At 35.7% G+C, this 101,533-nt stretch overlaps 8 protein-coding genes across 11 annotated transcripts; 3 read left to right on the forward strand and 5 right to left on the reverse strand.

Annotated features, from left to right (window-relative positions):
* Nucleotides 1–2,008: 2,008 nt before the first annotated feature.
* Nucleotides 2,009–11,734, reverse strand: LOC137404452 (N-alpha-acetyltransferase 38, NatC auxiliary subunit-like). Of its 2 annotated transcripts, XM_068090663.1 has the most exons (4): nt 11,528–11,734; nt 5,763–5,871; nt 4,323–4,391; nt 2,009–2,356 (listed from the first exon to the last, which is right to left on the reverse strand). In XM_068090663.1, the coding sequence occupies exons 2-4, from the start codon at nt 5,842–5,844 to the stop codon at nt 2,256–2,258; spliced, it is 252 nt and encodes an 83-aa protein (XP_067946764.1). In that variant the 5' UTR covers nt 5,845–5,871; nt 11,528–11,734; the 3' UTR covers nt 2,009–2,255. The 2 variants fall into 2 exon arrangements, with proteins under 2 accessions (XP_067946764.1, XP_067946763.1); XM_068090662.1 differs by lacking the exon at nt 11,528–11,734 and having other exon boundaries at nt 5,763–5,887.
* On the forward strand, nt 10,333–15,697 carry LOC137404952 (uncharacterized). The gene is made up of 8 exons (XM_068091178.1): nt 10,333–10,822; nt 11,096–11,257; nt 11,570–11,784; nt 11,877–12,208; nt 12,624–13,151; nt 13,249–13,408; nt 13,517–13,744; nt 15,563–15,697. The coding sequence occupies exons 1-8, from the start codon at nt 10,333–10,335 to the stop codon at nt 15,695–15,697; spliced, it is 2,250 nt and encodes a 749-aa protein (XP_067947279.1).
* Nucleotides 15,698–16,616: 919 nt separating this feature from the next.
* LOC137403540 (cytochrome b5 domain-containing protein 1-like) lies at nt 16,617–19,399 on the forward strand. The gene is made up of 5 exons (XM_068089484.1): nt 16,617–16,786; nt 17,955–18,031; nt 18,365–18,583; nt 18,876–18,995; nt 19,264–19,399. Exons 1-5 carry the CDS (start codon nt 16,642–16,644, stop codon nt 19,372–19,374), a joined length of 672 nt encoding a protein of 223 aa, XP_067945585.1. The 5' UTR covers nt 16,617–16,641; the 3' UTR covers nt 19,375–19,399.
* Nucleotides 19,400–19,496: 97 nt separating this feature from the next.
* Nucleotides 19,497–26,769, reverse strand: LOC137403539 (cyclin-L1-like). Its single transcript, XM_068089483.1, has 8 exons — nt 26,573–26,769; nt 26,209–26,393; nt 25,984–26,104; nt 25,682–25,746; nt 23,981–24,080; nt 21,722–22,029; nt 21,253–21,393; nt 19,497–19,993 (listed from the first exon to the last, which is right to left on the reverse strand). Exons 1-8 carry the CDS (start codon nt 26,762–26,764, stop codon nt 19,852–19,854), a joined length of 1,254 nt encoding a protein of 417 aa, XP_067945584.1. The 5' UTR covers nt 26,765–26,769; the 3' UTR covers nt 19,497–19,851.
* A 236-nt stretch (nt 26,770–27,005) lies between these two features.
* Nucleotides 27,006–46,045, forward strand: LOC137405486 (F-BAR domain only protein 2-like). Of its 3 annotated transcripts, XM_068091766.1 has the most exons (10): nt 27,006–27,585; nt 27,739–27,925; nt 28,092–28,279; nt 29,280–29,444; nt 31,505–31,664; nt 33,774–33,800; nt 37,832–38,036; nt 42,478–42,643; nt 42,989–43,168; nt 45,180–46,045. In XM_068091766.1, the coding sequence occupies exons 1-10, from the start codon at nt 27,136–27,138 to the stop codon at nt 45,693–45,695; spliced, it is 2,244 nt and encodes a 747-aa protein (XP_067947867.1). In that variant the 5' UTR covers nt 27,006–27,135; the 3' UTR covers nt 45,696–46,045. The 3 variants fall into 3 exon arrangements, with proteins under 3 accessions (XP_067947867.1, XP_067947865.1, XP_067947866.1); XM_068091764.1 differs by having other exon boundaries at nt 27,006–27,925; XM_068091765.1 differs by lacking the exon at nt 33,774–33,800 and having other exon boundaries at nt 27,006–27,925.
* Nucleotides 46,046–46,493: 448 nt separating this feature from the next.
* Nucleotides 46,494–61,871, reverse strand: LOC137404953 (tyrosine 3-monooxygenase-like). The gene is made up of 9 exons (XM_068091179.1): nt 61,653–61,871; nt 59,959–60,106; nt 57,939–58,137; nt 56,883–56,933; nt 55,631–55,776; nt 52,136–52,398; nt 51,177–51,285; nt 50,097–50,217; nt 46,494–46,740 (listed from the first exon to the last, which is right to left on the reverse strand). Exons 1-9 carry the CDS (start codon nt 61,869–61,871, stop codon nt 46,494–46,496), a joined length of 1,503 nt encoding a protein of 500 aa, XP_067947280.1.
* Nucleotides 61,872–74,589: 12,718 nt separating this feature from the next.
* On the reverse strand, nt 74,590–81,473 carry LOC137404318 (small ribosomal subunit protein bS6m-like). Its single transcript, XM_068090507.1, has 3 exons — nt 81,368–81,473; nt 79,929–80,068; nt 74,590–75,092 (listed from the first exon to the last, which is right to left on the reverse strand). The coding sequence occupies exons 1-3, from the start codon at nt 81,410–81,412 to the stop codon at nt 74,876–74,878; spliced, it is 402 nt and encodes a 133-aa protein (XP_067946608.1). The 5' UTR covers nt 81,413–81,473; the 3' UTR covers nt 74,590–74,875.
* An 828-nt stretch (nt 81,474–82,301) lies between these two features.
* On the reverse strand, nt 82,302–100,536 carry LOC137404608 (uncharacterized). Its single transcript, XM_068090829.1, has 6 exons — nt 100,489–100,536; nt 97,695–97,927; nt 91,875–92,144; nt 88,912–89,040; nt 85,640–85,732; nt 82,302–82,577 (listed from the first exon to the last, which is right to left on the reverse strand). The coding sequence occupies exons 2-6, from the start codon at nt 97,903–97,905 to the stop codon at nt 82,510–82,512; spliced, it is 771 nt and encodes a 256-aa protein (XP_067946930.1). The 5' UTR covers nt 97,906–97,927; nt 100,489–100,536; the 3' UTR covers nt 82,302–82,509.
* Between the last annotated feature and the right edge of the window lie 997 nt (nt 100,537–101,533).

Raw genomic sequence — 101,533 nt, forward strand, 5'->3', positions numbered from 1 at the left:
TGAGATACTCCAGTTATACCCGTCCGTAACATGGCTCTCAGAAAAACATGCATAGCCTCTGCTTGCAGTAGCTAAGCAACCACCATATTTGATCACTGAGGGTTTGCTTACACACATACATGTAGTAGCCTGTGGGATATATGGGTGCTTGTGCTGTGTGTTGTCTTTTTGTTACAGATTGAACTCTAAGTTTCATTCTGCTAATATGTCTTCGGCTTTGACTGGTTTTTTTATTCAACATGGTGGCATGCGCTTTTCATGTGGTTGGACTGCAAGGTATGAAAGTGACTTCATGTTTAACCCTAGTTCTGTGATCCCTAATATCTAGTACAGGAAAATATAGTAGTTGAGACAGTTTTAGTTGCAATTGTCTCAGCTGTAGTATTGTTGTTGAGGATTTCTATAATCTCTTTTCTAGACAGTTATCACATAGGCTTTGTCTAATCAATTTTGTCTATTCAGTTGTCTAATGATCTTTCTCATTGTATGTTATCAAAATTGAAATGTTTATTTTACTGACTTGGAACACTTTTCTTGCTGAACTTAGACTTCAGCTATGATGCATTTAAGTGGTATGATGCAGCTATGGGTGGCTGCCTCATACCACTTAAAGTATGAGGCAGCCACCCACTTTCAGCAACACTTTCAGTGTTGCTGAAAGTTACAGCTAAAACAGGTAAACCTATTGGTAACACAAAAAAACCTTGTGTTATTGATGCTTATTAAAAAGAACGGTTTAACTATCAACAAAACAACAATTAGCTAGTGATAAATACTATCAACTAGTATGTGCATTACAACTTTTTCACCACCTCCACTTCATTGGAGTTGTGTACTCACAGTTAAGAATTTACCAGATCATCACGAAAACCAGTGTTTTTTTTTAATTTTAGGTATTACTTAGATAGTGGTGAATAGATTTGCTTACACAGCAAACGCAGATGTAGATAGATTAGTATATAACCAAAATATTGCTAACTAGTCAATAAATATTGTGCATGAAGATGATTCTATTACAAGATTTGTTCTTTTTCACTCATGCTGCCAAGACTAACAGAATAACTTGAGCTGGAGTTGCACCACAATAGTATTGTCTAAAGATTTTATACATCTGTATAGGTGTAGTTTATACCTATGTGTTTCTCGAGGGTTAACCAAGATATTAAGTACATGTATCAGTGTTTAGACTTAATACATCAATGCATCAGATGTTTCTTATCTATCTTCCGTATCTACGCTGCTCCTAAATATCATATTGCTGTTGGCAAAAAGAGTTATCTGTGTTACAGAACCATTACGATGAAAGACCTGAAGGTTTACTTACCATAAATATCGAACCCTCTTAATTTCATCTAAATATATATTTTTCAAAGTATGTGTGTCTCATTCCGGCTATGCCTATTAAAATCTTGGAACAAAGAATCCGTCCCGAAAAAGATGTGATCTTGGACCGTACCGTTCACCAGTCCGACACCCTACTCAATAGGCCACAGAGAATGAGTGGTTAGCATGCCGATATAAGTCGCTATATGGGAGCACATACCCAATGGCTTTGCATACCACGCAGGGTGATCGTGTAAGTGAATGTCATTAGTAAGCTTACTAAAATTTGTCTGTTGGCAATCTGCCAGGCTAATAGCAAGTAGCAGGCAACTCTCATTACTTATCATTGTTTATAAGCTGATTTTTAATACTTGGGCAAAGCCAGGTAGCACAGCTAGTCTTGGTATAAAGAACACTGCTATACTTTTAACGGACGTTGGACCGTGGCGAGGGCTCTGGAATTCATTCGGGGTGGCTGAGCTTTCCTTTATGTGTGACCCAAGTATACTTAGCAAGTTGATTAACAGAACATGAAAAAGGTATTATGACCTAGTAAATACACTGCAGAAATGCATGAGACAATCACAAATTTTATAGCGACTTTTTACCTGAAAGATAAGTCTTCACACTATCCAAACTTGTAACTCCCATGTTACACCAGCGTTTCACAAACTAAATGATGATCAAAACCTTAGTAATGTGGTTTTATTTATAATAGTGGATAACTCCAAATTATTTGATGAAAGCCAGAACTGGATTCACTGCTGATTATAATCTTTGAAAAAAATCTAGCGATTTATAACCAACCCATCAAAACCAGGCAATGGCAAAATCACAAACAGAAAAATAAAGCTACTAATTTTAAATAAACAAACTAAACAAGCGGCAGAGATGACGCCAATATGACCAATTAATGTCCTTGGCATATGATGCTACAATATTTCCTCTTCTTTGTGCTCCATAATCTCTAACTTTAGTATGTGTCGACCAGGTACCATAGCCAGTCCTAATTTCCTTGGGTCTTTAGGATATCCTACCCAAGCGGAAAGCAAGCTTCAAGAATCAATGCAACATTGACTATTATTTAGGGGTATTCAATCAAAAATGTAAGAATGGCATCAATTAGGCAGCTTTGAACTGCCTATTATGCAATATAATGAACCATGTAGTCTAGCTCTGAACATACTGAAGTTTCTCTACAAAACATGCAATTTCCAGTATTTCAACTATCAATGACTTATTAAAAAGGTCACTACACAGCCTGATTTTAGGCATATTTGTGCTTGATACACGCCTTCAGTTATATCAGCACTAGGTGTAGCATGCGGATGCAAGTTCAAAACACTTTTTGGATTACCAACATCTCATTTGCTGCTTATGTTAGCGCCAAGCACACTTACGTTCAAAGTTAACAAAAATATATTTCTGTAATTTTCTTATTGTCTACAAATATGAGTAAATGTAAGAAATAGTTTGAATGAAATAATTTAAATTCACTGGCCATAACATAAGCCAGAGAACCATGAATAACAAATGACACGTTTAGTATAAAGCTAGTCATCTGCGTGAAAACAACTTTTGCCTTGTTTACAAACAATTCAACCATTGATCTCCTTACAAGAAACTTCTTTCCAATTGCTGTTCTCAAAATCATGCTGATGAAACAGCATGCTGCGACGCTGTTCTCAAAAGCGGTCTCTTGCATAGTTGGCGCATCGAAAACCGTATGCTCATATCTCTAAATTGTTTCTTTCTCACGGCAAAATATTGCTCGAAACTTTGCTCATATCTCAATTTTTTCCTATGTTACAGCACTCGTATTTCGAGGTATGATTGCATATAGCGCAAGAATGCTTGGCCACAATACAGGAGATACTAGAAGTATCTATTCGGAAATGGCTCAAACAAGCTGAGTGCACAAAATAAAAAGCCAAAGATAACTCGGATTATCATAGATAAATCCTACATAGATAAATATCATCCCACGAATAAACGAGCGGAAGCGAAGTATGAGAGTTTTTATGATAAATGCATGTGCACACAACTTATGAAAATTATTCATTAACAATGAGACGAACCCTTGCCTTGAAATCTCATCAACAAATTTAACCATCGTTTTATAGATTAGTTAAAGCATAATAACGATACAAAACACATATAAACCTATTTAAATATGTTACCAAGTCTTTGTAAATTATCGAAATTTTCTTAAAACTTACCCATCTGATCGGATTATACACAAATAGACAGATTAATTTGGTCGAAAATCGTCACAAAACGCTTGAAAAGCTTGGTTTAATAAAAGTTAAGACCGGAAATTGAAATGCCGAGCGACAGAGAATAGAACGATAAAGTCGTGCGCATTTCACGAAAAAATAGCGTGCACATTTCACCAGTCTATAGCATTGTCAAAGGTTTCTGTTATTAACGTAGGAGTACTGAAATCGTTTCGTTTTTGCCGATTTCAAAGTAACTACCATTTTAGACTCTTGAGTACTTCGGTATTCTAACTGATGTACAACGCAGTGTAAGTAAAGGAAATGACGATGATATTTTTTTCTAACGATTCTTATGAGATTTTAAGATTATGACATTATACTTATGAGATTATAAAAACTATGACGTTTTTAAATGTAAGCAAAATTGTGTATTGGTTTTATATTATTACTATATTAATAATATTGGTTATTCTAATAATATCAGTGCATTTTACTTTTAATATTGGCCAAACATTATAAACATATAATCTTTTCCTTTCATTATTGCTATTTGTTGTATATAATAACACCCACACCCAGTACATGACAGCTACCATTGCAGTTATCCTATTGCACTGCAGTGCCATTTGACTGCAAATATTGCATTTCTCAACCATCAGTACCCTTTCTTTTCTCCAATATCTCTTTGGTCGTGGGCTGTATGACAGCGGAATTTCTAGTAGAAAAATCCATTTAATCACTAGCTGAATAACAAGGAATGTATAAAGCGGTATTACATACCTGGAGGTAGATACTCATCACATTGTCCAAGTATTATGTTGGCATCATTGTCTGTGCATGTGAATGTACCTGAACCAGCAAGAAACCATAATAAGTATGATAGTATCACAGTGGTCCCTTAACATGTATGCACAACAGCACTTGAGCCAGCCACGGGTTCCACAGACCTCTAACAGTTGGATTGTAAATGAAATATGATTTGTTCATCAAACTAGTACATTAATACACATACAAGGACATGTGTGATGAACTATGATAGATTACAGCAATGATATACAGTGCAGCCCCGGGTTACCATGTCCCTGCTATAAGGTTTTCTCGCCTCACAATGTGGAACTTCCGCCCCTGCCAAATGATATTTTCTCGCAATACGATATCAACAAAGATTTCTCTCGAAGTTCAAATTTAGCAGTCGGCGTGTTGAATACGTCGGAATAACGAAGATGTCGATATGCTATTTGCAGAAATCCCTACAGCAATGCATGAAAGAGATACGCCGCTCACTCTTCCTCTCAGTTCAGCATTCTTTGTGTTTCGTACATGCTTAATATGGCGCTGATGAAATAAAAATTAGTGAAAAGTAAACGAAAGTTTATTGCGCATTTTAGCGTTTAATATAATATTTACTTAATACTACATGTCCTTTAATTTGTTAAGCCATTACGAAAACGTTGTAGGGTGGGATCCCTTTCCAAAACGGCTCAAATGGGACGTACTTGAACAAAATGGCTTCTGTTTACACTTTCATGCAACCTCATTCGTCGAAATATCTTTACAAATATACTTCACGCATTCAATAAAACCATGTCTATTGTTCTTAAGTGTCTATTTTATCGTCAATGTAATGCTTTTGGCACTGATATCTTATAACCTACCGTGAAATTTCGTTTAGTTTTTTAACCTTTGCTCGAAGGAGTACATATCATGCCTGATAAACATGACCAGCCTGTTGGTCACCTGTGAAATTGAAAAACGCTGTAAAAATTATTCGCAAAGTATGGGTCACATGATCAGATTACGACTAGACGATTAAACCAAGCCAAAATAAAACTGTAAAGTAGTGAGCACCTATATTTGATACGGGGCCTTCGGTAAAACCCGAAGTGTTTGTCATAAACTAGTGCTACGAAAAGTTTCATATTGAGCTTTTTATTGGCCTTTCAATTTACGTGAGAACATCACGGGACAAGACAATAACCAAATGTAATAATTACGTCAAAGAAATAAACTGATTCCAATCTACGACAGCTTTTCATTTTTGAGCTTTTAAGAGCTTGTAATCATATTTCCACATATTTTGCATCTACAACACAGCAGAGTAAGACATGGTGAATCTTTTGATACCAAATAACTGTAATGCGAATTTTGTTGCAAGTCAGCCTTTAAGATAAGCGTCCAACCTAACAGATTCTACTAATCAAATAAGCAATCAACCCTCACCGATTAATACCCGACCATCTGTTATCTCCACTCTAACAGAGTGGTTGAGCCACTGCCTAAGCTGATCTCTGCTCTCAATCATGAAGTGACGATCTCAGGTTGTGCTAATCTAAAACAGAATATAGCATATTAGTATTATCACAGCACCTTGACTCAAATTATAGCGGCATTACATTGATCTATCATAGAAATCATGTAGTCAATTTTGTGCCTGTTGAAATTTTGCACCAAACATGTACAGACATGTACATGTATAGCTCCTGAGCACATCTGGTCATATAATTTACATCTCTTCCTTACAATTCTTCCTTTAAGAATTTAGCCACAAACAATAAGTAGCAAAAACATTTTTCACACAAAGGCTTTTGGATAGCCATTTGAGGACAGACTGATTTCAGTCAAACTAGAGATGTACCAATATAGTTTTGAGTAGGTTGGTACTGACTATACACGAGTCATAAAACTGCATTTGAGAAAAAGTACAAGCCAAGCAACATAAAAACATTAATATTGGTAAAATATTTTACTTAATCACTGATTTTGAACCTTGGCATGCAACAGACATACGTAAGAAATACATAATTTATATGATCCTCATTTTTTAAATTATGGGCTAAGAGCATTGAAGTGTTACTAGTTGTATAGAGCCTTTAAAAGCTCACAACACATTAAGCTTTTGCTTTTCCAGCGCTGTCACTAGTCAATTATTAACCAGTGCCAATCTTCACTCTTTCAAAAATTAGGTTCAAACATTGCCCAATTTTTATGTATTCCCAGTTAAAAGCCTGGCGTTGCACGGGTGATGTTTGCACAAAAGATTTATGGACATACTAACATCTGTATCTTTCACCATTCTAACTTTTAAATGAAGATGTTGTTTATTTCTGTGTGTGATATAAGTTTAATTAAGTTTATGCTATATATACACATATTTATAGCATTTTGGTTATATCTAGGCACGTACTTTTCTTCTGGTAAATTAGTTAAAGCTTGAAGTGTGGATATTTTAACCAATTACTATTAATATGCCCATGGCGATTGGCAAGTGTAATAACCATGTGCACAATTATTCTATTGCATAGCAATGTAGCGGCTTGGTATAGCAGTTAGCTCGCCTGTCCATAAAATTGATGGTTCTGAGACCAAATCCCGTGCGAAGCAGGTTTTGTTCGTGCTTATTTTATCGCTGTAATCGGACACACCAACGAGGGACACTCACACTTATATATAGATAATGATAATATAGCCATCTGTTGTAGAAAAACAAACAGCACAGAACAATAACCTCTCCAGTAATAAATTCAAATAGGCTTGAGTCAAGGTCAAAGTTCACAATAACATTCTACATGTAAATATATACAACAGAAAGTTTCTGCTATTATGAAAGTCCCAATGAGTTTTCAGATAGCAGTTATGGTAAATAATTAATAATTATTTTTCACAATAATCAGCCATTCACGCAGCAATAATAATAAATTGAAAAACATGTTTCAACATGAAACATTTATTTACTCAAACATTTGAAGTGCTGTATTTGTAATGCAAACGTAACATTTTTTAAACCAAGGAGGCACCACTTATTTCCCTTCTCTTAACAAGCTCACAAATACTTTCTGAACATAACATTTTGTGCAATATTTCTGATGAATATTACTGCTCTTTAAACAATGAAAAGAATGTCTGATTCGTGAGTTCATTTACTATGGAGGTGGGAGGCCTGGCACTTCATGCTGCTCACCACTGCATTATAATCTGGTGAATAATTTTACACAGCAATTTGCAGTAAATCTTGTAAATGTGCACCAGTCAGGAGGGTTCCATGTTTGTTCTTGATAAAGTTCATATTGAAAGAGACTGATTAACACGAACCAAAAAAGCTGGCAATTTTCACAGCAGCTGTACACACATCACTGTACTTCTCTTTGTCCACAACGCACCCAAAGTTTGGTGCAGACTTGGTGAACTTTAAGGTTTATGTCATTTTGCAGTGTTAAGATATTCATCTTTACATCAGTAGCAATCAAACTGAACAAAGCACTGAGCTGCACAGCAGAGATGCCATGTCTACGTATATGAAAGGATTTGTAACCAATGACACGCACAGCTCAAGCTTCTCCAAGTCACAAAACCTGTCTTCAAATTCCTTTCCTAATCTGTTTATGACTTGAGAGTACTTTGTTATAACTTCACTCAAAGCTGCAGAAACATTGTATTTTAACGCTGCTTGCACGAAAGGAAAATGCAGCATGTGTTCCCTTTTCACCTGCACAGAAAAAATGTTCGTTTTAGCTTCAAATGCATTTACAGCACTGAGCATGTGAGCAACAGTTTTGTGTTAAGCTTGCAGTTTTCGATTCAGATGGTTCAGCTTCTCAGTCAAATCAGTTGAGAATGCGAGGTCAAGTAACCACTTTGGATCCTCAAGCAGCGATGCGTCTTCTTAATTGTAAACCATAAACTCTCTGACTTCATTCAGAAGTGACATAAACCGCGGTAAAATTGGTCCCCTCCTGAGCCATCTTATTTCTGTGTGTAATAGCAGCATCTTGAACATTCTGTGTTGCTTTGGAGCAGACGCTGTTTATGATCCTTATGACAGGCGCCATCACATGATCAAAGCCGGTCACTTTCGCACAAATCGCCTGCTGATGAATGATGCATTGGTAGTGCAGAAACGTTGGAAAGTCTGGATCATTCCTGCATTGTGTAATGAAGCACACATGTGGGCCTGTCATAACTGGTACTCCGTCTGTTGTTACTGATGCCAACTTATTTAATGGCACCTTGCTCTCTAAGAAAAAGTTTTTGACCATGGTGTATATGTAAACTCCCGGCGTTTGTTGCCTGCAGTGGCAAGAGTGTCAGCAGATCTTTTATAGAAAAAACCATCAAACACCATTCGGATGAATATTGTCAGCTGAGCTGTGCTGGCGCTGTCTAGTGACTTGTCACATTGCATACTGAAACAGCTGCACGCACCAAGATCCCGGTCCACCTGCTCTGTCAAATTCTCAGACAAAGATAACACTCGTACTCTTGCCATCGTACTTGCTCCAAGCTGGACTTTGGAGAGTGCAGAGATGACTTCAGGACCATGTTTCTCATCTTTGAATAATGTAATAGCAATGAGCATCATAGTTTTTTTGAAAACCTACCCATCCGAAAACATTTTCTTGTGCAAAAAATGTGCAGCTGTAACGAGGCTTCAGTGGCGTTCTGTGATTTTTTCATCGGCTTTGTGAAAAAGGTCCGCTGTTTATCTAAACATGCTTTGAATCCATTAGCTTCTTCTATCCGTAATACCCTACCAGGTGGATAGTTGACATCAGAGTTTCTGTGTAGGTTTTGAAGCGCATTGCGCCGCTTTGGTACTGCAACAGTCGTCTCATAAATAAGGCACAGACATTTATCTTTAAAGGATGTAAAATAGAACTCTTCTCCCCAACCCTCATTACAAATGTATGTCTTTTTTCGCTTTTCTGCAACGATTTCAGGGCAAAAGTACACTCCTCATCACTTTGCGTGGTCAATGGGTCAGAAAAAGATGGGACAGAACCGCGAGATTGACCTTTGACTAGGAAAGACGTGAGTTGGGTATAAAATATTTCTAATTGAAATTTTAAATTCTATTTGATTATTTCTATTTTATACAATGTGAAAAGTGGCGCAATGTGAGCAATAATTAAACATGTGTATAACGTTCATAACGAATTAAAATATGAGCCGAGCTATTTTTTTAGCACATGCTTCGCAGGTGCCTTAAAAGGGTTTCGGGGCGCCTTGTCGCATGCGGGCACTGCGAAAGTGACCCTGTTCTACGACTAACTTTCTCAAATCTATATTTGTTATCATACCTTAAGGTTACTGTTGTAATTCATAATTGGGAGTTGTGTGCCTCCGTATCATAAGATAACTGCTATTACTGTTCGTTTTTCTTTAAATCAGTTCGTTTCCGGTTTCGGACAATAAGACACATCTTCATGAAATATTCTAATCAACTTTAGTTTTATCTGTGAACGTCTACTAAAGTTACAACAGATTGACGACAAGGACTGAGAATTTGAACTCACAACTAAGTTTTTCACTATGCCTATTGGAAATGTTGGAGATTTCAAGCCAGAATCTAAAGATTGATTGGCCAACCTACAAGACCAGATTAACCTCATGGCTGGTGGTAAATGATATAGAAGATGCTGACAAGAAGGCTTCATTGATTGCCTTGGCTGGTGCAGAATCAGAACAGCTGCTCTTAAATTTGGCTTCGCCAGACAACTTGGAGGGTAAAAGTTATGAGCAACTGCTTGAGCTTTTGGATACTCACTATGGATGTAAGAATGAGGTAGCAGAAGCATACGTTTTTGACACTCGCACTCAGTCAGCTACTGAGTCTATTCCAGAATTTGCTCTTAAAAAGCTTTTAACACACTTTAACTTTGGCCCGTCAACCCAGTTAAAGTAGAAACTCGAAAACAAACTTGTTGCCGGGGTACGCTCGGACATTATTAGACAGGCTCTAATTAGAGAGGGGCCAACTTTAACATGGGATGCAACAGTAACGCTGGCTACCCAGATGGACGATTATCAATCTAGCGCTATGGCACAGCAGGAAGTTAAAGCTGTTGGAGTTGGGAGAAAACCTAATGGGAAAGGTCCTACAGCCAACGGGTCCCAGGTTCCTGTCCAAGGCCCAGGACCATCGTCAAACAAAGTTGAGTATTTTAAATGTTGGAGATGCGAAAGAACCAACCACCCTACAGAGAGTTGCTGTTTTAAGGAGGCACAATGTTATAACTGCCAAGAAATAGGTTACATTCGACCTATGTGCCCAAAAAATGTTCAGGGGTCAAACTCACAAGCTCATGCAGTAACTGCCCACACTGAGGCAGAAAACTTTGAGCCGGACTCACTTGATATCTCAAACACACTTGTAGTTTATAAATCAAATGCTGATAACCCTTATGTGTTAAACATTGATGTTAACGGGGTTAAACTCCCAATGGAGATAGATACTGGTGCTTCTATATCACTAATACCTTACGCTGTCAACAAAGACAAATTCAGTGATTTGAAATTTACCAAATCTAATGTTCAATTTTTTTAGTTTTACTGGTGATATGGTGAAATGCATGGGTAAAGTGTCAGTAACTGTGAAACATTTTGGTCAAACCAGGATCTCTGGCTGCATGTGTTGGAGGCATTCCGGTTCACACTATTGGGTAGACACTGGTTGCAGAAACCTCACTTAGACTGGCAGGCCATCAAAAATGTAAGTACATTAGGAGCTGTAAATGGTCTGAATGCTATAGTTTCTAAGTACGCTGATATCTTTACAGGGCAGGGCCTATTAAAAGGTCCGCCAGCTAAACTTGAGTTGGTCGACGGGGCGCAGCCTAAGTGTTCTAAAGCGTATCGCATGCCAATTGCGTTGCAATCTACTGTAGATTATGAGTTAGATAGATTGGTTAATGAAGGGATACTTAAACCGGTAGAACACTGTGAGTGGTCCACAAGCCTGATATTTGTTCCAAAATCAGACGGTTCAGTTAGACCGTGCGGTAATTTTAAATCCACAGTAAGCCCATTATTAAAAGAAGTAGCTCCACCGCAAATAAACATAGATGACATTTTATCTGATCTGACAGGAAACAAATATTTTTCAAATTTAGACTTTCCTCAGGCATATAACCAGATGCCAATTGATGAAGGGTCTCAAGAGCTCTTGACCTTAATCACCCAGAGTGGTCTGTACTAATACACACGCTTACCTTATGGTATAAAAACTGCTTCGGCGTTATGGCAAAGAGCAGTTGAGCGGGTACTGAGTGGAATTGATGGTATTCACATTTACGATGATAACATTTTGGTGGTTGGCTGGACCATAGAAGAGCTCAGCAGTAGACTCGAGCTGGTGTTTAAATCCATATCAAATCAGGGTCTGAAGCCTAAACGATCCAAATGTGCATTCCTTCAATCTGAAGTCAAATACCTTGGGCACATTATCAATGACAAAGGCATTAAAACCGTACTTGCTAAACTTGAAAGTATCATTGAAACTGACACACCTAAAGATAAGTCTAAGGTTAGAGCATACATAGGCTTCTTAAATTTCTACAGGTGCTACTCACCCAATCTAGCGGCCGTCTTAGCTCCCTCACAGCGTTACTTGAAAACCATGTGAAGTTTGAATGGAGCGTAGAAGCTGATCAAGCCTTCCAGCTATCGAAACAGCTGGTCAGAACAAGTGAGCTTTTGGTTCAGTTTGACCCAAATAAACCAGTTAAATTAACTTGTGACGCCTCCCGGGTAGGCATGGCGGCTGTATTATCTCACACTATAAATGGAGAAGAGCGGCCAATTCAGTTTGCTTCTCAGAAGCTAAATTCAGGGCAAACAATGTATCCTCAAATAGAAAGGGAAGGTCTCGCCATTGTATTTGGATTGGAAAAGTTAGACATTACCTTTATGGCCGAAAATTTGTGCTAGTTACTGATAGCCAAGCATTGAGTAAAATATTTGCCCCAGATAAAAGCTTGCCGGTCATGACAGCTGAAAAAAGCCAACGTTGGGCTCTAAAACTTTCATCCTACGATTATTCAGTAAAATGGCGGCACAGCTCAGAAAATAATGAAGATTTTCTGTCTCGTTATCCTGAAGTAAGCCAAATGGAAAATTTACGCGAAGAACCAAATGCGTTTATATTCAAAGTGGAAAGTCTAAACATCCCAATCAGCTCCATTCAGGTCGCTAAGCTAACGAGTAGAGATTCTATTTTGTCTAGGGTTATAGAGTTAACTGTGAATGGTTGGTCGAGTAGTTTATTACCTGAAGATTCAAATCTGCAAACCTTTATTTCTCTCGTAGAAATGAGCTATCGGTTATGTTGAGGGTACTAATGAGGGGTATTCGAGTAGTAGTGCCAGAGGGTATACGCATTAAGCTTCTCCATGAGTTACACATTGGACATTTAGGAATGTCCAAAATAAAATCTATTGCTAGATCCATAATGTGGTGGCCGAACATAGACCAAGACATAGAATCTACTAGCAAGGCTTGTGAGGCATGTATGGTGTTAGGTAACAATCCAAAAGCTGCCACTGTTCACCCTTGGTTACCCACGTCTCGACCATATCAGCGAGTGTATATTGAATACGCAGGACCAGTAGAGGGTGATAATATGTTATTAGTCATCGTGGATTCTTACTCTAAATGGCCGGAGGTGTGCATTACAAAATCCACAACATCTACCAGCACAATTAACATGCTGAGATCAATTTTTTCTAGATGGGGTATACCGGAGGAACTAGTTAGTGATAATGGTCCCCAATTTACTAGTGCCAAGTTCGAGCAATTCGCAGCGCATTTAGGAATAAGACATAAGCGGGGAGCCCCGTATCATTCAGCAACTGTCTTAGCAGAACGTTTCGTTCAAACTGTAAAACGTGCGCTCAAAGCTCGTTAGATTAGAAGGTTTAGATTTGCGTTACAGATTAAATAAATTTTTGATGGCGTATCGTAACGCACCCCACTCCGTGACAGGCCAGAGTCCAGCGCAATTAATGATGGGTAGATTCTTGAGAACACGATTAGACTGTTTAAAGCCAGTAATTGGGTCGAAACAAAGTCCATTGATACCAGTGGTTGAGGGGGTAAGAGAATTCAAATCTGGAAACCCAGTTTGGGTGAGATGCTATCTAGGCGCAATAAAGTAGAAACAAGGCACCATTAAGGACAAAATAGGAATATTATGTTATGAGATAGTTGTTGATGGCAGAGTCTGGAAGCGCCACGTAGACCACCTCAAGAATTGTGTGCAAAAAGCGGACTCAATTTTACCCAATGTGGGTTCCCGTCCAGATATAAGCGAACTTGCATCAGACCAGTTACCGCTCTATTATAGAACTGATGAATATTTTCTTAATTCAGATGTAGAGTGTTTGCCAGATTTTACACAAGTGAACTCTCCTCTGCCAGCCTCTACTCAGGTGAGCCCGTTGCAGCCACACATGGGGTTAGTTTCCCGGGTTCTCCACAACCAACAACTGTAAGTACTAACCCGCCGCAGTCCAGCAAATCACCCGTTCTAAGGCGTTCTCAACGAGAGTGAAAGGCTCCTATATGTCTCAATTTGCAATAAAGTATGACATTAGTAATTATTGTTTCGTGTTTTTTTTAGGTTTCATGTCACATCTGTCAGATCCAACTTTTTATTTGAAAAGGGAGAATATGTTGTAATTCATAATTGGGAGTTGTGTGCCTCCGTATCATAAGATAACTGCTATTACTGTTCATTTTTCTTTGAATCAGTTTTTTCCGGTTTCGGACAATAAAACACGTCTTCATGAAATATTCTAATCAACTTTAATTTCATCTGTAAACGTCTACTAAAGTTACAACAGCTACTAAAGTTCTAATCGTCAGTATTATTAAAAAGGAATTACAATATCAGCTTTACTCCAGTCTGATCATGATGTTGTTTGAGATGGCAAAAACAAAGTTTAAGCTAGTTCTTATTTCTACTTATTGCAATCTTGAATTATTAAAAAAATATGCTTTTAATATAGGCTTGAACTGTTTTGTCTGAAATAACTATTAATTCATGAAACAAAATGGTGCTATAATAACCTAATTGGTTGAAACAGGTAAACATAATGTCTGTATTAAATGGGATTGCCAACTATATACTAAATCTTAAGCACACAAGTTCATATTTTTAAGCTTGCCATCGTTGTATACAGACATGAGCAAAATGAGATACCAAAAGGAAGAAATGTCTAAGCCACAAGAAATATACATAGTCAAAAAACGTCTCAAACATCAAAAGACCTTCAGAAAACAAACATCAATTTGAAATGCATCAACAAGTAGAATAGAAACTTCTCAGTGGAAGAAACACATCGAATGAGATACGTTAATTGAGCTTCCAGAAAAACTGCCAAAAGAAATGAGAGGCAATGACATGTACACAGCCTTTCCAACGTTTACTAAACGCGACAAAAATAGCAGTTAATCATCGTCATAGACCTATTAACTACGGGTTAACTATACTTTATATTATTATGCATAGTTAATAGGTCTATGCTCATCATTTTCAATCAGTACATTCCCAAGTAATACTCAAGACAAGTCCACTCAAATACTAATTCTCTACAACATAAAAAACAGACACGCAGCACCTAAACATCTTCTCATAGGCTAACAGAGGCAGCTATAAAAGAGAATAGCTCAAATGACTCTGTCACTTTCTCTTTTATCTGCTCTGCCTTTTTCTCCTCTGTCTGCTGAAGCATTTTCAAATGCTAAGGCTCTTTCTATGTCAACTGTTGACTCTTTTGACCATCAAGACTCGTAGACAAACAGGTCTGAGCAAAGAAACATAGATGACCATTCGTGTAAGGGTGTTACTCTTATTAGCTATTTTTAACATTTGTGATTAGTATTGTTTTAGAATTTTCTTGTGTACTTTAATTGTAAGACTTACAGCAATAAACAGGATCTTTCACTGATTAGTATTTGTATTGCTTACGAATAATTATCAGTGAAATATTGCAAAGGCTTTGGCTTGGACCAACATTATTCCTTGTCTACATAATTGATCTTTCTCGCGCTATTAATTGTTGTGTTGGTCATTATGCTGATGAAACCATAATATACCAAAGAGTAAGCTCTGCTACAGATACTGCTAACTTACAGTCAGACTTAAGCAGTGTACATATCTGTTTTTTCAAGTGAAAAATGCCCTTCAACAACTCTAAATTCTACGCAATTAGATTTGGTATCAGAACTGTGCTTTCGACCTACAGACTCAACCTAGAGTTACTCTTGAAATGGTAGGAGGATATGAAATTTTTGGATGTCACCCTACAGACCGACCTCATATTTGCAAAACAACACAAAAACCCCAAAAGGCGTGCAAGGTCCGGCCGCATGCTGAATAAGTACTGCATTACGCCCTTAACCAGGGCCATTTCATAGCATACACTACTTAATGCAGACCAATCCTAGAATATGCAGACACACTAGAATCCATCTTTAAAGACCACAATACATGATGAACATATGGTACAGAATAGTGCTATAAGATTTATAGTGAGACTTGAGGGAAGAGAAAGTAATGCACGAAATGAACTAGGTCAGCACACGCTTCAAAAGCAAGAGAAAAATTATAGGCTGAACTTGTTGACCCGCATCCTGCAAACCAAGCACATTCACAGTGACCTCAGATGAGAATGTAGAAAATTGCACAATGGCAACAATGATCATAAGCTCAGCAGTTCATGGCAAGCCAACGTCAATTTCTGCGAACTCCAGATGCTACCGCCAAAGCTGTCTATGCAGGACCATACACAAATTGAGGGACTGTCCGACTGACAGCTAAAAATAAACAGCAGTATTGCTGATTGTATAGTAAAAATAATTACTTGCTTCGAGCAGCGGTGCTAGCACAATATATTCTGAGGCATTATTATTAATTTTGAATAGGCAAAATAAATAATTTTTACACACACCACTTTCAATTACAAAAAAATAGCGCATTCATAAAACAATAAAGCAGCCTAAGCCCCGAACTAGCTAGTCAATCAAAAATGAATATAAGGCAATAAATACATCTGGAATATTGAGATTCTACTATTTTCGGAAACAGCATTGTACATTTGCACTCCTAATTTTATATCGAAAAATTTGTGTATGTTGATTATTTTTTGATTATTGCGAATTTTTAAATTTTGATTGTTTATTAAATATGTAAAATTAAAGAAAAACTATTTGCTTACTATTGCTCAGTACCAACAGTTCGCGGTCCGACTTGGTTGCTCGGCAACATGATAACTCCTTTCAAAGCTCCTGACTCTCATGGAACTGTGATTTTTATTACTGCAAAATGATTAGCTACAAAAGACCAGAGAAGTTTGTGCAACGTTATTACACACCTAACGAAGTGTCAGTTCACAACACCATAGAAGATTTATGGATTTCATTTCTTGGAAAAGTCTATAACTTGACTCCTCTGTGTGATCAATACAAAGGTACTCACAGCAACTCTCTCGAATGCGTTGCCGTGAAATTGTTTGTTCTTGGCTCGTTATTATTAAAAGTTGAGCTTGCTTTGGTTTTTGAACAACCAATTAAGTGAGTTTAAGTGTATTTTAGCTAGGTAGATAACAAATGAAATGGTATTCTCCTATATATCTTCACCATAACAGGCTGTGATGTTATGGTTTGTCGTAAAGTCAAATGCTTGCTATACCATAATGTGAATTGGTCCAACTTGATGTTAATAATTTTGACAGTAGTCTGTGAACATAACAGTACATCTATTTGTATGCTGTCGTAGTGCTTGCGTGTGTTTAAAACTAAAGCTGATCAAATTGAACCATTATAACTCGTTATTTTTCAGTCACACTAATATTTTACAATGCATATAAGCACGTGCAGTATTTGTGGACCACTTTGAGTGTTAGAAATTTTAAATCATAAAAATGAAGCCAATGTAGAAGGCGTACATTGATAGATATTTTTTTAGCATCCAGTTTTATAAGATTGTGAAAACAGCTTGTTGTGACACAAGCTGTTAACAAATAAATAATTTTAGGTTTTGCTAAATGTTTACAGAAGAAAGATTTGCAAACATAAAACTGCCACATAAATTTTTATTATTATTATTGATTAGTGTAGTGCAGAAACTTTGAACAGATAATTAAAGCCAGAATGAATTATTTAGACTCTTTTACTCGTTATAGTTGTCTTATCTCAGCCTATTTTACTTTTGAAAGCATTATAATGATTAACACTGTGAGACCAATCTTGAATTGTTTTTAGCTTATTATTTATAACCGAATCAAAAAACATAGCTGAAGTCATTAAATACTGTTAGCAATTAATACTTGCGCTGCTCGAACTTACTGTTGAGATGCTAATTCATCAGCTTTTTAAAATAGTAATGAACAATAAATTTCACATCAAGATTTGTGCAAAAACCTAATTTTTTCATTTATGGCCGGTATATTTATTATTGGTATATTATTGGTACATTATGGTATATTTGTGGCCGGTTGATTAACTCGATTAGAAAGCGTTTCTAAATTTTATGAACACATTGAAAGGTGTTTATGAATATTTAGCAGGATTTAATTGAAGTAAGTATTGTCTTACAATAAAAATTATAAGCATTAATTCACCGTAAACTTTTGTTAGGTGACGTACTACTAAAGCCAATAATCCAAGAGGCAGGAAAAGACATATCCCATTGGTTTGACAAAAAGACTCGTGATGTAAGTAAGATAACAAGCGGTGATGAGCTCTAATAACTATAAACTGAAAGATAGTGAGGAAGTTTGATATAGTCTGGCTTTGCGTTCAACCATCATTTGTTTCATTTACTTGTACATGTACATATTTACCTGCAGTTGTTAAAGGATTATTTCCATGAAATAGCTTGTTTGCTTTTAGCATTCTGGGCATGTCTAACTCGACTGTTCAAACAGGCATTGGAAAACAGCAATGTAAAGAGCGTACTGTCTTGATAAAATACCTTATTTTGATCATTTGTCATGAGAATTACCATGATTTTTAAAGAACTATTCTAGTCTGCTCATCTGTTTCAGATACGCTCCCATGTCGATCCAATTACTGGATGCATAATTCCTTACACACCATCTGGAAGGTTTATTCACATTCCTCCTCCTTGTCCAAGCTCAGACTGGGCCAATGACTTTGGTCGCCCATGGTGGAGAGATGAATCATATGTAGTAGGATATCTTTCTCAAAAGACACGTACAGTCAAAATTATAAACACACTGACCTCTCAGGACCAAGTCATTGAGGTAAAATGCAGTCTTTCAGATCTTAACTTTGTGCACTTTTCAAACATTATATTAACTTTTAGATCCTTCGGAATGTTGCTATAAATACCACACATAAAACTCTGCTAGTTTACTAGTCTCTAGTTTTTTTGCCATGCGTCGAGGTACTTTCGCTAATATAAAATACAAGTTTAATCTTAGCTACCGATAGAAACATGTACATACACGTGAATGATTCTCTTTGACAAACTGCATGTTTCGATTACCAGTTTGCGATTCTCTGAACTCCTAGTATGTACAAGGTTATTATTAGGTTTGCTCTGAAGAATCAATGATGGAGATCTTGCAGAGATATTTAGTCTACAACTCCCACGCTGCAAGCTACACTTGGAAGTACAACGGCAACAACCTTGATATACACAAAACACTTGAGGTATTGTCATGAACCCTAGCATATTTGCAAGTTATTGTCGTGTTGGTAACGCGTAATGGTGAGCCCTCAACCTATTGCATCCATCCTCATTAGTACCACACTAATTATACAGTTTAACCGAAATTCGGTAATTAAGGTAGACTAAATAAGCTTGCAGCATCTTATAAATGGTTCGCTCATCAACTCTCATGAAAACCTTACAGGAGCAAGTTTATAAGCACTGTAGCTATTCAAGTAATCAAATGTTTAACATTACGACTTATTGTAGGAGAATGGCATAGAGGACGAGGATGAAGAATTTTACAAGCTGTCAATGAATGATGACACATTTCTACCAGCAATACATCTGTACTTCAATGATGACCTAACTGAAGCATGAGATGAGGATTAATGCAGTCAATTCTTAGGCATATCTGCACTGTTTTCATTTAACGTTAATGACCTTGAAACACTGCTTTCAAGTTATCTCCAGAATCAGTGATGAGTAGTACCAACAAACAATTTTTCTTACTTATCTATGGCGTTGAAGTGTATTTTACCATTTAAAATGTATATACACATTAAAAAATTTTTAGCACTAAATATACATGCCAAGAATAGTATGGCAGTTTGGTACTGTACAATGCAAGAAAAAAATATAAAATTATACCAATAAGTCAATTACCTAACTGATGTACTCTACATATGTCCAAAGCACAGAGGAGTGATATTGCAAGCACCCACCAGAGTGACCATGCTGAAAAACTGACAAGTAACGCATGGCATTGAGATATGTTTCATTCCTTAGGATATCGCAAAACTATCCCTAAATAATCGGTATACCAAATGGCTTGTGTCTACGTTGTTGGAAAGCTGTTTAACGTCGGTAACGGTCTCTGCTCCTGCTACGTTTGGAAGATGTGCGATGCCTGGTTTTGGACCGAGATCGTGACCGTGCTTTTTTACTACTTCTGTCATAACTACGACTTCGAGACCTTCTTCTTGATTTAGATTTTGACCTACAAAGGCCAAGAGGTTAAAGGTTAATCTCCTATATATGATCTCAAAACACCACTAGCCTAGTACCCAGGTCAGGCTTTTGTCCATGCGTAATAAGTATAACAGGTCATTCCAGGGTCAAACTGGTGTTTTGTTAGTAAAGTCCATTCAGGTGTGCTAAATTGATTCAGTGAACAGTCTGGATCGCTGTTAAATGATATGAATTTGTGCAACATAAGTCTACAATACTAGGAAACTAAACGCAGACCTAACGATTATGGCCAGTGAATATGAATGGTGTTGCAAGCACTTTTACAATGAAAATTAATAAATGCTATCCAGAGAGTTAATTTCAAAAGAGCTCCACAGAGAAGATTATTTTCAAGGTGAGTTTTCATTTCATATAGATTAATCAATTTATTTGTGGATATGAATCGCTTCTGAAGCTTCGGTAAGCTCTTCAAAACTCGGCCAGTTTAATTATGTTTCCCTCACAATTTTTTATGGTTGAATAGATTACATTAATTCAGTTGTTATAACTAGTTGAATGGTACTGTTAGGATTTCTATTCTAGATAATGGCAAGCTTTAAAGATTCATTAAAAGCACTTCCCATTAAGCCTGGTTTCCATATGATAGCGCAAGGCAAGGCGCGCAACAAGGCGCACGATGTCGTGCGTAGGCCAGCTGTGATGTTGAAACGTCAACGCATGACAATTGCGCGACGTGCGTACACTGATCGCAAGGATCCAACAGGATGGATCCTTGCGATCAGTGGATTTTTCGAAGAAATCGGTCTCCCGTACGAAAAGTAAGGAAATTACCCACCCTGTCCAATGCAGGCATGGCGCCTACGCTCGCTATGGAAACACTGCGTCGCAGCCCAAGAAATGCATTGCACGATCACTGGGCCGCACGATCACTGGGCCGCACGATCATGTGCGCTATCATATGGAAACCAGGCTTTAGTCACTAATGCTGCTATGGGCGATTTCATTGTATATATAATCTGCACTGACATTCCAAATTTAATAGAGGCATACATGACTTGCAAATCGTAGCAGAAATTCAAAATTACTAACATATGGTTTGCGCAGCCTACATACATTCTTTCAGTGAATGGTAGAATTGTTGAGAATGAACAGAACTCAGAATGAATGTATGTTGATTGTAATATCACAAGTTTGTCTCCGCAATTGCTGCAAATACAATAATCACAACTTTGACTCGATGATGAGCCATGACTACAGATGCATTAGTCTGAATTATGAAATACTCACTTATGATCGTGATGACGCCTCTCCTTAGATCGTGACCTGTGATCCCTGTAACCCTTTGGAAGCTGCCTGCTGTGCTTTCTGTGAGGTGACCGGGAGACTGACCGAGATCTGTTATTTCTCTCTTTGAGTTTGCGTTTCAATCTGGTGGGAAAATAACTGATAACAATGATTTTCAAGAGTAAAATACAACTTGCTCGATAAGTGTTATTCTTTAACATCTGGTGCATGTTGTCCATTTTAAAAAGCTTGTAAAAATTAATTTTCATTGCTGAAAAAACCGGCTTTAATCCTAATGCAGCTTCGCTCTATATACACACCCAAATAAACTTGTTGAAAGAATAGTTCGTCTAACAACTTACCAATCAAACTGAACACGCAGTCGCGGAAGGTGAACAAGCTTGAATTCATAATAGAAATAAAGTAGCAAAAACATAAAGTTGGGTTCTCAGACATAAAGGTTCTGACTCACCCATTGATAAGCATGTCACCCTTCTGTTTCTGATCTTCAGTACCGGAATGGGGACTGATTTTGCTAGGTGTGGCAGGACGGGAGGTACTATTTTGGTTAGGTGTATTATTGCCAAGCCCCCCTCGGAGCCTGGCCTTAGCTTCGACTTGAGCCTTTTTGAGCACTGCTACAGCCTTCTCTAGCTCATCGCTGTCTGGCTTAGCCCTTGTGTACAATCGGAGTATTTCCATACAAATCTGTCTGATGGCCGGCAATGTAGTGTGTGATATCACACTGAACCAGGATGGTTTACGATTAGGTAGTGGCACCTAAAATAAAATCAAACATGACAGCACGAATGACAAATACAGTCTAAATACACATTGAAAAATGTAGAAATGGCCTCAGCATAGCAAATTACATTACAGTTGGTGGCAGGAATAGGCGCTGAATATGATACTTGCCAATATTCCTTAATACCACCATTTATACAATGGTGCAGATGACAACTGTTTCAAATGGTCGACTATAAACAAAATTCAAAAGCTCGGCAGATAGTTTGTCACAATCACAAGAGAGCACGAAGAATTCGACAAACAAAAAGATGTACAGACCCAGGGTAAGATTAGCGCATACGAAGTGTTTTTAACTAGTACTAATTGTTCAAATAAAAAGCAATCTAAATCTTAACATATAGTAACACATAATTAACAATTTGTCGAGCATATTTGAGGCCACCAGCAATGCTAAAACTTCCACTAATTATAGCTATCATAAAACCTGTTATTGAACACCACTTTTATTTGAATGCCACTCTATTAGACCACCACTTTAGATAGGAGAAAGGTTGAAAAATAGAGTGCCACCTTTTAATTGAGCGCCACCTACACTTGACCTGCTTTGACATTCTTTGATTGTTATGAAACCATAATAAGCAAGTGATCAGTAGAAGAGTGTCCACAAATTGTACTAACAATGGCTGAGTTACATCAATAACAATTAATTCTGTCGTTGTTTTTGTTCGCGTTAAAGTCCGTTTCCAACTTCAAATTTTTTCGCTGTTTCCGTTCAAACTTTGAAAGCAACATCATAGAAATAATTAATAACAGTATCAGGCTAATAGTAGTTTTTTGTTTAACACGATCTTGATTCTTCGACGTATGTGAAAAACGGTTTACATTTTTGATGGTATATAAACAACTAATTTTGGGCTAAAAGTTGCGCTTAGTCCCCATGTGGCTAAAAGATGTGCGAAATACCTCGCGTTTTGTTCTGTTAAAAAAAATGTTTGGACACTAATATCGACAGGTCGTACAGAAGATGAGTTGAGGTCAGAAGGCATTGTGGAAGGTATGAATCAGCCAGAAGATGAAATCGTTCCAAACTAAAGCAACAACCAGAATGCAATTAGCCGAGCAAACGACAAAATTTGTTTTAAAAAAGTTAAATTTTGTCACTTGCTTTTGAATATATATTTGTAGTATTTAATATATATATAATATAATTATTAATTATCATTATTAATATAATATAATTTATATAACATAAATTTGCAGATTTATAGCATATTATTTGATAGCATCCTTGTGGTTATCTCAACTCGGCTTGCAATGGATTGACATTCACAACCCCTTTTATATTGCACATAAAAAGCCAATCATATCAATGAATACAATGAACTTTTATGTAACATTGTTAAATATAGTTATAAAAATATGCCTTCAAATCTGGAATAAAATAGAAAACTTCAACAAATTGCAATGCAAGGCACAAGCTATAATATCATCTCCGGTTAATTGCAAGCAATAAATATCAACTGGTAGAGATATTTCTCGACTCCCCAATGCATATTTATTTAGAGATCTATGGAAAGTTGAAGGTAAGTTGAGTAGATTTCTTGCATGTAGTTCATGTATCTTTCTTGTTAATATCGCTCCACCCTAAGTAGAGTGCTAAATATAGGAGACATTCGTCTCATCCAAAAAATGTTAAATTTGTCTTCCCAAAATTCTGACGAGCTATTTGAAAAATACAACACCAGCCACTACTCAACTACCACTGTAGGGAAAGGGTTGAAAAATCGAGTGCCATAGCATTCAAATAGAGGTTTTACAGTAGATGTTTATTTATAGGAAAAATAATATGCGTCCTCATCTAAACTGACTGGAACAAGTTGGATTCAAGTATGTCTTACAGCCTGCCATTGCATATAGTACAACAAAATGCGTGCGTTGTCCCACATGGAATCGAATAGTGACCTGGCTAAAAAGTTGCGCTTACCTTTACTTGTCGGGCAGCGAGGTATATACATGCAGCAGCGATGGTTTCTGGGTGGAATCTGACGAACACGTTGCTTCTAAAGCTGTCATTCATGTTGTTCCTAAGAGTACAGAAGGGTTAGTCACAAAATATTAAAACAAACAAATGCAGTTGGGCCAGTATTAACACAGATCCGGCGCCTTTGCGACGTTGTCCATAAGAAGTTAGTAGAATCTCTCCTCCGTAAATACTCCTTGTGGTCCATTTGGCAACAGGAAATATGTACACCCCATCCATCAATGATCTCCTGTCACGCAGTCATGTCTAATAGCCTTGTATGAGAGCTCTGCAATGTTCAGTTTATCTGCGTCATAGTTCCTAAGCCTTAAGGCATAATGGCCACTGTCAGTCACCACTATCAGGCTTTAGAGTGGCTTTTCATGAGGTTATATGGGTCAGAACCATGGCTCTGCCGATAAATATTACAGATGATAGAAATGTTCAGATCCTATGGATGATCAGTTGATATAATTCTCACCGAATAACATTTCTCTCCCAAGACTAGAAAACGAGTCATATAATAGATTACTTATTCTAGCTCCAAAATCAGTTATTGAAATGTTCTTTGGTGATTTCAATTTCCCCATATTTAGTGTTAACATAATGGGTACATGGGCAAAATGCACAAAATCAAATACAGGAAACATACATTGACTAAATTACTATATCAATGTAATGTAAATGATCAAGAAAATAAAATTAATGGGAATGGTACCACAATAACTACGCTACCATCGTCCTCTAATGGCCAGATAATTGGCAAGGTTGACTTTAGCAAGATGTTCGTGTATTAGCTATTTCCAAATCATAGCACAATCAAGTACAAGCAATGTGTAATTCTTTCTTCGTGCGTCGCTAGCAATACGAAGTCATTATATTGCCATATAGTTCCTGACAACCATTTCACTTCTGTGCATGCATCTACCTAGCAGAGAAAATATCTAGATTCCGTGCATATTCCAATATTCCATAATTGGCAGGTTGGTCAAACGGGCGCGGTTGCAGTCACCAATTCAGCTTATAACCTCTTACAGCAAAGATGTTGCCCACCTATCTAGCTCCTCAAAGCAACTCACTGTCTCAGTGCATATTATCATCTATGTACACATTGTACATACTGTCAGGCAATTCCTAATAAACAATGGCATGTGAAATTGTCTCATGGAGATATATACAAAACTGAGTAGTAGTGCCGTCTGATCTCTATCCCACACTACCTTTCTGGAATGCATTGAATAGGAAGGAACAAGAGGCGAGACCGTAGACAGCCCAGACAGTTGAGCAAGCACTTGGCAAGTGCTCCTAACCACTTGCTGCGTGTCCATTAGCTGCCAGGCAGGTTGGCACCTTCTAGTACACGACTCTCGAGTGAGAGAAGCTCTTGGGTCCCACTCTCATCACAGGCAGTATGGAACCACCCAATCTGAGTAGGTAAAAATATCCATGTTAATACTGGCTCAACAATGAAGAACTACCACTACTCAATGCTCACAAAATGACCTAGAAAAAGCTGCCAACTTTGCTCACCCTAAATGTTGGTAACAAATATTAAACTTTTACAGCATATTCCCTGAGTTGAAAACAATTACAAAATATGGCAGCAGTAAAAACCAAAAGTGGGCATTGAGCAAGAGCTAGAATATGTAGATGAGCATAACTTACCAAGCTTTCTGGACGAGCTGCTTATTGTTGTCTTGATTGAGCACCTTGAGATACATCATAATTAACTGAAACATAGGCAAACTTGGCGTGTCAGAAAAATGACAACGTGCAGACGAATTCGAAACTAATGCTTTTAACATCAAAAAAGTTGTAACACAAGTCAATAGACTTACGTCATAGCAACTTACAGTCAATTGTTGCCAACTCTGGTGATACAATTGATGATAAACCTCCACAGACGAGCTAGACATAATAGGAAAAACAAGTAATAAACAAGTTATTCATTTTCTGACGATGCCAACCTTATGAGGATGTTGCACATGCACACAAAATCCTAGTTCTTTCAGCAATCTTCTTTCAGCTTTGATAACATCGTTTTTCAACTTCACATAATGTTCATCAAGTATAAGGGGAGTAAGCAGTCTACAAAAAATAAATAATGCAAACCACAAGTTGATGATGACATAACTTTATTTCAAAACTTAATATATAAGTCCTAAAATAGTTGGCACATAGATAAATTATACCTTTTTTGTCTAATTTGTTTCATATGATGAAAGACGTTGATCACGTCACGAATTCTTCTTGGAGCCTCTTCAATTTTTGCCGCCAGATTCACAGCTGCCATAGCAACTATGTCCATATTATGATTAACGAATGATTTACAATAATAAAATCTTTGAAACAGCACCTGTCCTGTAGCCATTGCAACCTACAAAGAATCAAATTTTATGTGTAAAAAATTAGCTTTTGTAATGATCAAACAAATCGCATACATACAGCTGAGTTTTCAAAAGCAAAAACTATCTCTTTGCAAAGCAAAATTGTCACAAAGAATTAATTGGATGCTGTAGCACCCTAAGTAGATTGACTATCAACTGTCAGGCTAACCTGCGGAAGCTTCAACAGAATGCCAGCAGTTTGAATGAGTTCACATCCTAAAATCCGTAAATCCTGCTCAATTTCACTATCCAGTCCATCTTGCATTGATGGAGTAGGTGATAACTTTTCCTCAGACAGCAATGCGTTATCTAATGTAAGAAGTACACCAGAATATTCCCAATCGATCTTTGTCGCAGCCATCTTGCTCGCCAAAATCAGGAATATAGTCCGGACGTCAGCAAGCGTTTCGCGTACCAATCCTTTAAATTGAATTGATTTAAAATGTAGTATAACTACAAAATTTAAATTTTTTTAAGTTAAATTGTAAAATTTTATATTAGTAAAATTTAATAATACAAAACTGTTACATTTTTTCTCAAATGTAAATTAATCGGCGGATGTTTTAATGTAAAGAAACTGTACTTCCGGTGATCAGCTTGTTTCCTGTATCGCGGCCGTCTCATAATTATTGCGATAAGACTAACATTTCATAGTACATGCGCTGTTCTAAACCGTGAGTTGTTGTAGGCCGTTGCGGTTTGGCGTGTCGTAATCTGTATTTTTTATTGATCATGTCCATGTTTGCTGATCACTTTTGGGGTGAGAAACATAATGGGTTCGAGGCTTTGTCACAAAACCTAAAACACGGAGAGCAGTCGTGCAAGGATATAGAAGACTTTGTAAAACAGTGTAGCAATGTAGAAGATTTGTATGTAAAATCTTTAACTAGACTGATCAGGAGTATTGGCAGTTACAATACAAGTAGCAGTTTTTCACCTGTTTGGCAAACTGTGAAAACGTCTTTCGAAAAATTATCTGCCTCTCACTCAGAACTCTCTAAAAGATGGAAGGAGCTCTCCAATGACATTCACAAATATTGGGAGTCTTTAGGAAAAAAGTATAAGACAATCAAGGATGGCCAAGTTACGACGTTAGAAACTGTACAGTCGATGCAGAGCATTACTACTATGCTGGCCAAGACCAAGGAGAACTATAACACCAAATTTAGCGACTACAAAAAGGTTCTCTCAGATAAATCAACCACGAAAAAGTTGGATAGAACAGAGTCAGATTTTAAAAAAGCAACTGAAGAATACAAATTGAATGTTGGCAAATATAATGCAACTTTAGAAGAATATAAGAAGCGAATGTCTGAAACAACAGAACTTTTTCAGGAAAATGAAGTGGAGTACCTGTCTAGTCTTGATCAGTTTGTGCGCAAGTTTACATCTATTCGAGATGATAAACATACAGAAATTGGAGAATTGCATTATGAGTTTCACTCAAGTTTGACAGAACTTTCCGTCGAATGTCTGCTCGATACATTTATTGAGACTAAAGGCACTGGAACTGAACCTCCAGGTATTTGTCCTTGTTTTTATGCTTTAGCTAGGGCAAGCAGGTAAAAAATACCGATATCTTATTGTCTTTGTATACTTGTTTGTGTAAACAAATTTGCCGGTATGATGAAGTGTCTTGGTTCCACAATGATTCAAGTACTACATGTACATTGCTTTTGTTATTTTAGAGCCTGTCTTGTTCGAAGAAGCCGACTTAGCTAGTCTTCCACCACCTCCATCACCAGAAGAAGGCGGTATTGCTGATTTACAGTCAGAGACACCTTCTGCTGCACAGACTACAAGTTCTATGATGCATTTGAACATAACTGGAATATTTAGGCGAAAGAAGAAGAAGAAGAATGTTGATAATGGAAAGGTAGAAATTATTGTTTTAAATTTTTTTCGTTAAGGTTAAAATCGGCAGCTTAAAATAATAGTGCATTAACAGTAGCAGATAACATTACAGACTGGGTTTTGAATAATATTGTTTTGAAATTTGACCGAAAACCAGGTTTTCTCAACATTTTCAAATCGTAAAAATGGATAGAAAAGTTAGTAGTTGTTCCAAAACTTTGACTGGAAACACCTGCAACACTATATAATTATATTAAGTTATAATTTTTTGAACTAGATTATCTAAAAACTGTTTCTTCAATATTCTTATTCATGAAAACAGTAGCCATCAGATGTCATCTGTTCAATAGGTTTTGAACAGATGACATCTGAGAATAGCTCATTTTTATTGACACTTTTTTAAATTTTAGTTTTTAAAAAGGAAAAAATTCTTTCTACTCCACATAATGATATGCGCAAGCCAATTGGTGTAGTTTTATAATCTTTGTTCAAAAAGTGACGTATTTTTGAAATATCTGTAATCTACGTCGACATCGTGTTATGATTATCTGTCATGTTGAGTAACCATGACGATGTAGCGTGGCCACTAGATGAGGAAAATGTAAGGGAATGGCGGCCAGCAGAAGTGCCGACCAATAAGCAATGCATTGCCTAATCGTTAGCATAGACATTATAATTTAGGTCAATATTTTGGCGAAAAGATGGCCTCCTTATGTCACAGCTTGGAGCAGGCAGCGCTAGTGTTTTTGTCTCTAAAACTGGTTTTTTGTCTTCTAACATCAGAATATGAATTGATGCAATTTTAAAATTTTGTCGTTTAACTTTAAATATCATCTTGTTGCTTGAGCCTATAAAAATTTTTTTCGTTTATTCCAATGTTGTTTCTGAGCATATTTTACTGTGAGATTTATATACCACTTAAAAGATTTAGCTGTTATATTATGTTGTTATGATAGTGTATTTCAATGGGGTAATACGGGAACATTAAGCAATGATTTTCAAAATTTTTACACATCTTTTAGGATGCAGATGCCGATTCAATTGACAAAGATTCAATTACTGACCAACCGAAGGTAGATGAGGAGGGCTTTTCTGTCATACCAGTGCAGTCACCTAAAGATGACTCCTGGGAAAGTAGTAGTGAGAGTGGCAGTGACACAGAAGAAAAGCGTCACAGTAAACTCAAGGTGCGGCATTGCCCATTTAGTAAATTTGCTAGTTCATCGTATTTACTACAGTCAAACCTTGATGTAGGATCAACATGCAAAATGAAATATGAGCAAATTTTTATCGCGACAAATAAATTGATTTCCAACTTACATAATTCAAGACTTTGAAACGCTGCAGTTAGTGCAAAAATCTGGCAGGAACTCAAAATGAAACATGAAAATGTGTGTATGATAAGGATATACATGTATGTATGTATGATAATTTGAACGATCAAATTTTTAGACCAATCAGCATTAGGTCTATTGTGTTGTTGGACCAATCATACTATTAGATGAGTTGGTTTTAGGACAATTGGCTTTGGACCGATTGTCCGGGACTGGTAAAACATGGTGACTCAAACTCGGCTCACACTATTGATAACACCGCATATAATTAGTTACTAGTACCCTGACAGTCGAGTGTGCCGTGAGAGGTTGTCAGGTGTGCAAATAAAGTACATAGAATAAGTATGCGCACAATTATTCTAAAAAAGAACTGGAAGGCGGACAATTAGCCCTAGTGTTTGAATATCGGGCTGCTAAGCCGAAATTCATGAGTTCAAAACTCGTACAAAGCAATCTTTTACTCCAAATTCTAACCGTGACTTCGGTCAGGCACGGCTCTTATTATAGTAAAGATTGCTATGTTTATGTTATGATTGAACTAGATGAATGACCGAAGGATACTTCGTCTGACCAAACGACGAGAGAATGTAGAGACAATTCCGTCTTGAGATAATACAACAGTCCATGTGTAAAAGTCTAATTTTATACAGATTTTTGCGATAGCCAGAAGGAAGAACTGGAAATTGAAGCGGGTAAAGGGACATTTGAAATTGAAACGGCACATTTAAAAACTACAAATTAAAAACTTGGTAGTTGATTTTAAAATGGTTTTTAAAGAAATTTAAAAAGAAAAACGAATGCATATGGTAGTAGTAATAACAGAAAGTACATACCCATTTAGCGTGAAACCTGCAATCGTGATAAGGATATCGCGAATATAATAGGTGGACTGATTAGAATGACTTAGCCTTGTGGTTAGGTGCGCGTGTTTTGCAAACTTGCGGCTGCAATCATCATGAGTTCAATTCCAGTGTCGTACGGATTCTCATTGATAGATTTTAAACGCTGTAACTGGACACAGCGACGACAAAAGACAAACACAGATTTATATAGATTAGAATTCCGAGCGCCAAGAAGAGAATCATGCACCTATAAACCTGGAAATAGCTGCAATGACACTAACTTTTTCTAATTTATATCTGATCTGGGGAGCCACATTTTACAAGTGCGGTGTGCTTCTACTGAGTTACACTCGTGTTGGAAGGTTCAAATGAGCTGCCATTTGATCATGATCACTGCTTTAAAACGCAGCTGTCATCTGAAACGCAGAGCGAATTTTGATGTCGACGCTGACCTGCTAATGGCTGACTCAATTATTACACTTATGGCTGTAGGATTACCTTATCTGGCATTCAGCATAAGTTCAGAGAACATGTGCCATACATTTTTGGCCATCATGAAGTATCACACCATAGAGACATTTGATTGTAAACGCTAACCATATAGGGACCTTATCAAATTAGAATGCACTAGTTTTTTGAGTGACTAAAGTTTTATTTTTGACGTAGGTCAAAAATGTTACAGAACTGCTAAAATATTATTTTAGTTTTGTAACGTTTTGAGATCAATGCTATAATCTAATTACTGTGAACACTCAAGTATTAAATCATTAATCTTAGTATATTGGTACTGCCGTTTTGATAATTGTTTAAACAAAAGCCAATTATGTGCAAAATGGCATTATTATTACAGGTTTTAAGTTTTTCTTAGTTGCTTTTAAGCCCTTTCCGGTTAGTTGAGTTTTAGTAGGCCCAAAACTCATTTTGGCAGCCAGTAATTCACTCTGGCCGGTTGAAGGTTATTTTGGTAAGTTTTAAGCTGAGCAGCCATGATTGATCGGTTTTAACATCTATAAGGAATACCGATAGTGTTGTTCATCAGTTGAGTGCCGACAACTCTAGCCTTTGCTTCAGGTAATGATTAAACCGCTCGGTGCTGGCTCACCTTCGGTCAACAGTTCCGATGGGCTGCGTATCAGCACACCAAGCCTCATCAAACCTACCGAGCAGACAGCTTCTCCAGAAGTAGTGGATCTACTTGGCAGCTTTTCTCCTAAAGATAGCGGCAGCAGGGGTGAGTTCACAACTTCACAGCTGCAATGTGATCGATTTGGATTGTTTTTATTAGGCGTTATCATTGCAAGACAAAGTGTGTTTTATAATGCCTTAAAATATGTAAACTTCAACCGTGAACGTTGACTATATAAGTCTAAATGTTTATGTTATTCTGTGAGAAGATAATCAAGTAGTCTTCTGCTTTCGCCATTTTTTGTTTCAACACAAATTGTTTGACGGTTTTATAGAGTTGTCTTCACCCGTTCTATTTTATTGATTTATGTTGTTAAGATGTCTGGTGATTTCTTCTTTGGATGTAATTATTAAATTCATATTATATACAGTCAAACATGGATAACTCGCCCACGGATAGCTCGAACACATGGTTAATTCGAACGGTTTCTTTGGTCCATTCCCACGTAATGATAAATTGCTATATATAACTCGAACTCAACACTGTTAATTCGAACTGTTTTTTTGCCCAACGGCTACCGAAACGGTTGTTATCGCTTTAGAAAATAACTTTATTCAAAGCCATAGAGCAAAACCTCATCTTTTCGTAATTCATAATCGTCGTTATTACCACCATCGGCAAAATATTTTTGTCAACGACTTTTCTAAAGGTTTGGTAAAATTTGATTTATACTGCTATACGATGAATAGCACGGGCTAGCCGGGTCACGCGTGCATGAATATGCAACGTTGATTCCATGTTGAATCAACGTTGGAATATTGAATGTTTAAAACGTCCTAAAAATTGTTGTAATTAAACGTATACGTTGTCTTAGCTACAAAACACTATTCATCGTTTGACCTAAACACAGAATACGTGTGTACATTCAATAAGTATCTATTAAAAAAGCGTGAGTGATATAGAATGTACGTAAAACCTCGTAAAACTTCTAATTGAACTGCCTCGGAGTGTTGCTCTTAACGAATCCCAGGTAAAGTAAGGTAATCTTTGCAGAAACCTCAAGCAAAAACGGCAAAATTGATCGTGGGTAAACCCCCAAAAGAAAAAAATGTCTTTTCTTTTGAGCATTTCAACAACGATCAAGTTTTGCCAATGTCAATCTAAAAAACGTCCTGGCAATAACATCACCTCAAACAATGAACCAATCTCAAGTGATAGAAAAATCTCTATACTTTTTGATAAAAACGTTTTAAACTTTACATTAGAAGCATTTAATTCGAAACAAGCCATTTGTGCTTTTGATTTATATTATAGTTTGTATATGTACATGTATCTACTAATAAATAAGTAAATACATGGACTTGTGACAGTGCTCTGATAACTTGAACGCTCTGATAATTCGAACACTTTTGCTCGATCCCGTGAAGTTCGAGTTATCCATGTTTGACTGTATTGGTGTTTAATCTGTCTCTTTTGTTACCTCTGCGACTAGCTCCATTATCATACTGTTCTTTTCTCACGTATGCTTAACATTTTATTGCCATTAGTAATCTACAGAATTATATTTTTCGTTACATGCCAAACAAAAATGAGAAGACAAAAATCCTGAATTAGTGAATGAGTTGAACAGACGGGTTTTAAAAGTTGGCAATCTAATAGTATTGTGAAAGAGTTAGTGAATTGAAGGTCCTAGTAACAGGAAGTTCATAAACAAAACATACTATGGTGGATGTAGTATGTTAGTGTCATGGAATAGAAAACGATGTTTGTCACATGTCTGGAAGGATAAATACAAATATTCAGGGCATAGTTTATGCAGGATTTGAAACCTGTAACACAAATGCAGATATGAGCAAGTTTGGGATAAGGCAATACGCTTGAAGATTTTGTGATGTGATTTGTGAAAGTGTGGTGAGCTCATGTTCACTATGGTATCTTTGTTCTTTAATCACAATAGCATTAGATTATTGTTTAAATGTACATTTGCTCAGATATTTTCAACTGGTACTACTCATTGCTCATGTTGCATACACCTAAATGCTGGCTCTGTAACAACTTGTTTCAACAACATTGCTACTTCGTGTGAAGGTGAGATTTGATGTTTTAGCTCTCACTGCGTATGATATATTCAAGAGTAAGTCATTCTGTTGTACCGTTTCAGTTGTAGTCTTGCTCACCCTCTCCTGCGTATATAGATATTCCTTTTTTGTTTAGTTGACAGCGGATCAAGGCTCAATAAACGTATGTGCAGTTATGCTAGGCTTATTCTTCGGGTCTCTCAAACTGCATTAGCTCGCTGTGCTTGGCTTAATTTTTTCAGAGTTGCCTGGTCTTGTAGTTCACTATTATATACGGGTGACTGTTGCATACGGGTGACTGTTGCATACGGGTGACTGTTACATACGGGTGACTGTTGCATACGGGTGACTGTTGCATACGGGTGACTGTTGCATACGGGTGACTGTTACATACAGGTGACTGTTGCATACGGGTGACTGTTGCGTACTTGACTGGGAAATGTCAATGAACTAAAGTTGCTCCTTTTTACAAATTTTAGAATTGCATTTTAAAATCTTCCGTCGCAGAACAACTGTTTTTCTAGTCATATTGGCTGGAAACTGATTATTCTATGAAGGGTGGTGGGGTTCAGGCTCCGCGATTTTGACAGGAAGTTTATAATAATTGTTTGTCTATCATGGCGGAAGGATCATTTGTTATTTTGTTGTTGACAATGGTTGGCCAAATCCGGCATCAGGTCATGTGAATTTGGTTTGGGAAAATCTGACCGCGGTATTTTGAAGCACTTTCCTGGTGTGTAAGCAATAGAATCGTAAACAAGTGTGGCTTTGAGGCTATTCATAGCGCAAGAAAAGGCTGAGTTTCTAGGTCAGTCATGTGTGATGCTGCTCAAGGAACTGGTGATAAACTAATCTAAAAACCATTCTTCTTGTCAGATGACTGTAACTAAATTGCAATTGCGTTAAAGGTTTTTTCCTTGTTAGTTATTCTGTTTATTATCGTCTTCATCCAACATCCGAGGCCACATGAGAATCGTACAATGCATATCGCACACTGTTAAATCGGATAGCTTGTTCAGCTTTCTTTGCACCCGCTATGTTCTAACTGGGCCTGTTGGACTACCACTGTTTGCCTCCGTGTTTGTTGTCAAGGATTCCTAATAGTCGGCTCACATAAATCAAACAAGCACATTCACCAAACTATTTCAAATATGCCAACATAAATGGACAGTGACCAGTTGGAATCTTCTATGACTCGTATTCATGGATGTACTATTTGTAGAAGTGTATTCTCTTATGGCTATCTTATCACATCGGTTTAAAGCCTCCTATTGTATTATACTTGTTATGGAGGCGTTCACTTTGTCTTTACAGTTGCAACAATTAAATGACCCATTCTGCGCTGTACCTTATGTGGCTCAATAGTTTCTAGTCAGCAATTGTTGGAAGTTTGCCAGCATTGCTGACAGACCGGGATATCTCGAACTGATACCACTCTTATGTGCAACTCATTGAGTTGGAGTTTTCTTATCAGTATAGGTATTTAGACTTACACAAAGTTCTAGTTGATTTTATCAGCAAGTAGCAGTATTTTTCTATCATTTGGGATTATTTTTTTATGTCTGAGGTGATCTGACTGTCAGGATGTTTCAAGATTAAAAGCAAAAAAATTTGATCCTGGTTAAAGATGTGGTTGCGTCAAATTTGAGTTGATCTTAAAAGAAAGCTTTTCTCTCTATCAGTTGATATGTTGTTTGTTGTGTTACGCGATCGCATTGCCAAGATATTTGAAGATTAAAACCGAAAAAATCTGATCGCCGTAAAAACGCTCAGGCCACCAAAACGTGCCCAGACTTGCCCAAAATGATGTCACGCGTTAGGCAACCTGTCTCTATCTCTCGTATTCACATCGGGTATTTGCGATAAAAGTCTAGTCTTACGCGGCTCTATTGGCATATATCTTATTTTGTATTTGCTCATGTTGGCTAGAATAAAATTTTAAATCCTGCTACAGATGCATTATTATGAATGTTTCAAAGGCCTCAAATAACGAAAATTGAAAATTTGTTCTACTCACTTTCTCCAAATGTTGTGTAAACATTTGGGTGCCGACTACCAATTCTACCGGTCTACGGTAATTCTGTCAAGTCACTTATGTAGAACGCGGTCTTTGTATCAGCACAGTTCTGCAGCTACCCATACTAACGATATACAGCCTCCCATAAGTCCCTCCCACCTTATGTCCGTCGCCTATCCTTGGGGCGGGGCTGTATATCATTGCCTACACCGTCTACGTACTAGTTTCTTACTAGTAGTATTCTTACCGAATACTACCTAAGTGAAATAAGCAAGCCACGTCTTTGACAGGGATAGAGTTTTAAGGATGAGAAGTCTGCTGCAAACTGGATTTGAACTCACATTCTCCAGTTTTGCGGACATCCATATACCATATCCAATTCACTACAATATTCTGCAAATCATGTTTTGCATTATCTTCAACAATATTATTTTATTATATAATTTTTACAAGCAAAAATATTGTCATCTCGGCATAAAGCTTTTATTAAAAATATTCATCAAGTCGTGGCCACTCACATAGTATTAGCTGATACAATAAGACAAATTCATCTACTGCAACAAACTCAAACAAAACATCATGGCTTATGCAGCACGCATTCAAGTCTCTCTTTCCCCTTTATGGCAGTTTCCACACTGACAAAGCTTCTTCAGCTGGTGGGACGACATAAACATTCTGTAATCAGTAAAACAAATGCAATAAATATGTCATTCATAGATATGTCATTCTAAAGCGTATCTATTGACAGCTTCCAAATTGGGAGTTAAATAGATTGCGAGTGTAATTTTAAAAACGAATAAACATTTAATAAAGGCACAAGTACGCCAAGCCTACGATTCGAAGCTTTGGTTCTGGAAATTAAAGATTTGCAATGATCAATCGATTTTACCCACTTCCTACGAGTGAAAATAATTTGTAATCATGACTCTAATTTACCAAAGAAAATTCGAAAAAATATTATAGCTAGGTAAAACAGCAGATAAGCTATGAAACGATGATTAGAGATAGCAAAGAATTATCATTTTATTAATTAGTATATGTATTTATGACTATCAAAATATTACATTTACTTAAGTATAGAAGACTCTAAGTTAATTTACCTCCATTCGGTCTTCCTCTGCAGCAAAACGCTGCTGACGCCTGTCAGCTTTGACCATAGGCTGTCTACTCCAATCTTTTACTAAAAGTTGCTCAGATAACTCTGAGTAGCGGTCGCTCGAACTTGAAGCCATTTTACAACTATGTATAACTTAGTAATTGTTGAAACGCGTTGAATCAGTAACGGTGAGGATGAATTCTCTAATTTTGAGAATCTTCGAGATCACAGACAACGCGTTTTACGAGTGATAACATTTATTATGGCCTATATAAAAATTTCGCGCGCATGATTGGCTAACGAAGCGACCTCATATTTATTGCTCGTGGTTTCGTTTCAGATACCTTGCTTGTGACGTCACGAAAAAGGCACCCGCTGGAACGTGAGCTTTTTAAAAGAGGGCCTCATTCAAACGCATATATCTCTGGACAGGGTTGGTCTACAAAGACAAAAATAGCATCAAATTGTAGCTGATGTTTTAGCCTTTTATGGGTCTTAATTTCATTAAATTGAATTTTTTGACGCAACCACATCTTTAACAAGTCAGAAATGACCGTCTAATGAAATGGCGAAATGACGTAGCTAGTTGCGATCTTCGCGATAGTTGATATCAGCTATTGCGTTCAAGTTGCAGCGTTACGCGTCTCTATTCTGTCGATCTTTTTGCAACTTTAGATGTCATAATCACACTTTCGCTTGATCTGAGCGTTTTAATCGCAATCAAGATGATTGTTCTTGAAACTTCCTTCTAGTCACATCACCTCAAATATCTAAGATAGTCGCGAATAATTGAAGAATACAGTTGATTTCTGATAAATTCTACTAAACCTTTGCGCAAATTCATCTTTAAAGATTTGGTGACCTGGCAGCATGGCCATCTGCATCTTCTAAATAATGCTGTCTGGCATGAGCCTGCTTTTGTGAATGCTAAAGAGGCTTTAACACCAATATGATGGTTCTCAAGGCTTATCTCTCTAACGTATCTGTTTGTATAACTGATATGGTCTCTTTGGCCCCTTCTCTTCAACGGTATTATTATTGGCCATCAACGTTGATGGCAGTTTGTATGTATTTTGTGTAGGGACAACTCCCATCTCTTGGGCAAACGTTCCTTCAACGGAGACTCAGCTAACTGAGGAAGACAGAGAAGTATTTGATACATGGAAGACGAACAACACGAATAGCAATTGCCATCCGACTCCCTCTCTTGTCATTCCTGGACTGCCCAGACCTCCATCACGAAAAGACATCGCCAGCAACAACACTGGCCGAATCAGCGCTGGAAGGTTTGTCATAGCAGTTGATGTCCACATTATAATGTGAATACCATAAATCCTCGTGTATAAGCCACACCTGTGAACCTTAAATTTGATTTAAAAGTGTGCGGTGCGGCTTCTACACGCAGTCTAAAGATTATATCTTTAGACTACTTTTTAGAGTGTTCAAATGCTAATAACATTTTATTCAACATTAAAAGGTCAGGAAACATCCAGTACAGTGCACCCTTAGTATTCGATTTTGATTCGTTCCAGGGCTGGCCTCGTATGGTGGAAAAATCGTATGTAGGGGTATAGAAACCATAGTAATTATATAATGCAAACATCCCCTGGTAAAAATCGTCAAAATTTTATATAAGTGCTGTACATATTAAAAATTAGTAACAAAATAGTTACAAGTATGCTAACCTTAGTAATTATAGTTACCTACAGTAACTTTATTGTATCAAGTGTATTTAGTGGTTATGATCTGCAATAAAATGTAACATTATAATGTACCATATACAGTACGTATCGTAGGCAGTTCTTACCCTCAAGACAGAAGTACGTATAACATAAACTTGAATTCACCTCAAATAAGTTTAGCTTACTAAACACACACTTTAAGCTAAGTTGTAGTATGTATTTTTAACTATTTTACTCAATTTCAACTTTTTATCACTAAATTTTTTCGCTTATTAGTTTTTCTCGTCGCTTCCACTATAACTTTTAGCGGGTCTGTTTAAAACCTCTTTCAACGTATTTTGGCAAGAAAGCCCGAACGTTGCTAGTTTCGTAATGAAGTGGATCGTTTTAGCAGCTTAAGAGAAGTTGTCGGACCTTGTGTTTGAAGGGATCGCAACTCCAACTTTGCTACTCGTTTTAAAGGGCAAGTATTACCGTTTTACATATGAGAATTGCTGAACTGAGAGACTCTTTCAGACTCTTTCAGGTGTGAAAATATTTTCGACGGACTGCATTATGTTGTCTTTGTTATTTTGATGTCCGTAAAAAGCACACCAACTGCCAAATTTGAAACCAGGCAAAAGTTTTGTTGAATTCATATGATGAAATAAGATTCGTATGGTGAGGTGAAATATGAGGTCATGGTCACTGCCATATGACATCTCCAGCATTTGATTCCATTTTTCAGGTTGATTTTCATGATGCCAAAAACTACAGCAGCATTTTGGATGGCGGTTTCCAAATCTATATTCACAACTTTCAATTTGAACGTGGCACCATATTTTGACCTTCTGAAAAGATCGGTTACAAAACGTGCTCGCTGATTTGGTACCTGTTTACTGTGGTTTTCAGAAGACGTAGCATTTTCCTCACAAATGTGAGAACACTCATTGGTCGATTGCCACCTCGTCAGTTCCCGCGTGCATGTAATTACAGAGAGACAGTCAACTCAGCAAATGAATCACGTGGTCAAGTTGAATTACCAATACGTTAAATGAATGGAAAATCATGGGTGTGGCTTATACACGCTGTATACCTATAGAACTTATACACGCTGTATACCTATAGAACTTATACACGCTGTATACCTATAGAACTTATACACGCTGTATACCTATAGAACTTATACACGCTGTATACCTATAGAACTTATACACGCTGTATACCTATAGAACTTATACACGCTGTATACCTATAGAACTTATACACGCTGTATACCTATAGAACTTATACACGCTGTATACCTATAGAACTTATACACGCTGTATACCTATAGAACTTATACACGCTGTATACCTATAGAACTTATACACGCCGTATACCTATAGAACTTATACACGCTGTATACCTATAGAACTTATACACGCTGTATACCTATAGAACTTATACACGCTGTATACCTATAGAACTTATACACGCCGTATACCTATAGAACTTATACACGCTGTATACCTATAGAACTTATACACGCTGTATACCTATAGAACTTATACACGCTGTATACCTATAGAACTTATACACGCCGTATACCTATAGAACTTATACACGCCGTATACCTATAGAACTTATACACGCCGTATACCTATAGAACTTATACACGCCGTATACTTATAGAACTTATACACGCCGTATACCTATAGAACTTATACACGCTGTATACCTATAGAACTTATACACGCTGTATACCTATAGAACTTATACACGCTGTATACCTATAGAACTTATACACGCCGTATACCTATAGAACTTATACACGCTGTATACCTATAGAACTTATACACGCCGTATACTTATAGAACTTATACACGCCGTATACCTATAGAACTTATACACGCTGTATACCTATAGAACTTATACACGCTGTATACCTATAGAACTTATACACGCTGTATACCTATAGAACTTATACACGCTGTATACCTATAGAACTTATACACGCTGTATACCTATAGAACTTATACACGCTGTATACCTATAGAACTTATACACGCTGTATACCTATAGAACTTATACACGCTGTATACCTATAGAACTTATACACGCTGTATACCTATAGAACTTATACACGCCGTATACCTATAGAACTTATACACGCCGTATACCTATAGAACGATCTTCAAAGTTTGTAGTGTGGCCGATGCATAAGCCGGTTCATACACAAGGATTTACGATGTTTTGGTGATCGTTTTTTTGTTGTTTTTGCTTCAAGATTCGAAGCGAAGTTTTAGTTCAGTTACGAGGTTGAGGATAGGCTGTTATCTGGTACCACAGTGACATAAGATTGTTCTAATTAATATAAATATATTTTCAAATAAAAATTGCGATGAATTTATTACCTTTGCAGTTTTCTAGTGAATATTTTCGGTATTCATAAGCTTGTTCAGTTAATAGTACTGTTGTATAGTTGCACAAGCACAGTCATGCAGAATAGGTCAATTCTATTGCAATAAAAGTTAGCTTTTGGTAATTTTGTGGTGCATTTCTATTAGGTATTTTTATAAATTTTGAAAATCGCCGTCATCGTTGCTTAGTAAAGAAAAGCAGCGATACATGCGTATCTTGATCATATTGACTGGACTTGCCAAGCTATAATCTACTTTATAATATTAGGACTAGTATCTGTGCTATCATGTACTATTGAGTATTATATGGTGAAGTCTGATGGCTGTGACTTGGTGACTGTGACTTAGTAAAAGAAATCTGATGATCTTTCAACACTTTGTACATTCACAGCTGTTGCTACTGAATACATTCAGAACTTAAACTGATCATTGCTTCTTATGAAAGTGAAACTGATCATTGCTTGTAATGGAAGTGGAACTTATCATTGCTTGTGATAAAAGTGAAACTGATGATTGCTTGTGATGAAAGTAAAACAGATCATTCCTTGTGATGGAAGTGAAACTGATCATTGCTCCTTATGAAAATGAAACTGCTCATTGCTGGGCATGTTGGGTACAATAATTGGGTGTTCAAATGTAATGACCATCTGGAAATGTAAATTAGTTGTGCCAACATTTGCTTTTATTTTGAAAAACTGGAAACACATGTTGGCTATGAGTATTTTGATGCAATTCTCAGATAACCTCATAATGATAAAAATATTGAATGGATCTTTGGAGACAAGGAGATATCGAACAGTTTGGTAAAACTTAATCCTGCTGAGTGTGAAATATTGCTGAAGTTTTAATTTCCTCAAATATAATATGCCATCGATAAAATCAGAACAAAGTGCATATGCAGAGCTGCTAGCATTTGTTATTGTTAAATGGTGATCTCCCATAAGTATCTCGAAGGCACTGACATGCAGTTTCCCTTTATCGCTCTGTTTTCAGTAATATAACAAACGGCTAGATATATTTACGCCTCATGTGATCATTAGTCGTTTTACAAACATTCCTTATTTATAAATATAGGATTTTGTATAATTTAATTAATAGCTTTGTTCAATTTATGGCAGCTATCGCTGCCTAGAGAATTTAGCCTGCAAACAACAGATAGTGGTTTGATTAATAAAAAGGGCAATGGCAGGAGGGCACCCAGCCTAAAATTTCTGCCTCTTGCAAGAGTTTGAGTTGTGGCCCTAATAAAGGCATTTGATGTGTCTACTAAATGTTTGTCAACCCGCACAGGTGCCCTCTTTAGCTTGTATTCTTGATTCTGTTCCCTTGATGCAAAGAAAGCTCCAATGATAGAAACACTTGCTCAATGCAAGCACCTATTATGTCCTGACAAAATTCTACATTGATCTTTTCAGAATCATTAGTCACGACTGATGCTGGATTAAACTAAACTAGGTTTTCCTTTCCGTTTACCCTAGAAATATGAGATGTAGCCTTAGTAGTACGGGAGATTGAGAGTTCTTAGGTCGACGTGATGATAGCAGATATGCAGTCTAACTCAGATTACTCTTGGTAGGTATAGTCCATTGCCTTGGTAGGTATAGTCTATTGCCTTGGTAGATATAGTCCGTTGCCTTGGTAGGTATAGTCCATTGTCTTGGCAGGTATAGTCCATTGTCTGGAATGCTTACAAAGAACTACGACGCGTTTCCGCAGTCCAACGTGCAGACATTCTCAGCCAATCAAAATTCTGTCGACACAATACCAATAGCTATTGCGCTGACAGAGAACATCAAGTCCAAGATTAGGGGCGCTGAACATGAATCGCAGGTAACTTTTTCCTTTATCATTCCCAGTTGCTACAGTTCGTTCTAGCACTGCCTTTGTTGAATTGTTGCCACTGCTTTTGTTTACTTTACACATCTGCCGTAAAGCCACAGATTTCACGACGTTGTTGATATTTGCTGTTACCCATTTCCTTATAGCAAGTCACACTAGTGCTCATTCAAGGGAGTGTAAAAAGATTTTTTAGAAGAACAATGTTTAACAGCTTTTTATGTAAAAGAAGAGCATTTCAGGGCAGCGAGTAACTGAGGAGATAACTCTAACTCTGCATAGTATACTAAAAGGTTGATGTATGTATCAGTTAGTAAGGGTGCGATTTCGGAATGGCAGGTCGACGGTGAGGTTATGATATCCTTCCCTGCTGAGATCCTATCCAAAGGAAGTCTTCCAAAGTTGACGTTTCGAATCGCTGGCAGATCACCTGACCAAGTTCAGGTTCATTCACAGTTGATTTCTAGTGATGGAGACCAACACAGTTTCAACGAATCGACACTTCTTGAGTACTTGAAGGTAAATCCATTTCTATAACTTCTTGTTTTATGCTGTACTTACTCGTTTACCTAACATGTATGGCCCTTTGTGATTTAGCGCTCTTCTTGTTCATGCTGACATGTTCTGAAGGGTGGGACACCAAGGATCCTCGTCACAGTTCAAATTGCTATTCTAATGTACATGCTGCAGTCATGGTTGCATGCACACAATTGCGCGCATTGGTTTGCAAACATAAGCGCACATGCCCTCACGGGCCCAATGGTACACATGACCTCACCGACATACACACATAGGCACTCATGCATAGGCACTTGGAACCCTCATGCTCTCACACCCACACACATGTGGCACCGCCGATGCTGCTGCGATCTGAGGATTTAAGAGTGAGTAAAGGCGTGGTCACACGAGAACCAAACTAAATGACGCAAAACGACGTCGCTCTCAGCTGTAAAAAGTTCGGCCGAAGACATTTCTGGCCGAAACGAACCATTTCGGTACTGCTCGAAATTTCGTGGCCGAACCCTTGCTCCTATTGGCTGGTTAAAATTCTAGAATTCTAGCGAGCACGCGTCACATTTCTCCTTACGTGCGGGTGAGTAAAGTTAAAAAAGAAATGGGACAATACTTTTATTTTGTTAAATAAACAACATGAAGCAATTTACGACAAGATTCACCCGGACTTGTGATTGTGTTGCATAAATGTAAGATGTTGCACTTAAGTTTTGCATAAATGTAAGAGAATGGTTGTGATTTTCTTTTGTGTAGAATATAAGTAATGTATCATATTCATCCTGATTAAGTATCGTTGACTGATTTATTTATGTAAAACCACAGTACTATGATAAAGACTATTTTGTTTGTTACGTACTCAGCATAGAAAAACATTAATATGTTAATAAAAAAATATAATTATGTTGATGGGAAGGGTTGGCAAAATCTTTGTATCAAGTGATTTATTTTGAGCAGCTAAACGATCTTCTGATAAATCTGCTGTGTAATTATAATTTATAATTGTTCCTCAAAGATTTTTGTTTACAATAGAAATATTTAACTCAAATACATAAAAACTACTAATGAAACCGTGTCCTCTCTCTATACGTATGGTATCTAGGAAGCGAAGTTACTTCGGTGTCGTGTGACATGTGCCACGAACCGAAGCAGCCTCCGAACCGATTCTACGTCGGTTCGGTGCTCGTGTGACCACGCCTTAACACTCATGTCTGAAGTGTTTCTTCACTCGGATTAGCTTACTTTTGTTCATCATTTTTAATTAGAAACTGCTTGAAAAGATATTAATGTGTGCATACTATTATGCTCGTGTGCGCATACTGTCCATGCTTGTGTGCGCATACTGTCCATGCTCGCATGCACTACATTTGCTCTAGATACCTGATTGCTATCATACTGTACAATATATGCAAAGCTGATGACCTGCATATTTAAATGATTTAATTCTATTTGAAAACTAGTTTAAGATAGCCTGGGAATACGTATTTGATATGTGAGAGATAAAATGATCATGCAGTTTAATGAATTTCACTCTGTCAACAGATTTAAGCCCTAACTGTTGGTCAAGGTATCGCTTCACACCACCAGTTTGCTAGAACACATCCCTGTGTGAAAATGCTGGGAAGTCTTTTATTGACTGCTAGATTTTGTATGATTTGGTTTTAAGTGAGATCATTTTGGGAGTTATCTACTCCTAAATGTTATAATTAGGTGATATGTTCACTGTAACCTGTTGTGTTTGCAAGACTGTATAGACTGTGTCATCTTTGTTGGTAACTTCTGTTCTGCTTTCTTCACTGTTCAAACATGCTTACAGAAATGTTCAAAAATTTTTTCTAGTCATTGGAATATTATCGGCTGATGATAGAATATGTCCCTAATTCTCAAACCTGCTGCTAGATATGATATAGTTTCACATATTTGCTGTTAGACCACATCAGCGTGATGAAATACAATACACACACATTTTCATTTGCTGTATCAATGGGTTTGGTTTGTATTTGAGCATTTCTCTTCACAGAAAAAGCAAGCGCAAGAACCACATCTAAAACATTTCAACCTAGAGATAGCTCGGTACACTCTCAACGTCACCTCTCTTCCTCTCATACCGGTAGCCTATTGGAAGTGTGAGCCAGATACTACGGACCTAAGGCTAGAATATGAATATGTAGGCAGTGCCCTTAGCAAGCCTCTACCTCTCACACAGGTCCAGTTCATTGTGCCAGTAAATGGAGGTGTTTCAAATGTGCAAAGTATGCCTGAAGGAGTCTGGAGTCCTCCACACGAGAAAATCCTATGGAGGCTTCCAGAGCTAAAGACTGGTGCTGGTAGCAAAGGTAATTTAAAAGCTAGATTTTCCTTGAACAAAGGCCCTAGTACTCCATCCTCTGTCGCCATTCAGTTCTTGTGCGATGGCACAATCCTCAGTGGCACAGAGTTTGAAGTCGTCTCTAAGCAGTATCGTATTTCGCTTACTAAACAACGTATGATTGCTAAATTCCTCGTTGACACGGATAAACTGGTGACGTATGTTTAGACATTTTCTTGAGTAGCGAATAATTCTATTATATTGTTCTCTATGATTGTTGCATTTTGTTCTATTGACATAATGAGATGAACTCGAAGCACCAGACTCATTCCTTTTTATATTGTCATATCGAGAGGTTGTTGGTTGTTCTATCGCATAGACAATTTTAATTCTGCCAAATGTGTCTTTTTTGTTTTCTAAACTCCACGAATGGTGCATTATCTTAAAGTTTCATGCAAAGCTTACATACCGCTATAGATGTGTAATGCATAAGTCAGTCTATCATATAGTAAATCTATCGCCTTTTTTAAAATGATCTTGTATTTTTGTTATTGTATATATATTTATTGAACATGTTATGCAAGTTATCTGTAATTATTTGTAAATTGTTAAATTCTTTTCTTGTAATATCAACATTTCCAATACACATGATCAAGCTAAAAAATTAGGATACAGAAGTTCGGGATGACAAATTTTACTATTGTAAGTTGTACAATGTGAACAATAATCATGGAATACAAACATACAACTTGTGATAGGGGTGTTTATAATCATAACGCCATGTTTAGAAGTATCCAGGTTTTATATGTTCTATCATTATGTGTAGATGTCAGTCGATGTCAGACAATGATGTCTTTAGTCGCCAAACTAGCAAAATACTACAGAATCTCTTAAAAATTAGAGATATTTAACATTTGATATGACCATGGTGTCGCTCCAAACTATCTAAAACCACAACACAAAACAATTTTTCCCTTTTCATTTCCAGCTCCAGCTTCAATCAATGTTACCATTGGTAAGAAAGGTTCAAGGTAGATAACCATTGCAGTTACCATTCATATTTCCACTCTGTTGCCGTTTCTGCGTTACCTTTGGGACGGTACCATTTTTTCTTCCATTTATTTTATTTAGCACAACGTAAAGGCTGTTGAGCTGCTCCTTGACGTCTTCGATAACACCGTGAATAGCCTTAGGACTGTCAAGGATTTGTATGCTCTGAGTGTAGGGGTTGTAGTGTACATCCACTGACTTTCGGATACTTAGTGCAAATGCTCTAAAAAAGAAAACAATTGTTCTTGGGAATATTAATATATATAACGAGTTCAAATCTGGAACGGTGTAGTCTTTTTTCTCAACATATAGCTGTGTTTTCTGACATACGGGTGCAAAACAATTAGTACCATGGCAATCTAGTCTGCTGTGAGTGATCATCAGATGCATTGACTATACATAAAATTGTTCAAAAATTTGTGAGAGATTGATTAGTGCAGTTGTTAATGTGGTGGTCTACCACGACGAAGGTCACAAGTTCAAAACCAGCATGATACAACATTTTTTTCATAATCTCATATCGTTGCTTCAAACAGACTGACATATGGCATTGCTGTGAGAGTTCATCAGGTGTGCTAATAAAGCAGAGAATAAGTGTGTGCACAACTATTCTACATCTAGAAGGTGAATGATTAGTGCAGGTGGTAGTGTGCCAGGCAGTAATTCAGAATGGTCTCGCGTTCAAATCCCATGTGATGAAATCTTCGGGTAGACGAACACGGCTTTTACTATAGTGAAAATAGGTGCAGCATCAACCAAGGTTCAAAGTGATTATAGCTTGTGTTCTAAAAACATGGTGACTGTGTTAATGATGTTTTCAACTGTTGTGTTCTAAAAACATGGTGACTGTGTTAATGATGTTTTCAACTCTTGTGTTCTTAAAACATGGTGACTGTGTTAATGATGTTTTCAACTGTTGTGTTCTAAAAACATGGTGACTGTGTTAATGATGTTTTCAACTCTTGTGTTCTAAAAACATGGTGACTGTGTTAATGATGTTTTCAACTCTTGTGTTCTAAAAACATGGTGACTGTGTTAATGATGTTTTCAACTCTTGTGTTCTAAAAACATGGTGACTGTGTTAATGATGTTTTCAACTGTTGTGTTCTAAAAACATGGTGACTGTGTTAATGATGTTTTCAACTCTTGTGTTCTAAAAACATGGTGACTGTGTTAATGATGTTTTCAACTGTTGTGTTCTAAAAACATGGTGACTGTGTTAATGATGTTTTCAACTCTTGTGTTCTAAAAACATGGTGACTGTGTTAATGATGTTTTCAACTCTTGTGTTCTAAAAACATGGTGACTGTGTTAATGATGTTTTCAACTCTTGTGTTCTAAAAACATGGTTACTGTGTTAATGATGTTTTCAACTGTTGTGTTCTAAAAACATGGTGACTGTGTTAATGATGTTTTCAACTCTTGTGTTCTAAAAACATGGTGACTGTGTTAATGATGTTTTCAACTCTTGTGTTCTAAAAACATGGTGACTGTGTTAATGATGTTTTCAACTCTTGTGTTCTAAAAACATGGTGACTGTGTTAATGATGTTTTCAACTGTTGTGTTCTAAAAACATGGTGACTGTGTTAATGATGTTTTCAACTCTTGTGTTCTAAAAACATGGTGACTGTGTTAATGATGTTTTCAACTGTTGCAGCTACAGTCTGCCGTTTACATGGCATTGTCGCAACAGTTGGAGATGCTGTGGCATCACAAACTACATTCTGATATAACCTGCGAATTTGTCGCAACGGTTTCCTAAAGCTTTCAATTTTTGTTTAGTAAGTTTATAAAGCTGTTGTTTGATTCGTTATTTCGCGAAGCTTTTACATACTGGATTAACAGTTGTGGTGATACGGTACTAGTGGACATGACAACACACATCTTTACTGTAATCTTTGTTATATTAAATGCGGTATCTGGCTAAGCCACAATTAGGTGTTGAAAAAACGTTCACATCTTACGAGATTCTAACTCATGACATCCACCTTAGCAGCCCAGCACGCTACCACGCGTGCAGTCCGATCGCCTTACCTTATTTTGGAATGACTGCAGATAGCTATTACACATGACAATCTCTCACAGTGCACAGGACTGCCAAGGTAGTAGTATATATATAAAATAATAATAATGATGGTGTAAAAATGAGATAGTATGTCCCTTTTGGCATTAGCGGTGTCTGAGGCATATTATATATATAGTGCCTCTCAATAGAGCCATCCACCATCATCTATGTCATCAAAGACACAACCACATTCCTTTACCATATTGTTTTTTTGGAGGCCCGGCTTTCTTTGTATAATAATTATATAGACTAGCGAGACCCGTGATTTGAATGTTTTTTACATTTGTAAATTGCATGACTCGATATTTCCATAACCAACTAACTTATTCCTAACCTATGTAGGTTTCTCTTGAGAGTGATAGTGATTTGCGATATTACATCTAAATTGTGATCAATAGCTACATGAAACAATATTTACAAATGGCTTTATTTACAATATTTCTAGTGAAGGTAGTTTTTCTTCTCTGGTCAAGAGTAAAATCAGTCTGAGGACAAATTTTAACTGTAACACATCTCATAGGCCTTGACCTTGCTCTTATGAGGGCTACATAAAGTTGTCCATGCGTAAAGCAAACTCGCGGTAAGTAGATCCCAACTTTATCGAAAGTCTGTCCTTGAACTTTATTAATTGTCATCTGAGCATTTATATATTTTGAAGGCACAAGGCGTTTTATTGGCTCAGGTGTGTTAGAGTGTTGGTCTACCAAAATAAAACTTTGTGAGTTCAAATCCCACTTATTATAATATTTTATACAATTTTGTCTTAAGAGTGTGACACACAATTATCTAACTTACACACTTCATCTTAACTAAATATGGAAGAAGATGAGAAGTTACTACAAATTTTAAAAACGTCTCCAGTACAAAATACAGAGATTGTCTAAATTACAGCACAACTAGTACATCTATTAAACAGTACGTCAAACTTTATGAATCTGCATAACAACTGCATTCAATCTCAATCAGTGTTGCTAAAACAGTTTCGCTTAACTATAAGGACACAATTTACTAACAAAAGAGACAATTCAGGTGTGACAACCAACATTTTAGGTAAAACAGAATAAGGCTGACAGCGAAGGTTTAATAACACATGATAAGTAAAGCATTCTTGGAAACAACCGGATTACACAAACTGATGAACTCTACATATTTTAATCAAAACAGCCAATTAAACGCAAAGATTCCTTCTTTATGACGTTAACTTCTTTTTTCTTGTGTATTCTCCAAATTGTTGGCGTATTACTTGCTTTTCTTTCGAGGGTTTTACAACACCATGTTAAACTTTCTTTTTTGAGTTTCTTATAGTTTTTTTATAAAATGAAATAATATTGTGAAGAATTTTTTTCAAATGTATGCAAACACTATTAAGAATAATTTAAGCACCAGAATTGAAATCTCTGCAGAAAATTATAAATAACTATCATATCAATATTTTTTTGGCCATAGCTGATACAGACATGGTGGAAATACAGTAAATGTTTGAAGAGCCTAAGATTTGTCAGTGAAGCCTCACCTAACCCGCTCCTTCATGTCATCAAAAGACTCAGTAACAAAGTAGACACTCTGAAAGTCATCATCTTGATAAGGCTGTATAGCAGCTGTCTTGGCATCAAATGGCCTCAACTCAGGTTTTCCTGTTATAATAATACATACTTGAAAATAGACTGTCATCCTATGCCAGTTTTTGATATAAGTTAGTTTCAAATTTTAGGTTATAAATAGATTGTGACTCTGATAGGATATTTGGACTGATAAATTATTAATCAAGTTTTGAGCCAGGTTTTTCAAGCAGCAGATAGCAGATTTAAAAGTGGAGTTTCAGCTAAATGTTTAGAATTAAGTATTTATCTTTATAGATGTATTTATGCTATTATATATATCACAGATTAGTGATATAATTTATACTATTATATGTATTATAGATATACATGTAGGTCATAGATATACATATAGTTTATACATACATATATGGTATATAAATCTCAAAGGCTGTGTATCTGTGTGTCATTCAGTATGTCTAGCTATAGCTATTCAAATGAACGAACAGTATCGCAGAGGATTTGATCCTGCAACCTCCTGTTTGCCAGGCAAATGCTTTACAAATTTACCTACGCGAGGTTGATGGATTCACTGGGCGATATATGTCGCTATGTGGGTGAAAATAAGCTACCACTCTCGAGGTTGATGGATTCACTGGGCGATATATGTCGCTATGTAGGTGAAAATAAGCTACCACTCTCCGTTAAGGCGTAACATCATTTTATTCTTGAGAGCAAGTGGTTAGCTCTTATTAGTAAGCTTACTCGAATTAGCCATTGGCAATGTGCCAGGCTAATGGCAAGTGGCATGCAACTACATTACCTCTCATTGTTTATAACCCGATTTTAATACCCGTGCAATGCCGGGCATTCCGCTAGTATTATTATATATATTACAGATTATCGATATAGCTTATAGTATTAAACATATTATAGATATAGATTATAGATATAGTTTATATTATTATATATATTATAGATTATAAATATAGATTATAGATAGTTTTTATCAGATCTAAATGAATGGTTCTGCAGATATAAAACTTAATGAATACCTGAAAGAGCATGCTCCAGTTCACCAAATGATGACAACAGTCCAGCGCCGTATGCTTTTATCTTTCCGTTTTCCATACACAAACCAAACTCTACAGTGAACCAATAGAGCTGCAAAAGAATAGGAAAATGGGAGTTGTCTTTCACATATAGTAAAGTGCCATACACAAAGCAAACCCTACAGTGAACCAATAGAGCTGCAAAAGAATAAAAAAAATGGGAGTTGTCTTTCACATATGGTAAACTACCATATACAAACCACACTCTACAGTGAACCAATAAACCTGAAAAAAAATGGAAACACAGGAGTTATCTTCTACATATAGTAAGGCGTGTTATTATAAAAATTATTTAAAATATGTATCGAGCAACACCTATATTGAGCCCATTGCACATATTTAACAAAAGTAAACCATAATTAAGTGAGTGTTGTTTCCAATGTTCATCATAATAAGCAATGCTAATATGGGAGTGTAATTCATGGGTAATAAACCACCTTTGTACGTAGCAAAACCAACACTTGTATGGAAACTGTGTGTGCTATGTATTGAATTAACCTTATATTGTATACAAGGTTTTTTGCATATACAAAAAACTTAAAACTTGTCAAAAACTATTTTCTTTCTGAGTTTCATAAATTTTTTTCTTCAATTGATTTTTCAGTGGATTTCAGTGGAAAAATCTACTGAAGAAAAAACTTTCTTTTCAGGCTGTGAGCTCAATGATATCCCTTGTTTAGGTTTCTGTGCCAGCGTGTCTATTATGGGTTCATGTATAAACAAAGTTTCGAAAAACCACTGGTTGAAAATGATTTCCATAACAGATTTTGCAATTGTCACGAAATTATTTTTTGACTAAACTGAAGACAAAACAAGAACTAGTTTGGCCTTGACCTTGATCAAAAAATTCGCTTTCAACTAAACAAGCTGGCAAACAATGTATTGAGTAAAATATGCATTACTGTAGCTAGCTTTTCTATATCATCATCAGTGGCTCCAAGACTTATTAGTCCTATTTCCTGAGAGAACTGCGCAAAGTCAGGGTCAGAAAGCATGGGAATGTGCCCCAGCAGTTCATGTATACAATCGGGCTCGGGTGAGTGCTCAGGCTTAGAATGGTGTCTCACATATTGGGTGCACTGAAACACCCGAAAGGCGAGACTAGCTAAAAAGTCTCGAGCAGAGAGAAGTCCGGCAGCAGGTCGGATACTAAATCCAGAATGTCCTAAAATAGATAAACGATCAGACTAAATGCAGTATATTTCAAACAAAAAAGGGAGGCATAAGACACCTTTCCACAGCTAAAATGAAAAAAAATAAGAATTATACGCCTTCGTGTAACATACCAAATTTCATGGAAAGATTTTATTTCAAAATTTTATATTTGCTGTAATGATCATCAAATACTTATTTTTCAACAGTGGAATAGCCATCTGAATAAAAAATTTTAATATATTGTTTAGCATCAATCAATTTGCTAGATTCACACATTGTTTTTATAGTGTAATCCAAATATTAAATTAATAATCTAAGTTAAAATTTAAATTTCTATGTGCTTGTTTTTAGTTTCTTATCAAATTAGTAGCGGCGTGCACAATTTCTAAATTATAAACACAAACTACCAGCTATGAACTTGAAAAACATTTTTTATTGTTTGAAATTGAACATCGAATATTCCTAATGTATTCTTGACATACAATATTTTTAGTATACTGAAGTTTTTTCATCGCTGTAACTCGTACGGCAGCTTCTAGAAAGAAAATAGTGAAGTTGAAGTTATACAAAAATCATACATTACTCCCTAACTCAAATTTTGTTTTCACAAGTAAACCAACTCAATAGACAAACTCTATGTCCACTGAGTGTCATATTATAATACTGGTAAACTTTGAACAATAACTACAATACATACATTCTTAGGAAAGACGGTGTTCATTAGATATTCAGTTCAGTTTAATTTTCAATATCATTGAGTAAAATGGAGCTGCTATTGTTTTTGAGGAATAGGCTGAAAATTTTGTTAATTTTCTTGTTTTTGGTCAGGAAATTGAAATAAGATTTAACAAAAATTCAATTGGTGATTTCTACAAATTTCTAAAATGATACAAGAGAGAGATCTGAATAACTTATTCCTCCATATAAATATAGCTAATTGCTGATGTTAAGAACAAGAAATACATGTATTATTGATGTTACTCTATAGATTTATATAGTTATATAGTCTCCTTCTACAGGTATATAGTCTCCTTCTACAGGTATATCGTCTACGTATACAGGTATATAGTCTTCTTATACAGGTATATAGTCTCTTTATACAGGTATATAGTCTCCTTATATAAACATATAGTCTCCTTCTACAGGTATATAGTACCCATATACAGGTATATAGTCTTCTTATACAGGTATATAATCTCTTTATACAGGTATATAGTCTACTTATATAGATATATAGTCTCCTTATACAGGTATATAGTCTCCTTCTCCTTATACAGGTATATAGTCTCCTTCTACAGGTATATAGTATCCATATACAGGTATATAATCTCCTTATACAGGTATATAGTCTCTTTATCCAGGTATATAGTCTCCTTATACAGGTATATAGTCTCCTTATACAGGTATATAGTCTCTTTATACAAATTTGTATGATGAAAATACAAAAAATGTATAAATGTAAATGATTTACTAAGGAGGCAAATATGTCTAATTGATTCTGTGACAATTATGGATATCAACTTCATGCTATACGCAGTATACCATGACATTTATTTACCATGAAACTTACTTTTTAAACAATGAAGCAGTGATCTGATAAGAAGATTTTTAGCAGTCGCATAAAGTATTCTTTGTTTTTGTTCAATAAACATTTCCATTCAACAATATTGATACTCGTTCTATGCTTTGTGTGCTTTTTGGATTTTCTCATCATAAGAATTATGCGTTCACACTGCCACTAACTTGTAGGAAACACAGTAGTTTTTTATTATAATGAAAATGAAAACCATTTATAGTGCATAAGCATAAGTTTTTAAAAGTATCATTAAAAATGTAGCCGAAGATTTTTATAGCTAGTTTATATTTATAGGCTACAACAACCGACTGCTTGCTGTATGAAAAAAAATTTTGGCGAGTGTCAAGAAATGTAGGGAAAATGTCATAAGCGAAAGTTGCTCTGATCAATAGAGTTATTACTTTTCATATCACGTATCTGAGAAGATAACTCCGATTATTGAGATATGCATAGGCCTCAACAGTTCCTCAGCACTATCTTTAATCAAAGATAGATTATTTCAACAGCATGGATAGTGTTCAGTAGTAAAATACAAGTCAGAAGTTGAAAAACGAGGCACAAATCATGTAATAGTGTCAAGCTAAGTTTAGAGATGGACACATTATCTTTAATATTATTGCATTGAGCACCCCTAATATTAAACCATAAGCAACTTGTACCCAAGAGTCCTTCGCGTGCCTTTGGGAGTTGTGCAAAGCACCTGCTATAACTATTCATCTATAAACTATGACATTACATCATAATTGTATTCAAATAGTGACAATCACAGCTGTCTAAATATATCTGATGGAAGCACTAAAAACCATGCTGAATAGGAAGGAAGTGTAAAAAGTTCCCAACTTAATTTTTGTCATATGTCGATGTACACGTATTCGAGCTGATACTAAGCTTCCATACGGTGATAAAGTAATGACAACAGCCTCAGCGACCAACGGTATCGCACTTGTGGATGCCCATGGGTCTTGTTTTCCCATTGCTTCATATGATGCCAAGGCATTGCACAATCATTGCTATACTATAGTGCCTTATGGCATTGCAGGGCTAAATGAGGGTGTATCGCGATATTATCGCTGTATGGAGATTTAGTATTAGTGTAACAAATTTGTTTATTTTCTTGTCATTTAGCTCTGTGTAAACTTGACAGAATGTAGAAAGTGGCTTTTCTACATTACTCTTTGTTTACCAAGCAGTGAGTTTAGTTTTTATACCTCTCAAAGAATCTTAAATAAAGGTGTAACCTATAGTAAATTTAGACAACACCGGCCACCATCTTGGCAAAGTTGAAACAAAGTTATGTTTGGCACCCACATAACTTTCATGAATATGTTTTCGTTTTATTTTATGTTTTGCCTCACGGTCTAATTTGCCTTCAACGGCATCGGCCGATGGCAATAAAGTTTATGTTTACATACTTTGTGTCAAATGCATCATTCTAAAAACAAACTGTTTACAAAGTCAGCTGATCTGAAGTATTTGACAGCAACAAGTTTCAGACCAATTCTACAAGCATGATATAATTTCAACTTTTTATTTCAACCCATGATTCTTCTGTTTATTTTTTTCCTATCAAAGTTGTTAATTTCTATAGCATTGACTTTAAGGAAATTTTTATCCCAGTTATGTAGTTATCTCCCCTTGTTTGTTTTCTTCGGCCATTTTGACTTACGTTTAAGGAATTGAGAAACTTCATTCAGCTGTGGGATGCGATCAGGACTGTAAATATCGGCTTTTTCAAGCAGTTGAAAGTTTTCGACGTGTACGGAAGAGGCATGAGTAGGAAACAACTCCTTGAGCCTCTTATATGTCTGCTTCCTGTGAATTATTAGAGAGAATAATAAGAGAGAGAATGTAAATCAATGTTCACCACTCAAAACCATTTAATCAATGCTGGCAGTTGAATGCATCATCTGATGTTTACATAAATGTAATGAATAACTCAAACGTGATAAGCTGCACATGGGCCCTCTCTATGTGGACAAAGAGACAGTTGTTTTAGCGCGTTTAGATGTATTTTAGTAAATTTTCAAAGTTTTTATATATGATCTATTTAAACTACTAAAACATCGGAGAGCAGCAGCTGTGGTTTTGTGATTCAGTGGTTAGTACGCAGGTATATAATCAGTAGGTCAGTGGTTCAAATCACAGCAAGACCACTTAGTGTTAAAAAGGGCATTCAGCCACGTTAGCTTTTGTGCCAAACCTCAGAAGTGAATTGTCGAAATATGTTTTGCACCAGGATACACCATTTGCACCCTTTTCAGACAAACCATGTTAATACAGAGTTCATTTTGTACGCCAGCAAAATGTATATCTGTCTTTAATATAAAAAATCATATTTTATTTTCAATAAAGAAGGGTTTGGTGCAAGCGCATATAAAACTGATGATGTTCGGTACATCCAAAGAGGTACAGAACCACTAGTCTAGAGGTTTCATCGCAAACCAATTCATCGATACGGCGACGGGTTTTTGCAAGTTTTTTTGCAAATGTCTGATTAGCATGAATGCAATAATAACAATAATAATAATGCAATCTAATGATACATGATAATATGACTTTGGTATCCAAATGCTAAGATAGTAAAATAGCTTATCAAAATGGAATTGAACTTGGATGGATTTAAAATGGATTTAAATAACTCACAGTATGCAGTCAAAACTGGTTCTACCACAACATTCAGGCCATGGCTAAAGTACAGAGTAACAAATGTATGTACCAAATAACGTTTTGAGTTATTCAGAATATTTCAAAGTGGGGCTGAGCTGGCAGAAAATTCCGCAGTATTTAGATTAACAAGTCCACATTTAGGAAGCGTTGTCCATTTACATTTAAAGAAACCACCACCACTCGCATGAGTGTGTCGCGGACGACTATCTCCATATTCATATTGGACTTGGCTGTGAAGTTCATTGACTTACCAGGCTGTAATTTCTTCCTCAATGTACTCGACGTCAGGTATCCGATCTCCCCTATAGCACAGACATATAGATAGGTATAGTTTTTAACAGACATGTCATAGATTGCATTACTATTATGTCTGTAGACAGGTGTAGTTCTTAATGGTCACGCATGGGTTTTAGCGGATCAATGAAGCTGTCAATAAAAGCAACAATAAGACTTTTTGGAGCAAAGACTGAGTGACAAGATATGGTATAGTCACTAACAAGCTCAAATTTAGATACGAGGCTATCCTTGACGCTATCGCTATTTTTGTTATATAATTTAGTTATTTTATTGCGAACTGATAATAAATACTCAATGAGTTATTACAATTCAGTGAATATCTGTTTTTAAAATGTAGTAGTACCCTTGCAGACTGGTGTGCCATGAGAGATCATCAGGTGTATTAACTAACTGCACCATTGATGCCACCCACAGCAAGGTGCTCGATTGGTGCAGGTTGTAGGGCATTGGTTTAGAGGACTGTAAGTTGGAAGTTCAAATCCTGCTGAAAGCAATGTTTTTCCTTATGAAAAAAATTGGAAATAGATAAGGACTACTCATAGGAAAAGGCAGGTTCTTTAGTGAGTTACATATTGAACTGATGACATCGCAGAGATCTTGACGGTAATGTAGGTTTGGCTAATTTCCTGTGAGGCCAGCCACTAGGGTTTCTTAGCTATACTTTAATCACAAAAAAGTGAAAATTAAAATGCACGAGCAGAAGACGTGTTCTTTCTAGATCTACATGTACCACACTGCCCAATCTACTCTGTCACTATTAATATTATTTATGATAATTATTATTGTTTCTATTGGTTAGAGAATGAAAAATAGGCTAACTTTACAAAGATTGAACCCTGAAGCAATTCAAAAAGCATATCAAATGTTGACAGTTTCAATTTAATGCAAAATCACATCAACATTTGTGTTATAATAAGTTTATTTTTTATTCTTTTGAAGCCAAAAAATTGTATTTAACATTTCCTCTTTCTGTTAGGTTAGGATTACAGGCTATAGCCAATAACACTTACTGCTGATATTTGAACGCTACATTGGCAATTTTCTGACGTCTCCCCCGATATGCCATGTCATCAAAGCCGGGATGACCTTGGTCAAGTTCAGGTTCAAACTTAACGATGAGGTGTGTACACTGATCTAGGTCAGTAATGTGGGTCGGAATCCATATGGTGTCTAACTCTGATTCGTCTTCTCCAACCAACTGGACTGACTCTGAAATACATTAAATATGTGTGAAAACCTATGATTAAAAAATTAATTAAAATTTATGTTATGCTAGCTTGGTTTATAACAGGGCTACGTCATAACTCCTATCTATAAAGACATTACTGCCTGTGTCAAAACGTGTATAACAGATGACATTAGACAAGCCAATAAAACAACATGTAAAAGTGATGCAGTTTATACTTGACTTGGCCGGACAACAAATAAAATAGAAATATATACAATAGATGCAATATTTACAGTTTCTCGCAAGAAAGTATCCAACATTAAAATAGAGTATAAAATTAAGTTAAAAATTAAGTCAAGTTTAAAACAAGTTTATTATATGTTTTAGTTCTTTATTGCTTGAAGTAATTTTAACACTTACGGTTTTATTCTCATCTACATATAGGATGCTTTTAGTGTTAGCAATTTTATCTGATGGTTATTGCTATTATTATTATTATTGCTTTGTAATATGAAACTACTTGTAATCGGATTGTTTAAACTTGACTTGAACTTTTGTTTTACTTAATTAAAAATAGCAACTTATGAATTTTTACTTTTTTCATTTTTTTAGCACACGAAATCAATTGGGATTCCTATTCAATCAGCAGAGATTCCTATATAGAAAAGAATCTGGTAGAACAACGTCACGTATATCATATATCCTATCAAATATCTCTAATTCATGACGAAACTGCATAGCATCAAAACAGCTCATGATGTTTTTTAAACAATAAAACAATATTTATTTACTCATTCTGTTATGAATATAATCATCAATTAGCTAGTTTACTCTCAACAAAGATATTGTGTAATCTGAGACTTAAGGAGAAGCTATAAATGTAATGGGTTACCACATAGTACCGTGCCTGTGAACTAATTATATTTTTTCTAGAAGCCTCTAGAGAACATTGGCAAAAGTTCGCGACTCCTCGTTCAGTAGCCCATGAGAGCTTTTGTGACATTACACTTTGGTTATTTCGTTAGACTAGATGAGACGAGTGACCTGATAACTATGGCTACAGATGAAGTTGTTTGTGTTATACAGGTATATCGATGTGACACGTTGAACTTGGTGTCAAATCTATCTGTAATATTATACTCAAGAGAATGAGCTGGTAATGTTAGATATCTTTTTTAAATCATTGGTGACACGACACGGAGATTAGTAAATTATTACAGAAGATATGCCAATTAATTCTGCTGTATTCCAAAGAGTTGCAAAATGTCAAAAACAGACATTCAGAAGCGAAAATGTTATGTTACCATAATTGAACAACGGTCTGCTGCCAAAATGTTCCACAATTTAAAAGGAATTACGGAATGTGACATTGCAGAAGCTATAGTCACTCATTTAGACAATTTGCTTTGCATAAAGGTTTAATTTTGAAAACTACCAATAAAGGAAAAAGTTTTATTTTATAACAGTATCAGCAATTGTAGCTAATCAAAAGAGAAACATAAATCTCTTGTAAAAATACACCAATAGCTTTTAGCTGGTTGCCAATTATCAAAAATGTGACTTTTCGTGTAAACTAAGAATGTAAAACAATTTTCACTATAAGAAAAGCCGTGTTCAACCTTCTGCCCAAAACACAGTTAGAGGTTGGGGAAAAATGACTGCACGGTACAGGATTCGAACCCATGACATGCCAGCAAGCTACTATTTCTGCCAATAGTTCACCTCCCATAATATTAGAATTATTGTTCACATGGTTATTCTCTGTTACACCTGATGATCTCTTGCCTCACACTTGACTGCCTGAGTAGTTATGGTGTTGAAAAAAATATGAGGAAAAACACTCATCGGTGGTCTGAACTCACCGATTTTATTGTTCCTTTTTAATGCTCTCTGTATAGAGTCAGCCAATGCCTCGCTGCCAGCAAACTGTACAATCAACTGGAGCTTTTCTGAACTGTCTGGCGACTTTTCTCTTCTGCTTTCAATGTGATGGATGCTGACATGTCTGTCCTAAATGAAGGTGAGACAACCCTCACAAAATCTGTGGTAGAGCAACATCTCGCAACAAGAAAAATTAGATCTCAAGATCGCCAAACAAACAATATCATTGAGTTTACAACTTTTTTCTCATTGTATATTTATTTGCATGAAAATTTTACTTGAATTACAAAAACCTGCCAAATCATTTGTTGTAAAGCTTTATTATTAATAGTAGTCCTATTGCTAAAAACCAGATAAACTATTTAAATCTGACTTCTTTAAGAAAGCCCAAATAATTAATTTATTACATCAGTAAGAAAATTCAACTTAATTGAAAGTCAATCTGAAAAGCCTTTAGTCAGTTGTAACCTTTTCTGGATGTCTTCAGAGACAAGGTAAGTTAACCCAACATATACTGCAGAGCAACACCAAAGCAGACACTACTTATTAACCTGTAGATTAATGCTCAGGAGTGCAACTGTATATTTATTGTAACTGATTATCTGTTTATTTGAATTTATTGATTAACAGTTGCCCTTTTGTTGTTTTATGTTTCGTGTATGGCATATATTTTAGATATAAATATATAAATTTATATTTACATGCATATATATTATTAATATACGTGTTATTATTAATATACATGCTAACATATACAACTTACCTCACATATATACTTACATATATACTCACATATATACTTACATATGTACTTACATATGTACTTACATATATACTGCACTAAACTTGCATAAGATGGCAAACACCATCTTATCAATTAGCAACATTTATCAAAAATAGCTATAAATTTTAACTCACAATTTAAACTCTAATTTTTTCAAAACTGACTAATGAAAAACATTGAAGCTTGAAATGAAGTGGTTATTAAATTAACTGGTTGTTATAAAATTATGTAGTATTAGCATAAATTACATGTATTTCAAAACAGCGGCAGCTCTATGTATCGGCAGCAGAATATGTACCGGCAGCTATATGTATTGGCAGCTATATGTATCGGCAGCTATATGTATCGGCAGCTATATGTATCGGCAGCTATATGTATCGGCAGCTATATGTATCGGCAGCTATACGCAGCGGCAGCTATATGTATCAGCAGCTATATGTATCGGCAGCTATATGTATCAACATATATATATATCAGCAGCTATATGTATCGGCAGCTATATGTATCGGCAGCTATATGTATCGGCAGCTATATGCATCGGCAGCTATATGTATCAGCAGCTATATGTATCGGCAGCTATATGTATCAGCAGCTATATGTATCGGCAGCTATATGTATCGGCAGTTATATGTATCGGCAGCTATATGTATCGGCAGCTATATGTATCGGCAGCTATATGTATCGGCAGTTATATGTACCGGCAGCTATATGCATCGGCAGCTATATGTATCGGCAGCTATATGTATCGGCAGCTATATGTATTGGCAGCTATATGTATCGGCAGCTATATGTATCGGCAGCTATATGTATTGTTTCAGTCCAGTTGATACAGCTGTATGAATTATACTGAGGAGCAGATATAAAGCTGAATGGAGAGAGCAAAGAAGATACCTCCAGTTCCCTCACTACTTCTCCAATACTTGATGATTGCAGAGTAACAATGCATGTCCAGTGCGGCAGAAACACATCATCCTCTTCGGTCTCATCCACTGAGAGACTCAGCGTTTTCTTTTTAGAGATCTCGAGCTTGTGCAAGCCAATGTTAGTATATGTGTCAAATTTGGCATCGTCTATCAGGGACTTTCTCCGAATTGGCTCACCTCTCTGCATCACCAAAACATGTTAAATATTTTAAACATAAGGCTTTGTTTAGCAAGCTAACTACTTTACCCTATAATTTTCTAACATCCATAAATTATTTTAATTTTTGAAATGCAACATCGTATATATGGTAATCTTTAATGTTTATGATCTAAGATATGTCACTAATGTTTATTTTTGGCACAAAAAAAGCATTCTGACTAACTGCAAACCTACACCATATTCCAGCATATCTTATTCCAATGAAGTATCTCTCTAAATATTTGTTTTCTTTTAATCTGCCTGTGCTAAATATTTATTTTACATAAATTAAAGGTTTTAAAATCTTTCATGGTTTGTGTCCTCGTTTTTACTTGATAGTTACGGATTTTCAACTCATTTAACTCACATGATATAAACTAATTGCGTACAACCTATAACAGTTACTTTGAAAATATCATTGCTAGCTGTTTTAACAATCTTCTACCTAATATCCATTCTTTTAGCAGAGAAAGGCATTTTAAATACTATTTGTCAAACTATTTATTCGATTTTAATGGCTAACTGTTACCCTTTTTTCGTTTGTTTGTTTTATGATTTTGTATGACATAATTTGGAAAACTTTTTGTTTGATATAAAATTATCACCAATAAAGCAATATACGGTAAGTATATATATTATGATTTATGAAAAATTTTTAAACTCTGAATTCTATTGCTATGATTAATTTTAAATTTACTTGAATGAGATGTTTTTGCAGCATGCGTGACGCTGTTTGAAACAAATAACTATAAACAGTTGACATGCCGTGGCAGGTGTCTTTCAGACTACTTAAGCGATAGTTCGAAAGTACTTGCAAGTACGAGCGAGAATGCTTTCAAAAGATTCTGCCAGAAAGACAGCCAGTCAAGCTAATACCGTTAGTGTCTACGGCAATATTTAATAACATAATATCTACTAGTGTAATCACATTAATACGATGTGTGGTTCATATAAGAAACACGTACGTATTGAATTCACGACAAGAAAACTAATTTGTTATTCCATATCAGAACGGACTTGAAGAAATAAATCAATAACTATAGACGTAATGCAATGAGCTCTAGTATAACAATAATATGAGTCCACAGGTTTTAGAAAGCTGCAAACCTGTTGGGTTAAAATCCTCAAAGTTTTATTCTTTTTAATGTTTTATTTATTTTGTTATTGTTTATTTTAAATTTTGTTTCGTTCCCCATCATTCAAGTATTTACTGTGTATGACATTTTATGACCAAGTATATTCAGTTGTATATTATTCATTACCTTATGGGCAAGTACCAAAATCTTGTACAAGAACTGAACTGAGAAAAACAAACTAGCAAAAAAATTATTGCCATATATAAAATCACAAGAACATCAGTCAGAGCAAAAAGGAGCCAAGAAATGCAATCTGTAAATTATTCGCTCCTTTTTTGTTTTTGTAACTGTGGTGATGTTTTCTGATGAAGTGATGTAACTGTGGTGAAGTTTTCTGATGATGTGATGTAACTGTGGTGATGTTTTCTGATGAAGTGATGTAACTGTGGTGATGTTTTCTGATGATGTGATGTAACTGTGGTGATGTTTTCTGGTGATGTGATGTAACTGTGGTGTTGTTTTCTGATGATGTTATGTAACTGTGAAGATGTTTTCTGATGATGTGATGTAACTGTGGTGATGTTTTCTGATGATGTTATGTAACTGTGGTGATGTTTTCTGATGATGTTATGTAACTGTGGTGATGTATTTGTTCACTAGTTCCTATTTTTAATTTATTACTAATATCAAAACATGCTCGGAGTTATCATAACCGATCTTATTTGAAGCCCGTCGGTTGACTAGCTTAGTCACCAAATTTCTATAGTCAATCTCACTTGAGGCATATTAGTTAACTAATTCAGTCTCTCATTTTCCGTAAATTCTTATGTTATTCTCTGCTATTACAACAGTGTTTTTTACCTCTAATCAACAGGCAGAAAAACGATTATGAACATTGTCATAAAAGCGCTTATTCTTAACTACCGCTGCGCTCACTCCGCTGTTACATTTGTGTTAAACAATCTTTAGTGCAGGGGCGGATCTAGGAAAAAAGTGTGTGGTGCAAAATTTGTGTAATATATCTAAAGTGGGAGGGGTGCGCAAGGCGACCCCCATACTTGGCCCCGCGCTAGTGGAACTTTTTGAAATTTAGGGATCTTAGAATGAAGGAGAGGTGTGTTTGAGCCCAAAAAAATGTAATCATTTATTTACAGCAAACAACAAGTTTAGAGGTAAAAATTGACATTAGATATGATAAATTAAATTGGTGTTTTATAATGTTCCTTATACTATGTATATCAAGATTACATGTAAACAGAAAGTTAACAAACATTTATGCAACAAAATAAAGTCAAGACAAAATCAATCACAAAACTTTAACAGCCATTTGTTTTGGCTGTGCAGAACTTAGCCATCATTTCTGCAAACTACCATAAAAAATGTTTCGTAGTATTAGCTACATAACGATCCTATTATAAAACAGACATATTAGGGCATACTTTTTTGAATTGTTGTTTTGTCGTCGAAAGAAATGATCCAAAGTTCGTTCTTGACCTTTCTTTTGAGACATTTTGCTTTTAAAATTGCTTGTAGTACTTCTTTCGAAAAAGTTGTGGCTCAATTGGGGATGTTTATTGGGACCACTCTCATTTGTTTATAAGCTAAACAAATTCAGGTCAATGTTATTAAAACTGGTTCGTTATAATGAAGTCTACTAGGCCGTTTTTGTTGATTTCCTCCCAAAGCAAGTTCTCAGTGAAATGAATTGTAATTTATTCAATTCTTGATGGATTTTAAATCTTTTTTTTCAATTTTTTGCCATATTTATGGTGGTGCATTTGCACCATATGCACCACAGTAGATCCGCCCCTGTAGTGCAAAGAGGAATACACACACCTCTGCTTTTTTCATCTAAAAAGCGAATTCCGAAATCTTTAGAAAAAAGATGATCATACCACAATCAGTTACAAGGTAGGTCTATCAATTGACAATTATTGAAAGTAAGTGCATATACATGTATAAGCTCCATTTCAATTAATACCTAACAGAAGCCGACATGTGCTAAAATGTGTAAACTAATTTGGACAGTAAACAGGTGCTACTGTAAATATTGGTATCAAACTTTGCTAGAGATTTGTGCATCTAATTTGGTTGGGATTCATGGCAATCCAATGTCAAGAATATTTGGTTTCGTTCTAAATTGAAGTCTGAAACATTTTTGCACCAAGATTAGCCCTGTATGTTGTTCAAACATTACATTTCTAATGTTTCAACTGAAGGACTGATAAATTAGCAAATGAGTTTTGTTTTTACAATAGTCTGTAGAGCCATTTATAGACTTTGCTAGAAGTATTTATAAAATAAAGAAGTTGCGCATAGCAGAAAATCTCTCACTTTATACCATACAGTTACTGTTACTACGTGTTGTCTCCGCGTCTGAAAAGGTGTTAATTTATCACGTGTCCAACATTTACATAAAGTTGTTAAACATAAACACCTCCTCGACTTCAACCATCTATTAGCAATCATTTGCCATATAATGATCTTTGACCTACTAAACGACAGACAGACATTAGTAGACCTCTAATGTCTGCAAGTCAGCCGTCAGCATGAGCAGAGTAAGCCTAAACCTTCCGTGTCAAAAATGAAAAAACTTCTTTGTAGTATTGTTAACAGGATAATGAGTTTTGTAATATATTTTATTGTAAAATACACTATTACAGTATTTTAAAATATTGATTCTTTTTCCTTACCTTACCATATTTTATTATTTGCTGTCATTTCAATATATCTTAGCTAGTAAATGTATTACCATTAACTAATTGTATTTTCGCGGAGCAACAATCTGCTCACTTTATATATTTTATATAATGTTGAGCAATCACTGTAAATGAACAAGTCATAAAAGGATTTCTAAAAACAGTGCAGTCGATCTATTAAGGCAGGTTACGCTAGACAATACATCCACATTTAATCTTGTAAGCAGATTGGTACACTATGCTGGAAGTAATCGAGTCCTAAATAACCAATACGTAGTTTTTTAAAAACTCAATAAGTCAGCCAGTCCAAAATAGATCTTTGATAACTGTACTAACTCTAAGTTGTAATCCCCAGGTATTAGAGTACACTATTGTAAGAGTACTATTGTAAAAGTACACTATTGTAAAAGTACACTATTGTAAGAGTACACTATTATAAGAGTACTATTGTAAGACTACACTATTGTAAGAGTACACTATTGTAAGAGTACTGTTGTAAGAGTACTATTGTAAGAGTACACTATTGTAAGAGTACACTATTGTAAGAGTACTATTGTAAGAGTACTATTGTAAGAGTACTATTGTAAGAGTACACTATTGTAAGAGTACTATTGTAAGAGTACACTATTGTAAGAGTACACTATTGTAAGAGTACACTATTGTAAGAGTACTATTGTAAGAGTACACTATTGTAAGAGTACACTATTGTAGCAGTACACTATTGTAAGAGTACTATTGTAAGAGTACACTATTGTAAGAGTACTATTGTAAGACTACAGCATAGTAGAAAACTAAGAAGATTATAGATATTTTACTAGCATTAAATAACTATCAATGTAATGCATTATTTTTAAGTAACACCTCATAGAAAGAATGCTGAGCCTGCGGTTGCTATGGTAACTTTAGTAACAAACAGAAGCAAAATATTACAAACCCACAAATATAAGATTTGACGGTTACATTAATATATATGAAGTTTATTATCACTGGTTAATTCTCTTTATAGTAAACTAGACCATAACACCCAAATAAAGAATAATATAGTACAATTATGCTTACTGGAGGAAAAAGCTGTTTTTGCATAATGAAGTTCTATAATTTGGATTGGCAAGGTGTTGGTGTTTAACGTATTTTGGATTTTATGGAAAGTAAGAATATAATGGATGTTCAGTTAACGATTTGGAGTTACTCTCTATCAATATCATGATTATTGCGATTTTTACAAACTCAAATGCACATATCAATTGACAGCCATTACTCTGCAGGTAATAATTAATTGAAATTATTTCTACAGAAATCTGTATTACAAACAACTGTTCTCTAATATTTTAATGAAATTTTGATGTGATTCTAAATAAAACATAAGTGTCAACATTTGACACGCGTGCTGCATTGTATAGTCCAATTGCTGCATTGTATACTCCAATTGCTGCATTGTATAGTCCAATTGCTGCATTGTATAGTCCAATTGCTGCATTGTATAGTCCAATTGCTGCATTGTATAGTCCAATTGCTGCATTGTATAGTCCAATTTTCGCAAATCCAGTCAATATTTATCATCATTTAGTTACTAATAATAACAGACATTTAAAAGGGTGGTTCACAGGAACACTTGGTGAAAGGCATGGGGAGCATACACTTGGTGAAAGGCATGGGGAGCATACACTTGGTGAAAGGCATGGGGAGCATACACTTGGTGAAAGGCATGGGGAGCATACACTTGGTGAAAGGCACGGGGAGCATACACTTGGTGAAAGGCATGGGGAGCATACACTTGGTGAAAGGCACGGGGAGCATACACTTGGTGAAAGGCACGGGGAGCATACACTTGGTGAAAGGCACGGGGAGCATACACTTGGTGAAAGGCACGGGGAGCATACACTTGGTGAAAGGCACGGGGAGCATACACTTGGTGAAAGGCATGGGGAGCATACACTTGGTGAAAGGCATGGGGAGCATACACTTGGTGAAAGGCATGGGAAGCATACACTTGGTGAAAGGCATGGGAAGCATACACTTGGTGAAAGGCATGGGAAGCATACACTTGGTGAAAGGCACGGGGAGCATACACTCGGTGAAAGGCATGGGGAGCATACACTTGTGAAGTTAGTATGAAAAATTGGCCAAAAAAATGTAGAAACGCATAGACTTGACGCAAACTACTAGATACACTCACAAACAATAAAAAAGTGAAATATATAAATAATAATAGTTATAATAATAGAAACAGAACTAGTTAAGAGCTGGAAGAAAACCGCCTGGCTCCAGGCTAAAATTTTGCTTCACCATCAACTATAACATGCGTAACCCAAATCTGAACACAATTAATGCTAATTACAACAATAGTAATGATAATGAAAAAACAATTATAATAATACTAGATGAATGCCTGGCGTTGCACGAGGATTCAAAAAAATTTAATTTTAATTAACATGTACAATATTTACCATTCTAACCTATAAATGAAGGTGTTTGCTTATTTCGTGTGTCTCGGGTCAATACATAATTCGAACATTTGAAAGCTCCAGGTATGGCTAAAACAGATTGTTGAAAAGCATTTCTTACTTCTTATGCTGCATATTCGTTTAAGATTTATAAACAGCTTATAAACAGTGGCAGGTAATGTAGTTGTCATTGGCTAAGTTTCTTTACCCAATAAATTTGAGTCACTTGAGCTAGTTTAATCTTTACTATAATAAGAGCTGTGTCCATCCTTCTGGGCATTAAAAGAAAAGATTTTACCTCATGAGAATCGAACCCAGATTCCGCACATGCAGATAGATGCTTGTCAAGCCAAGCGCTACGTCTAAACCATGCAGCCCCTTGCCATAGCTTGTAATAATTGTGCTTATAGTCATTATACATCGTTGTCATCAGTGCTAGTGATAACAAACTAGATAATAGTGATAATAAGTGATAATAGTGATGATTGAACAAACTAGCGTGTTTTTCCTATAAATAATGATAGTTGTGACTCACGACTAGATATGAAAAAGAGAATAAGAAAACCATACAATGAATAATATTTTTAACGCAATCCTACTACAATACCATATGCATTACGCCATATTATTCAATGCCACAATAAAAACTGAGTATTCACTAACACAGTGAGTGCTGAGTATTCGGTAACACACTGAGTACTGAGTATTCAACAACACAGTGAATACTGAGTATTCGGTATCACAGTGAGTACTGAGTATTCGGTACCACAGGGAGTACTGAGTATTCGGTACCACAGGGAGTACTGAGTATTCGGTACCACAGTGAGTACTGAGTATTCGGTACCACAGTGAGTACTGATTATTCGGTACCAAAGTGAGTACTGAGTATTCGGTACTACAGTGAGTACTGAGTATTCGGTACCACCGTGAGTACTGAGTATTCGGTAGCACAGTGAGTACTGAGTATTCGGTACCACAGTGAGTACTGAGTATTCGGCAACAAAGTGAGTACTGAGTATTCGGCACCACAGTGAGTACTGAGTATTCGGTACCACAGTGAGTACTGAGTATTCGGTAAGACACTGAGTACTGAGTATTCAATAACACAGTGAGTACTGAGTATTCGGTACCACAGTGAGTACTGAGTATTCGGTAACACACTGAGTACTGAGTATTCAATAACACAGTGAGTACTGAGTATTCGGTATCACAGTGAGTACTGAGTATTCGGTATCACAGTGAGTACTGAGTATTCGGTATCACCGTGAGTACTGAGTATTCGGTACCACAGGAAGTACTGAGTATTCGGCACCACAGTGAGTACTGAGTATTCGGTACCACAGTGAGTACTGAGTATTCGGTACTACAGTGACTACTGAGTATTCGGTACCACCGTGAGTACTGAGTATTCGGTACTACAGTGAGTACTGAGTATTCGGTACCACAGTAAGTACTGAGTATTTGGTACCACAGTGAGTACTGAGAAATCGGTACCACAGTGAGTACTGAGTATTCGGTACCACAGGGAGTACTGAGTATTTGGCACCACAGTGATTACTGAATATTCAATAACACAGTGAGCACTGAGTATTCGGTATCACAGTGAGTACTGAGTATTCGGTACCACAGTGAGTACTGGGTATTCGGTACCACAGTGAGTACTGAGTATTCGGTACCACAGTGAGTACTGAATATTCGGTACTACAGTGAGTACTGAGTATTCGGTACCACAGTGAGTCCAATTAGCGCAAAGAGAACACTGATAAGCTTGATTAGACTAGTTCGATAACGTTGATTAAATTTAAAATATTAAAACAATATCGAGCTAGTTAGTCAAGTAGGCATAAATACCTCCAAACTGTAACTTCGTTGAAAGGCAAGCCTCTTTTTGGCATGACTGTCAATAGACGTGTCCATGGTGTATCTTCGCTTTCTGGTGAGAAGATGACAAGTGAAGAACCAACCGAACCAAACAAAAATAATAATATAGAGGGGCGTGTATTTAGTGCGATGATATTATACATCACATAGCTCAGATCAATAATCAGTTCGGTTTCTAATTGTCTTGTGTCATTAATTATATAATAGCCAGAGTTCCTAACACACCATGTTGTATGATAGCCTTCAGTGAGAGTGATTGACTATTTATCCATAGTGAATTGAAGATGGAAATGTAACGGGTGGCGCAGCCTAAACAATGCTTGCTAGAAAGTCTGAAATGAATATATACTCTTTAATCAAACAAATAGCAACATAATTGTAAAATATTAGTTTATTTAGGGAATCAAAAAATGTACACTCATTGAACCAACATACAAAACTGAAGTTTCCAGATTTTTCAGAACATATTGGTAAGTGTAGTGCATCAGATGACATGTACACCTTATTCTATTATATGGCAAACATACCAGTAAGAGGTTATTTTACTGTTTTCTAACGAATGATTTACATTTATAGAAGCCAAGTCATGAATACATATCAGGTAAGTCATACATACATATCAGGTAAATCATACATATCAGTTAAGTCATACATACATATCAGGTAAGTCATACATACATATTAGGTAAGTCATACATACATATCAGGTAAGTCATACATATGTACCAAGGAAGTGAGCAAAAGGAGAGGGTAAAAGGAATATCACACAATCACGACTTACACCAATCACGTCATAGCTAAAGCTCTACCTGCCCACACTCCAGATTTCCTTTCCATACGTAAACCGAAGACCTCCAGTTCTATCAGAAGTTTCTACATCATATTTTGACCCGTTGTTGTAGGGTAATTGGCTGTGGTACTGGTTTATCATCACCAGCATTTATCATGACAGCAAATTGAGCAGTATTAAAATTGTCAGAGCTTCAGAACTGAAAATTTAAAATTACCAGCAAGTTTTTAAAATTCTGATCACCTATTCAGGAAAACTGTAGAAGTTTACTGATTCCCAAGTCTCACTAAAAAGTCAACTGTGAATTTTACTCATAGCTGAATTCTTAGCAAAGCCTTCATATATGTGACAGGACAGAACAGGTACCCTACCTTCTCTCTGGTCATGCACTTTGCAAGCTTTCATCGACTGATGGAGACAAAATGGAACTTTAATAATAAATCTGTGCAAGCCACTTTCTTATTTTATTAAATACTAGTATAATGGCGGGTAATAGTACTAGTACCCATGAGAGATTGTCATGTGTAATAAGTATGTGCGCAATTACTCACAGATACGGCAAGGTGTTGAGTGGTGCAGCGGTAGCACGCGTGGCTTGGAACCCGAGTTCGGGTTCAATTCCTGTGCAGTGTAATCATTTTTTCTGACACTAAGCATGGTTTCGAGAACACACACAGCTCTTATTATAGTAAATATTCCTTTGATATGTGAAGACAAGATTAAAAAGCGGATGTACAGGAAATTTAAAAACAACATCCCTGTCTGAAGTACTAGGAGCATAACTGCTCTCAACACAAAAATGTAAAGCCAAACCGAATTATTAAAAAACTAACAGGGTATGTTTTTGATATATTATACATGTATATAGCAGGTCATAGAGAGGTTACCACGCTACTATTTATACATACCTACCAGTTTATATATACATCATTTAGAGATGATGTGTATGTATATGCCAACAGTCATATGCTGATATACCGTAAACTCTATGTGACAAATATATATTTATAGGTTCTATGAATAGGAGTACGTTAGGGCTCGCACAATAACAAAAAAATTCTGGTGCAGACTTGAAACTTATTCAAAACTGAATTTGGCTTCCTGCATAAGAGGTGTTGAACCATATTTACTAAAACTAGGCAAAATTAACAGCATAGTATAAGTTATAAAACTTTTTTCTACAAATTTTATGGTCTACATTTGCAAAAGTTTCATCACAAAAACCAATTAGCTAGCAAAAATACAGGTTGAATCTTTTGAGAATGTCCTGTAATTTGTATTGAAATCTGTCTTTGAACCAGAGAGAAAGAACCATTAAGTCAAGAGATATCTTCATAATACCGTTTATTTCTAGCCTCGCTACTTGCTCTGATAAAAATTTAAACAAATTTGATGTCAATATGTTTGCTCGTGTCAACAACGCTGTTAGCCTTGTATTGACGGAACGATATCCCACGCACACACGGCATATCCTGCTGATAATCTCTGCGCGCAATAGGAGACCAATACGAGTAAATTTAAATAATCAAACAAAATAAAATTGGTCTGATGCACTCAGTTATAAAACATCTCATCAGTATGTCAATAATTGCGCATAATGCTGAGAATGGAATGTGAGCGATGAATATACGGCGTTAAAAGGTAAATGAGAGGGGTGACCTAACTTCAGGCATTTACTCCTAGGAAATACCATTGTTGATTACACCTGCCACACCTAGTAGCATTACAATCAATGAAACCCATAGACATCTAAGAAAGTTTCTCACTGACCTTACATCATCATTTGTGTTTAGTCTTACTCCAAAATTCCAACTGCGTGTTACAATAATAGCATAGACTTGAATGACTCAACAATGTATGCGTCTTGTGTAATGACAGTTATACATCTATATATATATATTTCTCAAAGTATGTTCGTGTGTCGTATGTCTGTCTGAATTCCGGCTATAGCTATTATTAGAATAACTGCAGCTGGACAACAATGCTGACGCAATATCATGGAGTACCGTCATTAGAGGCCTAGCAGCTTACTGCAATTTTCCATTGGCAATGTGCCAGGCTAATAGCTTGAAAGTTACAGTTGTTTGACAAAGTTTTAAAACCTTTACAGTTGTTTTCATTTTTCTCTTAATTTATTTAAACTACACAAAACACTTCTCTCATGATAGGTAGTTTGTAAGTTAAAATGGTAAATGCTGTTATATTTTAAATACAGATCAATTTTCTGTCCAGACTTTTTTATTACCCGAGCAACGCCGGGTAGCACAGCTAGTTTATATATAAAAATGCTATGTAGGATGCTTTTCACAAGTTCCAAATCGTTTTCAGTTCATAATTAGTTTTTACTTTAATACTAGGTCTTGATTGAATTTTTCAATAGCAGAACCTTTCATAAAATAATAATAGCTAAAACCAGTGTTATTACGTTTTTGAGTCCTTATGAGTAAAAATTTGTGTTCATATTTGTCAGGATTTTTTGCAAGTGATTAAAAGCACAAATTTTGCCATGAAAAAATCTCAGCGGTCTACCAAGTAACTCAGCCGTCTTAGTTTTGCCTCAGACTTCTGAGCAAAGTAGCAAATCTCGCGAAACCCCTTTTTGTGATTCAGGCTAGTGGCAAGGTTTCATTTTCTAGATTGAAGGGCAACGAAATATTTCTAAATAGCCCTGGAGAAAACTTCACTTTTCGGGCTAACAATCGTTGTGCTCTGTTCAGTTTACTGATAGAGTAGATGCTTGTATTAGCTTTTATATGCAGCATTTGTGTTATCTATGAGGTAAAACACTTGTGCATAAAATTCATTTATGCACAAGTACCAGCCGACAGGCGAGCTGTCAGAATTAAATTTATTTGAAAAGTCAATGCTCTATGCAAAGTACTCCCTTCAAGGTACTCACCACCAGGTCCTCTTCACGAATAATCATGCACTTTTGATGTCTACGACATCAAGTACATGACATTTATTAATCAGGGCATGTGTATCACTTCATCACTCCTGGTTTCATGACAAAATTGTCAAAGCAAAACACAAAAATAAACATTTAAGATAAAAATAAGGTGGAACAAGAAAATCGGTAACATAGAGCCAAACTATGCTACAGCAATATAACAATGAAAAAATCCAAAATCAGTGGAATAGTGTAAAAGTATACATCAAAATTATAATGTTGTTTATATATCTCCAAACGATTCTGTAGATAAAATTTAGTGATATGAATTCATTCACAAATGGTTGCCTTCATTGCATCTGGTGTTCTGTTAAATCAAGCGGAGTCAAAATTATTTTCCTTTTAGTATTACTATACGCCCCCAGCTCTTCAAGGACATGCTCTTTGCTTTAACAAAATATCAGATTTAACGGTCCGCAGAAGTATCTGTTGCTGTTAAATATCTGTGACAGGATTATACATTAAGACCTTGATGAAGTACAGGAACGAAGCAGACATCTCCAGCTATATACCACTATGTGCCCCTTTGTACGGCCTCAATAGGTACATATACATGCGTAGGCGCAAACCAAAATGGCACTCGACAAAAATAAACTTGACAAAATCTAAAATAGTAGGCTGTAGTATATAATCGATGTTATGCACTCGGGATAGACAAAGGCGAGTTGGCATTGATGAAGTCACTGGTCAATAACCATAGATTTCTATGAATGCTTGTCAGACAGTCCTACTCTAGAATGTGGATAAACGGAAAATGCTTCTTGTATTTCACAAGCTGAATAAGCAAACCGAAGCACCGAGGTCTCATATAACCTACTGACAGCGATATAGAGGCAAGAGGTGACGTGGAAGGAAATGGCAGCGCGTGCCCGTACTAGGGCCGCGATGTAATATATTATTGATAAATACTCAATGACTTTTGCCATTCCACAACAGAACACAAATCTAATAATATCCAATGGCAAACATATCTACTCTTTGCCTTTCTGTAGCATCATGCATACGTGTAGTATTTAAAAAAATGAAAAACAATATTTAAAAAAAATCGTGTCATTGGTAAATGGCAAATTGTCATGATTCCAACACAAGCATTCCTTTGCCTTTCAAACGAATCATCCAACCACGAACTTATAGATCAATTTACTCTTGTAATCATATGCTGACTTTTTGGAATCGTCCCCACTTTCTCGCCATAGCTAACTCTGTATTGTTCAATTCTCCAAAGAAGCACTGTCCTTGCTCACATGGCCGGGGCATCTCGACCTCCCCCCGTAGAATGGTTGGTCGCAGAACATCCTTATCTTGACTAAGCACCAGACTGAGAGATGCTATTTTGTGGGCAGGAATATTGGCTTCGACAAACATGTAACTGCAGAAAAAATAAATAAATCTTAGGCATACCAAATTTTTTATCTAATTTTCAGAAAAGCAATCAAGCCAAACAAACCATATATAGCACTAAAACAGGAGGCTGTCAAGGACATCTCATGCTAAGTCTGTTCTCAAGGTCACAGAAAAACTAGGAATATAGTGTGACTGTATGATAGCAAGTTCATTAGAAATGAACTTGCTATCATACTTTCTGATAAAATCTACAAAAATTTGTGCAAGTATATTTTTAAGCAACACAGAAATGTGGGTCATTCTTGTAAAGCCATCACTAATGTAGTTCCAAAAAAGCTGCCACAACAAAATCATGTCAATATGGTCTTAGTTTCTCATTTGCTTGATGTTTATAGGCCATGATATCAAAAAATCATTCTATCCCAGGTCTTCCCGATCAGAGGTGCTCGCATCCCTTACGGTTGCAACCTGTTGTTTGCGGAGACTAAATCATGAAACAAAGGAAGTGTACTTGTCATCACAACAACTCGCCTTTGTGAAGCCGGATTTTCATCTTTTCTATACGTTAAAATAAATACCGTAACGTCATCAATCCTGCAAAAATCAATCGTGAATAGAATCCTCTCAAAAAGAGAATTGAAAATTCTTGTTTATTTGCACCAACAATTTTCATAACTTGTTTATATCAAAAATAAATACGGTAACGTCATCAATTTCTGTAAATCTGCACATTTCACACACCCACCAGGAATCACACTTTAATCAGATAATAGCAGAGAAGAGGCAGGGAAGCAGTCACAGATCATAAAGTGAGTTGTTTTTATATGCTGCTGTGTGAAAACACACTTTTTTTAGAATGAACTTCAAATAACATTATATTGTTTTCATATAATCTAAATATGTTTGTTTTTCATTATATTATGAGCTTTTTTGCTTCATTCAAAACAAGGGGTGCGAGGTTGTCCGTAAGGGGTGTAGCGATGAAAATCAATAGGGAAGCGCTGATCTATCCAAATAATACAAGGCCAAAAAACAGTTGATGGGTCAAATACCACCGTAACTGCTGCGGAATGAGAGTCGATGTTATGATATCAGATTTTCATAAACACAAAACCAACTGTTATAGCCTCATAGCTTGCAAAGGAAGTTAGGGCGTTATCTCATACCCAAAACCTGCTAGTTTTGAAATCACGTATGTAAACATTTAAATATATAGAAAATGTTGATGGGATTAAGTGTTGTTTGAAAACTGGCTCAAAAAGACGCACGAAAAGTGAAAAGAATGAAACCAGCCTGAATAGCCAAGAAAAACAGCTGAAATCTACCGTTACAAGTGGCTATCTTATGTAGGAATCATTTATAACGAAAATAGCGAAAGGGAATTAGTTCATATCGAGTGGTGCGCTTGGTATAGCCAGCCACCAAATACAATCAATAGCTGGAGGGGGGGGGTGGAAATCTTATTAAAACTGGTAGCAATATGGGGTCTTTATTTTAGTTAACTTCAGTCCAGCAGACAACTGCCTAGGTTGCAATTTAACAAAATTAGAAAAAGTTCCAAGAGAACATTGTCAACAACAATAAACATACCACCAGCTCTGAGGAGTTAAATATACTGAGTTTCTTTGGAATGACCAAAGAATTAGAGGGGGCAAGTTTCAGGAAATTTGAAATGCCGTTACTCTTTAAGGAATTTGGGTTCAAAAATAAGGTTTTCCGTGCCAACTTTTACGGCCATTATGAACAATTGGAGTTGCACAACAGCTATCAGGATTTAACACTCGCTAATTCCCTAGACATAAAGCCTGGTAATATTGTTGAAACGACGCATAAAATGTCTCTAAGAGATTTCTATGCCTGATGTACTTTTAAATATTTTATTGTGGTCATTACAGATTATTACAGTTCAATTATTGTTTAACTCACTTAATAATTCCTGATGTCTGTATTTTTAATTTTTCTGTTTTTTCCTTTTGATACGTAATAAAAATATCGTTTTGTTGAGGATTACCAATGGCAGTAAACATTTATACATACATATATACATACAGTTATGGATAAATTTATATATACGTATATACATACAGTTATGGATAAATTTATACATACGTACAGGGCCGTATTGTTCTATGAGGCAGCCTCTGCTGTGCAGAGGCAAAATTTCAGCACCCAGAACGGGCAAACGGTGATTTTCTTGTTGTTTAGTGTCGACAATGTTCGGACGAAAGGTGCGAACGTATCAAGCAGAGCAAGTTTCCAGAATATTACTAGTGGTTGCAAACCTAGCGAATCCATTTCGACACCATTTTTTTACTGCTGAGAAGGGAATGGAAAACAGACGTTTCGGTTTTGTCTGTTCTGTTGCGGCACTTACAAAAAAATGCTCGTTTTCAGGTTGGAAATTCTCAAACAAAAATTTAAATTGCTTCATTATTTTAGGGTAATTTTATAGAGAAAGTTGACATATTCAGCATAAGTGATTCTCTGTTTTCTAACTTGAGAGGTACTTACAAAAGCCATAATAACACTAAATAGTTCGAACGTCCAAGAGAAAAAACGATCGTTATAAGTTGGAAAATCCCAAACACGTATGCGTTACTATTGGCTGAAAGTAATCACATGACTGGAAAATGGTTGTTGTTGCTGGGTAGCCGTTGGACATTGATCATTTTTGCAAAGAGTTAGTTTATTTTAAGTAGGGATATCCCTGGACCTGGATCATTTTTGCTGAAACTTTGTCACAGTGACTAAACTTTGTGGCCAGAAATATTAAGAAAAGATAAATCTAGAATTTTGAGAAAATGTGACATTGATCGTTCTTCCGTTGAGGTCTTCATCTGCTTGACAAGCTCTAGTCACGTATTATATGTCTATAATTTGTTTGTTTAGTGAGCTATGTTATTATCTATATTTGCATGAAAATATTTATTGTATAGTTTTTATTTTTATGCTCACTCGTTGAACCTGTTTATCCATGGGTAAGGGTTGTACCATCAGCACCAAACCTGATCACCCAAGGCGTGAGAAGAATCTCTAACTTTGTTATTTCCAAAATCTACCATCTTCAAATTTAAATAATATTTAGGAAAAAACTCTGATATCCCATTGAACTTTGAGTCACTCAGTGACTGGTGCTCTTATTATAGATCTACACTAGATAGCTTAAGTTAGTTTCATTGTTCTACCATTATTTTTTCTCGGCAGAATCACAAACCTTCTAATATTCAATTTTAAATAATCTTTATTCTTTTATTTATAGATTTGCTGTTTAGAGTTTATTATCAAATCTTAATCAATAATCATAATATTTTTCTTTCTTACCCCTGGCACAAGTTTACATACCACATGAATTGTATTCAATAATTCGTACGGAAGGTGATACACAGCAATCTTCATGATTTTTGAGAAATATTTTTAGTATTATGCTTGCTTGTATAAGTTGCAATAATGCAATTAAAACTGCTCTCAAATAGGGTTTCTTGTGTGTGTTCTGTAAAAATTGTTCGATATTCGGGAGGGCGTTGCACCCCTCCCCAACCAGCCCCGTCGGCCGCCCAGGCCTACAGCCCTCACAAATTGCCGAAGAGGGCTACTCAAGATATTGGCAGAGGTATCCTAAAAATGAACAATACAGCCCTGCATACGTATATACATACAGTTATGGATAAATTTCTAACGACGATTAAATATCTTTTAAACCTCCCTGTTAGCGTGTTACTTGACATGCACCTATGTCTGTTAAACTTTCTATAAATATGTCGCAACGTAAACCTCAAGATTCTACCGTAGTAATTCCCCTATTCCTTATATAAACATACAATACTATATCAATCCATCAGCACTGAATCCGCTGCAGCATTAACGTAACGCACCTAACTTAGTACCCAACAAAAAAGGTTACCGCCAGAACAAATGACATTGAGATTATACGCAGAGAGGCATCAACTCGTTGCACTCACCATCATATTATTATTATTATAGAGCAGGGAGAGATTATTATCATGTTGTTTAGTTCCATTGGATTGGCCACAGTTACTGGTATAACCTATTTTGACATCATTATTGCATTACAGAATCTTGGTTACATCGTGTATTAGTTCATCAAATGGTTACTGGTTTAATACACAGAATGCAGCAAAACTGCATCAGAAAAAAGAAAATTTTCCCGCAATTTCATTCACAATCCAGTAACCTCGCATTATTATCGAGGGAGTAACTCCCCACACCAGATGCACATTAAATATACAACTCTATACAGAACGTACGCCATAGTGAGTATGAACAGACATTTTAGTAACATGTCAACTCAACAGGTACTATGCATAGTTCTCCTACAAACTCAACAAATACTTGAACCCATCTGACCCCAACAACTCTGCTGATATCGGAGCGAAATGTAAGTGAGTTGACAGAGCCGTATAACATCTGACATTAAGGCCCATCAGGGCGTTATCAAAGGTTATCAAAAAGGATTTGCCTGCTCTTCTTTTAACAGACACTAGAAAAAAGAAAAGATAACTCCTCATCTCATAACTTGTGATGCGCAATTGATGAGACTATTAGGATTTGTTCTCCAAACTGATTATGTAAATTTGCCGAAAAAGAAGACCCAAGCACTCAATCAGCCTTCTTATAAGAGCCATAGAATATGACTGAAAAGGTTGATACCTATTGATACATATATAAAATATATGTATCAATAGGTATTGGCACTAAATATTGACACTCAGATTAATCATGTTAAGCAATAAATGAGCCTAAACTTAATTGAGAAGTTAAACTGTGAAACACTAGCATATCCATACCTAGTGTCATGCTACCATAAACCTATTTTAAAATCTTATCTCATTGTTAAACTTACAAGCCTCTTGAATGCAGTATACTTTGTTTCTTTATAAAAGCTGGAAGTTGTCTTTCTCCTAAGTTTTCCAACCGACCTACTAATCCGCCGTGTTCCTTCACACACATCAGGGTCCGTTTAATTATCTCCTTCAACTCTGGCTAAATATAAATAACACAACAATTTTAATTTGCAATCCTTAGATTTTCTATTAATACATTGTAGTTTTGTGATATTTTTAATGAGGTAAGGTGATCAAACAGTAGAGGAGTATTTCAAAATGAGCATGCAAATAGTAAAAAGCAATCTTCCTGATCTTCTCAATGATTTCATTAGCATATATGCAAAGTTCCATTAGCTTTCCTTTCTATATATTCTATATGTTAACCAAACAAAAGTCTATAATCGATTGTAATACCCAGGTATTAAAAAGGGAGGGCTGTTAATAGATGGATACCCTGCATATGGTAATTATAATGTTGTGTTAAGGAGTTTGATCTAACAATTAACATAGTTTCACATTTACTCGTGTTGAAACACATTTGTCGATCATCAGCCCATTTTACTAGATTGTCTAGGTCTTGTTGCATAGCAACACTGTTTTCAGGACTCTCAACAGGGCAAAACAACAGCGAGTCAGCAGATAACTTCAGCTTTATGTTTCGCACTACATCTGACATGTCATTTATGTAAACAAAGAACAAAAGTGGACCTAGCACTGAAATCTAGGGCACTCCTAACATTACCCTATGCAGAGCCGAATGTAGTGCCGCCACTATTAGAAACAGAATTGTAGAATGTATTGCCTATTGCCTATGTAGAATGTACATCCTATTGCAATGCTTCCATTATGTCATGCTTGATGCAATGACTTTGTGTTAGAGATTCACTTGCGTTTTGAATTTGAATAAACTGAGTGTTTGATAAACATACCAAAAGAATTAGCTTTTGCATACCGTTGCTATGGTTAGCATAAGCAAATCTCAAACCTATTTATACTTCAAAGAGAGATTAATACAATTTGTTTATGCAAAACTACAAAAAAGTGAGCTGATATTTTCACTTGCATTTATTATCGATCAAACAGCAATCATCGTGTAATATCTAGTAGTGCCACAAAAAATTCAGACACACCCGATATTGGTAAGGAATACACTGCATAACAGAGAATGGGCTACAAAAAGATCGTTATCAAATACCCTGAAATTAGTGCATGCATGTTGTTAAGGCAATGAGCAACAAGATAACTAATTGCAAAATCTGATGTCTCATACCCCACCAATCAAAGATTACGGAAATCACGAAAACTATGTTTAGTTAGGGGTAAATTACAAATTAGGTAATCGAAAACTATCCAGTCCGGTTGCAAGATTTACACGTTAAATAATTAAGAACGTGAGTTACGGCAGTAAGGGCAAATATGGTTTGTGCGATATGTTGGTTAAACAAGTAAACATTACCTTAGCAGCTGATTTGAGTATCAAAGATAACTCATAGGGAGGCATTACTTTGGTTATCAAGTTACAGGCGTGATAGCTCGGAGAAATTTACAATGTTGGCTGATAGTTTTAGACAGAATAACATGACGCATCGAATAAACACTACGTCAAAGTTTTACCTGCATACTTTATTTATGCGCTATTTAATAAATTTGTGGGAGTTGTCCAATAAAATAGGGAGAACAACTTTCAACGACATAATGCAACTGTTACGTCTTGGAACAGCATAACAGCATCATAATTGTTTGTTTACAATTTAGGCATTCCGAGGTACTTTTCGGTTTCTAGACTCGCTTATTTAGCTGTCGTTCGTATATGTAACATTGAGGACTGTTTCAAAGCCAAACAGTCCAATTACCAAATCAAATGTTTAGTTTTTCATATCTTATGTATTAATATACAGTGTTTGATCTATTCTACTCTGTCACTTACCGTAGTAGCTTTGCATACATACCAAACTCTGTTCACTAACATCATTTAAGTTCTATTTATTTTTTTCTTTTCTAGTATTAGTGAGGTCGACAGAATTCTGTATTCTCATTCTAACCTCAATAAATATTATAATTATACAAACAAACACCAGCTATCCTGTCTTCAGCCGCTTGATGTATTTTGGCGTTTAAAAGTTTTGGCATTTGGAAAGCAATGCTAGGCAGACGAATATACGGGTCTCGGAAAAACCTTTTAATATGCAGCTCTCTTCATACAATTTTTTCAAATGTTCTTTGTACGACCTTGAAGTGTCAAGCTGTTGTTGATGCTGCGGTTCCCTTATTAGCCCATTTTCATGCTAGTTAGTACAAGTCAATTTGTAAGAAAGGTTTACCAAACAGAACTCTAACAATAATCCATGCAAAGTTATATTTGCAGTTACAAGCATCTCTGCGAAGGTCACTACTCACTGTGCTGTGTTAATATATATAATAAATCTTTGTCTTAATATAATGAATAGAATTCATAAAATATAAAAATTAAACATCATTGTCTGATCAGAAACAATAACTTTTGTCTTTGTGCTCATCACAAAGAGTCTCTACTAGAAGTCTGTTCTGAGTGACCAGCCTGTAAAAAAGCAATTAGAACAGGAAGCACCCATTTCAAGTTCAGAGATTTCCGACCCAGTATTCTTTGTCTGTAAACTTGACATTCCAGCGATTGTTAAAGCTCGCTCCTAAAATAGAAGATTTATACAGTTGACACTTCGGTACCAAAGAGTAGTATAAATTAGTAAAAGAATCTACCCACTCACCAGTTTTTTGCAGCCTGTATTACGGCCTTCACGGCTCTTATCATGATAAGTAATATTTAGCAATATAAGTAAGCTTAACTTACATTGTACTAGCTTGAGTGACTCAAATTAGCCAATTTGCTAATTTTGCCCTTGGCTAATTAGTCAACTTAGCCAATGGCAACTACAATGTACATTACCTGCCACTGTCTATAAGCTGTTTTTATCCCCCTTGCAACATCAAGCATTCACCTAGTCAGCTAATATGGTTGAGTTGTGTATTCTTTACAATATAGTCTAAGTTCTGAGGTAAGTTTTGGGACAGTAGTTTGTTGACTGTTTACTAACATAGTGTATATGCAAACACTTTTTAGCAAGCTTAAATAACAGTTTGTACATGAACAGCGCAGTATATCAATTACAGAATTGTCTTCTTTTTATTTATGCGTAAAAAAGAGCAGACAACTCGGTATAAGGTATTTTGCTATTGGTTATCAAGCAAGCGTACACTTTTGTCCATAATTACAGAAATATTTTGGTTCCAGCTAGCAGCTTGTAATCATCTTTATTGTCTAGAAGGATAGATTCCTCTGTGTTCAATAAGATACTAATATTTTTATTTTATTTTAAATTTATTTTATATTTCATTTATGTTATTTTAACAACGGCTTAAGCAAAGCTGAAACCCAAAACAGCCCAGTGCTCTATCAAAAATTGTAATTGTTCATAGCGCATGTATGTACTTTAATTAGCGGTTTTCACTCTTGAGAAAAGTGACGCCTCATTTTATATTCTGTTTATAGTATATCCTAGACTGATATCTAGTCACTAGATATGATAGTCATCTGTGCTGCGGTCTAGTAGTCGTACAATGTGATAGTCCATCACGTCATATCTCAATTAATAATAGACACAAGCTGGCTGGACATTACTAAAAACATTTGATTTACTATTCGCCATTTTTTATTTTCACAAACACTGGTAAAATATGCAAACAAGTAATTTGCAGTATACAGCATTAGTAGGTGTTAGAGGCTCCTATAACGTAAATTCCACATAATGTAAAAACTTTCTGTAAAGCTTTTGTTTCATACAACGTAAAGAATTATATATAATGTAATGTGTCAAGTATATAATGTGTATAGTCGGTGCAAGTTCTTAAATTGGAGAATAACGAGAGTGTCGTAGTCAGCCCTAAAATTTTGGATATCTCTTGCCGCACTTGAGGGAGCACACGATGTACATATAGGGCTCTCTCAATTGTATATACTAGTGCTCTGTCATCTCTCAATTGTCTATACTAGTACGCTGTCAATCTAGTTCGCCACTAGAGATCATCAGGTGTGTACACAAAGTACAGAAAATAAGTACAGTAGCTGCGCAATAATTTGAAATACTTGAAGGTAATCTATCGGTGCAGAAGTTGGAGTGTCGATATACCAAGCTGAGTGTGACGAGTTTTAGACTAGTCTAAAGTGATCTTTTATCTTAACCTCAAACCCTGGAGACGGATAAATGAACGGACAGATACATGGCTCTTAATACGTATGGTAAAATTATACTTTTTGTTTTACTTTATTTTGGACATACAAAATATTTTGTAATAGGTTTCCTTTGCAGAGTAGACAATGCTGTCTAGGAAAAACTTTTAAAAACTGTTGTGAATTGATATCGAAGGTGTGCACTCCCCTTGACTGCTTGTAAAATCACCATACTCGTGAACCATAAACCGAGTGTAATTGATAAGAAAGAATAGAAAACTTGTCAATACAAACCATTAATACTACAGTTACTGTTCGGTATTTAAATTAAAACAGTCGAATCTAATTTTTTTTCTGTTTGGAAAAGTGAAAGGAGTGAGTTTGGAAAAATCTTAAAATGATTTAAGCAATTTAAATGTATTTTACTGTTCATATAACGTAAAATCCATATAGTGTAAACGTTCTCGGAACAAATTAGTCAGGTTGTAGGAGAGCCTACTGTATTATTTCAAAGATAGTACCTTAATCATACTTTTAAATGTCAAAGATAGTTGATTGCTAGTACAGCCCAGAGCCATATAGCTTCACAGAGTCCCGCGACAAAAACCGCAAACAAAAATGCTTGTTTCCAAACAAACCCGATCGACATCTGTACATCGACTAATCTGTACATCGACTAATCTGTAATGGAATCATGCATCTCAATAACTCTCTTTTTTGTATTCATTTTACATTTGTACAAAAAGTTTTTAGTAGCTTTATGTTGGAAATTTTGTCTTTTTTCCAATGGTGTATAATACAACAATCAACTTCAATGCGACTGCCAATGGAAATATTTTTGTTGGTTAATGTTGCGGCCTCTCCATTATAACTTACATAAAAATAGTAGGCGTGGCCTGTTTGTTTGGAAATGAGCGAGCTCCCATATACGCTTCTGTTAGTCGCGAGACTGTGAAACTATACGGCTCTGATCAAAACAAGGAAGTAACTTTGTTGATATTTGGTACTCTGTCTTCCAAGCTTTAGTTCATGATTGAGCAGTTGTTTGTAGAAAAACCTACAAAACTTGATCGCAATTAAAAGACTTAGAAGATACATATGCACGAAATGACGTCACTAGTTGTTATTGTAGCTATAGTTGATATCAGCTATTGTGTTCAAGTTGCAGCATTACACGTCTCTATTCTGTCGGTCTCTTTGCAATTGTAGACGTCATAATCACACTTTCGGTTTATATGAGGAATTTTTCCGCAATAAAATTGTACGAATTTTCATCTTGAAACATCCTGGCAGTCAGATCACCTCAAACAATAAAAACAATCACAAATAATAGAAAAATACTGATACTTCCTGATAAAATTTACTAAAATTTCATCTAAGTTCATTGTTAACGGTTAGTAGAATAGTTATTTACTCATTAAAGCCAAAGATATTTAGGTGCTATTATATTTAAGGTAAATTATTTAATTACAAATACAAAAGTTGTCATACGATAATATGTATAACGGCTGATGTGAAACTCACCTGAATGACCAGCTTGAAACAGGCTTCTCAACGACAAGCTCGGCTGTTGTCTTTTATCTTCTGGTACATCTTTATTTGAAGTACTCTCAGCAGCTACATGATATGCATTGCATCATGCTCAATTAATCATACAGTTGCTCTAGGCTATATGAACCACTATATTAATCATACAGTTGCTCTAGGCTATATGAACCACTATATTAATCATACAGTTACTCTAGGCTATATGAACCACTATATTAATCATACAGTTGCTCTAGGCTATATGAACCACTATATTAATCATACAGTTGCTCTAGGCTATATGAACCACTATATTAATCATACAGTTGCTCTAGGCTATATGAACCACTATATTAATCATACAGTTACTCTAGGCTATATGAACCACTATATTAATCATACAGTTGCTCTAGGCTATATGAACCACTATATTAATCATACAGTTACTCTAGGCTATATGAACCACTATATTAATCATACAGTTGCTCTAGGCTATATGAACCACTATATTAATCATACAGTTGCTCTAGGCTATATGAACCACTATATTAATCATACAGTTACTCTAGGCTATATGAACCACTATATTAATCATACAGTTGCTCTAGGCTATATGAACCACTATATTAATCATACAGTTGCTCTAGGCTATATGAACCACTATATTAATCATACAGTTACTCTAGGCTATATGAACCACTATATTAATCATACAGTTACTCTAGGCTATATGAACCACTATATTAATCATACAGTTACTCTAGGCTATATGAACCACTATATTAATCATACAGTTACTCTAGGCTATATGAACCACTATATTAATCATACAGTTGCTCTAGGCTATATGAACCACTATATTAATCATACAGTTACTCTAGGCTATATGAACCACTATATTAATCATACAGTTGCTCTAGGCTATATGAACCACTATATTAATCATACAGTTACTCTAGGCTATATGAACCACTATATTAATCATACAGTTGCTCTAGGCTATATGAACCACTATATTAATCATACAGTTACTCTAGGCTATATGAACCACTATATTAATCATACAGTTACTCTAGGCTATATGAACCACTATATTAATCATACAGTTGCTCTAGGCTATATGAACCACTATATTAATCATACAGTTGCTCTAGGCTATATGAACCACTATATTAATCATACAGTTGCTCTAGGCTATATGAATGACTATATTAATTGTACAGTTGCTCTAGGCTATATGAACCACTATATTAATCATACAGTTACTCTAGGCTATATGAACCACTATATTAATCATACAGTTACTCTAGGCTATATGAACCACTATATTAATCATACAGTTGCTCTAGGCTATATGAACCACTATATTAATCATACAGTTGCTCTAGGCTATATGAACCATATTAATCAAACAGTTGCTCTAGGCTATATGAACCACTATATTAATCATACAGTTACTCTAGGCTATATGAACCACTATATTAATCATACAGTTGCTCTAGGCTATATGAACCACTATATTAATCATACAGTTACTCTAGGCTATATGAACCACTATATTAATCATACAATTGCTCTAGGCTATATGAACCACTATATTAATCATACAGTTACTCTAGGCTATATGAACCACTATATTAATCATACAATTGCTCTAGGCTATATGAACCACTATATTAATCATACAGTTGCTCTAGGCTATATGAACCACTATATTAATCATACAGTTACTCTAGGCTATATGAACCACTATATTAATCATACAGTTGCTCTAGGTTATATGAACCACTATATTAATCATACAGTTACTCTAGGCTATATGAACCACTATATTAATCATACAGTTGCTCTAGGCTATATGAACCACTATATTAATCATACAGTTGCTCTAGGCTATATGAACCACTATATTAATCATACAGTTACTCTAGGCTATATGAACCACTATATTAATCATACAATTGCTCTAGGCTATATGAACCACTATATTAATCATACAGTTGCTCTAGGCTATATGAACCACTATATTAATCATACAGTTACTCTAGGCTATATGAACCACTATATTAATCATACAGTTGCTCTAGGTTATATGAACCACTATATTAATCATACAGTTACTCTAGGCTATATGAACCACTATATTAATCATACAGTTGCTCTAGGCTATATGAACCACTATATTAATCATACAGTTGCTCTAGGTTATATGAACCACTATATTAATCATACAGTTACTCTAGGCTATATGAACCACTATATTAATCATACAGTTGCTCTAAGTTATATGAACCACTATATTAATCATACAGTTGCTCTAGGCTATATGAACCACTATATTAATCATACAGTTACTCTAGGCTATATGAACCACTATATTAATCATACAGTTGCTCTAGGTTATATGAACCACTATATTAATCATACAGTTACTCTAGGCTATATGAACCACTATATTAATCATACAATTGCTCTAGGCTATATGAACCACTATATTAATCATACAGTTGCTCTAGGTTATATGAACCACTATATTAATCATACAATTGCTCTAGGCTATATGAACCACTATATTAATCATACAGTTACTCTAGGCTATATGAACCACTATATTAATCATACAGTTGCTCTAGGTTATATGAACCACTATATTAATCATACAGTTGCTCTAGGCTATATGAACCACTATATTAATCATACAGTTGCTCTAGGCTATATGAACCACTATATTAATCATACAGTTGCTCTAGGCTATATGAACCACTATATTAATCATACAGTTGCTCTAGGCTATATGAACCACTATATTAATTGTACAGTTGCTCTAGGCTATATGAATGACTATATTAATCATACAGTTGCTCTAGGCTATATGAATGACTATATTAATTTACAATACATAATTTATTATGCTGTATAATCTACCATAACACAGTACATATCATAGTACTGTTATAGAGAGACCTTGCGGTATGAGCAGCATAAAGCAGTCATGGAGAGGTAGTGACAGATACATGTGACAGTCATGGAGAGTTTGTGACAGATACATGTGACAGTCACGGAGAGGTAGTGACAGATACATGTGGCAGTCATACAGAGGTAGTGACAGATACGTGTGACAGTCATGGAGAGTTTGTGACAGATACATGTGCCAGTCATAGAGAGGTTGTGACAGATACATGTGACAGTCATGGAGAGTTTGTGACAGATACATGTGACAGTCATAGAGAGGTTGTGACAGATACATGGTTTGATGGCTGCACACTTACCTGTAACTTTGGTCTCGTCTGCAGGCGCTGTGACAGGAGACGTTACCATAAGACTACTGGTGCTAGTGTAGGAGTCTCTCCAAGAAGTCGTCTCCTCGATGTAGGAAATATTTTTTTCATAATCTGTAGCTACAAATCGCATTCTTATGCAATTATTTTATATGAAAATGAATTATTTTACATGTATATACGTTTTTTATAATTTTGCAATCAATCAATATTGGTCATCTTCTTGAAGACCGAGTCTACACGTGGCCCTTTAGGATTACTAGTGGCCAAGTAACTGGTCTCAAATCACCCTTATCTCTGTTCATATACTACAACCTTAGTTGTTATGTAAGAAATGGCGGTTTCCACGCATACAGACTAATAGATTGGACACTGTGTGTGTGTGTGCGGCGTGCGTGAGTGTGATTTATTTCATCAAATATATATTACATACATTTGCATACATACGAACAAGAAAACAAAAAAGTTTCAAACAAATGTATATCAAGAATCAAACAAAAGGAGAGATGATGGGGCCAGTGCGAAATAGCCGAGCTAACCGATCGCAGGCCCGAGTCTGTGACCGTCTCCTTCGTACAGCCTAGATGATTTAAATGCTACATAACTTCGCACTAGTTTGAATTCTCAGCATTATCCCTATGTTTCCAAGACACGGATGATGCGAATTTGGAGTTGTGTGCACGTTAAGTTACTGTGCGATATGTGTTTCAATACACTCACATCTTGCGGATTAACACGAGCATTTTATTAAAAAAGACAAAGATTTCTTTGCTAGATGTCATAGCGGAGAAACTGCTCAAATCAAATAAAGAACAGCTGAAGTGTGAAAATTCGTAAAGGTGAATAGCTTCCACTGTATTTTAGCGCATCATTCGCAAACGCCGTTTCCACCTTCTGCAAGCGTGAAACATTTGATAAATATTTGCGAGTAACAAAACTCGCGGATTTGACCGTTTTCATTTAGCGGGTGATGCAAGCCTGTGAATTAACCTCACGGTGGAGACACGGTGTATAACTGGTATTTCTTTAGTAAAAGTCCTATAGAACATAATGAAACTCGTTACAACTGACACCTATTTGAAGCTAAAGGTAAGAGAGATGAGCATCTCGGAAGATTGTCGTTGCACTATATAAGGCAAGAATGATGAGATGTATGAATGGGTATTATAGAAACCTACTGCCTGTTTGTTAAGATATCGCTGTAGGTCGGCATTCTCGTCTCGGCGATATTTGTCAACTATTTGCACCGTAAACTGATGGTATTGCCAAGGTAGCACAAATCCGTCAGGAAAGATTTCAGCCATTAAACTTTCCCGATAGTTGTTTAAACACCCATGAGAGCCTGCGCACCACTTCTGCGATGGTTATTGGCTGTCGATTGATCAATATTGTCTTCCATGACAGTTGCTGCGGGTCTAGTGCTTCACCGTTTCCTCGAGCGCATTATAGAATGAGAACGCTATGCTGTGATCTACTCGCTGATGTGAACCCGGGTAGATTTGTGGTTTGTGAACAATTGTTATCACATATGATCACCAAAGTATTGTGAACATTGCCAGCATATCATGTGAGTATCGCCAACATACAGCGATATTCTGTGAACATGCTTTTACTGTGAACCCGTCATACTCATCTCAAGGAGCCAGTTCATACATATATGAACTGGCTCCTTGGGATGAGTATGACGGGTATACACACATACATGTGTGTATCAAAAGATATGTTAAAAGCTACATACATGAACTCGATTTCAATTTATCAAGGTAAATTTTTAAATCAGAAAAAATGGGCAATGAAATGGGGAATAAAAGAGAGGTAGATGGCTTGAAGTCAATTTCGTCACATCAGAGCTAACCTTCTCACAATGTTTTGATATAACTGGGTTTAGTTAACACTTAAAAATAGCATTTGACTCACCGGTTACGACAACAAAGCCTGTATACAAGCAAAACATCAATAAGTGAAGCTTGGTGCTGGAAGTTGACCTTTTTTGTAAAGTTCAAGCATCCCAGAACACAAAAAAATTTAAACATAAAAATAGAAAATGGTGGGAAAAGTCGATAAAAAAAACTCCAAATGAATCAGAAACAAGAATTCCCAGTTGGTTTTAAACAAAAGCTAAGCATTTGGCAGAATTATGAAAAGCCATTTATACCTTTCTCACCAAGAAGCATGCATTGGCTCTGTTAGAATTTAAACTAAACCAATTCTCTATTGCCTGTAACCTCAGCTTACGTGAGGCTTAGTAACTGTACAGTTACTGTACAGTTACAGTACAGTTACAGCTGTACAGTAACTGTATAGCTACTGTACAGTGACTGTACAGTAGCTGTACAGTTACTATACAGTGACTGTACAATTACTGTACAGTAACTGTACAGTAATTGTACAGTAGCTGTACAGTTACTGTACAGCTACTGTACAGTAACTGTACAGCTACTGTACAGTAACTGTACAGCTACTGTACAGTAATTGTACAGTAATTGTACAGTTACCGTACAGTCACTGTACAGTAACTGTACAGCTACTGTACAGTGACTGTACAATTACTGTATAGTAACTGTACAGTAATTGTACAGTAGCTGTACAGTTACTGTACAGCTACTGTACAATTACTGTACAGTTACTGTACAGTAATTGTGGTATTAATAATTTGTATCGACAACTTTTCTTTCTTTTCTTCCCCCTAAATTCTTTACGTTATGTGAAATTCAGATCATAAGAGAGTCTACTGTATTGTATATATGACAGTTGTAGTTTTTAATTATAAAACACAAAGCTGTATTTTTGCTCATTTCCATGCTCTGAAAGACCAACCTGTGAAGCTAGGAAACGCAACGTGTATGGTCACGCAGACGGCACCGTATGCAGCAAATCATATATATGCTGATTACTAACTCATCAATGATTATTGAAGCTGATGGTAACACTCAGAGATAGACCCTGTAACTTACCATTGTGGGTGGTTAGTGAGTTGTTAAAATCTGTAAAATTGGACTCGCTGTCATCTAGCCATTCAGCGTTATATTTGGAAGGACTGAACAGTAAGGCTGAATTAAGCCCTTCCTTAGAGCTATTGGTACTAGTGGTGGTGACCTGGTCGCTGTCATAAATGAGACGGGCTGTTGAAGAGTCAGCGAGAAAATTATTGTATGGTACCTTTGTAGGCTTCTGGTAAGCTTGAAAAGTTCCTGAGAGCTCTGGATTTGTCTTACCTTGCTCAACTAACAAAGAATAAAGCAAAGTTATTATACATATATATATTATATTCCTTTATTGACATTAATTTCGTTTCAAACAAGTTTTTTTTCCAAATTATGCAATAATTATGCCAGAATCAGAAAACACAAAAAAAAGCAAAGAAAGGGCAACAGTTAGCCACTAAAATCAAATAAATAGTGTAGTGTATCAGGGTCATAAATATGCAACCGGAATCATACTGTCAACAATTTCAATAATGTGGCAATATGTTTGTTTCTTTGTGCTGTTGTTTTTGCACCTGAAACCATAACTATGGTGAATCATTGATAACTTGTATACACATATATATTGCTTGTAACGTAAAAATAAAACAGCCTCGAATTAGTCAGCCACCAGAAGTCTTGATACACTAAAAATAGTTTGACATATAGCATTTAAAATACCTTTCTCTGCTAAGAGAGCAGATATTGGGTGAAAGATTGTTAAAGCAGCTGGCAATAATGCATGTTGAACGTAATCTGTTCATATAATGTAAGTTGAAATGAGTTGAAAACCTGTAACTGTCAAGTAAAAATTGATGACACATAAGAGATCTTGAAACTTTTAATTTTCATAAAATAAACATTTGGAGTAAAAAGATGCAAAGATTTGGAAAGATCATTTGCTTGAATAAGATATGCTGGAATGTGGGGTAGATTTGTAATTAGTCCAAATGCTCTTTTCTGCAACACAAATAAACATTAGTGAGATATCGTGGATCCCAAATGTTAAAGCTTACTTTATATTCGCTGTTGTATTTTAAAAATTTATATAATCTATGCTTGTTAAAAAACTTTTGGCGAATTGTTAGCTCATTAGACAATCTTGGAGCTGGATTGTGATAAATGTGTACATCATAAATAATATGGCAAAAGATAACCTGATAATAAAATGCAATGACCGGATCTGATTTAATGTGTGACCTGAAAAAACTGGAGCAGAGTCAATGCCTAGTGACCTTATTACAAGTAGTGTCAACATGATTACATGTACTCAAGAGAGTCGATTTGCCAAAACAAATCTGAGCAACTTTGTCTCACGCCTGCAAGTCATAGATTGGTTGTTAAGGATGAACATCCACAAAATTTTAGTAAATTTTATCAGAAAGTATCAGTATTTTTTACAATTTGTCATTGTTTGTGATGTTTGAGGTGATCTGACCGCCAGGATATTTCAAGATTAAAATCGACAAAACTTGATCACGGTTAAAACACTCAGAACAAAAATATGTACGAAATGATGTCACTAGTCACTATAGTTGCTATAGCCGGTATCAACTATTGCGTTAAAATTGCAACGTTGTGCGTCTCTATTCTGTCAGTCTCTTGGCAATTATAAACGTCGTAACAGCACTTTCGCTTGATCGGAGTGTTATAATCACGATCAAGTTTTGTCAATTTTAATCCTGAAACATCCACAGATCACCTCCAACATCAAAAACAATCGCAAATTATAGAAAAATATTGATACTTTCTGATAAAATATACTAAAATTTTATTAAAGTTCATTTTTAAAGTTAGGTAGAAGTGTTTAGAAATCTAGCATTTTGTTCGAGCCATTCATCAATTCTAATCACAGAAGCAGTTGTTGAAAGTTCTGACATGTTTTCACGGATGCTGTTCCTCGCAAACATCTGTTCAAAGCAACATGTCCTCGTGTAAAGACCTGTTACGTGTTTATCCTTCACTGTTTGCAGAGAGCTGACTGTTGTTTAAGTAAACACACCATATCTCAAGTACTCGGTCTTCATCGCATTTTAAACTCGAGTCACATTTTTTATTCTATCCCACCCTGGAATACTATTTAAGGTCGCTGGTTGGCTCAGAGATACTTAAGTACCCAATAAAAAACCTTGTTAGAGTACATAACGTCAGCAAGCAGCACACATCAACAGTTGCTGAGTGATTGTCGACTGTAACGCGATGGAAGGGAGCAACAAGGATGTAAATATGATTCATTGTTTACATTGGCATTTTCCTTCTCAGCTACAGATCTGGCCTGATTGTAAATGCGTACAAACAGCGAACCTGGAAGAATGTTCTGAGAAGTAAATTGTATACCCAGAGCTTCCTGGAGTGATGATGAACTTTTTGATAGACCTGCCAGGGTAGTCGTTCTACACACTTGATTATTTCTGTTCTTTGTTGACGCAGTAAACAACATGGAAAGGCCTGGACATGTTATGTGGTAATGTGGAGCGCTAACCATACTGTAGCCTATAAATGTATACCATACATTTAGCAGGTAACGTGAGAAGATGCAAAGGTTTGGAAAGATTCCGATGAATGATCTTTCCACATCTTTGCATCTTCTTACCTTACCTTGCCAAATGTTTATTTTACGTCAATTAAAGGTTTTAAGATCTTGTATGGTTTGTGTCCTTATTTTTTCCATGACAGTTACAGGTTTGTGTCCTTATTTTTTCCATGACAGTTACAGGATTTCAACTCATTTCAACTTATGAAATAAGAACAAATTGCATACATCTAACAATTATTTTAAAAATATCATTGCTAGCTGCTGTAACAATCTTTCACCTAATATCCGTTCTCTTAGCAGAGTAAGGTATTTTAACCACTATTTGTCAACTGATTTATTTGATTTCAGTGGCTAAATGCTGCCCTTTTTTTGGTTTTTTTTGCTTTATTATTATTTTCGTATGGCATAATTTAAAAAACATTTCTATTTAAAATGAAAATATTGCCAATAAAATTATATTTTATATCTATAAATCTCAGTGTTTGTTGGTTCTTTAGTTTTCATGCGTGTCCAGTTTTAGCGACTAAAATCTAGCAATTAAAAATCGCGACATTCAAGTTAAGCCATTGTTATCATTCCTAACACTTTTGAATACAGGTATGTATCACGATTGCACATGCTAAATATATACTTTTTATTATTCATTAATATTACCTTTTACTATTTCTTTTTTTTAATTTTCAAAAGCTAATTTTTTTCATCATTACCCATTAGGCCTACCCATTTTTTCATTTGCAATTTTCAAATGTGCCGTTACACTCCTATCTCCAGTTTCTGTAAATCTGTAAAAGCTAAATACCTTTCACATGGACAATTGTAGTATTTAGAGTAGAAATTGCTTCTACATTCTCTCTCTTTTTGGTCAGACAAAGACAGTCCAATATCTCATTTTTACGTTTCTACCAGTACTGAGAGAGGCTAGTATCGTCCATCAAAACTTTGAATACAACGAGCTTCTAGTGCAACAGAAAACTTTTTTATACACACAATTTCATGTCCTCATTGTTTATTTTTTCTCTTAGTTATTTGAACAGCACTAAACACTTTTGTCATGATATGAAGTTTAAAAGTTAGAATGGTAAATGACGTATATGTTAAATAGAAATAGATTTTTTGTCCGACTTTTTTATTACCCGGGCAACATCGGGTAATAGGATGGTATATTTCAACAAATGCTTACCAATATTTTACTAATAATAACAGACATCATTTCTGGCCAAGTGCGGAGTATCACATTTTATTGAGACTAGTCAAAAGTATGCTCTGATAACAACATTCCTTGTGTCAGGGCAATAACCGGCATCGCTGCTACTCCAATAATAATGATAGCAATAAATGATATTGATCACAATAATCTATCTACTGTAATAAGAAAGGTGTCTTCTGTAATAAGAAGGGTGTCTGTCATTCCATATGTCAAAAGCCAGGGTTGGACGTTAGGATAAAATAAAAACTTCAAAAGTAAAGTTTAAATATAAAATAAAATTGTGTTACTGTATATTTTTTGTGTATGAGAGAAAGCATTATTTTGCAGCCATCGGAGCCGAACTTATCAGTTTCGGCGAGACGAAGGTAATTTCCAACCAGACCTGCGTTTGCTGTCAACAAACAAGAGTCAAAGTTTTTTAAGCGGCATCAGGTTTTGTCGATTTCCTTCTTAAAACATCCTGGCAGTCAGATCAGCTCAAACATCAAAAACAATTACAAATGATTGAAAAATACCGCTGTTTCTGCTTAGATTTACTAAAGTTTTGAGCATTTTTGGTCTTATAAGGCCTTATTACTAATACATGTATATTCCCGTGTTGGTGGGTATATAGAAAGTTTTACTTTATGATGGTGTACAAAGGTCAAGCTTTCTTGACCCAATCGGAACATTGACAGCCTAAAATGACATTGTTATTGACATTATATTTACTAATCAAACTTTAAATATTCCAAATTTATTAAAATAGTCAATAGAGTCACCAATACATAAACAATTTGAAGATTATTTTTCCAAGCCCAACAAAACTCAACTGATTGATGTATAAAATGAAAACAACCACCTCAAACAGATGTATATAATTTACAGCATATAGTACAAATTTGAATGCGCGTGTGCACATGTTCAGACAAACTTCAGTAGCAGAGTAAGACATGGTGAATCTTTTGATACCAAATAACTGCAATGTGAATTTTGTTGCAAGTCAACCTTTAATAACAACAAAAACTGTAAAATTACATTCTCACCAATAAGTGTTTTATTCCTCGATATATTTTGTCATCCAAACTTGAATTAGCACAAAATTACTCTTAAAAAAATGAAATTACATATGTTGCAAATAAGTAAATTATTTAAAATATCAAAATATATTTCTTTTTTTCTTATGCAAAAGCCATGTTAAAACATGCATACAGTAATATCTTGAGATACGAACCTAATTCGTTCCGGTATCACACCCGTATGTCAATTCACTTGCATCTCAAATCAATTTTTCTGATATAAAATCACTAAATACAAATTAATCCATTCCAACCTTCTGAAAAAGCACCTAAAAACAAGATATTAAAAAGAAAAACGTGTTTTCATGGTTCTAATTCACCACTTACGCTCACAAAATAACAAATACCCACCTAGGGTTATGATCTGCCATGAAATGTGGCATTATTACGTACAGTACTGTATAGAGTTCTTACGTTCCAGACAGACGGTAGCTGCTAACAGTGGCGTGAGAGAGACTTGACTGCAACACACTTGGTTTGCTAAACTTTTGTGACATTATGCAACATAACATAAGCTTTAAATTTAACTTAAATAAGTTTAGCATATTATACATACACTTACAATAATTTAAAATATTACGTTACACAAAACTTAATTCTAATTTTGTTTCCATTTTAAGTTTTTACTTTTCTTCTTCCGGCTCAGCTCTCTTCGCTTCGCTTTCACCTTCACTTTTAGCAAGTATTTTTAAAACCAATCTGACGATAAATACCGAGCTATGCTGTTTTGCTGCGAAAGCACATTTTCACATGCTGTTTTCGTAAGCGGCCTCTCACATACTAAGCTACTTAGTGGCCGCATTGGGAACCATCTCGCATGCTCATTTCTCAAATTTGTCTCACAACTCAAGACAAACATTTGCTTAGCATTTTCCTCATATCTCAAATTGCTTATATGTTGAGACACTCGTATCTCAAGTTATTGCTGTGTTGCTGTTCTGTTAAAATGCTTTATAAAGGGTGATTATCTTTGCACTCAAATACACTATAAATACTCTCTTAATTCTTACCAATTATCTTCTGTGTAGCCTGACTCTCACCCATTGAACTGAAACTCTCCGACTCGGTGGCCAGTTTGTCTACCGTCAATTGAGCCGATGAAGAAAGGTTTTGATGTATGCTATTAGTATGTTTGCCATTCTCTGATGAAACTTGTCGACTTAATAGTATCAAAGTCAGCGTTAGATAACAGATGAGGTCGAGTGTCTGCCTCCAAGACATTTTTTGTATTCAGAAGTGTAACCTGAAAAGTCAGAAGCATGTCTCACCACACACTCCTGACATCAAAACTGTAAAGTCACCAGAAGCTGTTATGAATAAATGCCTACATTTCACCGAGTACTTGGAAATGGGGTACATATAAGCTTTGTTTTGGTCTCAGAGCTACAACTATTAATAATAAGAGTGATATTAATTTGTAATAATAAATATTATTATTAATATAATTGTTATTATTATAATTGTAATAATAGTATAATAATGATAACAGTAAAAATCTTAAAACAAAACTAATAATAATCATAGTTATAATCCTACGACCAAACATGAGCGGAGCAATTGTTTGGGAGGTTTATGATAAATGCATATGTGCACACAACTCACGAAAATTATTCATCAGCAACCGTCGCAAACCCTTGTACCGAAATCTCATCAACAAATTTAACCATTTTTGTGTAGAGTCGTTTAAGTATAATAACGATACAAAACACATATAAACCTATTTAAATATGTTACCAAGTCTTTATTATTTGTAGAAAATTTCCTAAACCTTACAGGTTGACTAGCAATAAAATTCACATTACAGCTATATGATATCAAAAGATTCACCATGTCTTACTCTTTTGTGTTGTAGGTGCCAAATATGTAGAAATGTGATTACAAGCTCTTAAAAGCTCAAAAACAAACAGAAAATCGCAGCCACACGAGACCGCTGCGATTATATGAGATTATTACAATATTTAATTATAAGAATAATTATTCGATTTTATAAGATTTAGTTATAAGAATAATCATTTGAATTTACAAGATCAAAGTATATAGTGGCCGATGTTGGGCAATAAGTTACTGTTATTATTTTTTCTAAATAGCTTTGTTAAATAGACGTTCTAGAAATCTATATAAATATCACAACTTCTTGATATTGTTAGCTATGACGTTTTGAAATGTAAACAAAATTTTACATTGGTTTTCTATTATTACAGTATTACTGTATTAATAATATTGGTTATTTTAATAATATCAGTGCATTTTACTTCTAATATTGCATTTATCCTATTGCGGGGAGAGATATAAACATATAATCTTTTCCTTTCATTATTGCTATTTGTTGTACATAATAACACCCAGTACATTACAGCTACCATTGCAGTTCTCCTATTGCACTGCAGTGCCATTTGACTGCTAATATTGCATTTCTCAACCATCAGTACCCTTTCTTTTTTTCAATATCACTTTGTTCGTGGGCTGTATGACAGTGGAATTTTTAGTTGTAATAATAATGATAAAAAATAACAATAACGCTAAGAATCATTTCAGTTTTATTGTATGAAATTCAGAAGTTTAAAAATTTTGTGGAACGAATTTTGTGATGGAATGATAGAAGCAAGAACTGATACTGTTGTTGCCATATCAACATGTTGCCGTAGCAACACGGCATACTGTTGTTGCCATTGCTGTAGCACGGCACTATGGAATAAAGACAAACAGGAACAAATTACGATGTGCCCAGATCTAGTGATTGAATGAGAGTGGAGCAAATGAGAGCCATAGTGATACCAACAGGGATAGAAGCACAGAACCTGCTACTGTCTGAGTTACTAGATGGGGATTGTCTGGTTGACCAGAAACAGCTGAAGAGCACGAAGCAAACTCATCTACTAAAATCAATGAACTTTATAAAAAAGGATGCCAAATCGGGTGTCACCTGACGGATAGCAATATAATTACCAGCATATGCTGGAAAAAATTATATAATAATAATAGCAAAGATAGTAATAGCAAAGATAATAATATGGAGCCTATAGACAATTATACTATAGTGTCTATAAATAATAATAAAAATATATTGCTTATAAATAGTAATAATATATAGCCTATAAATAATAATATATTGCCTATAAATAATAATAATAATATATTGCCTATAAATATTAATAATAATATATTGCCTATAAATATTAATAATAATATATTGCCTATAAATAATAATATAGTGCTTATAAATAATAATATAGTGCCTATAGATAATAATATTAGTAACAGGAATAAAGTTAATAAGAATAGTAATTACCAAGGAAAGAAGAAGGTAGAGAACTGTGTCCAACAAAAGAGATCCAAATATTGAAACAGGAATTATTAGACATGTGGATAAGAAAGAGGAAATTTTTAGATATACATATATACTGATATACATATTACAGAAATCATCAGAATAAAAAAGGAAGGATGAATAATTGCCTGAAATTGTTAAGTTGTCTCAAACAAAAGCCGGTGATTTTTCTGAAAAATAATAGAACATTAGTAGAAATAATCATTGTAGTCCAGAATTAAAACAGTATAACTGTCTGACATTTTTCATCATGGTTTGTAATGGCTAAATATGCCGAATGTGTGAGACGAGAACTCTATGAATACCCTGTGTTACTACCAGACGATTACAGATTTTTTTTATGTGTTTTGATACTTGATCCATGATAAGTTGATCAAAACATATTGTTTGATTCCAGCTTAAAGGTATAAGTGGCTTTTAAAAAAGATATCTTAGATCTTATCTGCTAACATGAAATTTTGTCTTTACTTGCCTACCTTAGTCCCTGCAGTCTGTAAAAAAACCGTGCACTCGCTCTCTGCTTCGCCTCACTTCTGTGAAAAGCAAGCCAAAAGCTGAAGCTCATGAGTTATTTTTAGCTCATCCAACGTTGCGTGCTATGAAGGGTCACGGCATTAGGAAGATGGCAACACAGCGAAAAGTTCACAAAATATAGCCTCCCCATTGACAGCAGAGGAACAATTCCTTTCAGTAGGACATCTCCCGTCATCTGCTGATGTCAATCAGGTCAATCACAGGCCATTCTGAAAAATTCGTTTAGGCCAATTATAACTTACCGTAAAACCTCTAATAGAATGCTGCCTTTACTTTAACACCACCTCTATTTGACTGCAACTATGAGAGAAAGGTTGAAAAATAGAGCCCCACCCTCTATTTGAACACTACTTTGACTGTCTTTGATCTTTATGAACCTATATTATTAAGTGATCTGTAGAAAAGTGTTTACAAAATCATATGAATAATGAATTGTTTACATCCATAACAATCAATTATTTTGTTGTCATGCTCCAAAGCTTTTAGCTTGTTTTCCGTTATAACTTTAAAAGCTACACTATAGAAATAACTAATAACTGTCTCAGGCTAATAGTAGTTCCTTGTTTAACGCAGTCTTGATACTTCGAAGTACATGTACATGTATATAAAAATTGTTTACATTTGCAATGGTACAAAGGTTACGTTTAGTAAGCAAAACTTGTTTGCGTTGCATTTGTGCTGAATGCAATGCTTAAAAATTTCGCTCTGCTAAAAAATTGTTTGGGTGCTAATATCGACTAGTTATGCAGCGCAGAAGAAGAGATGAGATCAGAAGACATTGTGGAAAGTATTGGACAACCAGAAGATGTTCGTTTCATCAAAAGCACCAATCAGAACACAGCTATCCGAGCAAATGATAGAAATATTTCTGTTTTAAAAACGATAAGTTTTGTTTCTGTATGTCATATAAGTGTAGTTTGTTTATATCACTTGTTCATGAATATATCTTAGTAGCATTTAATAGATTATCATTGTATAACTTACAAA

The sequence above is a fragment of the Watersipora subatra genome, chromosome 9 (genome assembly GCF_963576615.1).
Source record: "Watersipora subatra chromosome 9, tzWatSuba1.1, whole genome shotgun sequence".
Lineage (NCBI taxonomy): Eukaryota > Metazoa > Bryozoa > Gymnolaemata > Cheilostomatida > Watersiporidae > Watersipora > Watersipora subatra.

What these genes read in the sequence shown, in the direction of transcription:
- LOC137404452 (XM_068090663.1), bottom strand. Translation starts at nt 5,844, where the DNA reads ATGATTGAGAGCAGAGATCAGCTTAGGCAGTGGCTCAACCACTCTGTT. An exon ending in AGATGGTCGGGTATTAATCG is followed by an intron (nt 4,392 to 5,762) that starts GTGAGGGTTGAT and finishes TTGCTGGTTCAG; the next exon opens with GTACATTCACATGCACAGAC. An exon ending in TGATGAGTATCTACCTCCAG is followed by an intron (nt 2,357 to 4,322) that starts GTATGTAATACC and finishes CCGCTTGGGTAG; the next exon opens with GATATCCTAAAGACCCAAGG.
- LOC137404952 (XM_068091178.1), top strand. Translation starts at nt 10,333, where the DNA reads ATGGACGATTATCAATCTAGCGCTATGGCACAGCAGGAAGTTAAAGCT. An exon ending in ACTTAAACCGGTAGAACACT is followed by an intron (nt 11,258 to 11,569) that starts GTGAGTGGTCCA and finishes GGCAAAGAGCAG; the next exon opens with TTGAGCGGGTACTGAGTGGA. An exon ending in TGATACCAGTGGTTGAGGGG is followed by an intron (nt 13,409 to 13,516) that starts GTAAGAGAATTC and finishes TTATGTTATGAG; the next exon opens with ATAGTTGTTGATGGCAGAGT.
- LOC137403540 (XM_068089484.1), top strand. Translation starts at nt 16,642, where the DNA reads ATGATTAGCTACAAAAGACCAGAGAAGTTTGTGCAACGTTATTACACA. An exon ending in TCTGTGTGATCAATACAAAG is followed by an intron (nt 16,787 to 17,954) that starts GTACTCACAGCA and finishes AACTTTTGTTAG; the next exon opens with GTGACGTACTACTAAAGCCA. An exon ending in CTCAGGACCAAGTCATTGAG is followed by an intron (nt 18,584 to 18,875) that starts GTAAAATGCAGT and finishes GGTTATTATTAG; the next exon opens with GTTTGCTCTGAAGAATCAAT.
- LOC137403539 (XM_068089483.1), bottom strand. Translation starts at nt 26,764, where the DNA reads ATGGCTGCGACAAAGATCGATTGGGAATATTCTGGTGTACTTCTTACA. An exon ending in TTCTGTTGAAGCTTCCGCAG is followed by an intron (nt 26,394 to 26,572) that starts GTTAGCCTGACA and finishes GATTCTTTGTAG; the next exon opens with GTTGCAATGGCTACAGGACA. An exon ending in TCGCTGCCCGACAAGTAAAG is followed by an intron (nt 22,030 to 23,980) that starts GTAAGCGCAACT and finishes ATTTTATTTTAG; the next exon opens with GTGCCACTACCTAATCGTAA.
- LOC137405486 (XM_068091764.1), top strand. Translation starts at nt 27,136, where the DNA reads ATGTCCATGTTTGCTGATCACTTTTGGGGTGAGAAACATAATGGGTTC. An exon ending in CACTGGAACTGAACCTCCAG is followed by an intron (nt 27,926 to 28,091) that starts GTATTTGTCCTT and finishes TTGTTATTTTAG; the next exon opens with AGCCTGTCTTGTTCGAAGAA. An exon ending in AGCGTCACAGTAAACTCAAG is followed by an intron (nt 29,445 to 31,504) that starts GTGCGGCATTGC and finishes CCTTTGCTTCAG; the next exon opens with GTAATGATTAAACCGCTCGG.
- LOC137404953 (XM_068091179.1), bottom strand. Translation starts at nt 61,871, where the DNA reads ATGCAGAGAGGTGAGCCAATTCGGAGAAAGTCCCTGATAGACGATGCC. An exon ending in AAGTAGTGAGGGAACTGGAG is followed by an intron (nt 60,107 to 61,652) that starts GTATCTTCTTTG and finishes ACCTTCATTTAG; the next exon opens with GACAGACATGTCAGCATCCA. An exon ending in ATATAGAAAAGCTAGCTACA is followed by an intron (nt 51,286 to 52,135) that starts GTAATGCATATT and finishes ATTCTTTTGCAG; the next exon opens with CTCTATTGGTTCACTGTAGA.
- LOC137404318 (XM_068090507.1), bottom strand. Translation starts at nt 81,412, where the DNA reads ATGCCTCCCTATGAGTTATCTTTGATACTCAAATCAGCTGCTAAG. An exon ending in TACTCAAATCAGCTGCTAAG is followed by an intron (nt 80,069 to 81,367) that starts GTAATGTTTACT and finishes ATTTATATTTAG; the next exon opens with CCAGAGTTGAAGGAGATAAT. An exon ending in ATACTGCATTCAAGAGGCTT is followed by an intron (nt 75,093 to 79,928) that starts GTAAGTTTAACA and finishes TTTTTTCTGCAG; the next exon opens with TTACATGTTTGTCGAAGCCA.
- LOC137404608 (XM_068090829.1), bottom strand. Translation starts at nt 97,905, where the DNA reads ATGTCTTGGAGGCAGACACTCGACCTCATCTGTTATCTAACGCTGACT. An exon ending in GGCTACACAGAAGATAATTG is followed by an intron (nt 92,145 to 97,694) that starts GTAAGAATTAAG and finishes ATTCTTTGTTAG; the next exon opens with TTGAGCAAGGTAAGACAAAT. An exon ending in AGACGAGACCAAAGTTACAG is followed by an intron (nt 85,733 to 88,911) that starts GTAAGTGTGCAG and finishes CATATCATGTAG; the next exon opens with CTGCTGAGAGTACTTCAAAT.